Genomic DNA, 116,644 nt, shown 5'->3' with positions numbered 1-116,644 from the left:
GCACATGCACGCACATGTTCTCACATGCATGTGTTAGCGCATGTACACCTTTCTGTTTGGGCATGCACGAGCGCAGTTTGGGCACTCGGTATCTAAAAGGTTCGGCGTCTCTATACTAGTACTTTAAATTCACTGTGTTTTTTCCCCTAAAGTTTGAGCATTAGTGTATAGGCATCTGGGTCCTTTATGACTGATCCTGGGTATACTTTCCACCTCTCCTGCTTTATATCTGAGGTTTCCTTCCTTCCCATCACTCCCTACATCCTTGTTTGATTGTTTGTCTTGGGGTTTATGCTTGGGATTCGGTCCTAAAAATTGGTCACCCTCCACCTCCCTCCCCTTCAGTTTTAGTTTAAAGCTCTTGAGATAAGCTGAGCCACTCATTTTCTGAACACATTCTTCCTGGTTCTTCTGAGGTGCAGCCCATCCCTTGCCAGGAGCCCTTCATGTAGGTAATGCAGACCGTGATCGAGATTACATAGTTTGCATACCAGTTTACATAGATTAAATACCAGTTTACCTAGCTATTTTCCATGCTTTATGCTTCTTAAGTGTTTATGCTTCTTCAAGTTGCTTTTGCTTTTAATTGAGGATGCTGGAATTATCCTTATTTGGTTCACAAAAATGGATTGTGACTGAAAATTAATTACCGTATTTTTCGGAGTATAAAACGCACCGGAGTATAAGACGCAGCTTAGTTTTTGGGGAGGAAAATAGGGGGGAAAAATATCTGCCTACCAGATATTCATCTGGCTAGCGTCCTTAGTCTGGGTCAGCTTCAGCACATTAGTTTGCTGGTTTTTTATCTCCTGCTTGGGGATAAAAAACAGCTTCTAAGGCACAGCTGACAGGAAGCAGTAATGAGAAAAGGAGGCAAAGCTGGGAAGATGCTCGCTAGTGCCTCGTTAGCTTCAAAAAAGCTTCAAAAAAGCTACATTCTTAGTATAACATACCCAAATTTTCAGCCTCTTTTAGGGGGGAAAAAAGGTGCATCTTATATTCTGAAAAGTACAGTAATGGAAAAGTACAAATAGCATTAGGGATGCGGTGACTCAGTGGCTAAGACACTGAGTTTGTCAATCGAAAGGTCGGCAGTTCAGCGGTTTGAATCCCTAGCGCAGTCTAATGGGGTGAGCTCCCGTTACTTGTCCCAGCTTCTGCCAATCTAGCAGTTCGAAAGCACGTAAAAAATGCAAATAGAAAAATAGGGACCACCTTTGGTGGGAAGGTAACAGTGTTCCGTGCGCCTTTGGCGTTTAGTCATGCCGGCCACATGACCACAGAGACGTCTTCGGACAGCGCTGGCTCTTCAGCTTTGAAACAGAGATGAGCACCGCCCCCTAGAGTCAGGAACGACTAGCACATATGTGCGAGGGGAACCTTTACCTTTACCTTTTACAAATAGCATGAAGATACCAAAAGCAACTTCAGCCTAGGACAGGGGTGTCAAACTCGATTTCACTGAGGGCCGCATCAGGGTTGTGTTTGACCTTAGGGGGCTGGAGTGGGCATGGCCAGGGTGGGTGTGGCCAGCTCGACGTCACTCCTGCCGAGGGCGCCTGTGGCGGCCCGAGCACTCTGCCAGCAAAAACGGGCTCCTGAGCTCCAGTTTCAACTGCCACGGCCTCCTGCACCCCTTGGCCAGTGAAAACAGAGCTCTGTTTTCACTGACATAGGACTGCAGGAGGTTGTGGCAGCCGAAAATGGAGCTCAGGAGCCCGTTTTCGCTGGCAGAAGCACTGTGGGCCAGTCCTTCACTGTTTCCTGGGTGGCCCCATGGGCCAGATCTAAGAACCCTGCAGGCTGGATCCGGGCCCCAGGCCTTGAGTTTGATACCCCTGGTCTAGGACAATGATGAAGAGGTTGTAAATGCGGTTACTTACTTTTACAGTTACCAGTATTATTACTTTATCTGCTATGCTAAGTGGAACTGATGTCTTATATAAGCAAAGAAAAAATGTGCGAACAGGAAATACACTGATGATTATCTAAAACTGTAATTTCATTGGGCTGGAGATCCATTCCCCAACTCCCACACAATCCTCTGAAATATTATGTTCTGAAATTTTGACAACTAATGCCATAAAGCTACAGAGTTCTTATTATAAAGCAGGAAATACATACAATTATTCAAGTGGAAAATAATTTTGGCTAAATATTTTGAGTACAAAACCTAATAAAAAGACCTTTAAAATAAAAACAAACAAAAAAAAAAGATAAGGCACAGTTAAATATTAATAATATTCATTATTGTATACATTGAAAATGTAAACTGGGATTCTCTGGAAGATTCAAAATGAAAACTCCTTGCATTTTCTGAATGCTTATTTAGAAATCCATGACAAGAAAAAGTTTAAGAAATGCACCTAGTAGCTATGCCTCATAGGAAACAAATGCTAAAATTAAATGAGAGGCGATGCTGTTCCTTTTTCTTCACTCACACTCTCTCTTCCGTGTGGCAGGCGGAGAGGAAAATTGGTGAAACTCCCCTTGTATATAAATATAATGTCTGAAATTGGATCAAGAAAGGACACTAAACCCCTCAACTGAAAGAAACCAAATAATGCCATGTCTAACCCACATCTCTAAAGAATCATACAACTGCAATTATCATGTTGTTTCCCATTTATGCTTCTGAGTTGTTTTTATTGACTTATGTCGAGTCTCAATTGACACGGTACCCTCTCCATCAAGGAAATTGTGGAGCATGTTAAAACCACAACTGACGAAAAACAGTTTTAGGTGTCACCACAACTAATTTCTCAAGGTAGCAGGAAAATCCCTAAACATTCAACCCGTTTCATCAGGAGGATTATGTCCCCAACTGTTGTGGCCCGCCAGCAGCCTGCGCGGATCGTGGCTGATCCCGACGACGAGGCTGGTGTGGTGTCGCACCAGCAGCCTGTGCAGCCGGCACTCGCGTCGGACAGCGAGGAGGCTGAAGAAGATGTGGTGCCAGAGGCAGAGACTCAGTCAGGGCCTTCAGAACCTCCAGAGGCTCCTTCCAGTGGAGAGAGCGAAGTGGAGAAGCCTCTCCTCAATGCTCGAGCACGCAGGGCTGCCAAAAGGCAGGAGTGGCTACTCAGGAGGAGGAGTTCTCCTCGAGAGTAGGGCTTGAGGATAATTGGCCACTCCCTTAGCCTATTTAAGTCACACCCCGTTAGTAAGTTTCTTGCTAGAAACAACTTGTAATTATCATCAGAGCATTTTTGGAAAAGTCTTATCATATCTTGTTTTCTGGGCTGGTTGCCAACCTTTGCTGGATTTTGGTTTATTCTTGCTACTTAATAAACTTGATAAGGACCGCGGGTTGTGTCAATATCCTCGGGAATCCGGAGCTGGGGCAGAACATCAACAGTCATAGGATACCCTACCCAGAAGACTCTAAAACTGTGATGGCAAATCTATGGCACACGTGCCACAGGTGGCACACAAAGCCCTCTCTGTGGGTACACGAGCTGTTGCCCCAGCTTGTCTCTGCCGTGCATGAGCATGTGCCTCCAGCCGGCCAGCTGGTTTTCGGGTCATGCGCGGGGGGCGGGGCACATGCGGGAGATGTGCGTGCATGTGCGGGAGGGCGGGGCGGGGCACATGCATGGGGGGGGTCGCACACCCATGCATGGGGAGGTGCACGTGGGGGTCATACGTGCATGCTTGGGGGTCATGCATGGGGGGGCTGCTGGAGTCATGCACGCATGCGCTGGGCACATGCAGGGGATCACACGCATATGTGCTGGGGCAGGGTGTGCAGGGGGGGTTTGCTCGTGCATTACATTATGGGTATGCAGACACACACACACGATTTCGGGACTCAGTGCCGAAAAGGTTAGCCATCACTGCTCTTCCTTACATGTCTAGGTAAGGAAGGAAGGAAGGCTCTTCCAGCAACATTATGTCATATGTAGCTTTTAGAGTAGACTTCTTCAAAGCATGACTTTTTTTCCCCAAGGGGGTGCGATGGCTCAGTGGTTAAAGACATTGAGCTTGTCAGCTGGTTTGAGACTCGCGCATCATGCAACAGGGTGAGTTCCTGTTACTTGTCTCGGCTCCTGCCCACCTAGCAGTTCGAAAGCATACAAACGCAAGTACATAAATAGGTACCACATCAGTGGGACGGTAACAGCGTTCCATGCGCCTTGGCATAAGCCATGCCGGTCACATGACCATGGAAATGTCTTCAGACAATGTTGGCTCCCTCAGCTAAGAAATAGAGATGAGCAATGCCCACTAGAGTAGGACACAACTGGATAAGGGAAACCTTTAGAAAAAGTTGCCATTATAGCAACATCTAAGTTCGCATGTGATTTGGCATGTTAAAATAGCACCAAAGACAGAACTATACATGAAAATAAATATATGCAAACAGAATCTCAAGGATTATTTGGTTTCATTACTGGCCCCTTTTTTGCAACAATCCAAAGGTGTGATATACAAGGGGGAAGAACTGTGAAAACGATTAGAGATATATGAGGTTGGCATGTCAGCATTTCCGATTGCTTAAGTGTCAAACTATTTTTTTTAAATTAACAGTGACTTGTTCCACCAGCTATCAAGAAAACTGCTGTGAGGAAAATGCTCTATCTGCATTATGGTTTTGTTATTCGTGTATTTTTTTTAAAAAAAAACTGTTTAACCTAGTGGTATATTGGAAAGGAAAGACTCCTTCCATCTTTCTGTCCGCCTATCTGCAGGATAACTCTCCAAAAATTGAATGGGACAAGATTTGGACCAGAAAGAAAGCAGTGGGGTGAGGGGGAGAGTGGATGTGGCAAGGAGGGAGGGAAGGAGGAAGGCAGTCACTCTCTCTCAGTCAATCCACCTCACAGGGTTGATGTTGTAGGGAAAATAGGAGAAGGGAAGAATGTATGTTCACCACCTTGTATTACTTATAAAGTAATAAAGAAGGGATAAAAATCAAATAAATAAACAGACAGCAAGTTGAAATGCTGCCGTTTTGTCCAAAACACATGCAACCAGTGGTGGGATTCAGCCAGTTCGCACCTATCCGGGAGAACCGGTTGTTAACTTTCTAAGCAGTTCGGAGAACCGGTTGTTGGAAGAAATCTTGTTTTTTTTCCCACTTTACAGGGCTAATCCTGTAAGGAAGAAAGGAAGGAAACGTTCTGGTGTTGTTTCTAGCCTAATCTTTATTGTCCTGCTTACAGAAACTGCCTCTCTGGTTAACCCTTGTTACATTGTAACAGCTAAGGCGAAGCGCATCGACATGAGTGACGTTGAGTAGGCCACACCCACATGGTCACATGACCACCGAGCCACGCTTACCCAGCTGGTCATTAGGGCAGAGAACCGGTTGTTAAATTATTTGAATCCCACCACTGCATGCAACCCATCTTGTATATCCTAAATCACACATATACAAAACTATAGGTGCGGTCCATATGACTTGCGTTAGACAGAGGAACATACAAATGTTTTCCAGAAGGCATACTCTGCACAACTTCCCCCTCTTTTTTTTTTTTTTAATTAGATTTATATGCCGCCCTTCTCCGGAGACTCAGGGCGGTTTACAATGTGTTAAGCAATAGCCTTCATACTTTTGTACATTTACAAAAGTATGCTTATTGCCCCCACAACTGGGTCCTCAATTTACCTACCTTAGAAAGGATGGAAGGCTGAGTCAACCTTGAGCCTGGGGAGATTCGAACATCCAATAATTGCAGACAGCTGAATGTTATTAACAGGCTTTTAGTCTGTTGAGCTATCCAGGCTCCTCTTGTTTAAATCATAGTCTTTCTACATTTAGCTCACACCTTATTCAACTTTTTTGGAAACACAGGTTCCTTCAGTCTGAGTTCACCACCGCTTTACTTGCCGTGGTGGTAAATGAGATAGGAGACCTTACAATGCCTCATGGTGGAGATGGAATGGAATGCTTGTGTCTGTTCCTGGTCAGTTGCATTAGATTAGAGTCTATCTGGAACCCCCTAATGCAGCAGCGGTTCTCAACTTGTGGTCTCCAGACCCCTGGGGGGAGGGTCCATGGTGAAGAATAGGTTGAGAACCATCGCTCTAATGAAATCCACAACACAGATGTCATCTGGAATCTGAGGTAAATTTCATAATTAGTGGCTGTGAAGAAAACTTAGACCAACCTGCTTTTCCTGAGGTATGTTGGACTTCCATTTCCAGGCATGGAACAATCTGCCTGCAATATCTAAGAATTTTGAACAGGTAACCAAACTAGTAAAGGTAAAGATAAAGGTTCCTCTCCCACATATGTGCTAGTCGTTCCGAACTCTAGGGGACGGTGCTCATCTCTGTGTCAAAGCCAAAGAGCCAGCGCTGCCCAAAGATGTCTCCATGGTCATGTGGCCGGCATGACTCAACGCCAAAGGCGCATGGAACGCTGTTACCTTCCCATCAAAGGTGGTCCCTATTCTTCTACTTGCATTTTTTACGTGCTTTCAGACTGCTAGGTTGGCAGAAGCTGGGACAAGTAACGGGAGCTCACCCCGTTACGCGGCACTAGGTATTCGAACCGCTGAACTGCCGACCTTTTGATCGACAAGCTCAGCATCTTAGCAGCTAAGCCACCGCGTCCCTCAATCAAACTAGCACCCCGATATAAAATGACCTACTTTAATCATTTTCCTGGATTTATCTGCAAAACTATGTTGTGATGATCAAGGAATCTAAAGTGTGTTAAAGGGGCAAGGTCCACATGCAAGGGGCAACTTCTTTTCAACCACTTTATCTCCATCCAATTAAATGATCTACTCTCTGTCACAACAGCAATGAACTTGGATCCAGGAATAGCTCTGCATACAGGCAGAATTTAGTTTCTCTAAGAATTCCATAGTTTGGTATCTCTAAGACAGGGGTCTCCAACCTTGGCAACTTTTAAGACTTGTGGATATCAACTCCACTCTGGGAGTTGAAGTCCACAAGTCTTAAAGTTGCCAAGATTGGAGAAACCTGCTCTAAGAAGTTCATATGATATGAATACAGGGCAGATTCCCATTTTCCAAACAGAAGGCCAAGGGGGAATATTAAGTCCTTCACAATTAAATCCTGAAGTTTTATCAGTGTTGTACTGCACCCGACATTCTTAGTGTCTTTAATGTCAGCCTCTAAAGAGACACCCAGATATTAGACATTTGGGTTACATATCTTGGTGTCATAGCTTATTATATAAACTACAGCTGGTAGGGATCACCCCTAATGCACCTAAAAATAATATTTTAACTGTGTGTTATATAAACACACCAGTGTCTATAGTTGTATGTATTCTAGACACAGTTCCTTAGCTTTTAAAAATATAGAACAATGACTTACCTCATCAAGACTACGTTGGCTGTCTGTATAGATTGATTGATTTTCCACAATTGCTTTCTTTGTTATGGAAAAATAACTGTTTCCACAGTTATTTGTGTTATCATTTGTTATTGTTGTGTTATTAGAGTCATAGACTCATAGAAGTGAAAAGAGACCTTGGCTTTCTTCTAGTCCCGCAATGGTGAACCTATGGCACGCGTGCCACAGGTGGCACACGGAGCCATATCTGTGGGCATGCGCGCATTGCGTTAGCTCAGTTCCAGCACGCATATGCGTGCCGGCCAGCTGATTTTCAGGCCTTCTGGGCCCACTGGAAGACAGGAAACGGGCAGTTTCCAGCCTCCGGAGGGCCTCTGGGGGGGGGGAATGGCGTTTTCGCCCTCCCCATGCTCCAAGAAAGCCTCTGGTGTCAGGTTTCGATGTCGTCTCAAATAAAATAAATTGCATTTCCAAACAAATAGTCTTTGAAGAAATCTTTCATTTTATTAAGCACGACAACCTGTCCCCGACTGTGGCGTAGCCAACACTGACTTCCTGACCCCAAAACCTTCCCTTTCCGTTCCCCAATTCTCTGTGTCTCATTGGCCTTCTTCCCAAATCACTCTCCCCATTTCTACTACTTCAGCTCCCAGGAATGTCCCCCCTCCCATCTCATCTCCTAGGGCAGTGGTTCTCAACCTTCCTAATGCTGCGACCCTTTAATACAGTTCCTCATGTTGTGGTGACCCCCAACCATAAAATTATTCCTAAGACCATTGAAAATATGTGTTTTCCGATGGTCTTAGGCGACCCCTGTGAAAGGGTCGTTCGACCCCCAAAGGGGTCCCGACCCACAGGTTGAGAACCACTGTCCTAGGGGATATTATCTTCAGGGAAAATAAGTAGGTGAGAAGTCAAGCGTCCTCTTGCCAGCTGCCCCCTCTTCTCCTTCTTATGTCAGCACTAGAGTAAATGCAGGTTGAAGTGCTGACATCTGGAGCCTGGGGAGACCGAAAAATAGGCCCACCGTGCCATCACGTGCCAAAACCGGGGGGAGGACGTGGGTGGTGGTCGTGCATGCATGCAGGGGGAGGGGCGCATTGAATTATGGGTGTCGGCACACGTGCATGCGACCCCCCTGCGCTCTCCCCGCTTTTGGCACACGACGGCAAAAAGGTTAGCCATCACTGTTCAGGCCCAATGCCCTGCCCAAGGCAGGATCCTTTATACCATCCTGGACAAATGATTGTTCAATCTTTTCTTAGAAACCTCCAGTGAGGGAACACCCACAACTCCAAGAGGCAAGCTGTTCCACTGGTTAATTGTACTCACAAAATTAATTTCGCGATTCATTGTACTCAGGAAATTTCTCTTTAGTCCCAGGCTGGGTCTTTCTTTAACAAGCTTCCACCCATTGTTTCTTATCCTGTCCTTAGGAGAATAAATTGATGCCCTCTTCCCTGTGACAGGCCTTCAAATATTGTAGGACGGTTGTCGTATCGCTCCTAAGCTTTCTCTTCACTAGGCTAAACATACAGAACCTAGTTTCCTTAACCATTCATTACACAATTGAGCTGCCAGATTCCTTATCACCTCTGTTGCTCTTCTCTGCATCCTTCTCGAACCTCAATGTCTTATTTATATTGTGGTGGCCAGAATTAGAAGCAGTATTCCATGTTTAGCGCAGGGGTGGGCTTCAACATTTTTAGCAAGGGGTTCTCTGCCCGGTTGCTGGGTGGGTGTGGCCATGGTGGGCGTGGCCTAGTTGGCTTCCTGCACCATGGTGGGGGGAGGGTGTTTGCCCTCCCCGGGCTCCGGAGGCTTTTCTCAAGCCCCCGGGAGGGTGAAAACTGCCTCCCCAGGCCCTCTAGCAGGGGAAGGATACTGCCAAATCTCCATTCCCACCCCACTCCAGGGGAAGGATTTCAAAATCCCCATTCCCTCCCCACTCCTGGGGGAAGGATATTGCAGAATCCCCATTCCCACCCTGCTCTGGAGCCAGCCAGTGGTGGTATTTTCTGGTTCTCCACACTACTGAAAATTTCCGCTACCGGTTCTCCAGAACCTGTCAGAACCTGTTGGATTTGACCCCTGGTTAAACTGTTCATTTATTCAAAGAAAGAAAGGAATTTATCTAATTTTGTTTTTATTTGGAAACTGCTTCTGGATTTTGAGCTTGTGATAGAAAAATGAAACTTTGACTTCGGTTGTGCTGATTAAACAGGTTTGTTGTTATACAAATGGCTAGTATGTATGTATGTATGTATGTATGTATATATATATATATATATGTATGTATGTATGTATGTATGTATGTATGTATATGTGTATATATATATATATGTGTCTGTGTGTGTGTATGTGTTTGTGTGTATATATGTATATATATGTGTGTGTGTATGTGTGTGGTGTGTGTATATATGTGTGTTTGTGTATATATATATGTATGTATATATTATTGTATAAAAGTAAAAAGTTGAGGTTGTAATGTTATTATTTTCTGTGCTAAAAAGAGTCTGGTCAACACCTCTTTTTTTTCTTTTTCCCTTTCTACCCCACATCCTCTCTTTTTCTCTTTTTCCCTCCCCTAGTTCACATTGTTTTTATTTTATTTTTTTTGTATTTTATATTCTGATAAACTACAGGTAGTCTTCAATTCGCCACAATCCATTTAGTGACCGTTCAAAGTTACAATGGCACTGAAAAAAATAACTTATGACCGTTTTCACACTTATGACCGTTTCAGCATCCTCATGATCATGTGATCAACATTCAGAAGCTGGGCAACTGTCTCACATTTATGACGGTTGCAGTGTCCCAGAGTCATGTGGTCCCTTTTTGCAACCTTCTGACAAGCAAAGTCAATGGGGAAACCAGATTCACTTAGCAACCGTGTTACTACCGTGTTTCCCCGAAAATAAGACCCTGTCTTAAATTTTTTTGAACCCCGAAATAAGCACTTGGCCTTATTTTTGGGGAGGTCTTATTATTTTGGAGTGCATGGAGGAAACCAGAGGAAATGGCAGGAACCGGCTGTGCATGCCTTTAAATATTTTTGGGGAGGGCTTATTTTCAGGAAATGGCTTATTTTAGCGCATGCGCACAGAAGCCCGATTGGGCTTATTATCAGGGGATGTCTTATTTTAGGGGAAATAGGGTAACTTAACAACTGCAGTGATTCACTTAGTAACTGTGGCAAGTACGGTTCATAAGATAGTTCACTTAACAACGGTTAAGTGTTAGCAACAGAAATTTTGGGCTCAATTGTGGCTTTAAGCTGAGGACTACCTGTAATAAATGTTTCGAACACGAAAAATAAATCCACGCTGGCTTATTTTAAACTCTGGGAGCCAACCAGGGTTGTAAGATGGAATAGCCACATTAATTAGTTAAATAAAATAAATAATAAGTAACAATCCTCCAATCTATGTTGTGGAAACAAGGTCCGTATCTACCTGGAAAACTGAGCTAAATAAATCACAGATAAATTTAATTATGAGTAAGCATGACATATAAACATGGGCTCTGACGGCAAACAAGGTGAATATAAACACAGCGTCACTATTAAGAAGCTAACTGGTTCCTACAGAGTTGTTAAGTGACCTTTCTGTTGTCAATCTATACATCTGAGTGTAGGGTATCTATTATTATAGAAGATCTTTACTGGCTATTTCAGGACAAAGTTTGAGATGCATCAGCTTTCTTAATAGTCCTAAACTTGCAAATTTAGGCTACATGGTCTGGCTCACTCATAGTAATACTGAAATCATGTTTCTTGTAATCAGAGAAATGAATCATCCACATGGTTATAATAATTGCCTGGACATTCATTTAAAATGTATAGTTTCTCCTAGCACAGGGGTCAGCAACCTGCAGCTCTGGAGCTGCATGTGGCTCTTTCACCCCTCTGCTCCGGCTCCCTGTCACTCAAAATATGTGTCACAACTGCCAATGTGCGACACCTGCCGGCATGAGATTTATTGAGCTGCTCAACCCCCAGTAGGCCAACCATGGATAAATCCAAGAAAAGAAAAGTTTCAGAAGAAAACAAAACATTTAATTCAATTCATGCCCTCGTTACTTCCCGCCTGGACTACTGCAACGCTCTCTACATGGGGCTCCCCTTGAGGAGCACTCGGAGGCTCCAACTGGTGCAGAATGCGGCCGCGCGGGTACTTATGGGGGCAACATGGCGCTCCCACGTGACACCTCTCCTGCGCGAGCTGCATTGGCTTCCAGTGATCTTCCGGGTGCGCTTCAAGGTATTGGTTCTCATCTTCAAAGCGCTCCATGGCTTAGGGCCCGGTTATTTACGAGACCACCTTCTGCCTCCGATAACCTCCCACCGGCCAACACGCTCCCACAGAGAGGGCCTCCTCAGGGTGCCGTCTGTCAGGCAATGTCGGCTGGTGACCCCCCGGGGGCACCCGCCCTCTGGAATGAGCTACCCCCAGGGATACGACTGATCCCGGACCTCCGGACCTTCCGCCGGGCCCTGAAGACTTTTTTATTTCAGCAAGCCGGGCTGGGTTAAAAATCTTTTAATTGGGGAATTTTATGGGTAAGGGGTTTTAAATTGGGGAAGCCAAAGATAAATTTAATTTCGTTTTAATGTATTTTAATATTTGTATTGTGTGTTTTTAATTTTGGCTGTTCACCGCCCCGAGTCCTTCAGGAGAGGGGGCGGTATAAAAATTTAAATAAATAAATAAATAAATAAATAAATAAATAAATAAATAAATAAATAAATAAATAAATAAAAAATAAACAAACAAACAAACAAACAAACATACAAATGCTAGTTTTGTGGCCGTTCAAGAAATAGTCAGGCACAGGAAGGGTTTTGTGGCTCCCGTTGTTTTCTTTTCTGTGGTAAAACGGGTCCAAATGGCTCTTTGAGTGTTTAAGGTTGTAGACCCCTGTCCTAGTAGGGTGATTATGGAAGATGCTTAGCCAGTTCAACTTTTTATCATAAGGCCATTAAATTCAAGTTGAGCTTTAGAAAAAGGCTGAGCAATTCTATGGATAAAAGCAAGAAAGACCTTAATGAGACTTTAAAAAAAACCAATTTCATACACATCAACAATTTTTTTAAAAAAGGTTTCTGATATTTGTCTTCTCTAAAATCCAACTGGGAAAAAGTCTTTCAAAACAAGTTTTCAGTATTTATCTCCTCTTAATCAACCCCTTAAGTCATTCAAACGTCAATTATGAAAGTCATTGAAGGAAGGAAGATTTTTCTGCTGTTGCAGATAAAAAAAATACTGTCTTTATTTCAAGTAATTGAAATAAATACTGTCAGATTGCAAAAGCATAAATACTGTCTTTATTTCAAGTAATTGAAGGTGGCAGACATGCGACTGAATTCCCTAACCAAGTTATCTTAATGAAAGCCCTGTGAAATAAATACAGGTAGTCCCCGAGTTACGACCACAACTGATCCCAAACTTTCTGTTGCCAAGCGAGAAAGTTGGTAAGTGAATTTTGCCCCATTTTATGACCTTTCTTGCCACAGTCGTTAAGTGAATCACTGCAGTTGTTTAGTTAGTGACACGGTTGTTAAATGAACCTGGCTTGAGTTTGCCTGCCAGGTTGCAAAAGCTGATCACATGGGACATCGCAACCGTCATAAATATGAGTCAGTTCCCAAGCATCTGGATTTAGATCACATGACAATGGGGATGCTGCAATGGTTGTAAGTAAGCACTGTTCATTAAATGAACAGTGGTAAGTTGAAACTACCTGCAGTTATTGTTCCCCTGTGATAGGGAGTGGATATTTAAAATTAGTTTCCCCAGGTCTAGCCCAACATTTGAACGCAGTCACTCCCAGCTATGTTTCACTGCAACTCCCATTAGCCCAGTTCTTATACGACCAGAGAGAAAGCTTATAGTAGCCGCTGCATTGCCACTACTTCTAGATTGACTGTTGACACATTCCAGTTCAGGAAACGTACAGATCTTAGTTGTAAATTTAAGATGCCATAGCCGAAGAACTAGAATTTCACCCAAATCGAGCACCATATTCATCAAAAGGCTGCTGACGACTGTTTAAGAGCATGCCATACAGGCAGTCCTCGACTTCAGACCACAACCGAGCCCAACATTTCTGTCGTTAAAGTGAAACCTTTTGTTAAGTGAGTTTTGCTCCCTTTTACGACCTTTCTTGCCCCAGTTGTTAAGTGAACCACTGGAGTTGATAAGTGAAGTGAACATGGGTTCCCCATCGATTTTGCTCGTCAGGAGGTCGCAAAAGGGCATGACCCTATGACCCCAGGACACAACAACGGTCGTAAGTCTGAACCAGCTGCCAAGCATCTGAATTTTGAGATCCCGCGGCCATGGGCAATGCCGCGAGGAAGGTCGTTGCCTATGAAAAAAATGGCCCTTTCTTCTGTGGTAACTTTCAACAGCCACAAAGGGAACTTAAGTGTTCCCTGTTGTAAGTCGAGGACTATCTGTACAAAGTCTTGGGAAAACTCCAATTGCAGAGATTCGGTAGGGTCTACTCCAAGAGTTGATGCTCCCTTGAAGACTTTCTGGGCCGTGAAGTTTAAAGAATCCCCCCACCCACATAGAGGTGGGTTTCAGAAGGTTCTGACCAGTTCTGGAAAACCGGTAGTGGAAATTTTGAGTAGTTCGGAGAACCGGTAGTAAAAATTCTGACTGGCCCCACTCCCATCTATTCTCTGCCTCCCGAGTCCCAGCTGATCAGGAGGAAATGGGGATTTTGCAGTATCCGTCCCCTGGAGTGGGATGGGAATGGAGATTTTACAGTATCCTTCACCATGAAGTGGGGTGGGAATGGGGATTTTGCAGTATCCTTCCCCTGGAATGGGGTGGGAATGGAGATTTTACAGTATCCTTCCCCTGGAGTGGGGTGGGAATGGAGATTTTGCAGTATCCTTCCCCATGGAATGAGTGGGAATGGAGATTTTGCAGTATCCTTCCCCTGGAGTGGGGTGGGAATGGGGATTTTACAGTATCCTTCCCCTGGAGTGGGTTGGGAATGGAGATTTTACAGTATCCTTCCCCTGCCACATCCACCAAGCCACACCCACAGAACCGGTAGTAAAAAAAAATTCAAACCCACCACTACCTACCCACCCACCCCACCTCCGCAAGCCATTACTAGTAAGGTCCAACAGGTTTACTACCTCCTTTTAGCAGCATAAAAGTCCAAGGTCCGGGATTCTAACGCCGAGTAAAGTTGCCGTTCAGAATAGTTGCGAACAAGCGGGCCAAGCGCGTTTTGCCTCGGGACTTACAACCAGGTGTAAAGCACCTTCCACCTGCGCGAACCAAGCCAAGGACATTTACGGACCTGCCTTTTCTCGGCTCCGTCTTGAAACCCCCGAAGAAGCCTTTTGTTTTGTTTCGGTTTTTTCCCCCCCCGCCCTTACCTGACCTGCCGGCGGGGCCTGAGGGCGAAGGACGCAATGACGACCCCCTTCTCTTCGTCCTTCCTCCGTCCCCTTTACGACGGGGAGGCGGTTTCCGAGCTTCTTTCACCTCGCCCTCTCCGGAGCGGCGCCTCCGGCAAAAAGCCTCGTTTAATTTCGATTGGCGGCGTTGGTCTCGCCTCACAGCGGGCCGAAAAAAGAAGCGAAAGCTGCGAAACTTTTTTTGGCTGGACGGCTGGCCGGGTTCGCGCCTTCCAAGCGCCCGCTGGTCCTTCCCAGCGCGCCTCGCCGGGGCTGCTCGCAGGCGAAGAGGAGGAGAAAAGGAGGAGGAGATGGAGGGGGAGGAGGAGGAGGAGAGGAAAACAGGAGGAGGGGAAGAGGAGGAGAAGGAGAAGAGAAAAGTACGAGGAAGGAGGAGGGGAGGGGAGGAAGAGGAGGAGGAGAGAACAGGAGGAGGAAGAGGAGGAGAAGGAGAAGAGAAAAGTACGACGAAGGAGGAGGGGAGGGGAGGAAGAGGAGGAGAAGAGAAAAGTACGAGGAGGAGGGGAGGGGAGGAAGAGGAGGAGGAGAGAACAGGAGGAGGAAGAGGAGGAGAAGGAGAAGAGAAAAGTACGAGGAAGGAGGAGGGGAGGGGAGGAAGAGGAGGAGGAGAGAACAGGAGGAGGAAGAGGAGGAGAAGGAGAAGAGAAAAGTACGAGGAAGGAGGAGGGGAGGGGGAAGGGAGGAGGAGAGAACAGGAGGAGGAAGGAGGAGAAGGAGAAGAGAAAAGTACAAGGAAGGAGGAGGGGAGGGGGAGGAGGAGGAGAGGGAGGAGAGAAAAAGTGGAGGAGAGGAGAAGAGGAGGGGGAGGGGGAGAAGAGGAGATGGAGGGGGAGGGGGAAGAAGAGGAGAGGGAGAAGGAGGAGAGGAAAAAAGGAGGAGAGGAGAAGGAGGGGGAGGAGGAGAGAGGAGGAGAAGGAGAAGAGAAAAGTACGAGGAAGGAGGAGGGGAGGGGGAGGAGAGAAAAAGTGGAGGAGAGGAGAAGGGGAGGGGGAGAAGAGGAGGAGGAGGAGAGGAAAAAGAGAGGAGAAGAAGGAGAGGGAGGGGGAGGAGGAAGAGGAGGAAAAGAGGAGAAAAGTACGAGGAAGGAGGAGGGAAGGGGGAGGGGAGAACAAGAGGAGGAGAAGGAGAGGGAGGAGGAAGAGGAGAAGGAGAAGAGAAAAGGAGGAGGAGAAGGAGGAGAGGAAAGGGGGAGGAGAGGAAAAGAGGAGGAGGAAGAGGAGAGAAAAGGAGGAGGAGAAATGGAGGAGAGGAGAAGAGGAGGATGAAGAGGAGAAGGAGGGGAGGAGAGGAGAGAAGGACAAGGAAGAAGAGAATGAGAGGGAGGAGGAAGAAGAGAAGGAGAAGAGAAGGAGGAAAAGGAAGAGGAGACAGAGAAGAGAAGAAAAAGGAGGAGAGAAGGACGAGGAAGAAGAGGAGGAGGAGAGGGAGGGGGAGGAAACGAAGGAGGAGGAGGAGAAGAAGGAAAAGGAGAAGAAGAGCAGCAAGAGCCGCTCACCTTTGGAGAGAGGCGACTGCAATGCCAGGGGATGGAGGGCAGCAGGCCAAGGAAGCCTGCGAGGGAGAGAGAGAGAGCCCAGCTTGCCTTCCTGAGAAAGAGGCCCTCCTCAGAAGGGCTTTGCAGAAGGGCGAAAACAACCGGAGCTCAGCCTCTGGCTGGCTGCAATACCGGAACTTCGGTGTTGCTGCTTGTGGTTGCCTCGACCTAACCCGCTACACTTCTGCAGAAAACAGATTGCGCCAAAGAAGTCACCCCTGGGTTAGGGGAGCCAAAGCATTCAGAGGACCTTCCACACACACACACACACACACACACACACCCCCGGGAGCAATATGGTCGGAACTGCTGGGCCTCTTCCGGGATCGCTTCGGATTTGCCCGTCTAGTCCCTCGGAGATTTAAAAATTTAAAATTCTCCGAGGCCCAGAAAGGAGGATATTTTTATCCAATCAATCAATAATCAGAATAGAGTCCAACCCACTGGTGGGCTGGCAAATTTTGCTGGAAATTAAAAGTCAAATCAGAAAAGGATTGGTGGTTCCCAAAAAAAGAAGTATATTTAATTCCTACACACACACACACACACACACACACACACACACACTCACACACACACACAAACACAGAGAGATACACAATCCAGTGGTGGGTTTCAAATTTTTCTACTACCGGTTCTGTGGGTGTGGCTTGGTGGGCGTGGCATGGCTTGGTGGGCGTGGCAGGGGAAAGATACTGCAAAATCTCCATTCCCACCCCACTCCTGGGGAAAGATACTGTAAAATCTCCATTCCCACCCCACTCCAGGGGAAGGATACTGTAAAATCTCCATTCCCACCCCACTCCAGAGGAAGGATACTGTAAAATCTCCATTCCCACCCCACTCCAGGGGAAGGATACTGTAAAATCCCCATTCCCACCCCACTCCAGGGGAAGGATACTGCAAAATCCTCATTCCAGGGGAAGGGTACTGCAAAATCCCCATTCCCTCCCCACTCCTGGGGGAAGGATACTGCAAAATCCCCATTCCCACCCCACTCCTGGGGGAAGGATACTGCAAAATCCTCATTCCCACCCCATTCCAGGGGGAAATTACTGCAAAATCCCCATTTCCTCCCGATCAGCTGGGACTTGGAAGGCAGAGAATAGATGGGGGCAGGGCCAGTCAGAATTTTTACTACCGGTTCTCCGAACTACTCAAAATTTCCGCTACCAGTTCTCCAGAATTGGTGAGAACCTGCTGAAACCCACCTCTGATACATCATCAGTCTCAAGAGACTATGGTATCGTGCTCTGGAAAGTGGTCCTAAAACAGCATCTAGTGTGACTAAAACCTCTGATACACACATTTTATTAATCAAAGTATGTACTGCGTCTGGGTAGTTCACAACAATTAGAACACGAATGCAATATCCAGTGTACAGTAATGACGAATGAAAAGTATTATTTTACATTACATACCGGTATGTAGGAAAAGTCCTTTGTGTTTTGGGACACATAAATATATTTCATACCAGGCATCTGTAGCGACAAGGAAAGGGACTGTTCTGTTAACAGTTGACAATAGAAGGAACCGAGCCCAAGGAAATGCCTTCTCCAGCCAACCAACTTGTATTGTTTCTGCTCGGAAATCTTGCAAAAGGGAAAAAATGGCAGCATTCCTCGCTTAAAAAAATAATAAGAGCAAACACTGCCATCCTCACCCTTCCCCAAAGGCCAAGAGATTTTTATTTCTGTCTTTTCGGCATAGTCGAAGATGAGATGGTTACAACTGCAGGAAAACAGATAAGTCCTCAACCTACGACAGTTCATTTAGTGACAGTTACAACAGCATCCCCATGATCAAAATCCAGATGCTTGGCAACCGATTCATATTTATGAGAGTTGCGGTATGCCGGGGTTGTGCGATCGTTCTTTTGTGACTTTTTTGACAAGCAAAGTCGATGGGGAAACCAGGCTCATTCAACAATTGTGTCGCTTAAAATGACATTGCAGTGATTCACTTGACAACCGCAGCAGGAAAGCTCGTGAAATGGGGCAAAACACACTTAACAAATGTCTCGCTTAGCAACAAAAAATTGGGGCTCTGTTGTGGTTGTTAGTCAAAGACTACCTGTATAATGCTTTCTTACTGTGTTGTTTGTAAATTAAAACAACAGATCCTGTTCATAAATTCTAATGAATTCAACGTTAACTTCTTTTTCTCACTTATCATTCCACTAATTCAGAGTCAGGATGTTCTTTTAAGATCAGAGTTTTACTGCCCATCTCTCCGAATAAAGGATGTCCAGATGCATCTCGTGTGAAGTCACCTAGAAGTTTCAGCTGGACCAAAATGTCGCAGGAGAGTGCATTCTCCATTCCAGCACCTGCCACTCGTGCGAGTGGAGCTTCGTGCCCGAGTGTAAGCACCCTCGGCATGCAAAGCTCCATTCGTGGGAGTGGAGGGTGTGCATACAAGCCACTCATACCAATGGAGCTGTGCGCACGTGCGTATGCCTGCCACTCACACGCCCTCCCCCACCTCTCGTGCTGGGCCACCAAGCTGGAAAAGTTGGGGACAGTATTACATCACTGTTATATGTTGTTGCTTGCAGAATTCCAATACAGGATCCACATTTAGACTTGGGACTTGGAGAGCAGGAATACACTTTGATATCTGATCAGATATTGCACAGGCCAAAGTGGGAGGGGGGGGGTCTCTATTAAAACTTGCTCGGGATATTACTCTGGCTTTCCTGCACAAAAGCATGCGTAGTCCATTCCCCCTTTCCCCTCAGGCCACCCACAGTCCATGATGTCCACCAATCGCTTCTGTTCGTTTTGTTTTGGGAATCGGTTGATTATGCTGCGGCATCTGCTCCGTGTGTCCTTGAGGCCGTTTGTGTATGTGTCCAGGATGCAACGAGAAAGCATTTCAGGACCAGAAAGCTCTTAATTTGAACATGTGTGTCTTAAAAGCCACATTCCATGTTAAGGTTGTGGTTAAAATAAAAACCAATCAACGTTACCCAAATTCATTGGTAGTCTCACATTGCAATGAAGAAGGACAGACATTCAATTTCGCAGCTATTAAGATTGTTGGCCAAGCAGGTACAAAATCAGCTGGGGGAAATGATTGAAGCCTGGGAAACTCGGCCACTCCTCCAATCAATTGGAGTGCTGATTTACCACCAGTTTATCAGGTACTTAGGAGCCATTGGCTTGGCAGCACAAGGAAACAACAGCCAATCGCCATCCATCAACACACTGAGTAACCAATAGGTAGGCACCAGTGGTGGGTTTCAAATTTTTCTACTACCGGTTCTGTGGGTGTGGCTTGGTGGGCATGGCAGGGGAAGAATACTGTAAAATCTCCATTCCCACCCCACTCCAGGGGAAGGTTATTGCAAAATCCCCATTTCCTCCCGATCAGCTGGGACTTGGGAGGCAGAGAATAGATGGGGGCGGGGCTAGACCGAATTTTTACTACTGGTTCTCTGAACTACACAAAATTTCCACTACCGGTTCTACAGAACTGGTCAGAACCTGCTGAAACCCACCTCTGGAAGGCACCACATAAATATGAAACATAGAATAGCCCAAAGCACATATTCCGGTAGAGAGAAGTCCCCTAAGGATGAGCTCCAGCATGGGTTTACTCAGAAGAGTAAACTTCTGTTACTGATGATTGACCAGAATTGGATCTTTCAACATTATTCTGGGACACATATATCTGCCACCATTCAATCAACATTAATCTTTCATTTCCTTCTCTTGGTCTTTCATTACCACTGACAGATAAGGAGTTATGGAGAAATTGAAGGCACACTTCATATTATATGTCCTAAACTGGTTTGATAATTGCCCTAGGAGGCACCCCTTACATTCCTCTTCCGAAAAGCTTTACTGAAATATAAATTGGTTTCCAAGTGGTCTCTCTCACAATAGATGGCAGCACCAGTTTGCCTTTTTCTGATCTTCTAAAATCCTAGCAGGGTCAAAAAGTCTTCAAGGATTGAGAGACCAAGAACCAAGAAGTAGTGGAATAGGTAGATAAGGGAAAGAAAGAAAGAAAAGAAAGAAAGAAAGAAAGACAGAAAGACAGAAAGAAAGAAAGAAAGAAAGAAAGGAGGGAGGGAGGGAGGGAGGGAGGGAGGAATAGAATAGAATAGAATAGAATAGAATAGAATAGAATAGAATAGAATAGAATAGAATAGAATAGAATAGAATAGAATAGAATTTTTTATTGGCCAAGTGTGATTGGACACACAAGGAATTTGTCTTGGTGCATACGCTCTTGGTGTACATAAAAGAAAAAGTACATTCATCAAGAATCATAAGGTACAACACTTAATGATAGCCATAGGGTACAAATAAGCAATCAGAAAACAATATCAATATAAATCGCAACAAATATAAATACAAGCAACAAAATTATAGTAATACAGTCATAAGTGGAAGGAGATGGATGGTGGGAACAATGAGAAAATTAATAGTAATGCAGACTTAGTGAATAGTTTGAAAGTGTTGAGGGAAGTATTTGTTTAGCAGAGGGAAAAAACTGTCCTTGTGTCTAGTTGTTCTGGTGTGCAGTGCTCTATAGCATTGTTTTGAGGGTAGGAGTTGAAACAGTTTATGTCCAGGATGTGAGGGGTCTGTAAGTATTTTCACAGCCCTCTTTTTGACTCGTGCAGTAGACAGGCCCTCCATGGAAGGCACGTTGGTAGCCATTGTTTTTTCTGCAGTTCTAATTATCCTCTGAAGTCTGTGTCTGTCTTGTTGGGTTGCAGAACATGGGGTGTGGGAGAGAAGGAAGGATGTGTTTCCTATCTGGAAATAAAGCAGCCTAAAAGCAGCTGAAGAGAAGGACTCAGAAGGAGATACCTTCTCTGGTATATTCTGGCCACCAAGCACAACTAAAGAGTGAACGTCTACATGGAGTTCCTTGAGAAGGGCCTTCCTTTCAGACACGGATACTGGGGACCAGTAGAGACTTGGCTGAATGACAGGAATGTTGTGATGTCATCCAGCTGCTGATGTCAGCCTGATGTCATAGAACACGGGAGGGGGGTTGACTCCAACTGCCACCTGGTTGTTCGTTGAACAGCTGTTTGGCTGTAAGTGGAACAAGTTGCTAATTCAACTTTTCCCTTGCGGAGGCTCTGCTGATTAGGGGGAACTTTGACTTTTCTGCAGGAAAGTGCCAGGGTCCCAGAGCTGCTCTGAGCTAGAAGTGGACTGACTGGCTCATTGTAAAAACAAAAAAACAAAAAGGGGGAGAGGGGGAAGGATTGGAGGGTTGAGAAAGCCCCTCACCTCACCCCACTCCATCCCCATCCTCGATTGGTGATTCCTCCACCAAAGCTGGCTCTCATCTCTGGAGAACCACCATCACATACTGGTATTTCCAAACCAAGCCCCTTGCAAGAGATGACATGGGGCAATTGGATCCAGTCATAGGAAGGGATGGCTCCAAAAAGGTCTCATTTTGAAAAGCAGGCAGGCTGTCCAAATGTCTGCAGCCTTTTAAAACTCTCTCTAGGCGGAAAACTATTTTGTAAGTCCATCAGTTGCCTTTCCCAGAGTTCCTGGCTGGCTTAAGGACTGGGGAACGGTTCTTTTAGGCCCCCCTCTGCCTCTGGGTCCTCTGTTGTTTAGGATTGGCAGAGGGATCCCTACCAGCTTGTAATATTGTGGTCCGCCAGCAGCCTGCGGAGCTGGCAGCGGAGTCGGACAGCGATGAGGCTGAGGAAGAACAGGGGCCAGTCCTGGAGTCTGGAGAAGGCCCGGATGAGGGGTCTGCATCAGAGGCAGAGATGGGGCCAGGGCCATCGGGGAGTGAGGTGCGGACTCCGGAGCCTCCAGAGGTTGACAGCAGAGAGGCAGAGGAACAGGAGGAGCCTGTTCCTATGAGAAGAGCTGCCAGAAGACAGGAGAAGAGTATGAGAAGAGCTGCCAGAAGGCAGGAGCAGCTACAGCAAAGAGGACGACTCAGGAATAGGACCAAGAGATGATTGGCCCTTCCCATAAGGCTTAAAAGACCAGCAACGGCTCTTGGGCTCTTTCTCGGAAAACAACGTTGATAGATTTGTTCTTGTCTTGCTGCGCTTATCTCTGGTCGGCGTCTTCTGCTTCTGAACTTTTGCCAAGAGAAGCCTTTGGCAGTTTGCCTAATTATACCAAGGTTGGTGATTAGACTGAAGAATTATTGTTATGAAGAATTTGTTTTCATTTAGTTTGGACTATGCTGAGAATGAGTTAATTCTCAGCTGTTCTAATAAAGTCTGTTTGTTTTGGGACTGTTTGCGTCGACTACTACCTCCTTGGGCCTGGGTCACAACATGTAGGAGACCCTGGCCTTTTGCAAACTTTCACCTTCCTTTCTTCTCTTTTTCCTTGTTTCCCAGTCACTTCCCTTCAGAGGTTAGGTTTTCCTCTCCTCTGCTTGCCGTTTGCGATTTCAGCGGAGACCGTTTGCTTTGACAAGGTGAGCTATTTGATTCGATTAGATGGTTGCCTTACTAAGAGTTTATAAAAGAGACTGGTAGGTAGGTGGGTGTTTGGGTGGGTGGATATAGATAGAATGAAATGGTGTGAAGAATTGTTTTCTATTAATAAAAAATCAATTTGTTCTTTTCAGATGTAGCACTCAATCAGGCATTTGATCAGATGCCTTTGTTCCTAAATGCATAACTTTCTCCGTAGGGTTTCGCTTACAGCCCTGGAATTTGTGGAAAGGACCACGCAGTAGAAGTCCTTCTTGAGAAATGCCTACGCTGGATCGATCAGCTCCAGACTGAATGCCACTCACTGGAGGGCAGACAGGTAAGACCAGCTTAATGTACTGTAAGTCTTGAGGAAAATAGATGCTTTTCAGGACTTCCTGCGTGGGAATATACAGTGCATTCCACAGCTTTGGAACTCATCTGAACAGCCCCTCAATTCCTAATTCCAGAAGCATGATACCTTGCAAGAAGAAGTTGGGGGGGGGAGTATTGAGTGTTTGCTTTACAATCTTAGCTGCCAGTTTCCAAGGTCCAGCTGAGAAGCTTGATAGTCCTTGGCTATTATTTTCTGGCTCTTCTTGCTCCAGAGAGGGTTATTGCATCATTTTTGCAAGAATTCTGGAAAACAATTCAAATCCTTAAACGTGTGATGACTTTTCAGAGTGGAGAAAGGGAGGGAGGGAGGGAGAGAGGGAGAGAGTTGGATGGGTAGATAGCTGGATGGATAGATAAATAAATAGAGAGCTGGGTGGATGGATGGATGGACGGATAGATGGATGGATGGATAAATGGATGGATGGATGAATAATGGGGGATGGATGGATGGATGGATGGATGGATGGATGATAAACAGACAGAACTTAGCAATAGCACTGAGACTTATATACCACTTTACAGTGCTTTACAGACTTCTCTTAGAGGTTTACGGAGTCAGCCACTTCCCCCCAACAATCTGGGTCCTCATTTTACCCACCTCGGAGGGATGGGTCAACCTTGAGCCTGGTGAGATTCGAACTGCCAAATTGCAAGGCAGACGGCAGTCAGCAGAAGTAGCCTGCACTACCGCACTCTAACCACTGCGCCACTGTGTGAAAACTAGTCCTAAATCCTGTTTTTTAGTGTCCTTGTAACTTTGAACAGTCATTAAATGAATAGTTGAGGACTAGCACTTTGAATTGGCGGTGACGGGAAGCAGCTTATGAGCCGAAGAAAATGAATACCGTATATATCTGGAAATTCCAAAATCAAATTCTGATTTTTTTTTTCTTATTTTTTTTGTTTTTACAGAACGTGTCTGAGGGAAGATTTGTAAGATTATGCCACCATCTGCTGGAAGAATTTGGAAAAACTTGGCAGAAAGTGGATAACGAAAAGAAAAGGAAACCCAGGCCCTGCATGTAGTAAAGTAGTCCTCGACTTACAACAGTTCATTTAGTGACCATTCAAAGTTACGACGGCACTGAAAAAAGTTTGGGCTCAGTTGTGGTCGTAAGTCGAAGACTACCTTAGCTTGTTGGAAGTCAACCACAGGGATGCTGCAGTGGTCATCAGTGTGAAAAAGGGATGTAAATCCCTTTTTTTTCAGTGCTATTGTAGCTTCAAACGGACACTAAACGAATGGTTATAAGTTGAAAACCACCTGTACTGATATTTCTAGGCATTTTTGGTCCGCATTTCTCCACTTTTGGGCATCTACCAAAATTAGAGGCCATTCTTTTCTAAAGAAAAGAAGAATTAGGGGTACTTTGATAGCAGTCTTCCAGTATTTGAGGGGCTGCCACAAAGAAGAGAGGGTCAAATTATTTTCCAAAGCACCAGAAGGCAGGAGAAGAAACAATGGACGGAAACTAACTAAGGAGAGAAGCAACCTGGAATTAAGGAGCAACTTCCTAACAGTGAGGACACTTAACCAGTGGAACAGCTTGCCACCAGAAATCATGAGCACTCCATCACTGGAGGCTTTGAAGAAGAGACTAAACCAGTGTTGACAAACCTTTTCAGCACCGAGTGCCTAAATGGCAAAACCCAGAAAATCTTCCGGCTATCTGGTCTGCCAGGTGCAGATGCCTTCTATAAATGGGGCAAAATATTATCACCGAACTGTGACTGTGGGTCCCAAAACAATCTATCTGACATATACAGGAAGTCCTCTACTTACGACAACTGAATCCAAAATTTCTGTTCCTAAGTGAGACAGCCGTTCGGTGAGTTCCGCTCTACTTTATGATCTTTCTTGCTATGGTTATTAAGCGAATCAGTGCAGTTGTTAAGTTAGTAACACAATTGTTAAATGAACTTGGCTTCCACATTGCCTTTGCTTGTCAGAAGGTCAAAAGTGGGGGGTCACAAGTTGCCAAGCACCTGAATTTTATCATGTGACCATGGGGATGCTTAATACCTTAATATATTTCTGTTTGAAATGGTGTGGAGTGGTGCAGTGGCCTAGAAGTGGAGCTCTTGCCTCACAAATCAGGAGGCTGTGAGTTCGATCCTAGGTAGAGGCAGATGTTTCTCTCTCAGGCCACAATGAGAATGTATCTGCCGAACAAAACTCCGCATTGGCGACAGGAAGGGCATCCGGCCAATAAACACTCAGCTCCATTCAGTTGGCCAGACTCCATCCCACAAGGGATTATCGGGTCGTTGAAAGATGACTATGATGATTTCTGTTTGAAATAGTTGAACTGGGCCTTCCCTGAGCAGAGGGTGAGTTTGGATAGCCTCAAGAGGTCTTCCAAACCGAGGATTCTATAACCCTGTTGGCATTTGTTTTTTAATGTCAACTGGAATGGATCCAGGAAAAGATGAGGAACATCCAAAAAGGCTGATCTGGAACTCATGACCGCCTCAGCCACTGGCAAGAAATCCTGAGGTTCATAGTTCAAATTTTGGATAGCTGCTAATTCCCCAGTTCTGTGTTTTTTCTGAGTTGCTGTCTTCTGGTATCTTGGACTACCACCTCCATTATCCCCAGTCAAGTCCAGATGTGATGCCTGAAGGCAACATTTTTATTTATTTACTTATATCCCGCCTTTATTCTTTTTACAAATAATTCAAAGCGGAGAATATATCTAACACGTACCTTCTCCCTCCTCTTTTCCTCACAACAACAACCCTGTGAGGTGAAGTGGGCTGAGAGAGAGAGAGGCCCAAAGTCACCCGTGAGGCTTTCATGGCTTAAGGTAGGACTTGAACTTCTCCTGGTGCCTTAACCATGGTCAAACTGGCTCTCCAAATGTAGCTTTCATGAAAACGATATGGTTATTTTGTTTTGCCCTTACCTTCTTCTGGAAGGTTTACCTAACTTTATGACAGCCCTAAGATCACCTGGTGGTCTCCCATTCAGCCCTACCTCTCTTAAAACCAGCCGACGTCTTGTCACCACGACAACAAGGCTTCACCCATTCTTGTCTTTGTTTTCTACAAAATTTCCTCTATCCCTTTTGCTGCGAACCCTGCATTTTCTTACTTCTTCCATTTCCATACCACATTCTTCCAGGAAAGAATTGAGCACCAGTCCCGCAGTCCAGCACCTTTCCTGAGATTGGAGGGCTGTCCTCATGAGGTCTTTCAGATGTTCTTGGGACAGATGCTCACCAAAGGCCTATGGGAAAGAAGCAAAGGAGGCCATGCAGAGATGCCTGAGGGCTTTGACTCCCTTCTCCCTCCAAGCCAAGGGGGCCCTTAAGAAGTTTTGAGGCATATTTGGTGAAAGCACAGCATGTAGAGAGGCAAGAGCTGTTCCGTGTCAGGGGTGTCAAACACAAGGCCCACGACATGGTCAGAACTGGCCCACAGAGCCGTCCTGGAAAATGTTAAGGGGCCGTCCTGCATCGCTTTGTCCCGGTCTCCCCAGTGCGAAAGGGAGACATGCCATCAGTTTGTTTTCCACGAACAAAATTGGCAAAGATGTTTAAGATATGTCTGCTAAGTGTTGAAAATGTAATCAGACATCAGGTTCGTACTCTCACATGTGGTGGACATGCCCAAAGGCAAAAAATTTCCCTTCCCCCCCCTTTCCCCCCCCCCTTCTTTTCTGCGGTCTTTTTCCATCCCCTAATTTTCCATTTCTATTTTTCTTTGTATTTTATATATTAAATTATCTATATGTCTATCATGTATTTCTATTTCTCTCTCTCTCTCTTTTATCTACCTATCTACCTACCTATCTATCTGTCTGTCTGTCTGTTTATCTATCTATCTATCTATCTATCTATCTATCTATCTATCTATGCATCCAACCATCCATCATCTATTCTTCTATCTATCTATCTGTCTTTGGTTGAACTCGGAGAGGGGGGGCTCCCAATTAAAACATCACCTGGACAGACTGAGTTGTGGTTCTAGCATGAAAGGTGGCTGAGTAATTTTGGCCAATCACCAGGAAGGTTCTAGAACACCAAGAGTTCTAGTTCTGCCTTAGACATGAAAGCCAACTGGGTGACTTTGGACCAATCACCAGGAGATGGTGAGTTCTAGTTCCGCCTTAGGCATGAGAGCCGACTGGGTGACTGTGGGCCAATCACCAGGAAGGTGAGTTCTAGTTCCGCCTTAGGCATGTGAGCCGACTGGGTGACTTTCGGCCAGTTCTTCTCTCTCCATCCCGCGGTGAGTTGGCCATGGCTAGTTGTCCTTTTCTGACATTGTGTCTAAGACAACTGCGCTGCGGCCCTCAAAGTGTCAAAGGTCATCACGTTTACCTTATCTTGAGACAAAAACTGGAAAGAGCTTTGTTGGGTTGCAGGTTTTTTGTATGTTTCCAAGGGGAGGGGTGGTCTCCCTTCTGCGTCAGGATGCATATTAGAATCTCTTTGGCTTTTCTAGCTGGGACAGACACGAAGCACGTAAGAAGGACCATCCAGACTGTATCAGCTGGAGCTGAGGTAGCTTTTGAGACGAGCGGTTGGAAAATCTCTGCCACCAATTGTGAGAACGGTCGTCCAGATGAAGAGAGTTTCTTCCTCTGTCTGGAATGGCAAGAAACAACCTGTCTCCAGATGTTGGTAGTCCTGGATTTATCCCCATTGATTTACTGATGGTTTCAAGTTATAATGGGTAGTTTACAGCTAAAAAAGGGTTTCGTGTTTCACACTCGGGACCATTGTAGCATCCCCGTGGTCATGGGATCAAAATCCAGATGCTTGGCAACTGGCGTGTATTCGTGCCGGGTTGCAGCGATCCAAGTCACGTGATCCCCGTTTGCAACTTTCTGACATGTAAAGTTACCACAGAAGCCAAATTCACTTACGGTAACAACCATCTTACTAACTTAACATCTGCAGGGATTCGCTGAGCAGCTGTGGCAGGAAAGTGGGGACAAAAGTCGTTTACAAAATGTCCTGCTCAGGAAGCTAAAATTTGGGCTCCGTTGAGGTTGTAAGTTAAGGACCAACTGGAGCTCAGCAAATGGAAAAGACTATTTGCAGCTCAGGGTTGAACTAGGGGGGGTCCTTGGTGCTCCCTGAGCTTGGAGATTCTTGCAGATCTTTCATGACCCAACTAGGGAACTTATTCAGTACTAGAAGGATGTGATGTTCCTCTCTGTTTATACACCGTAGCTTCTCCTGAATAAGCAGGGAGCAAAGCAAACCTCACACTCACCAGCACTGATGAAGCTACCTAGTTGGGTCATGAAATGTCTGCAGGTAAACAACCGAGCTCAGGGAAAACCAAGGGCTCCATAGTTCAGCAAATTCTCGATAACCACATTTGTCTACTTTTGGGATAAATCATCTCCACCGAGGCAGCCCTGGCTTCTGCAACCTCTCCACGGGGGACCTCCCGGGCCCACCGTGACCCAAACCAACCTGTTTACGAAGATGGTCCAGGATCTGTAATATTTATCTCTCGTCCAGCAAGTCCAAGTCTTCTTTTACAGATCTGCTTCTTAGTGGCTTCTTCCTTTCCCACAACTTTTGGAAGCCTTCGTTGGAGAGACTGAGGTGGATGGGCAATTGGACGGGAAGAGCCATCTCAAAGCGAAGAGAAAAAAAGTGTGCGTAGAGGATGACCAGGTGGAGCGGGAGGGAGGGGTCAAACATGTCACGCATAATTCAATGCATCCCTCCCCCCACGCATGCGACCACGACCCCCCCGTCCTCTTCCCCGCTTATGGCTCGCGAAGGCATGGTTGGCCTGTTTTTCGTTCTTCCCAGGCTCCAGAGGCTTTCTTGGAGCATGGGGAGGAAGAAAATGGCTTCCTCCCCCCAGAGGCCCTCCGGAGGCTGGAAACGGCCCATTTCCCATCTTCTGGTGAGCCCAGAAGGCCCAGAAATCAGCTGGCTGGAGCTAGTGCAACACTCGCGTGCCACCTGTGGTACACCTGCCATAGGTTCACCATCACAGCTATATATGATTGATTGATTGATTGATAGTGTGGGATGGGCTGGTGGGATAGGACAAGGCTGGTTCCATAGGTAGCCCATTCTCTAGCGTATATACCTGGATAGACAGGCAGGACGGCGTCTGAAGAACATCTTCTCCCTTGTGCTAGGTTGGTGCTCTGGGCCTTTCCCCTCTCGTTCAGCCTTGGCAAGGGAGTGGGCTTTTTCATTCCATCCTTCATCTCCACCTGAGGAGCCCCCGGGGGAGTCCTGGCAGTTGTTCTGTGTGCCAAATCGGGCAGCACCACCGCTGGGGACTTAACCTTCTTCCTGACCTCCCTTGGAGCTGGGGAAGAGTTCATAAGGAGAGGCAAGACCTGCCTGGTTCGTTGAGTGGCCGAGGGATGGGAACTGGAAGGGCAGGAAGGAGGGAAAGGGGCTTCCTGGTTGTCCCACCATGACCATGGCACGTCATTACTGATTTCTGGATTGGACTCATTGCTGTCCATCCTCTTTAGGAACCGCAACCTTCTCAGGTGGCTCATCCTGCCCTGAAGATCTGGAAGCAGATCCTATCAATAAAGGAGAATGTTTGTAACTCCAGGTTGAAAGGAGGGGTCCTTGGTGCTCCCGTCCGTCCATCTGTCTGTCTGTCCATCCATCTGTCTGCCTGTCGGTCTGTCAGTCTCTCTACCTATCCCTCTATTTATCCCCCCCTCTCTATATATATATATATCATATCTATCTATCTATCTATCTATCTATCTATCTATCTATCTATCCATCCATCCATCTATCAATCTATCTATTTATCTATCTATCTATCCGTTCATCTATCCTATCTATCCTATGTGTCTGTTTATCATATCATATAAATCTATCTACATCCATCCATCCATCCATCCATCCATCCATCCATCATCTACAGAACTAGGGAAAAACCAATTGCCACCAGCCTGCCTTCCATTGAGGATCTGTACAATGCATGAGCTAGAAAGTGGGCTGAGAAAATAACTACAAACCCCTCACATCCTGGACATAAACTCTTCCAATTTCTCTCCTCCGGAGGCTGCCAAAGGGCCTTGGGTGCCAAAGCATTTAGACACAAAGATAGCTTCCCACCCTCCCTTACTCTCACTCTGCTGAACTCCTAATTCCAACAGCACTGTCTTAGGCCTAAAGATACCTACCCATGTAGTATTGCTACTATCCTTCTCATCTTTCCTACTATCTTCTCCTATTTTGTGATTTATCACTTGTTGTTTGTATCTTATGATTAATGATTTTTGTTTGTATGTACACTGCAAGCTTATGCACCAGACCTTGTGGGCCCAATCACATTTGGCCAATAGAGAATTCAATTCAACTCTATTCTATTCTATTCTATTCTATTCTATTCTATTCTATTCTATTCTATTCTATTCTATTCTATTCTATTCTATTCTATTATTCTATTATTCTATTCTATTCTATTCCACTCCACCCATCCCATTCTGCAGAATCAAAAGGCAGTCTTACCTGATATTCTAATATTCGAAATTTTGCAAGCGTACACTCTCGTTTCCTCCTCCTCCTCGGCTCCTCCTCCTCCACTCCGATCTTCTTCACTACTACGACTCCTCCACGCCTCCTCCTCTGCTCCTCCTCCTCCACAATGATCTTCTCCACTCCTCCTCCTCCTCCACGCCTCGTCCTCTGCTCCTCCTCCTCCACTCCGATCTTCTCCACTACTACTACTCCTCCATGCCTCCTCCTCTGCTCCTCCTCCTCCACAACGATCTTCTCCACTACTCCATAAATAATAAGTAAAACAACAATACGAGATTCTGTTACATTCAGGATCCCAGGGTTTTTTAGAGATAAACCTTATTAACAAAGTCCTTGGATATTTTGAATGCCCTTGCTGAACATAATTATCTGCTGTTACCACGAGTCACAGCTGTTTTCTTAATCAGGTGAAGTTTGCACTGAGTAGAATTCTCCAATTATTTCAGAATAACAGAGTTGGAAGGGACCTTGGAGGTCTTCTAGTCCAACCTCTAGTTCCAGCAGGAGACCCTATATCATTTCAGACAAATGGTTGTCCAATCTCGTCTTAAAAACTTCCAGCATTGGAGCATTCACAACTTCTGGAGGCAATCTGTTCCACTGGTTAATTGTTCTAACAGTCAGGAAATTTCTTCTTAGTTCTAGATTGCTTCTCTGCTTGCTAAGTTTCTATCCATTTAAGAAGAGACTAGACCAGGGGTGTCAAACTCAAGGCCCATGGGCTGAATGCAGCCCGCGATGTATTTGGATCTGCCCCGCAGGCCATTCTGGTCTACCCAATGTGAAGAGGAAAGACTAGGCCAGCATGGCTTCAGCCCAGTCTAATCAATGCAAAGAGGAAAGATTAGACCAGCGTGTTCTGTCCCCCCACCTCATATAGGCAGACATACGAGCAAAAGATGTCTACCAGTAATTTATTTTTACAAACCAACCTGAATCCTTTGGCAGATAAAAGTTCTGGCAGCTACTTTCTGAATGCCTGTCAAGTTTCTTATCACCTGTAGAAACACGAGTCAGCATATCTGTAGTCCGTTGCTGAGGCAACCAAGAGTTCACAAGGCACAAAAGAGTAGTCAGAAGTCATTCACAAAGTCCAAGCCTTAATTCCGAAAGATATCCCATCCGAAGCTCACGGTATGCAAGTTTTTGTCAATCACAGAGCCTGCAGAGTAGCCCCACCCACTTTTATCCCCTGTGGGGCATGGCTCAGTGACTCAGCAATCTCTGGCCCTTCCACACCTCTTCCTTTGCTGCGCACGCCTCTCCCTCCGACGCTGCCTGGGATCAATCCAAGATTGATCTTCATCACTCCCTATTAGTGGGTGCTCCGAGATGCCTTCCTCCTGGCCTTCAGCTGGAACCTGAGGTGTTGCCAGAAAGGAGGATCCTGGAGAGGGCGGTCTTGTCAGTTCCTCCCCATCACATTCAGAGTCAACTTCCTCTGTGAGGACAGGCTCGGGAGCCGGAGACACAACACAGCGTGGCTTCGGCCCAGTCTACCCATTGTGAAGAGGACACATGCCAGCAGTTTGGGGAGCGGCATCATATTGGCTACGCCAACCCGGTTGGCCACACCCACCCAGTTGGCCACACCCACCTAGTTGGTCACACCCACCCGGTCGGCTACACCCACCCAGTCAGTCACACCCACCCAGCCCTCCGAAGTCAAACACAGCCCTGATGCGGCCCTCAATGAAATGAGTTTGACACCCCTGGACCTCCAAGGTCCTTTTCAGTTCAGTTCAGTTCAGTTCAGTTCTGTTCTGTTCTGTTCTGTTCTGTTCTGTTCTTTACTTTTTATTTATTTATTTATTTATTTATTTATTTATTTATTTATTGGTTCGATTTATATGCTGCCATTCTCCGGAGACTCAGGGCGGCTTACAATGCGTTAAGCAATAGCCTTCATACATTTGTATATGCCTGCTTAGTAGGGCTTTTGGCCCCCCTAAGCGGTGTTCTATTTTTATACAAAATCAGCTTATTGCCCCCACAATCCAGGTTACCCACCTCAGAAGGATGGAAGGCTGAGTCAACCTTGAGCCTGGTGAGATTTGAACTTGCAGTAATTGCAGGCAGCTGGCAGCTAAGTGCTACTCAACAGCACTTTAGTCCGCTGAAGTCCAAGGCTTCTTGTCCTGCCTTCAGATACTTTCGAGAATTGATTGACCCCCTCTTCTTTGTGGCAGCCCCTCAGATATTGGACACTGCTATCATGTGTCCCCTGGTCGTTCTCTTCACTAGACTAGCCATACCCAATTCCAGAAACCATTCTTCCTATGTTTTATCCTCCAGCCCCCTAATCCTCTTTGTTGCTCTTCTCTGCACTCTTTCTAGAGTCTCCATATCTTTTATACATCGTGGCGACCAAAACGGGGTCCAGAATTCCAAGTGTGGCCTTCACAAAGTTTTGTAAAGTGATATTAACACTTCACAAGATCTTGATCCTATCTCTCTGTTGATGCAGCCTAGGTCTATGTTGGCTTTTTTCCCCCCGCTGCATCACACTGCTGGCTCATACGAGATTGTCCAGTAATGACTGATATAAGGACATTTTGAATGAAAAAGAGGAACTTAAAACTAAGCAAGAACTGAATAGTCAAGGGATTGATTTGGCAGGTGGCCACATGTGCAAATACAATCAAGATATGCGAAAGATGCTAAAATGTTTGGTTTTTATAAAGAACTATCAGAACTGGATCAGATGTTAACTGGGACAGATGAAAAACTAATTTTAAAAAAATTATAACTACCTATTGAGCATTAAAATGGAAGAAGAGCAGGTAAGGGAAACAATGATAGTATGGGCCAAGAAATGTAGTTATACTGTAGAGTTAGCTACTGTAAATGGCAGAAATTATGGGCTAGGAATTATAAATTAACAATGTCAACTGCATAAAAAGAAAATTTATATAAAATGTTTTATAGGTAGCATTTTCCACCAGCAAAATTGGCAAAGATGTTTAAGGATATGTCTGCTAAGTGTTGAAAATGTAATCAGACATCGGGTTCGTACTCTCACATGTGGTGGACATGCCCAAAGGCAAAAAAAAATTGGACAAAAATACAGACACGGTTAGAAAAAATAATAAAGCAACACATAGATCTAAAGCCAGAAATATTTTTGTTGAATATTCTACCAGAAAAATATAATAAAGGGAATACATATTTAATTTTACATGTGTTAACAGCAGCTACCGTGTTTCCCTGAAAATAAGACCCTGTCTTATATTTTTTTAACCCCTAAATAAACGCTTGGCCTTATTTTTGGAGAGGTCTTATTATTTTGGAGTGCATGGAGCAAGATTGGGTTCCTCTTGCCGTCTTACCTAATTTCCAGCTCTGCATTTAAATATTTTTGGGAAGGGCTTATTTTCGGGGAGAGGCTTATTTTAGCACATACGCTCAAAAGCCCGATTGGGCTTATTATCAGGGGATGTCTTATTTTCAGAGAAACGGGGTAGAATTGTGTTTGCACAACAATGGAAAAATGAAGAGATCCCTACAGATGAAAATGTTATAAAAATCTTAGAATGTGCTGAAATGGATAGACTAACACTCAATATTAAGGAGAAAGAAGAAACTGAATACTTTTTAACATGAGATTTGTTTCAATGGCTAACTAGCAGAAACAGAAATTAGAAACTTAAAAGGAAATAATTAACTATTAAAATGGATTAGTAAATATTATTATTATGTGATTGTAATTAATGTTATATTACATTATCATTAATTTTTATCATGAATGCTGTGAAGATTATTTTTAATAGTATTTCTCAAAAACAACTGTACTCAGACAACACACTGTTCATATAGACATTGAATTTTTATGTTTAATATTAAAAAAATACGAAATTTCTGTAAAAAGGAGAAGTCATCTTCACTTCACTGCCTGGTACATCTTGGAATCTGCTTTCATACTTTGCCCAAACAGATGCTGTCATTCTTTGTCGTTTTCAAAGAGCGCAATGGTTCCACCCTTTAAGCCTGGCTGTTAACTCAGTCGATCCTGCATTATACAATAATATTTATTTTCATGTGTGATATTTTATTTCAGGCCTTGGGAGTTTATCTGGTCCAAAGATGTTGCTTAGAAGCAAAGAAAACTGGAGTTGAGTCCACCCTCAGCCAGGCATGTTACAGTATTTGTGGGACTTTGGGCTGGACCTCCTGTTTTTAGGCAAGACCTCCCTCCCATCAGGCCCCCGTAGGTCGGTAAGATGATGATGAGAACACTGGGAATAACAACAACAACAACAATAATAATAATAACAATAACTATAATAATAATAATAATAATAATAATAATAATAATAGCCTTTATTGGCATTGGCTTAAGATGGGAACCATCAAGAAAGAAACGGAAGGTTTAATCCTCGCTGCTGAAAAACAAGCACTACAAACTAATGCCACGAAAGCGAAGATACAAAAATGCACCGACAATCCAAACTGCCGACTTTGCAACGACAAAGTCAAAACTGTTTCACATTTAATATCTGAATGTAGCAAAATCGCACAAACTGATTTCAAAGCTAGACACAACTGAATTGCTAAATTAATCCACTGGTCATTATGTAAAAAAAATACGACTTACCTGTATCCAAAAAGTCATGGGAAAATAAAGTGGAAAAAGTTATAGAAAATGAGAAGGTGAAGATCTTGTGGGACTTTCGAATACAGACGGATCGTGACTTGGAACACAACATTCCAGATGTTGTGACTCCGACCCCTGAGCCCATCTTATTGGAGGGAGAAGACTCCAAAAGTGAAGGAGAGGAGTTGGCAAGGCCTCCCTCTCCAGGGCCCTCCTCTCTGGCACTGCCTCAGGTGTCTTCCAAAGGAGAAGAGATAGGCCAGGAACCAGGATCTCCGAGCAGCCGCAGACAGCGACGGAGATAAGTCTTGGCTGGATCCCCGCCAGCGTCGGAAAGACAAGCGCACGCAGCAGAGAAGGAGGCATGCCAGAGATTAAGCCGAGTCACTGGACCATACCCCACAGGGGATAAAAGGGGGTGTGGTGGCCATTCAGGCTTTGTGACGGACAAAACTGAATAGCTAGCAAGTCATACTGTGTTTCTGGAACTTCGTTATATGCCTTCCTTGGATTTATTATGGACAATTCTTTGGCTTTGTGAACTTATTTTGGTTTATCTGACGGAGGAGGAAAACCTCCTTTTGTGAGTAAAGTTTTTGGCAAGCAGCTACTGGGTTGCTGCCAATTCTGTTATCAAAGGAAATTATTGTCTGCAGGTTTATTTTAACTCTTGGTCGACTGCTGGTGTGCATGTGTGAGACGGGGACAGAACACCAGATATCACAGTTGTCGAAAACCAAAACGTACAATTTATTGACATCGTGGTACCAGGAGATGCCAGAGTTGAAGAAAAAGAACTGGGAAAAATCACGAAATATTGTGACCTGGCCATCAAAACTACGCAATTAAGGATGAAACATGTAACAGTGATACTCATTGTCATCAGGGTACTTGGTTGATACCTAGGACGCTGGCAGCAACCCGTATCAACCATTAGCACCAGTCAATGGTATTTGTGATGCATTTTTGAATGTTTAGTTGACTGAGTTTCATGTTTAATGAATAAAGTTGATAATAAAGTTAATAATAAAGTTTAATAATAATAATAATAATAATAATAATAATAATAATAATAATAATAACATCAGGTTGAGAAAGTTTTAGAGAATGAGAAACTCAAGATCTTGTGGGACTTTAGGATTCAGACTGACAGGTACTTGGTCCACAACACACCTGACATAACAATAGTTGAAAAGAAAAAAGTATGGTTCATTGACATTGCAATACCTGGTGATGCACGAATTGAAGATAAGCAGCAAGAAAAAATCACAAAGTACCGGGACTTACAAATTGAAGTTGAGCGACTGTGGAAAAAGAAATCGTGTGTTGTCCCAATTGTAATTGGAGCCCTCGGAGCAATACCCAAAGGACTACCCCGCTATTTAGAAATTCTAAATTTGCCGGACTTGAACATTTTGACTCTATAAAAAACCACCTTACTCGGAACAGCTTACATCCTCTGACGATACCTTAATAGTTCCTAGGTCCTTGGTTAGGACTCGAGCTGCTGAGCTATTAACCAGCCTCAAAGGCTGTGAATCTCACTAAAGATTAACTAATAATAATAATAATAATAATAATAATAATAATAATAATAATAATATCAGTCTTTATTGTCATCAGGTAGGCAAGATGATGAGAACACTGGGATTAAAAGTTTCTGGTTCAAGAGGCCACTCTATGTACCAACTCTTCTCTTTTGGGGTGAAGAGGTCTGGGTCTCAGCCACTTTTTAGCCTAATCTAAACAGCTGGAAGGAGTGCTGCGGACATCGCCCTGAGGGAGGGAGGGAGGGGGGGAGGGAGGGAGGGAGGGAGTTAAGGAAAGAGGGAGGAAGCAAAGGAGGGAGGGAGGGAGGGAGAGAGGGGGAGGGAAGGAGGAAGGAAGGAAGGATGGATATGGGAATGAGAAGGAAGGAAGGAAGGAAGGAAAAATGAATGAATGATGAATGAATGAATGAATGAATGAATGAATGAATGAATGAATGAATGAATGAATGAGAAAAGCATGACATTGCTATAGGTCTATACTATAGGCCACCTAACCAAACAGCGGAAATGGATGAACTTTTTGCTAGTCAGCTAACTAAGGTATAGTAGGAAGCAGATCACAATAGTAATGGGGGATTTTAACTACCCTGACATCAACTGGGAGACAAACTCTGCACCTAGTGGAAGATCCAACAGGTTCCTAACAAACCTAGCAGATAACTTTCTTTCCCAAAAAGTAGAGAAGGGAACAAGGGGATCAGCCATATTGGACTTAATTCTCACTAACAGAGATGAAATGATAGAAGGTGTTGAAGCTACAGGCACCTTGGAGGCAAGTGATCATGCAGTACTGGAATTCAACATATTGCAAACACAAGTAGTAGAACAAAGTCAAACTAGAGTCTTGGACTTTAAGAGAGCCAATGTCAATAAACTTAGAGAGAGCTTGGGAAGGATTCCATGGATGAGAATCCTCAAGGAGAAAAGAACTCAAGAAGCTTGGGAAATTTTGAAAAGTGAGATTATAAAAGCCCAGTCTAGCACAATACAATGAAGAAGAAAAATAACAGCTCTCAAAAGAAACCAGCATGGCTGCATAAAGAACTCTCTGACAAATTGAAAGACTAAAAGGACAAGTGTAAAAAGTGGAACGAGGGGCAAATAACTAAGGTAGAATATCAGCAAATAGACAGAGCCTGTAAAGAAGATGTGAGGAAAGCTAAGGCTCAGAATAAACAAAGGCTTGCGACAAAAGTAAAAAATAACAAAAAAAGCTTGTTAAAAACAAGAAAAAAGCCAAGGAAACACTTGGTCCATTGCTGGGAGAAAGTGGCAAGAAAGTGACAAGCAACAGGGAGAAAATTACTTAACTTGTTTTTTGCATCTGTCTTTACACAAAGAGAAAAAACAGTCCAACCTATCAAAAACGGCACAAAATACAGATTAGGAACAAAAGTTAAAATAGGGAAGAAAATGGTAAGTGAACACCTGTCTATCCCAGATGAGTTTAAATCACCAGGACCGGATGGATTACAACCCAAGGTTCTGAAGGAACTGGCAGACGAGATCTCAGAACTACTGAACTATATCTTTCAAAGATCCTGGAGCACCGGGGAACTGGCAGAGGACTGGAAAAGAGCTGATGTAGTTCCCATCGTCAAAAAAGGAAAAAAAAAATAGATCCAAGAAACCACAGACCTATCAGCCTGACTTCAATACCAGGGAAGATTCTGGAAAAGATAACCAAGCAACAAATGAGCGAACATTTGCTAGAAGCAAACAAAGTAATAACCAAAAGCCAACATAGATTTGGCAAAAACAGATCATGCCAGACTAATCTTATTGGATTCTTTGACAAAGTGACAAAAGTAGTGGACCAGAGGAATACCGTCGATATAATTTACTTGGACTCCAGTAAGGCATTTGATAAAGTAGACCATAACCTACCACTAGATAAAGTAGAATAATGTGGGTTAGACAGCATCACCACCAGATGGATTCGTAACTGGCTGACCAACCGCACTCAACGTGTAGTCCTCAATGGAACTGCATCTACATGGAGGGAAGTATGCAGTGGAGTATCCCAAGGCTCTGTTTTAGGCCCAGTGCTCTTTAACATCTTCATCAAGGACTTGGACGAGGGGATAGGTGGGGAACTCATCAAATTTGCAGATGACACCAAGCTGGCAGGAATAGCCAACACTCCAAAAGATAGGCTCAAGATACAGAAGGATCCGGACAGACTTGGACATTGGGCGCTATCGAACAAAATGAAATTCAATGGTGAAAGAAGTAAGGTTCTAGATTCACGCAAGAAAACCAAAATGCACAGGGACAGTATATGTGGTCACTTGCTCAATAGTACTAACTGTGAGAGGAATCTTGGAGTCCTAGTGGACAACCATTTAAATAGGAGCCAGCAGTGTGCAGCAGTTGCCAAAAAAGCCAACACAGTTCTAGGCTGCATAAACAGAGGGATAGAATCAAGATCACGGGAAATGTTAATAGCACTTTATAAGGCCACACTTGGAATACTGCATTCAATTTTGGTCGCCACAATGTAAAAAAGATGTGGAGACTCTAGGAAGAGTGCAGAGAAGAGCAAGACAGACGATTAGAGGAGTGGAGGCTAAAACATGTGAAGAAGGATTGCAGGAACTGGGTATGTCTAGTTTAATGAAAAGAAGGACTAGGGGAGACATGATAGCAGTGTTTTGATATCTCAGGGGCTGCCACAAAGAAGAGGGAGTCAAGCTATTCTCCAAAGCACCTGAGGGCAGGACAAGAAGCAATGGGTGGAAACTAATCAAGGAGAGAAGCAACTTAGAACTAAGGAGAAATTTCCTGACAGTTAGAAGAATCAGTCCGTGGAACAACTTGCCTCCAGAAGTTGTGAATGCTCCAACACTGAAAGTTTTTAAGGAGATGTTGGATAACCATTTCTCTGAAGTGGTGTAGGGTTTCCTGCCTAAGCAGGGGGTTGGACTAGAAGACCTCCAAGGTCTCTTCGAACTCTGTTATTCTATTCTATTCTGAAGGATGGATGGATAAGGGAATGAGAGAAGGAAGGAAGGAAGGAAGGAAGGAAGGAAGGAAGGAAGGAAGGAAGGAAGGAAGGAAGGAAGGATGGATATGGGAATGAGAAGAAAGGAAGGAAGGAAGTTAGGACGGAAGGAAGGATGAAAATGGGAATGAGAGAAGGAAGGAAGGAAGGAAGGAAGGAAGGAAGGAAGGAAGGAAGGAAGGAAGGAAGGAAGGATTGATATGGGAATGAGAGAAGGAAGGAAGTTAGGAAGGAAGTTTGGATGAATGGATATGGGAATGAGAGAAGGAAGGAAGGAAAGAAGGAAGGAAGGAAAGAAAGATGGATGGATGGATGATATGCGAATGAGAGAAGTAAGCAAGTTAGGAAGGAAGGAAGGAAGGAAGGAAGGATGGATATGGGAATGAGAGAAGGAAGGAAGGAAAGAAGGAAGTTAAGAAGGAAGGAAGGAAGGAAGGAAGGAAGGAAGGAAGGAAGGAAGGAAGGAAGGAAGGTGGGAGGGAAGGGAGGTTGGGGAGGGAAGGAGGGAGGAAGGAAGGAAGGAAGGGTTAGGGTTAGGGTTAGGGTTAGGGTTAGGGTTAGGGTTAGGGCTAGGGCTAAGGCAGGGGTGAAATCCAAACTTTTTCCCTACCGGTTCTGTGGGCGTGGCTTGGTGGGCATGGCAGGGGAAGGATACTGTAAAATCTCCATTCCCACCCCACTCCAGGGGAAGGATACTGCAAAATCTCCATTCCCTCCTCTCCTGGGGGAAGGAAATTGCAATATCTCCATTCCCACCCCACTCTGGGGCCAGCCAGAGTTGATATTTGCCAGTTTTCCGAACTATTCAAAATTTCTGCTACAGGTTCTCCAGAACCTGTTAGAACCTGCTGGATTTCACCCCTGGGCTAGGGTTAGGGTTAGGGTTAGGGTTAGGGTTAGGGTTAGGGTTAGGGTTAGGGTTAGGGTTAGGGTTAGGGTTAGGGTTAGGGTTAGGGTTAGGGTTAGGGTTAGGGTTAGGGTTAGGGAGGGCGATGTCCGCACGGCCGAAAGACTTTTTCCATACAGTCAGCTGCACTCCGAGCCACAGAGGCTTCGCAATCACCTTGGAGATCCCGGAGACCTGAAACAAACCCAGAAAACAAGCTATTATTTCCGGGAACGCCCTTGAGAACCAACCTTTATCAGCTCCAGAGCTTCTGGAGAAAAAGTCCTCGCTTCCAGCGAACAAACTTTTCAACTCAGCAAGGTAAACTTCTTCAGTTTGTTTCGAAGTGACCGCATCTGCTTTCATATACTGAGTGCAGCCGCCTAGACACATAAAAGGAAAATTGGATGGAGTTAGCAGAGACGGCGAAACTGACTGCTTGGATTAATGGGATTAAACACACCACTTCTTTCTACTTGGAACAGTCGCTTTGGGACTTTACACGATGCTTACAGGAATTGGGTCTTTTTAGTCTCGTGAAAGGAAGGACTAGCGGTGATATGAGAGCAGTCTTCCAATATTTCAATCAATCAATCAAATCAACCAATCAAATAATCGGAATAGAGCCGGAAGGGACCCTGGAAGTCTTCTGGTCCAACCTCTTACTCAAGCATATAGCATTTCAGACAATTAGCTGTCCAGTCTTTTCTTCAAAGCTTCCAGTGATGGAGCACCCATAACTTCTGGAGGCAAGCTGTTCCACTAATTGTTCTTAACTCCAAGTGATTTCTCTCCTTGATTAGTTTCCATCCGTTGCTTCTTCTCTTGCCTTTTGGTGCTTTGGAAAATAAGTTGACTCCCTCTTCTTTGTGGCAGATCCTCAGATTCTGGCACACTGCGATCATCCCCACTGGCCCTTCTTTTCTCTAGACTGGCCAAACCTAAATCCTGCAACCGTCCTTCATATGTTTTGGCCTCCAGGCCTTTAATCATCCTGGTTGCCCTTCTTGGCACTTTTCTCAACATCTTTTTTGTAATGTGGGGAACCAAAACTGGATGCAGCGTTCCGGGTGTGGCCTTACTAAGGCTTTATGAAGAGGTAGTAATATGTCACCTGATTTTGATTCTATGCCTCTGTTTATGCACCCAAAGATTGCATTAGCTTTTTCATTTGAAGTTCCATCGCTAAGCAAGACACTGATGAATTTCTCCCCTTTTTATGACCTTTCTTGCCACGAATCACATGGTTCTTGAGTGAATCCAGCTTCCCCGTGGACCGGTCAGAAGTTCAGAAAAGGGTGTGTGTCACATGATCCCAGGACTCTGTGGCAGTCGTAAATCTGAACCAGTTCCTAAGCATCAGATTTCTGAATTTGGAGGGTTACCTGAGACTACCTAGGAATCATAGCCAGTTGCGTCCCTTTCTAGATCGGGACTCTCTACGCACAGTCACTCAGGCACTAGTCACTTCCCGCCTGGACTACTGCAACGCTCTCCCCCTGGGGTGCACCCGGAGGCTCCAGCTGGTCCAGAACGCGGCCGCGCGGGGGATTATGGGGGCGACGAGGCGCTCCCATGTGACACCTCTCCTGCGCGACCTGCACTGGCTCCCGGTGGTCTTCCGGGTGCGCTTCAAGGTGTTGGTGACCACCTTTAAAGCGCTCCATGGCTTAGGGCCGGGGTACTTACGAGACCGCCTTCTGCCACCAATAGCCTCCCACCGGCCAGTACGCTCGCACAGAGAGGGCCTCCTCAGGGTGCCGTCCGCCAGACAATGTCGGCTGGCGACCCCCAGGGGGAGAGCCTTCTCTGTGACGGCGCCCACCCTCTGGAACAACCTTCCCCCAGAGTTACGTACAATAACTGACCTCCGGATTTTTCGTCGGGCCCTGAAAACCTATTTATTTCAACTAGCTGGGCTGGCTTGAGTTTAATTTTAAATTGATTTTAAATTGGCCAACATATTTAATTATTTTAATACTGTTTTTAAATTTTGTATGCTCTGTTTTTACTTTGGCTGTGCACCGCCCTGAGTCCTTTTTGGAGAAGGGCGGTATAGAAATTTAATTAATAATTAATAAATAATAAATAGCTAATGCATGCAGAAGATGGTTGATCTCCACCATCCTGGCCCTTCTTTTGTTTGGGGGCAAAAGGGGGAGACGGGAAGTGGAGTCTTGAGAAGAGACTTCAACCTGAACCCAAAAAGCAAGTGGAGGAAGAGAGAAAAGATGGTGAAGAAAATCATGGAGATGTTTAGGACTTCAAAATAGGTAGTCCTCTCCAGAAACGTAGAATGAGAAGCGGAAGCAAGACCAAAGATGAAGGGACACCCCAAGGTGCCGTTTGGCTCCACGGATGGATCCAGAGCTTTTGAGGAGATCTTGAAGCATGTTGACCTCATCCTCCATTCCAGGTGGATCTCCTGTTGCTTTGCTCCATCAGGATTGCTCACCTGAGTTTGGATAGATTGGGTTGGACTGCCTGATTTCTCATCGGTCATTCTTACAGCTGGCAGAGAAAATACCCTCTGGAGGCTTTTGCTCAATAGCTTGGTCCTCAACTCTGAGTTCAACGGGAGCTTCGAGCGGCTGAGGAGAGACAAGGAAAGAGGAGGAGTGAGGTGAAAAGATCATAGAGTCATAGAGCTAAAAGGATCCCTGGAGATCTACTCCGATCACTTCTGAACGTTGTGCTTGAGATGGAGAAGAAAATGAAACTTTGATTTTAGGTTTTACCGATTAGATCGATTTGTCGTTGTAGAAATGGCTAGTTTATATTCTTATGGAAAAGTAAAAAGTGGAGGTTGGAGGTTAATCCTTTATTCCACTGCAAGAGAAAGGCAATGCCTTTTTTCACCCCTTTTCTCCTTCCCCTCCTCACTTGTCTTTCCCCTTCCCCTCCCCACTGGGTCCTACTCTTTGCTTTTGCCTTTTTGCATTTTCTTTGATAATCTAATAAAATGTTACTTCAAGGGAGAGACAGAGAGAAGAGGAGGGCGGGGCAGGTACCTACATCATGCAGGTGACTGTGATGATCGCTTGATGTAGGATGAAGACGGACAAGGATCTCACGGGCTCATCTTCAACGACTTCCTGAAAGGAGAAGGAAACACATCTGAGAAAGCAAATACTGTTTCCACAGCAAGGAAAACGAAGCGGGAATGCTTAGATGGATCGTTTTATTCAAAGTGGAGAATAAAGCATGTTTTTCACTTGAATGTATCACTTCTGGATTTTCTGCTTCTTCGATGAAGAAGAAAAAATGAATTTTTGACTTTGGTTTTGGTGATTAGATAATCTTGTCATTATAGAAATGGCTATCGTTATACACTAATGTGTAAAAGCAAAAAGTTGAGGCTGGACTGTTTTTAATCTTCTACTGTGCTAAAAAGAGTCGGAGGTCAATGCCTCCCCCCCCCTTTTTTTTCCCCCCTTCTTTTCTGCTGACTTTTTCCATCCCCTAATTTTCCATTTCTATTTTTCTTTGTATTTTATATATTAAATTATCTATATGTCTATCATGTATTTCTATTTCTCTCTCTCTCTCTCTTTTATCTATCTTATCTATCTATCTATCTATCTATCTATCTATCTATCTATCTATCTATCTATCTATCTATCTATCTATCCTATCTATCTATCCATCAAAATAAATAAGTAAACACTAATAATAAAAAAAATGGGGAAGCCAGGTTCACTGAATAACCATGCAAATAATTTAACGACGGTTCTTCAGCTAACAACGGTGGTAAGACAAGTCATATAATGGGGCAAGCTTCACTTAACAGATGTCCCACTTAGCAACTAAAAGATTTTGAGCTCCATTATGGTCGAGGACCAGCTGTATTCAATTCGATTCAAATTCACTTTCAAAGATTAAAACTCCCTGGAGCATCTGCCTCCCTTCCCTCTCTCCACTTACAAGGATGTGGATGACCAGTTCCAGTTTATCAGATAAATTGACGTCTTGCCTCCTGCTGTGGCCAACACCTTTGGTGATCGTGGTCACTGACCTCATGAACGTTTTCTTCATGGCTTCATCCTGGAAAATCCAGGTGGGAATAGGGTGGGGTGAGAAGAGGCCATAAGGAAGAGGATGTATTTATTTATTTAAGCCTTTATGTAGCCAACTGTCTTTGGTTGAACTCGGAGAGGGGGGGCTCCCAATTAAAACATCACCTGGACAGTCTGAGTTGTGGTTCTAGCATGAAAGGTGGCTGAGTAATTTTGGCCAATCACCAGGAAGGTTCTAGAACACCAAGAGTTCTAGTTCTGCCTTAGGCATGAAAGCCAGCTGGGTGACTTTGGACCAATCACCAGGAGATGGTGAGTTCTAGTTCCGCCCTAGCCATGAGAGCCGACTGGGTGACTTTCGGCCAGTTCTTCTCTCTCCATCCCGCGGTGAGTTGGCCATGGCTAGTTGTCCTTTTCTGACATTATGTCTAAGACAACTGCGCTGCGGTCAACTTCTTTTCCAAAGAACCAGAAGGCAGGAGGAGAAACCACAGATGGAAGCTCCTCAAGGAGAGAAGCAACCTGGAATTCAGGGGAAACTTCCTAACAGTGAGAACAATCAACCTGTGGAACTGCTTGCCACCAGAAGTGGTGAGGGCTCCAACAGTGGAGGTTTCTAAAAAGAGACTGGACGTTCACTTGTCTGGTATGGTATAGGATCTCTCTCTTGAGCAGGGGGTTGGACTAGAAGACCTCCAAAGTCCCTTCCGGCTCTATACTGATTGATTGATTGATTGATTGATTGATTGATTGATTGATTGATAGTGTGGGATGGGCTGGTGGGATAGGACAAGGCTGGTTCCATAGGTAGACCATTCTCTAGCGTATATACCTGGATGGACAGGCAGGACGGCGTCTGGAGAACATCTTCTCCCTTCGGCTAGGTTGGTCCTCTGGGCCCTTCCTTTCTCGTTCAGCCTTGGCAAGGGAGTGGGCTTTTTCATGCCATCCTTCATCTCCACCTGAGGAGCCCCCGGGGGAGTCCTGGCAGTTGTTCTGTGTGCCAAATCAGGCAGCACCACCGCTGGGGACTGAACCTTCTTCCTGACCTCTATTGGAGCTGGGGAAGACTTGACAAGCAGAGGCAAGACCTGCCTGGTTCGCTGAGTGACTGAGGGATGGGAACTGGACGGGCAGGAACCAGGGAAAGGGGCTTCCTGGTTGTCCCACCATGGCAGGTCATGACTGATCTCTGGATTGGACTCATTGCTGTCCATCTTCTTTAGGAACCGCAACCTTCTCAGGTTGTGGCTCATCCTGCCCTGAAGATCTGGAAGCAGATCCTATCAATAAAGGAGAATGTTTGTAACTTCAAGTTGAAAGGAGGGGTCCTTGGTGCTCCCGTCCATCTATCTGTCTGTCCATCCATCTGTCTGCCTGTCGGTCTGTCAGTCTCTCTACCTATCCCTCTATTTATCCCCCCCCTCTCTCTATATATATATATCATCTGTATCTATCTATCTATCTATCTATCTATCTATCTATCTATCTATCTATCATCTATCTATCTATCTATCTATCTATCTATCTATCTATCTATCTATCTATCATCTATCTATGCATCCAATCAGCCATCATCTATTCTTCTATCTATCTAAAGCATTTAGACACAAAGACAGCTTTACTCTCACTCTGCTGAACTCCTAATTCCAACAGCACTGTCTTTGGCCTAAAGATATCTACCCATGTAGTATCGCTACGATCCTTCTCATTTTTCCTACTATCTTCTCCTATTTTGTGATTTATCACTTGTTGTTTGTATCTTATGATTAATGATTGTTGTTTGTATGTACACTGCAAGCTTATGCACCAGACCTTGTGTGCCCAATCACATTTGGCCAATAGAGAATTCAATTCAACTCTATTCAACTCTATTCAACTCTATTCAACTCTATTCAACTCTATTCAACTCTATTCAACTCTATTCTATTCTATTCTATTCTATTCTATTCTATTCTATTCTATTCTATTCTATTCTATTCTATTCCACTCCACCCATCCCATTCTGCAGAATCAAGGCAGTCTTACCTGATATTCTAATATTCCAAACTTTGCAAGCGTACACTCTCGTTTCCTCCTCCTCCTCAGCTCCTCCTCCTCCACTCCGATCTTCTTCACTACTCCTACTCCTCCACGCCTCCTCCTCTGCTCCTCCTCCTCCAGAACGATCTTCTCCACTGCTCCTCCTCCTCCACGCCTCCTCTGCTCCTCCTCCTCCACAATGATCTTCTCCACTCCTCCTCCTCCACTTCGATCTTATACACTCCTCCTCCTCCTCCTCCACTCCTCCTCCTCCACTCCGATCTTCTGCACTCCTCCTCCTCCTCAGCTCCTCCTCCTCCACTCCGATCTTATACACTCCTCCTCCTCCACGCCTCTTCCTCCGCTCCTCCTCCTCCGCACCGATCTTATACACTCCTCCTCCTCCTCCTCTGCTCCTCCTCCTCCACTCCGCTCTCTTCACTCAACTCAACGCAACTCAACACTCCTCCAACCTCCTCTCCTGAACTCGCCACAGCTCCTCCCTCCTTCCTTTTGCCTTTATATAGCTTCCCCAGGGGCCATGACATCACAGCATTATGTTCTCATGGGGGACAGCTCATGTCATGACCCAAGGGGCCTCTTACTCCCCAAGATAATGGGGATGGGATATGGAGGGTCCCCTTGACAACCCCCTTGGTAAAATTCCTGATGGGGAGCAAAGCCAGGGAGGCCCTATGGAAGGATCCAATGGGATGGTGTCTCTCAACCCGCTAGATCTCCAAAGAACCTAGCCAAGATTAAGGGGGATCAGCTTTATTCTTTGATTGGTCAAGTCTGCCACTCAGGCTTGTTTTGTTTTTAATTTCTTTTATTTACATTACATTACATTACATGGAGCTCTTGGCTTACCACAGTTTGTTTAGTGATGGTTCAAAGCTACAACAGCACTGAAAACAACTTATGACCGCTTTTCACACTTACGACCGTTGCGGCATCGCCACGCTCAAATTCAGTCATTTGGCAACTAACTCACATTTATGACCGTCGCAGTGTCCCAGGAGTTCACATGCTCCCATTTTGCGACCTTCTGACAAGCAAATTCAACGGGGGAAGCCCGATTCACTTAACCCTGTTACTAATTGAGGAACTGCAGTGGCTCCCTTAATGACTGTGGCCACAAAGGTCATAAAATGGGGCAAAACTCACTCAACAAATGTCTGTCTGAAACAGATTAGAGATCAAAGTCAGATGCATATTAAAAGGTTGTATAATGCATTATTGGAAATAGACTCAGAAACGGAATTGGTTAAGGACTGTATGATAAAATGGGCACAAAACTTTCAGGAACCAGTGACGATGGAAACATGGGAAAAGATTTGGGTCAGAAATGTTAAATTTACGCAAGCACAAAATTTGAGAGAGAATTTTTATAAAATGTTTTACAGATGGCACTTAGATCCTAAAAAATTATCATGTATGTACTCGAATTTGCAAGCTAAATGTTGGAGATGTGAATGTAATGATGCAACCTATTATCATATATGGTGGACCTGTAAGAAAATCAAGGCATTTTGGATAAAAATCTGGTGGGTGATGCAGAACATTTTGAAAATGTCCCTATCCTAATATTTTCTTTTATTTGTATCCTTTTCATATATTTATAATTATGTTTACACTTGTATGTCATAAAATACATGCTTGACGAAAAATTAAATAATAATAACTAATCCATGAATGCAGAGGATAAATAACCGTTTCTTCCCCTCCGCACTTTTTTATTAATGTTCACATCTGAGCTGATTTGGGAGCTGGAGCAAATGCACTGCAATAGATGCAGAAGATGTTACACTGGTGATTTTTTTTGCTATGCATAGATAGAAAGATAGATAGATAGATAGATAGATAGATAGATAGATAGATAGATAGATAGATAGAGATAGAGACAGATATAGATGTAGAGATAGAGATAGATAGATAGATAGATAGATAGATAGATACATACAGATAGATACAGATATATAGATAAGAGATAGATAGACATAGATGGATAGATAGATGGATAGATGATAGATAGACAGACAGAGATAGATAGAGAGAAATTGAGATCGAGATCGAGATAGATAGATTAGATGTAGATAGATAAATATATATACATATATCTATTTTCTTACTTTTTGTAGGTTTTATGTGTGTTTTTCTTTTAGCCAGGTTTTTCCTACGTAACTGCAGAAAAATCTTGGTTACGTAGGAAAAACCTGGCTAAAAGAAAAACACATATACATACATACATACATACATACATACATATAAATATAAATATAAATATAAATATAAATATAAATATAAATATAAATATATATGCATATTCTTTCTAGCCAGTTCCACCTACGTAAGCTAAGTTGTTCCATAGCCCTAGTTCTGTGAAATCTCATTCACAAGTTTCTGGGCTTTTTGTATCCTGCTGAAAAGCAACAACTCTGTGCTGCAATTTGGGAGTAGCACAGAGTTGTTGCTTTTCAGCAGGATACAAAAAGCCCAGAAACTTGTGAATGAAATTTCACAGAACTAGGGCTGTGGAACAACTTAGCTTACGTAGGTGGAACCTGGCTAGAAAGAATATGCACATAAAAGCCTACGAAAAAGAAAAAGACATATATATATATCTATATCTATCTATTTATCTATCTATATCTCTTTGGGGTGGGTGGGTGTATATATATACACCCACCCACCCCAAAGAGATATAGATAGATAAATAGATAGATATAGAGATAGATATAGAGACAGAGATAGATAGATACAGATAGATACAGAAATAGAGATAGAGATAATAGATAGATATAGATAGATACAGATATATATAGAGATAGCGATAGATGGATAGACATGATAGACAGATAGATATAGAGAAAGAGAGAGAGAGAGACAGACAGAGACAGAGAGAAATTGAGATATAGATTATATATATATATATATATATATATATATATATATATATATATATATATATATATATATATATATATATATATATATATACATATACATATACATATACATATACATATACATATACATATACACACACACCCCCAAAAAAATACTCAAAACATAAAAGGACAGCTATCACAAAACCATAGACACGCGCTCGCCCCGCAGGAAGAGCGGCGCCCACCGCGCGCTCCTTCCGGCGCTTTTGAACGCCAAAGCCCCGCCCTTGGCCAGGTTTCCCCCCCCTCGCCTCTTTCATGGCGGCGCTTCCGGTTCCTTCGGCGCAAGGGGAGGGAGGGAGGCTGGGAATCGTAGTTTGAGCCGGCGACCCGGCTGGAGCAGGAGCCGAAGGGTTTTACGCCGCCTTCTCTGAGCTCGGAGCGACGGAGACGCCGGGGCTCCCCACTATAAGCGGAGGGAAGGATGGAAGAAGCCGCCGCCGCTGCTTGGCGCCAGGGAGGGCGCGGGAGAGGCAGGGGACGGGGTGCAGCCGGCGGGGTCTCTATGGGGAACGGACCCGGCGGGCGGGGAAAGGCGAGAGGAGCGGGGGGGTTGGTGGCCAGCGCAGGGGGAGCCCATGGTGAGTATCCCGCCCTGCAGTGCTGCAAAGGAGAATTGGGGGGGGCTTCATATTTGGGCAGGGGAAGCTTTATACGAAAGATGATATATTGTGGGGGGGGGAGCATGGCTTCCTGCTCACCTGGAGCCCCCCCAGGTTTATGGGGGTGATATATTGGGGGGTGGGTGGGATTGTGGGAGGGGGGGTTTCTATGACAATTCACCCATGGCCCACTCTCTGCAGGACAGCTTGCCATGGGGCACCTACCTGGCTGTGTGCAGCGCAAGAGTTTTCGCTAATAAGGTCGGATTTGACAGTCACAAGAATTGGGGAAGGGACCCTTGGAGGTCATCTAGTCCAACCCCCCCTTGCTGACGCATGCTTAGGGAGTCGAGCCTCGGGAGTGGGGGGGGGGAGATTGACAGACGAGCTCAGCTTGTCTGAGCCACCCTATATCGAAGGAATGGTTGGAAGAAGGAGAAGCGTTAAGGAAAGGAGGCCGAAGGAAAGGGCGAAATGAAATGTGAATGGTAATTAATAAATAAATAAATAAATAAATAAATAAATAAATAATAATAATAATATTGGGGGTGGGGGGTAATCGTAATTATTTTATTTATTTATTCATTTATGTATTTATTATTTATTATTCAAACTTCTATACCGCCCTTCTCCTTTTGGACTCAGGGCGGTGAACAGCCAAAATAAAAACATTTATACATAATATTACAATTAAAAATAGATTTAAAATAATTAAATAAATTTGGCCCGTAATTAAAACTTGTCAATTTAAAATCCGTATCAAAATTTTAAAACCAACCCTAAAATCAAGACAGACCGGCTAACTGATTTTTTAAATAATTTTAATAATGAAATGGATTTGTTGACTTCTTCCGCAGCGACTTGTCCCTTGGGCGAGTTGGCTGGGGTGAATTGGCCGTGGCGAGTTGCCTGTGGAATAGGAATAGGAAGAATTAGAATTAGAATTAATTAGAATTAGAATTAGAATTAGAATTAGAATTAGAATTAGAATTAGAATTAGAATTAGAATTAGAATTAGAATTAGAATTAGAATCTGAACTCAACTCAAGTGAACTGAATTGAACTGAACTGAACTGAACTGAATTGAATTGAATTCTTTATTGGCCAAGTGTGATTGGGGACACAACGAATTTGTCTTTGGTGCAGACGCTCTCATTGTACATAAAAAGAGAAGATACATTTGTCAAGAATCATAAGGTACAACGCTTAATGATAGTCATAGAGTACAAATAAGCAATCGAATCGTACTAGGAAACAATCAATATAAATCGTAAGGATACCAGCAACAAGGTTACAGTCATACAGTCATAAGTGAGAGGAGATGGGTGATAGGAACGATGAGAAGAATTATGGGAGTATTTTTATGTGCCTGAAATCTCAGACCTGCACTTTCCCCTTGGCTCCTTCTCCTATAAAGAAAAGGGCTCAAATTCTGGAATATTTGTGGATATTAATATAACTGAATTTGGATTCTCAAAGGACACAGAAACATTCATAAAGGAAGAGAAAAATTACTTTGAAAGAGGTTACAAAGTAATAGCTGGGTACATGTACATCTTGTGCAAAACAACAGAGTTCTAATTTGTATTACTTAAATGTAGCTTAGTTCCCTTTGTCAGCAGGAAGTTTATAGTTTGATTCTTACAATGGGTGAGCCATGATTCCTGTTCTATTTTCTCCAAAATATGTCAAGAAAAGAAAGCCAGGAGGCTGAAGAAAGAATTTCCCCATTTCTTTATGCTCCAAATTAGTTTCTTGATGAACGTATCCTTTCTTTTATGTACATTGAGAGCATATGCACCAAGACAAATTCCTTGTGTGTCCAAACACACTTGGCCAATAAAAAATTCTATTCTATTCTATTCTATTCTATTCTATTCTATTCTATTCTATTCTATTCTATTCTATTCTATTCTATTCCATTCCATTCCATTCCATTCCATTCCATTCCATTCCATTCCATTCACCTTTCTTGGAAAAGAGAGTTTGATGCATTTTTGTGTTAATGCTTATGTAAAATCTTGGATTCAAGCTATCATTGACTGACTTCCTTCAGACCTGCTTTCATCTGAAAGATGATATTGAAAAGATGATTTATTTTAAAATTTTGAGTATTATTAGTGAAGTACAGTAAGAAGTAGGAAATCTAACCATAAGGAGAGAGTAACCTTAATTTTCCTGGTACATGCTCGAAGATAATTGAGATTATAGTAGCTGGAGAAAAGCTCACATCAAAAACTCTTTTTAAAGTTTCTGATATTTATATAGATTTATTACAGGTCAATATTTACTTTAGTGTATTGACCTTAATGTTGAAAAAAATAGGGTCTGGATTTATATTCCATGCTGAGCCATTAAGTGGATTGTTTGGTTTGGCCGGAGTATGTATATATACATTATTACTATGATTCATTCAGCATTGTAGTTGAACAAACCATTGCTTGTGTATTATATGACGCTAATTACTGTTTTAGGTTCTCCTAATGTGTAGTTTTATTATTTTAACAGAACTTGCATCACAGAAAAAGTTCGATGAAATTAAGAAGGCTAATCAAGCTGCAGTTAAGAGGCTTGTTGAAAATCAGTTTAGCTCCTCATCCGATGATGAAGATGATGAAGAAGAGATTGAAGGAAAGCATGGACAAATATTGGCCAAAACATTTACAAAATATACTAATCAGACTGGTAATTTTTTTCTATATTGGCTTCCCAGCCATTTCATTTCAAAGAAAAACATAGCATTACGTTAAAAATATTGCTTAGAGCAGAGGTCTTCAAACTTGGCAGCTTTAAGACTTGTGGACTTCAACTCCCAGAAAGGAGAATTCTGGGAGTTGAAGTCCACAAGTCTTAAAGCTGCCAAGTTTGAGGACCACTGATTTAAAGATTAATTTCCATCTTTGTGATAGAATATTACTTTGCTACATTTGGAAAGCTGCTGCTCATGTTCACATAGCCTGATAAGCTAAACCTATTGTGTCAACCTTTGCTTGTGTCTTTCGGAAAAAGTATGTAAAATTTCAGGATAATCTGCTCCCTCAAGGTGCTAAATTGTAGTTACTGTTCCTGTCAGTGAAATTGAAATGTACCTTTCAGGATACAGATTTGGGGGAGTGAATGATGATTACTCAAAAGAGATTTCTGTAGACTTCAGGAAAATAAGTATTTGAGGCACAAAGGGCTACAAAAATCATTGCCAAAATATTGGCCTTCATCCAGTGGTGGGTTCCTCCCGGTTTGGCCCGGTTCCGCCGAGCCGGAAGCGGTGACGATATGACGTCACCGAACCGGTTCTGCCCTCCCGGTCCCCCGCACCACCCCTGCATTATTCTTACCTTTTATTTGGCCCCACCCCCAATCTATTGCTGCCTCCTGAGTCCCAGCTATCAGCTAGAGCAGTGTTTCTCAACCTTGGTAGCTTGAAGATGGGTGGACTTCAACTCCCAGAATCCCCCAGCCAGCAGCGCTGGCTGGGCGATTCTGGGAGTTGAAGTCCACCCATCTTCAAGCTTCCAAGGTTGAGAAACACTGGGCTAGAGAGAAAACTGTTTAAATTCTTGCCGTGGTGCTTCAAAGGGCCGCCCTACAGCTGATCAGTGTTAAAAGAAAACAAATGAGTAGACCGGTGCCTGCAAAAATAAATGGGTAGACCGGTGCCTGCAAAAATAAATGGGTAGACCAGTGCCTGCAAAAATAAATGGGTAGACCAGTGCCTCCAAAAACAAATGAGTAGACCGGTACAGCTCTGCAAGCAGTTAAAAGCCTGGTAGACCAGTACCTCTGCTAAATCCTAAAGAATTGTCACATGATCATCAAGCCACGCCCACAAAATAAGCCACGCCCACAGAACCAGTAGTAAAAAGATTTAGAACCCACCCCTGCCTTCATCATTTCACAGGCAAAATGTGTGCAGTGCTATCCTAGGAGTGATTGTCAGACAAAAAGATTCCACTCGAAGCAAGTGCACTGTATTTGTACCCAGAGAGATTGCAAACAACCTCAGCGTAAAGGCAAAGGATCTGCAAGCCACTTTTGCAGGGTTAGAGATTAATGTTCAAAATTCTTACATTATGAAATTATTGAATACAAGGTGTATTCATGAAAGGGTATGAGGGAGGAAGTGTTGTGACCTAGGCCCAAGTAGTTATTACCAGACACAATCAGTCCTAAATAAACATATTTTATTAGAACAGCTGAGAATTACTTCATTCTCAGCTTAGTCATAATTAATTCCAAAACAAGTCCTTCAGAAAAAGTCCTTTGGGCTTATCACAAACCTTTGTCTTCTTTGGCACTCTGCCAAAGGCTTTTCTTGGCAAAGCCCCAAGAAGTTCAGAAACAAACAAGAGATGTGGACAAAGAGCCCAAGAGCTGTTGCTGCTCTTTTAACCCTTCTGGGAGGGGCTAATCATCTGGCCTTACTCCTGAGTCATCCTTTTTGCTTTAGCTGCTCTTGCCTTCTGGCAGCTCTGCGCTTGCGTGCACTAGGAACAGGCTCCTCCTGTTCCTCTGCCTCTCTGCTGTCCGCCTCTGAAGGCTCTGGAGTCCGTGCATCACTCCCAGATGGTCCTGGCCCCATCTCTGCCTCCAACACAGAGCCCTCGTCCGGGCCTTTCCCTGACTCCAGGACTGGCCCATTGTCCTCCCCAGCCTCCTTACTATCTGACTCCGCTGCCAGCTCCGCAGGCTGCTGGTGGACTACAACAGGCAGTAGAGGTGGGTTTCACAAAATTTTACCACCAGTTTGCCACGCACCAAAAATGTGAGTGTGCACACACCTTCCGCACATGCGTTCGGCCTTCCACGCATGTGCTTTGCTCACGCGCACGGCTTGCACGCATGTGTACTTCTTAGAAAATGTGGCTAAGTAGGATGGCATAGCGTCAGGGTGGGTGGGCGGGCCCACACCTGCAGGTTGCCACTACTGGTTCGTTCAAACCGGCTTAATACCACCACTGGGAGGCAGCCATTTTCCTCAGAAAAATTGCCATCCCTCTCTGATTTGCCAGTTATCTCCTAGATCAGTGATGGCTAACCTTTTTCTCTTCGAGTGCCGAAAGTATGCGTGCGTGTGTGAGACAGCGCGCATGCATGCCAGCACCCATAATGCAATGTGCGCCTCCGCACATGAGTGCATGCCCTCCCCCCCCCCCCCGTTTTGGGCCTAGTAAGCCTCCCTGCAGCCTCCTGGGCTGAAAACTGACCATGGGGCTGTGCGCCGCACACCCCATTTTGGGCCTAGTAGGCCTCCCTGCAGCCTCCTTGGCCCAAAAATGTGCTGTGGGGGAGGGCGCCACAGCACCCGTGCTCCCTCATGCATGCACGCGCAAACCTCCGCACATGCACGCACATCTCCCACATGCGCGGTGGAGCTGAGCTGGGTGACGGCTCGCATACCCGCAGAGAGAGGCTCTGCGTGCCAACTGATAGGTTTGCCATCACGGACCTAGATAATTCAGATAGTTATTAGAATACAACACCATATTTTTACAAAAGATTCTCCTTTCCACAAAGCATGGTGATTGAAATAATCTGGGGCTGCTTGCTAGCCTCCGAATATGGATGGCTCTTTTTCATTGAGGGAACAAGATATCTAGATTGTACCAGCAAGTTCTGTGAGGGAATGTCCAGCTCCTTGTCCACGAAGTGAATCTTAAGCGAATATACTTCGTGAGAATGATCACACAATGATACAAACAAGTAAACTCTATGATCGAATGGCTGGAGCAAGAGGAATTTCACATTTTGGAATGCCTGAGAAAAGGGGCTGTGTTGTGGCTCCGTTACCTGAGCCTGTGTCATCGGCAGGAGAGGACTCCGAGAGTGAAGGAGAGGAGTTGGCAAGGCCTCCCTCTCCAGGACCCTCCTCTCTGGCAATGCCTTCGGTGTCCGCGGAAGGGCAAGAGATAGGGCCGGGGCCAAGCACGTCCACGCAGCCACAGGTGGACAGTGATGAGGGTAATGAGTCTTGGCTGGATTCACGCCAGCGTCGCAGAGATAAGCACGCGCAACAGAAGAAAAGGCGTGCCCGAGATTAGGCTGAGTCACTGGACCACACCCCATAGGATATAAAAGGGAGCGTGGTAGCCAGTCAAACCTTGTGACGAACAAAGCTGAAAGCTTCCACGCCATTCTGCATTGCCGGACTTTTTGCTATAGACTTTGCTGGATTATCTCTGGACTTGATTGACTCCGTAATTATTGAGCTGTTTCTTTTGATGTACCAGGAGTGGGGAGAAGTTATCTCTCCTCTTTGTAAACTCTTGGCAGGCAGCCACTAGGTTGTTGCCAAGTTCCGTTATCATAAGGAAAAGGATTTTGCCGGCTGGTTTGGTCTTTAACTCTTGAACGTTTGTTGGTGTGTGTGCGTGTGGTTGGGGACAGAACAGGCTGATCTTTCCCCCAACTGAAAGGTGGCATGACCTGAAGCAAGGCCACGCAAAACAGCTTGGAAACATTCATGAATTTAAACAGTTCCACCAAGAGGACATTGTGTAGAATTGATTAGAACGAAGGTGAAAGAAGATATTTCACACTTAGTGTGATAGCGGCTTCGAAAGAACATAAGTGGTTTTGTGGTTCTACAGTTTTTAGCCCATGGAAGCCGAGGCTGGAAATGACCTATGGACCATATTGATCACCCATCTGCCTTTATCCACTAGCATAATAAAAAAAATTATTATGATCTTTTTCTATTCAAAGATGGGGATGCAAGTGAATTGGAGCGTACAAAGCAGTATATGAATGACGCCTTTCAATCTGGGGCACTGACGTGTCTGATTTGCATCGCTTCAATTAAGAGAAACCAAGCGGTAAGTATCTTAACATTGCTGTATTATCTTCTTCCCCAATCCGTATTCACTAATCTCTTGAAATACCCTTGGCTTCCAAAATGGAACAGAGTATCAGGATGCTGATACACCAATTGGTGTAGTCCAAGTCTCCTTTTCTGTGGTGGGTGATTGAATGAATGAGTGAATAGATTTCCTTATTAAATTCATACAAACAGTTCAAATTATTAAATTGATAAACACTTAACATCGTTAAGACTTAAATAAAAATTAAAACCAGTGGCATAGGGTAGGATCTTCTCTCTTACGCCATCAACCATTTTCAGCAAAGACCTCCCTCAGCTGGGCTCCAAGCTATTTGACAAAACCCGGTTTTAAAGCCTTTCCAGTGGCCAGAAGAGTGGGAGCAGACCAGACCACCTTTGCCATGGTGGCGCAGTGGTTAGAGTGCAGTACTGCAGCTACTTCAGCTGACTGCTAGTTCAGCAGATCAGCGGATCAAATCTCACCGGCTCAAGGTTGACTCAGCCTTCCATCCTTCCGAGGTGGGTAAAATGAGGACCCAGATTGTTAGTGGGCAATATGCTATTTAGTATACTCTCTTTGGTGTAAGCCGCCCAGAGTCCTCGGAGAGTTGGCGGCATAGAAATATGACTAATAAATAAATAAATAAAGATGTCCAGTGGTAGAATGTTCTACAAGCTAGGAGCCACAGCAGAAAAGGCCTTCTCCTTGACCCTATCCGCCAAAATTCCTTGACTGATGGGGTTTGTAACAAGCTCCTTTTGCTGGAATGAATTGGGTGGGCCAATCCCATTGGGGCAAGACGACGACGATAATGATAATAATAATAATAATAATAATAATAATAATAATAATAATAATAATAATAATAGTACAATAACAACAACTTTATTGTCATTGTACGTGTATACACAGTATACCCATACAACGAAATTCAGTTAACACCCAAAAATCAGGTCCAACACACATAACAATCCCCAAACACACTCCCACCCACCACAAATTCCCCACCCCTAAACCACCCAAACATCCACACAGCAGACCAAGTAATGCTGTCCAACAGCTCACTGACGGTCGCCCTTTAGTTCATTGTTGAGTGCAATGATAGCTCTGGGATAAAAACGATTCAGAAAATGTGTGGTCCGAGTTTTAATTGTTCTGTATCTTCTGCCAGAAGGCAACAGTCCAAAAAGATTGTAAGCAGGATGGGAAGAGTCTCTGAGAATGTTATGCAACTTCCTCAAACAGCGAGATTTGAAGATGTCGTCCAGGGCTAGTAGCTGGAGTCTGATGATATTCTGGGCAGTTTTAATGATTCTCTGTAGAGCTTTTTTGTCCGCTACAGAGCTGCTCCCATACCATGCAAGAATGCCGTATGTCAGGACACTCTCAATGGTGCTGCGATAGTAGGACAGAAGTAGATGCTGAGATAGATTTATCTTCCTGAGCATTCTCAGGAAGTACAGCCTCTTCTGTGCCTTCTTCACAAGATGGCACCTCAGATACCCCGGACACATGCCATAAACAGCTTTAAAAGTAATAACCAACGTCTTGAATTGGATTCGGAAGCAAATTGGCAACCAATGCAGCTTGTGGAAAAAGGAATGCTGTATGCGCCACCCTAGAAATATCCAGAACTGCATGAGTAGCTTCATTTTGTATCAGTTGCAGCTTCTGAATTCAAGGATATAGCCCCATGTGGAGCACACTGCGTAAACCAGCCAAGAGATCTTCGAAGCATGAGTGACTGCGCTATAACAACTGTAACAGACTCTTGTCATTTTATGTCCCCCTCATAGAATTTGTCCACTTTTGCTATAATCACTTGGGAGAACTTTTAGTTCTGCTGATTTACCACCAGCTTATTAGGTACTTCGGAGCCGAGGATTTGTCAGCATAAGGAAACAACAGCCAACGACTTAATAGCTAGCTAACAACACCCCAATCAAAAGCCACACACAACCAGGTGCCACATAGATACAATGCGTAGAGTAGTTCAGAGCACATATTGTGGTAGAGAGATGTCCGCTGAGGATTGCCTCCAGTACGAGTCTAAAAGTTCGGAAGACTAAACCTCTGGTCCTCGTGACTAACCCAGATTGGATCTTGCAGAATTTTTAGTACTTCAAAATACCGATATGTTTGAATTAACCTATTCTAATAGTAAAGTTATCCTTTTTTTAAAAAACCTCTGATGCACAAATCTCTTTTAGCCTTCAGTGCAATTGTCAGGCTTTGGCTGCAGCCTTTTTCAAAGCTTAGTCTAGACCAGGGGGTCTGCAACCTTAAACACTCCAGAGAGCCATTTGGACCCGTTTCCCACAGAAAAGAAAACACCGGGAGCCACAAAACCTGGGTGGGCGTGGCCAACTCCATGTCACTCACTTCCACCAGTCACATGACACACTCCTGGCCACGCCTACCCAGCCGGTCATTAGAGCAGAGAACTAGTTGTTAAAAAACACCGGGAACCACAAAACCCTTTTGACCTCTCTCCCTCCCTCCCTCCCTCCCCCCTCTCTCCCCCCCCCTCTCTCTGTATCTCTCTGTCTCTGCCCTGGCCACTTCTCCATCACTTGCCGTCGCCCTTACCTTCTCAGGCCAGGCAAGGAATGACTGGGAGGGGAGGGGCGGGGCCAGCCAGTGGTGGGATCACCCGACAGGGAGCCACAGCAGAGGGCCCAAAGAGCCGCATGTGGCTCCAGAGCCGCAGGTTGCTGACACCTGGTCTAGCCTGACATTGGCTGATTTTGAAAAAGCTGGCTGCAAATTAGATGGATTCAGATGAAAGATCACCAGTTGGAACACTAGACTAGTTGAAAAGGCCAATGGCAAATTATTTTTGTGTTGCCAAGAAACAACTTGTAATGTATCCATAAAGTCACTGTGAGTTGAATCAACTCAAGACTTTTTGGTCTTATTTTTTTTGTCCAGGACAGTCATAGAGTTATAATTCCTGTGGGAGGCTAGCCATATCCTTTACCCATAGGATCATCAAAATCTTTTTTTTAAAAAAAAAAAAACATTTTAAGGAAATGTTTTTTTTTTCCCTTTAAGGAAAACTTTTATAAATATTATAACACGTCATTTGTATCTGAAATGTGATATTTTTAAGTACTCGTGCAATACAGGTAGTCCTCGACATACGACTTTAATAGAGCCTGCTCCTTATAGTCCTTATAGGTTCGCCTGATACACCAGTTGCGCCCCTTTCTGGATCGGGACTACCTATGCACGGTCACTCAAGCACTCGTCACTTCTCGTCTGGACTATTGTAACGCTCTCTACATGGGGCTCCCCTTGGGGTACACCCGGAGGCTCCAACTGGTGCAGAATGCGGCCGCGCGGGGGATTATGGGAGCGACGGGGCGCTCCCATGTGACTCCTCTCCTGCGCAAGCTGCATTGGCTTCCGGTGGACTTCTGGGTGCGCTTCAAGGTGTTGGTGATCACCTTTAAAGCGCTCCATGGCTTAGGGCCGGGGTACTTACGGGACCGCCTTCTGCCACCAATAGCCTCCCACCGGCCAGTTCGCTCCCACAGAGAAGGCCTCCTTAGGGTGCCGTCGGCCAGACAATGTCGGCTGGCGACCCCCAGGGCGAGAGCTTTCTCTGTGGTGGCACCTACTCTCTGGAACAATCTACCCTCAGAGATACGAGTGATCTCCGACCTCCGGACTTTTCGTCAGGCCCTAAAAACCTATTTTTTTCAGTTAGCCGGGCTGTTCTGATTTTATGGTTGGTTTTAAAATTTGATATGGATTTTAATTTAAATGTTTTAAATTATGGGCCAAATTTATTTAATTATTTTAAATCTATTTTTAACTTTTGTGTATAAATGTTTTTTATCTTGGCTGTTCACTGCCCTGAGTCCGAAAGGAGAAGGGCGGTATAGAAATCTGAAAAATAAATAAATAAGTAAATAAATAAATAATTAAATAAATAAATAAATAAATAAATAGTCATAATATGGGATGGTTGTAAAATAGTCACCCATGTGACTGACTCGATTTTACAATTATTTTTGTAGCGGTCATTAAGCAAATGCAGTTGTTAAGTGAACCCGTTCTTTGCCATGGGCCGTTTTTGCCGAAAACTGGAAATAATCATCAGTTTTTGGCAAAAGGGTTGTAAACTGTGTTCACATGACTGTAGAATGCTACAAGCAGCCATATATGTCGGCTGGTTGCCAAATGACCAAAATGTGGCCATGTGACTGTGGAGGGCAGCGGTTGTCAGAACTTGAGAACTGAGTCGTAAGCATCTTTTGTGGGGTCCATTGCCAAGCTACCAGTTGTAAGTTGAAGTCTACCTGTAGGGGTGTATTTGGCTTTGTGTTTTAAAATACCTCATTAAACACAAGTGGAGATAGAAAAGTTTGGGGAAAAAATAAAGTAAGAAAGTTAACTGTTATTAATTCATGGATAAGACATCTCTAGCCACAAAATGCTATGTGGTCAGAAGAGGAAGATGAGCAAAGTTAATATAGCGGTTGCCCCAGCCAGTTAGACAACCAGGTATCTCACATCAGACAGAAGCATAATCTTTTCTTAGTTATTTTATTTTTAAATAAATGTTACGGTTTAGATCAGGGGTCAGCAGCCCGCGGCTCTGGAGCCACATGTGGCTCTTTCATCCCTCTGCTGCGGCTCCCTGTCACTCAAAATATGAGTCACAACCGCCAATGTACGATACCCGCCGGTACGCGATTTATTGAGCTTTTCGACTCCTGGTAGGCCAACCTTGGATAAATCCAAGAAAAGAAAAGTTTCAGAAGAAAACAGAACGTTTAATTCAACTGCATATGCTAGTTTTGTGTCCTCTCAGGAAATAGTTAGGCACGGGAAGGGTTTTGTGGCTCCCGGTGTTTTCTTTTCTTTGGAAAACAGATCCAAATGGCTCTTTGAGTGTTTAAGGTTGCTGACCCCTGATTTAGATCAACACATTGCCAAGAAGGGCTTCTAAACATATCCTTGTTTTTCTTCGAGGTCTGGAGTTGTTCTGGATGTTTCTGCATATTTCACATGCCATGCCTACAAAAGTGGGCGAAGGATAGCCTTTTCTTAGTATCTTCTCCTCTGACAGACGATGATTTTGGAAAAAAGGATTATCCCTGGCCATGGTAAGCTTTTAAGATTTTTGTTCTGAAAGCTGGTTTATGCAGGGGGGGGCGAGGAGAGAAAATGGAACAGAAGGAACGGATGTAGCCAAGAGCCTATACCGTAAACGTTGCAATTTCAGTGTAAAGCTCCATAGCTGATAAATTTTACTTTTATACTTTTATTTTGAAGTTTGTTTAGCTAATCTAGCACATGTTGAATATTCTACAAGTTAAGAATATGGCCACTGTGATATATTCACCAGGACCAGTTTATCCAAAATTGTGCACAAACTTTGCTTTCCGTTCAGAATTGTTGGATCTTGAAAATATTAATACCCGTATTTTTCGGACTATAAGATGCACTGGAGTATAAGAAGCACCAAGATTTCATAGAGGTAAACAAGAAAAAAAAAAGGTTTTTGCCCTCCCCAGGCCCCAGGAGCACTCTGCAGGCCTCCCAAACCCTCTGCACATCCCATTTTTGTGAAAAACGGGCCTGTTTTTGGCGAAAACGGGATGCGTGGGTCGGGGCTTCGGGAGGCCAAAAATGGCTGTATTCAGTGTATAAAACACAGCAACATTTCCACCCTCTTTTAGGGGGGAAAAAGGTGCGTCTTATACTCCAAAAAGTACGGTATTGGGCACACAAGTAATCTGTGAGTTTCTCAGTTAGTTAGTGCTGAATTGAATTTAGTTTACTGTTCACAATATATTTGTTCTATTTTTTGGGAAAGGCTTTGGTAAATCTTGCTTCAATCCTGCTGAATATAACAAATGTAAACAATGCATCTTCTCACATCATATGGACCAGGGGTGGGTTCTAATTTTTTTTACTACCGGTTCTGTGGGCTTATTTTGTGGGCATGGCTTGGTGGGGGGTAATGTGACTGGGTGGGCGTGGCCAACTTTTTTTTTTTTACTTTTAAAACCATTTTTTCTACCACCTTAAGAGGTTGCAGAAAAAAAATGCATTTAAAAGCCTCTGACGATCAGACAACTCAGCTAGGATTGCCAGAGGCTTTTAAAGACATTTTTTTCCTACAGCATCTTCGGCTGAAGAGGTTGTAGAAAAACTGCTTTTAAAAGCCTCTGACGATCCCAGCTGAGTCGCACGATCGTCAGAGGCTTTTTTTTTATTATTTTTAAAAGCATTTTTTCGGCTGAAGAGGTTGTAGAAAAAATGCTTTTAAAAGTTTTTTTTTAAAAAAAGCGTCTGATGAGGTGGGCAGGTGAGCGGCGACCGGGCCGGGGACCGGTTCGGGGGCATGGCCAGCCAATGTTATTACCGGTTCTCCGAACTACTAGAAATTTTTACTACCGGTTCTTGTGAACCGGTGCAAACCGGGAGCAACCCACCACTGATATGGGCCCATTTGAGCAGATTAAGCAGGAAGCAAATATTATTGAATGTGACACAATTTTTGTTTCCCTTTTCAGTCCAAAATGCAGGTTTGAATACAGGCGATCTGAGATTCCCACTCGATACTACTGCTATTGTGGGAAGACTGAAGATCCACCTGTGGATCCCTGGCTGGTTCCACATTCCTGTGGCCAGGTCTGTGAGAGAGATTTCAAACCTTCTTGTGGACACAGGTGTCTATTGCTTTGTCATCCAGGTACGTAATATTAAGGCAGTTGTTTGCAAGCGATTACAGATACAAAATTATATGCACGTAACACCATCAGTTAAATGAGTTAAATTTAATCAGTTAAATTACCTACGAGACCGTCTTTTGCCACCAATAGCCTCCCACCGGCCAGTTCGTTCTCACAGGGAGGGACTACTCAGGGTACCGTCAGTCAAATTATGCTGACTGGCGACTCCCAGGGGGAGGGCCTTCTCTGTGAGGGCTCCAACCCTTTGGAATGAACTGCCCCTGGACATATGGAATATCCCTCATCTCCGTGCTTTCCGCCGTGCCCTCAAGACCCTGATGTTCTAACAGGCGGGGCTAAACATATGAACATGTGAATGATTTTTTAAAATGTTATCTAATTCTGGGTTTTATTTAATTGGCCAAACTAAGTAATAATTTTAATTAGCAATTTTATGATGTTTGTGTGTCTATATTTTTCTTGGCTGTACACCACCTTGAGTCCTACGGGAGAAAGGCGGTATAGAAATATAATTAATAAATAATAAAATAAATAAATAAATAATAATAAATGAGAGTTTCGAGATTATAGTCATTCAAGGAACCATTTATCTCAAAGTGATATTGAGACCAGGGTATAATACATGAGATTAAAATATTAAAATTCCTCTCTAACAATTGTGCAAGTTAGAATAGGGTAAGATATTTATAATGATTTTTTTTTCCAGATGCGAGGATTTCTTTAGCCTATTCTGTCAATTTATAAAGCAGCATCTACAGTAGTGGCCAAAATTGTGGAAAACTTTTGGGAAAAGTGTATTTTCTAAAACTAGCTTTTTTTTTTGGAGTAATGCCATAAAATTATATGTCGATGGAAAGATAATTTAATCAAGAATGTAATGCAATAACTTTTATGAAGGATTTGCTATTAGAATAGCAGTCACACTATAAAGAAGAAAAGTGAAACATGTAGAAAAAACAAATGATCCCCATGTCAGTTAATACTTATTTGGGTAGCCTTTAGCATGAATTACGGCCTTACAACGTCTTCCCATGGAGTGAACCAAGTCTTTTAGTTCTGCAGCTGTTCTAATGTGAAACCAAGATTGAATGATTGCTTCTATTAACTGGGTTTTATTGCTGGGTCGCTTCTGACTAACAAGTTTCTTTAATCGGCTCCATAGATTTTCCATTGGGTTAAGGTCTGGGCTATTCCCAGGCCATTCCAGCAGTGGAATAGGATTATCTTGAAACTCCAAAAAGAAGTGGTGTTATTAGCCATCAAACCTCAAAAATTCTTTTCCCAAAAGTATACTTTTGGGAAAAGTACTTTTCTACAATTTTGGCCACCACTGTAGGCAGCTCAAATAAGCCTGGGAACAGGGAGCACCTCTCATTCCCAACTATCTGTTAAATTGCAAACAACGTCAGTCATAGCTATTCACATCATGTATAAGTGACATCCAGAGGAAGGAATTTTATTTCACAACGTCATTTGCGGTATGACATCACCCACAAACAGCTTTGTGAAGTAAAATTCCTTCTTCTGGACATCAATTATAAATACAATAGACTCATCTATTATTTCCAGCGTTTGTGTGCATTAAAATTCTGTCCCATTACGTCTGAGGTGGATTAAATTGAGATCTCAGCTGCATGAGTACGTTAACTTTTTGTCTTTTGCTCCCTAGGTCCATGTCCACCTTGCCCAAAGATGGTGATAATAACTTGCTACTGCAAAAAGGCTAGGCCAGTGCCACGGAGATGCAGCATGAAAGAATGGTCGTGTCAACTGCCCTGTGGACGAAAATTGCCCTGTGGGCAGCACAACTGTGGGAATCCTTGTCATCCAGGTGCAAATTTTACTGTTCAAAACTTCATTTGGCGTTCTGACCCAGCTCCCCAAACACGACAAACCCTCTGTAATTGAAGCAATGATTCCTTTATTAGGAACGCCAGCAGCCCTGGCAAAAAGTTTCTCTCTCACAGCAAGCTAACAAGTCTATCCAGCAGGGAGATGAATAGTTGTCTGCCACATCTATTCATTTCCGCCCCCTGCCTTTTATCCCCAGAGCTAGGATGGGAGCTTTGCTAGCAGCGGTGGCTCTTCCGTCCCAAGGATTGGCCCATGGATTTCCACTCCTCTCCTCTCCTCTGCTTTCTGCGCATCCCTGTGTCAGGCACTGGACCCAGCTGTTCCTCCTCTTCCTCATCAGCCACCTCCAAACCTGGGGGCTGTTGACTCTCCATCTGAGAGCTGATAGACGGCCCAGGCTCCGCCTCTCTCTCTCCCTCTCCCTCCCTCCCTCTCTCTCTCTCTCTCTCTCTCTCTCTCTCTCTCTCTCCCTCCCTCCCTCCCTCCCTCCCTCCCTCCCTCTCCCTCTTCCTCCCTCCCTCCCTCTCTTTCTCTGCCAGCTCCGTTCCCTCTTCCACCTGGAGCTCCTACGCGTCCTCCTCAACTGATTTGGCTGTTGGAGGGGCCGGCAGCCGATAAGCCACAATATTTGAATAATTTCTCCTCCATTACATTATGGTTCTTTTGTTGCTATGGGTTCTGAGTAGATTTGATGGCTCACAAATCAGAGGAATAAAACTTCTCTATCAACTATTAATGAGGTTTTCCCTTTCCCCTAGCCGCCTCAACAGGCATACATTTAAAATATTCTCTTTCCATGCTGGTTTCTGATCATTAGTTTCATCTCACTTTTAGGAGATTGCCAGTCATGTCCAAGAGTCAGTAAACAAAGTTGTGTCTGTGGTAAACAAATAGCAGAAAGGCAGTGTGCAAGTCCTTTATGGCAATGTGACGAGGTAAGTTTCCTTAAAAACAGCAGATTTGTTTACAATATTATTAACAACTAACAATTAACAACTCCAATACTTCATTGTCCGGAAGAAAAATGTGGATTAACATTAAGAGCAGGGGTTTTAAGATTGAAACAGGAAATATATTGTTTCCGTTCAGATGTTCAGGATCTCAGTATGACAATTGCAGTGTGGCTTGCTGACACATATGGGCAGTGAATTTGAAATTATCTCAAATTCGGAATAGAGTTGGAAGGGACCTTGAAGTCTTCTAGTCCAAACCTTGCTCTAGCAAGAGATTCTATATCAGTGATGGCTAACCTTTTCTGGACTGAGTGCCCAAAGCGCACCCGAACCCCCAAAATGCAATGCACACGCACCCCCCCACACACGTGCCCCAGGCATCCGCCCTGCCCCCCCACATGCACGTACGCCCCCTACACGCGCCTCGCCCCCCGCACATGCGCGGCAGAGACCCAAAGACCAGCTGATTGGCGGGAGGCATACGCATGCGTGGTAGAGCTGAACTGGGGCAACGGCTCGCGTGCCCAGAGAGAGGGGGCTGCGTGGTGCCTGTGGCACATGTGCCATAGGTTCGCCATCACAGTCTTATGCTATTTCAGACAAGTAGCTGTTCGGTCTCTTCTTAAAAATCTCCAGTGATAAAGCACCCACAACTTTTGAAGGCAAGCCATTCCACTGATTAATTGTTTTCTCTGTTAGGAAGTTTCTCCTTAATTTCAGGTTGCTTCACTTCTTGATTAGTTTCCATCCCTTGTTTCTTGTCTTGCCTTCTGGTGCTTTGGAAAATAAGTTGATTCCCTCTTCTTTGTGGCAGCCCCTCAAATACTGAAATACTGTTATCATGTCGGCCCTAGTCCTTTTCTCTAGAGCAGCCATACCCAAATCCTGCAACCATTCTTCTCCAGGCCTTGAATCTCCCATCTGCAGACCATTCCTTCTTCAGCTATTATAATGATGAAAATGTTCCTAGTTGCAGTATCAACTGTAGACATTTTTTGTACTAAAAAGTCAAATTTAGTAAAATGGGGCAAAAGTCACTTTATTTATTTATTTATTATCAGATTTATATACCGCCCTTCTCCCGGAGGACTCAGGGCGGTGCACAGCCAAAGTAAAAACATAAATACAAACATTAAAATACAGTTAAAAAGATATATATGCGTTTGGCCCCATAACTTAACTTAGCAAGAGAAATTTTGGGCTCAATTGTGGTCGTAAGTTGACGACTACCTGTATTCAGAGATGTTATCCAACAACATAGTTTATGAACTAGAGTTTTGCCGTCTTTTTCTTTTTATTCCATGATATAGGATAGGTCCCCTCAGTCCCATTAATTCCCTTCACTCCAATTAATTCCCCACTGGAAAATTGTTTATACTGATTGGGGCTTATAGGACTGTAGCCTAGAACATTAGCAGATCACGTCATGCTATGGTGTTTTAAATCATTTATTTCTATGATTTAATTTTTTATGTACCATATTTTTTGGAGTATAAGACACACCTTTTTCCCCCCTAAAAGAGGGTGAAAATCTGGGTGAGTCTTATATTCCAAATGTAGCCCCGCCCAGCTTCTCAAACGTAGGTTTCTGAGGCTGAAAAAGCATCAAAAACGAAGCTTCAGAAAAAAAGCCCCCAAACAGAGCTTCAGGAAAAAAAAGCCCCCAAACAGAGCTTCAGGAAAAAAAAGCCCCCAAACAGAGCTTCAGGAAAAAAAAGCCCCCAAACAGAGCTTCAGAAAAAAAGCCTCTGAAAGAAGCTTCAGAAAAAAAGCCTCCAAACAGAGTTTCAGAAAAAAAAAGCCTTTTTTTCTGAAGCTCTGTTTTGGAGGCTTTCAGAAGCAGGAAAAAAAGTTTTTTCTGAAACAGAGTTTCAGAAGTTTCAGAGGCAGAAAAAAAAGCAAAAAAAAAAAGAGCAAGCAAGGCACACAGTTCACAACCAAGGAACCTGTTGCTGAAATTCACCTCTGGGAACAGCTGATTGGGGGTATTCCGGGAGGCAGATCCACCTGCCAATCAGCTTTTTTCTTATTTTTCTCCCCAAAAACTAAGGTGTGTCTTATACTCCGAAAAGTACGGTACTAACTTATTTGGAGAACTTGTTTTTTTCTTCTTGTATTTTGTTGAATTATATTTGAGAAGTTTCTGTGTCCCTTACTTGCCATTTCTATGTGTATTTTCTCACAAGATTTGTGGGCGAACCTTGTCTTGCGGCTATCATGTCTGTGAAGAAATTTGTCATGATGGCTCCTGTGGAGAATGTCCCAGATCTGGGAAAAGGTCTTGTCCTTGTGGAAAATCAAGTAAGTCTTTTTATTCACCATGGAAGTTATTTGATTAATACAATTTTCCTAAAACAGTTGTGATTCAAATTGCATTTAAGAACGAGCAGAAGACAGAAAAATGAAAATAGTTAAAAAGAACTGGGTTGTTGAAAAGTGGCTGTAAGTGATGTCCAATACCTCTGCCTGGAACTACTTACTGTATACATCTGATCATAGGTGTAAAAATAATCAGGATTTTCAAAACCACACAATGTCTAGAAGCAACATATTTATTTTAGGTAAATGCAAAAACACGTGAAACTATAACCTTGCATTTTCCTCAGTATATTAAATGGCAGCAATTTGGAGTGATGCCGTGGCCTAGAGGTGGACCTCTCGCCTCACAATCAGGAGGGCTGTGAGTTCGATCCTAGGTAGAGGCAGGTATTTCTCTCTCTGGGCACACTGAGAATATATCTGCTGAACAAAACTGTGCATTGGCGACAGGAAGGGCATCTGGCTATTAAAACATTCCATTCAGTTGTCCAGACTCCACCCCGCAAGGGATTATGGGATCATTAAAAGATGATGATGATTAAATGGAGACAATTTGTATGGTTTCAATTTTGCTTTTATTTTAGAATTTTCTTTGCCGTGTACTGAAGACGTGCCTACTTGTGGAGATAGTTGTGACAAAGTTCTTGAGTGTGAGATTCATAGATGTTCACAACGCTGCCATCGAGGTGCTTGCGAAATCTGTAGACAGGTTAGCATTTTCTTTCCCTTTAGGTTCTTTTGAATAGATTTGCATTGCTTCATTTTCAAAGATCTTCTTTCAGGGTGTATTCCTGAGGCACTAAATTCTTTTTCCTTTACACAGCCGCTTCTCACTGAGTCCAAAAACTTCCTATCTCCATTATTGCTAGGTGTGATCCAGCAGGTTTCCACATCTTGTAGTTTCTACGTTCTTTTGTTCAAAACCAAGATAATTCCCAAGTAATTACCGTGTTTCCCCAAAAATAAGACAGGGTCTTATTTTCTTTTGGACCCCCCCCCCCAAATAAGGACTTGGCCTTATTATCAGGGAGTCTTATTATTTTGGGGGTGCAGGAGGTGGCAAGCGTGGGACTGGATGTCTCGTCACTGCTGTCGCCTCCCCTCCCTGTTCTTCGTGCCGGCCGCGCAGCCCAACACATCCTACCCCACCCCAATGGCAGAAGCTGCTTCCCTTCCCCGCCGTCTCTTTATCAAGAGAGGTGGCAGGTGGAGCGGGGGAGAAGCGAGATGCGTGGAGCGAGACGCGGCTCCCCTTGCTGTCTCTTGTCCCTCCCTCACTGGGCATGACAGAGTTCCTGCCCCTCGCTTAGCTACCCATTCCCTTTAGGGATACAATTTGGGGTGGTAGGTAGGGCATCCCTTCTTCTTTTTTGTATTTTAAAATCCTGAACTCTCTTTTCCCTTTTTCTTATCTTTTTTGTTTGAGGTAACTGAGGGGTTATTCCAAAGTGTTATATTGAGGTAAATAAATAATAAATAAAATAACAGCTCCCAGCAACCGGTAAGATCCCACAGAGTTGGTCTCCTCCGGGTCCCATCAGCTAAACAATGCCGGCTGGTGGGCCCGCAGGGGAGGGCCTTCTCTGTGGCTGCCCCAGCTCTCTGGAACCAGTTACCTCCTGAGATCCGGACCATCCCCACCCTATTGGCCTTCCGGAAAGTGGTGAAGACCTGGCTTTTCCAGCAGGCCTGGGGCCGTTGATCTCGCTGTTGCAAACTTGTGAGATCCGGCCATGAATGGTGTGCATGGGCTTTTAATGTTTTTAAAATGTTTTTATAATGTTTTTAATAATTTTTCTATGTTCATTGTTCACATTATTTTTGCTGTAAGCCGCCCAGAGTCCCTTGGGAGTTGGGCGGCATAGAAATGCGATAAATTAAATTAAATTAAATTAAATTAAATTAAATTAAATTAAATTAAATTAAATTAAATTAACAATATAGATTTAATTATATAGATTTTTTTTTTCAGTTGTGAGATTATTTTAACCTGCTCATTTTTTTCCCTAAAGGGTTTTTTACACATCATCCAATTTGTTATCAGTTAGGTAACTAGATTTTAATATGCATAATGTATGCCAGCTTCAGTTTTCTTTCCATTGTACCTTGATAGGAAGTTGAAAAGCAGTGTCGTTGTGGAAAGCATATGAAGCAAATGCCCTGCCATAAACCATACCTCTGTGAGACCAAATGTACAAAAATACGGGATTGTCAGAAACACCAGTGCAAGAGAAAGGTAAATGTTGCAGATGAGTTTATTGTATTTTAGTACTGCATTTTAGAAATTTAATGTTTAAATTTGTTTTGGATCTATGAAACCATGTGATTGCATGCACAAATATGCTGAAAAAATACAAGGGAGAAAGAAGGAGGAGGAAGAATATGTTAGGAAAAGATAAGATAAGGCAAGATAAGTTAAATTTATTATCACTTTTTTTCTGTGAACCATTGGCACACATTAAAAACTGAAACTCTGATGCCTGCTCTCAAAAGAATATATATAGATGCTTGCTTAGAACTAAGTTCTGCTATACCAGTGGTGGGTTTCAAAATTTTTTACTACCGGTTCTGTGGCCGTGGCTTGGTGGGCGTGGCAGGGGAAGGATTCTGTAAAATCTCCATTCCCACCCCACTCCAGGGGAAGGATACTGCAAAATCTCCATTTCCTCCCGATCAGCTGGGACTTGGGAGGCAGAGAATAGATGGGGGTGGGGCCAGTCAGAATTTTTACTACCGGTTCTCCGAACTACTCAAAATTTCCGCTACCAGTTCTTCAGAACTGGTCAGAACCTGCTGAAACCCACCTCTGTGCTATACATACCATGTTTCCCCCGAAATAAGACCCTGTCTTATATTTTTTTGAACCCTGAAATAAGCGCTTGGCCTTATTGCCATGTGCTCAAAAGCCCGATTGGGCTTATTATCAGGGGACTTGCAATTTCATATAGCAATTTCTATATTTGAGAACTTATATATTTGATACAGTGTTGTCCTGGAAATTGTCCATCATGTGACCAAGTCTGTGGTCGAACGTTAGGATGTCGTAATCACAAGTGTCCTTCAGTCTGCCACAGAGGTAAGAATGAGCTGGAAATCCTGCTTCTAACCTTTTAAACTAAATGGCATCTGACTCCTTGCTTGCAGTTGCAAAACATTGACTGTATATAATCACAGATAAGTCAACCTATGCAATTTCAGCCAAAACACCATGAAAATGCATCATTCACAGATTGGCCCTTGTATTTTTAACTGCAGCCACAGGTAGGAAATTGCAAACAGTTATGTCATCATTTATCAAACCATACTATTTAAAGAAGAATAGAATAGAATAGAATAGAATAGAATAGAATAGAATAGAATAGAATAGAATAGAATAGAATAGAATAGAATAGAATAGAATAGAATCTATATTATCACTTTAAATGTACACTAATCAGCATACATAAAAATGAAATTTCGCTGCATTCAGCTCTCAAAAGATAACCTTTATGCATATGCCCACATACACAAACATATATCACACAGAGAAACATCACAGTCTAGTTCAGATGTATACATATACAGTATGTAGCGAGAAAAACTAATCTTGCGAGTTTACCAGATGGATGGCATAGGGAACAAAGCTGTTACAGAATCTGGTAGTCCTGCTAGAAATACTTTGAAACCCCCTCCCAGAGGGGAGCAACAGAAACAGACCGTGAAGTGAGTGTGTGGGGTCTCTAACAATGCTTTGAGCTCTAAGCGCATAGCACTTATAAGCAGTATCCTGAATAACAGGGAGCGAGCTTCCTATACTCTTCTCGGCTGTCCTCACCACTCTCTGTATGGACCTTCTATCTGAGGCACTGTGATCACCAAATCAAACAGTGATGCAGTTTGTTAAAATGCTCTCAATCTTGCCTCAGTAAAAAGTGGCCAGGACAGAAGGAGAAAGGTGTGTTCTTCACATCCGACGCAGGAAATGCAAACGCTGGTTTGCACGCTTCACTAAAGATAACATATGAAGAGACCCAGTCAGCTGTGGCTTTAAAAAAAATCTGAGCTGTGATCTGCAGCTAACCCAAAGAATGTTGGGGTGTATTTTGGAATCTAAAAATCTGTCTTTTCTGTGATGAGGTGCGCTAGGTAAAACCTCTCACTCCAGTTTAGTTGCCTTATTAATTTTCTCGCTTGATAGGGCTGTGTCAAAAGATGGTACAGGAATGAAATATCTTAAAGAATGAACAGTAAAAAAAAAAATCCCCACTAGCTCTAATAACATTATTTAAATTATTCTTATTTCTAATGCACTGAATTAAATAGTTGGATGGGGGGAAAAATCACAGAAGACAAGTAACCATTTGTTTAGCTTTTATCACATTGATGAAAATTGCACAAGAATAACCCTATAATTTAGTTGCTACTTTTGGGCTAGAGGAAAACAGGGCTCACACGCTGAGATGATGAATAAGCTTTTCACATTATTATTGGTTTCCATTATATCGCATGCACACAGAACCCAGATTTTATTCTATGAAAGTGCTTCAGATTTGTTTGGAGAAACAAATGAAGTAGAAATATTTTATTTATTTATTTGTTATTTATTAATTCAATTTGTATGCCGCCCCTCTCCGAAGACTCAGGGCGGATCACAATGCATTTAAAATCATTATAAAAAACATTTAAGAATTAAAAACATTAAAACTCATTCACACCATTCATTGTCGGATCTCGCCGGATCGCAAGAGTGAGATCAGCGTCCCCAGGCCTGCTGGAAAAGCCAGGTCTTCATCGCTTTTCGGAAGGCCAATAGGGTGGGGATGGTCCGGACCACCGGGTAATTGGTTCCAGAGAGTCGGGGCAGCCACAGAGAAGGCCCTCCCCCACGGGCCCGCCAGCCGACATTGTTTAGCTGACAGGACCTGGAGGAGACCAACTCTGTGGGATCTTACCGGTCGTTGGGAGTTATGCGGTAAAAAGGTGGTCTCGAAGATACCCTGGCCCTGAGCCATGTAGGGCTTTAAAGGTAATAACCAACACCTTGAATTGTGACCATAGACCAATACGGAGCCAGTGCAGCTCGTGGAGAATTGGTGTAATGTGGGTGAACCTAGGTGCACCCACGACAGCTCGCGCGGCTGCGTTCTGGACCAACTGTAGTCTCCAAACACTTTTCAAGGGTAGCCCCATGTAGAGCGCATTGCAATAATCTAACTGTGAGGTGACAAGGGCATGAGTGACCGTGAGGAGAGCCTTCTGATCCAAGTAGGGTCGCAATTGGTGCACCAGGTGAACCTGTGCAAAGGTCCCCCTATTCGCAAATCATAAATAGATGCTCTGTGGCCCCTTTTGATCTTATGGGTTCTTTTTCTGAACTTTAAGAAATTACAGAGAAATAGCTTATCAGTAGAATTGTACTAATAGATGATTTAAGGTAAAGGTTTCCCTGTCAGTCATGTCCAACTCTAGGGCACGGTAGTCATCTCTGTTTCTTGGCTGAGGAAGCCAGCATTGTCCAAAGACAATTTATGTGGTCATGTGGTCAGCATGGCTATGTGCCAAAGATGCACGGAATGCTGTTAACCTTCCCACCAAAGCGATACCTATTTATCTACTTGCATTTGCATGATTTTGAACTGATAGGTGAGCAGGGGCAGGAGCTGGAGCAAAGAACGGGAACTTACCCCATTTCTTGGAGCTCAGATCTCGAACCCAGGCTGCCTGCTCTCCAGCTGAAGAGTTCAGCGTATTTAACCACTGAGCCATCACGCCCTGCTTAATAGATAGATTCATGGATAATTATTGATTGAGATGCATTGTAAATATGTAATAGATAACCTCTGAGCCATCGCACCCCCTTTAATCATTTAATAGATGATTGTTCATGAATAATTATTGATTGAGATGCATTGTAAATATGTAATAGACACATGTGATTCAAAACTCTGAATGAAGGCCTCCTATAGTCTTGAATAGGTGTCTGATATAATTAGTCTTAGTTGTTTTGATCAGGAGAGATGAGGCATGATAGCTGCCAGTGGCTTTTTAATTGTCTTATTTCAAAACTGGTTATTTATAATGCATGTATTAAATTTTAGGCAGCTGCTATCCGTGCCCTGAAACGGTGGATGTGAAGTGCAATTGTGGTAAAACTGTTGTCAAAGTACCCTGTGGGAGAGAACGTACCACCAAGCCCCCCAGATGCAAAGAATTCTGCAGGTTAGTATTCATTGGTTTTATTTTTTATTTTTTTTAAAATTAAACTTGTAGAGAGTATAACATGTTTTATGAACTGACAAAATTCCAAATTTTAATTAACTGTACTCAGCGGTGGGTTGCCCCCGGTTCGGACCGGTTCGCAAGAACCGATAGTAAAACCGGCGGGAGGTCCCGCCCACCGCCCCGGATGTCATCATCGGCGATCCCGTTGCGAATCGGTAGTAAAAGTAAGTAGAACGCACCCCTAACTGTACCGCAGCTTATAGCCACAAAGCTTTGCATTGCTGTCGTTTTGAGGGAGGGGATTGCTTTGAGCCAGTGTTGACTCTTGGAGACCTCCTCAAATGGTCCGTGCAAGTTTCTTGGCAAGATTTCCAGCCTGCTCTCACCTGCTTCCTAGGGTTGAGAGGAAGATAGTTTGGTGTAGTGATCGAGACACCAGACTAGAAACAAGGAGTCCATGAGTTCTAGGAGTCCCTGAGCCTTGAGTTTGACACCTCTGCCTTCATTGCCACCAATAGCCTCCCACCGGCCAGTCCGCTCCCACAGAGAGAGTCTCCTCAGAGTGCCATCGGCCAAGTTATGTCGGCTGGCGACACCCAGGGGGAGGGCCTTCTCTGTGGGAGCCCCAGCCCTGTGGAATGAACTGCCCCCGGAAATGCGTAAGATCTCCGACCTCCGTGTATTTCGCTGCGCACTGAAGACCCTGTTGTTCCGCCAGGCAGGGCCATCAATATAATAATTTTAAATTGGGGTATTTTAAATTTCTGGGGTTTTAATTGAGCCAAATCTATTTAATCATTTTAAATTTTAATCATTGTTTTGTCTTGTTTTTAAATAGGCTGTACACCGCCCTGAGTCCTTCGGGAGAAGGGCGGTATAGAAATAAAATATTATTATTATTATTATTATTATTATTATTATTATTATTATTATTATTATTATTATTATTATTATTATTATTATATATTGGTTAATCTTTAGTGAGATTCACAGCCTTTGAGGCTGGTTAATAGCTCAGCAGCTCGAGTCCTAACCAAGGACCTAGGAACTGTTAAGGTATCGTCGGAGGATGTAAGCTGTTCCGAGTAAAGTGGTTTTTTGTAGAGTCAAAATGTTCAAGTCCGGCAAATTTAGAATTTCTAAATAAATTTCTAAATAATTTCTAAAATTATTATTATTATTATTATTATTATTATTATTATTATTATTATTATTATTATTATTATTATTATTATTATTATTATTACGTCCCCACAGTCATGTGATCAAAATCCAGATGCTTACAGCCAGCACGGTTGCAGCATCCCGAGGTGTGTGTGTGTGTTTCAGTTGTGACTGCTTCTGACAAGCAGTCAGTGGGGGAAGCTAAATTTGCTTAATGACTGGATGATTCACTTAACAACTGCAGTGATTTCACTCAACAGCCTCTTTGCTTAGCAATAGAAATTCTGGTCCCAATCGCGATTGTAAATTGAGGATTTCTTAAATCAGGGGTCACCAACCTTTTGGACCTCAGGGACCATTAAATTTTAAATCCCGCGGACCACTAATAATGATCTGCCTAATGACCGGCTGAGTGGGCGTGGCTAGGTGGTCATGTGACTGGGTGGGCGTGGCCAACTCGATGTCACTCGCGTCAAGGGGCGCCTCACTGACCTGCCCAGGCTCTTTAGGGCCCCAACAGGAAGCAGTTGTTGGGGCCAAGTAGCCATCAAGAGAAAGAGTTGGCAAAACAGCTGGGTCAGTTCAAATTGGATCTGGCTGAGAAGGAGGCTCAGCAGTAGCACCTCACTGAGGACTACGAGCATAGGCTTTCCAAGCAGAGGGAAGACCGGTGGGAGTGCAAGGCCAGGTACCGGCGCCTGCAGGCTCAGCGGGCTGTTATGGTCAGCCAGTTCCAGGCCATGAGGCAGTCCAACTGGAACGAGGCCCTCCGGCTCTTCGCCACCAGCGGCACTTCCCTCCAGCCTTCGTCCAAAGCCCCACACCAGGAGGCTGAAACAGACCCCCAAGTCGGAATTTCTGCCCCCCTCCGACCCACATAAAAAGACCCCAAAGGGGGAGACTCTCTGCAGCAACACAAACGTTCATTGCATGTATCCAGCCCAGGGGCCGTAGTTTGAGGACCCCTGATTTAGTGCAATATAAAAAAATGCAAATAATTTTTCTGCGGACCCACCAAAATTTTCTCACGGACCATCATTGGTCCACCGACCACTAGTTGGTGACCGCTGACTTAAATCATCACTAGCTCTGATTGAATTATTTATTTATTCATTGGTTCGATTTATATGGCGCCCTTCTCCGGAGACTCAGGGCGGCTTACAATGCGTTAAGCAATAGCCTTCATACTTTTGTATATACCTGCTTAGTAGGGCTTTCCCCCCCCCCCCAGTGGTGTTCTTTTTTATACAAAGTCAGTTTATTGCCCCCACAATCCGGGTCCTCATTTTACCTACCTCGAAAGGATGGAAGGCTGAGTCAACCTTGAGCCTGGTGAGATTTGAACTTGCACTAATTGCAGGCAGCTGGTGCTACTTAACAGCACTTTAGTCTGGTGCGCCACCAAGGCTCTTATACATTATACATTATAACAGTATATTGTGATTCTTTTATTAAATAGCCCGAAGGCCTTTTCAGAAAAAACAAAGAAAAAGATAAAACAAACACTTACAGAAATAACAGTCTAAAAATATATGATATATGACATTTAAAATTTAACAATATCGAAGTTCAATAACTAGATTTCCAAAACTATATATCCCAAATAAGATAGCTCCTCTCTAACTCAGCTCATCTTTCTTACAATCAATGAAATTATTTTTGATATAACTGGCTCGTACTGCTGTCATCCTTTTAAGATAGCGAGTGATAGCCCTTACCAGGGGAGGAGAGTCTGCCTTCAATAGAAATGATAATTTATGCCTTACATTCCAGTGGGGAAATTTATTTATAATTGGGGACAGATATTGTTTTCTTACTTCCTCATACATATAACAGTATATAAATATGTATGTATGTATGTATGTATGAACAAATTCACCAAATACCGTACACCAGCGAGACATAGCATGTGATCTGAGAACACTTGACAAGGTTTCAATAAGATATGTTCTTTCAATTAGCCGGTCTCAAACTGTTTAAGGCTCTATAGATTCTAACATGAATATTTATCATCCCAAATGTCTCATAGTGATCAATCAACCGTTGGGTTAATTTCTAATTTTTCTTGCTCTAGGCAGCCACCCACTTGCCATCATCCTTGTCGAGAGAAGCACAGTTGCCATTTCGGCCCTTGCCCTCCTTGCCACCAGATCTGCAAGAAAGTTTTTGAAAAGTGCGGCCACTTATGCCTGGCTTTTTGCCACGACGAAGCACTTGTGAAGCAAACTAGCTCGGTGAGACGGAAGCTCGTAGCATACTAAAAGTGTCTTCTAATCCTCTTAGGAAAGAGAGTTTAAATGCAGTTGGGGGGAAAATGCTTGCAGATAGATGTTGTGGATTTAGGAATTAAGAAGGTTTGTTGCTGCCTTAACCTACGTTTTTCTTAATTTCTGCTAAGTAACCAAAATACATTTTTACTTGGCAGGCGACGTATTGGTGCTGGCTAGATTGTAGGATCTAATGAATCGTGAGACTTTGATGGATGTTGTAATTACCCAAGCATCAGATAAATGACATTTTGAAATAGTTTTTTTTTTTTAATAAAAGTTTTTTTTAAAACAAACAAACATATAATACATCAATCCTTCTGTGTGTCTTCTCTGTGTTTCTTCCGTGACTTCTTCTTTTTATTACTCCTCCTATCTTCATTTCTCCTTGATAGTCTCCATTTCTCTGTTGCAATATTTCCCCCCAAATTACAACACTTTTAATATAATGTTCTCCTTATTTAATTATCATAATCTTTATATCTTTTTTTTAACCAATCATAAAATTTCCCCCAGATCTTACAATAGTCCGTATCCTCTCTCTCTTTAATCATCAAAGTTAATCTGTTCATTTCTACACAATTTAAGATTTTTTTTTAATTACTTCCCCTTCCAAAGGGATTTTCTCTGCTTTCCATCTTTCCGCAAATACTATCCTCGCTGCCGTTATTATATGTATAATCAAGTATATATTTTCTTTACTAATTTTCTCTGGTAGTATACCCAATAGGAACAACTCAGGTTTTAAATCAATATGTTGTTGGATCATTTCTTCTAACCATGTCTTAATTCTGCTCCAATAATCTCTAGCTTCTGGGCATGTCCATCACATATGATAATAAGTTCCATTTTTAAAATAGTTTGAAATAGAGAACTGGGGGGTGGGGGGAGAGAAATGAAAACCTACCTTAAGTTATTGAAGGAGTCTGGATGTCTCCAGATGGAATTGGCGCCACGACTTGTAGAATAACGCATTTGTGATTAATCATCACAGCCTGCCAGTGGTGGGTTGCTACCGGAGCCGGTAGTGGAAATCTTGATAGGAGAGCAAACCGGTTCGCTCCGAACGTCAGTTGGGCCCTCCTCCCCCCCCCGCACCCGCGCTATACCTACCTTTATTTCTTTTGTTTTTAGCTCAGCTGTAAGACGCAGCAGAGTGGATTGCCATGCCTCAGCTGTTTTTTTACTCAATGTGCATGCGCGAAGTGCAAGATCGGCGCACGTGAGAGCGAAGCGAGCACGTGGGTGGCGATCACACCAAAGTGTGTGCGTGATGCGAACCAGTGGTAAAACTGGTTAGAACCCACCACTGCAGCCTGCTTTGAATTTACCGTATTTTTTGGAGTATAAAACGCACCTACGTTTTTTGGTGAGGAAAAGAAGAAAAAGAAATCTCCCTCTGCCTCTGCCTCTGCCTCTGCTTCTGCCTCTGCCTCTGAGCAATTTTGCCTGGTTGCAGCAAACAGCAAACAGCCTGCTTTACTTTCATTTTCGTTTTCAGCATAGTTTGATTCTTGATTAGCACAAGGAAAAAAAAAATCTGCTCCAGCAATTTACCTCTTTGCAGCAAGCAGCAGAGCCCCACGTAAAACAGCTGAGAGCAAATCAGCTGAGAGTCGGGAGGCCGATCCCATCAACTTGTGCTAATGAGGCTGTGCTGAAGCTGAAAGGAGCTGTTTTTTCTTGCTGTTTGCTTGCAAGGAGGTAAACTGCTGGGAGGCAGAGGCCAAAGGGTGGGAGCCAGTGGGTGGGCGGGGCTACATTTGGTGTACAAGACATACCTAAATTTTCGCCCCTTTTAGGGGGGAAAAAGGTGCGTTTTATAATCTGAAAAATATGGTAACTGTTACGTATTAATTTCAATTAAATCAGTAAATCCAAGGCTTTGTTGGGCTTATCTGTTGATTTCTTTTTCTTATAGCATCAGCCCGTAGGCCCCTGGGAACGGTCCACCACACCTGCTTATATTCAGACAGCGTTGCCTTGTCCTCCATGCAACGTCCCTATACCAACGTGAGTTACTTTAACTCTTTTGCTTTGCTATGTTCAGTGCATACCTTAGAAATGCATAATAGAGGCAGTCCTCGACTTGCAACAGCTCACTTAGTGAACATGCAAAGTTACAACAGCACCGGAAGCTGTTGCGCAGTCCCCTTTTGTGATCTTAAGGAAAATAAGAAAAAAGCTGATTGGCAAATGGATCGGCCTCCCGGAATACCCCCCAATCACCCCAAAATTCCCAGAGGTGAATTTTAGCAACAGGTTCATTGTTTGTAAGCTCTGTGCCTTGCTTTTTTTTTTTCTTTTTTCCTTTTTTTTCTGCCTCTGAAACTTCTGAAACTCCGTTTCTGAAAAAAACTTTTTTTCCTGCCTCCGAAACAGCTTCAGAAAAAAAAGCCTCTAAAGCTCTGTTTGGAGGCTTTTTTTCTGAAGCTCTGTTTGGAGGCTTTTTTTCTGAAGCTCTGTTTGGAGGCTTCTTTTCTGAAGCTCTGTTTGGAGGCTTTTTTTCTGAAGCTCTGTTTGGAGGCTTCTTTTCTGAAGCTTCGTTTCTGATGCTTTATTCAGCCTCTGAAACCTCCGTTTGAGAGGCTGGGCGGGGCTACATTTGGAGTATAAGACTCACCCAGATTTTCACCCTCTTTTTTGGGGGGAAAAAGGTGCGTCTTATACTCCAAAAAATACGGTAATCTCTGTCCTTTAGACTTCCTTGGTTAAACTGCAGCCTGAAGGAAAGGAAGACAAACAAGCATCATAGAGCCACTTTGGTCTGGCTAGGAGACCATGAGTTCTAGTCTATCCTTAGGCATGACAGGTGAGGCTTGGTGGCTCAGCAGTTAAGATGCTGGGATTGTCTTAGGACCCGGATACTTGCGGGACCGCCTACTACCACCAATAGCCTCCCACTGGCCGGTACGCTCCCATAGAGAGGGGCTCCTCCGGGTGCCGTCAGCCAAACAATGCCGACTGGCGGCCCCCAGGGGGAGAGCCTTCTCTGTGGGGGCACCTACTATCTGGAACGAGCTCCCCCCAGAGATACGGAGGATCCTGGATCTGCGCACCTTCCGCCGCGCCTTAAAGACCTTACTATTTCACCAGGCCGGCCTGGCCTAATTTTCCCCCCTCTTTTATAAAAGATTTTTAAAATTTTAAATATCTTTTAGTATTTATATATTCAATTTTAAATTGGTTTTAAAAGTTTGGGGTTTTAAATTTGTCGGGGCCAAAATTATTTAATTTGATTTTATTCTATTTTTTAAATTTTGTATTGTATGTGTTTTTATTGTTTGGCTGTGCACCGCCCTGAGTCCTTCGGGAGTAGGGCGGTATAGAAATCTAATAAAATGAAAATGAAATGAAATGAAATTGTCATCTGGAAAACCGGCAGTCCAGGTTCGAGTCCCGAGTTCCATGCAATGCGGTGAGCGCCCATCTTCACTCTAGCTCCTGCCAGTCTAGCAGTTCAAAAGCATGCATATGCAAGTAGATAAATAGGTACCACTTTAGTGGGAAGGCAGTAGTGCTCGATGACATCATGTTGGCCACATGGGACTCCTTTACCTTTTTTTAAAACTTAGGCATGAAAGCTGACTGGAATGACTTTGAGCCAGTTATTCACTCTCAGCCCAACTCACCTCACAGGGTTGTTGTGAGAAAAATAGGACAAAGAATTTTAGATACGTTCACTACCTTGAGTTCAGGGGTGAAATGCTCCCGGTTCAGACCGGATCGCCTGATCCGGTAGCGATGGCGGCAAGTGGTTCAGAGAACCGGTAGCAAAAATCCCTCCCCGCCCCCCATGCCCAGCTGAGCCACACAATCATCAGAGGCTTTTTTTTTTTACTTTTAAAAGCATTTTTTCTACAACCTCTTCGGCCAAAGAGGTTGTAAAAAAAATGCTTTTAAAAGGCTCTGACGATCCCAGCTGAGTTGCCTGATTGTCAGAGGCTTTTTTTTTTCTTTTAAAAGCAAAAAAAAAAAAAAAAAAGCTTTTAAAAGAAAACAAAAGCCTCTGACGATCAGGCAACTCAGCTGGGATCGTCAGAGCCTTTTAAAAGCATTTTTCTGCAACCTCTTTGGCCGAAAAAAAAAAAAAAAAGCCTCTGACGATCACCGCTGAGCCGCGCGATCGTCAGAGGCTTTTTTTTTTACTTTTAAAAGCAATGCTTTTAAAAGTTAAAAAAAAAAAGATTGCGCACCACAGCTGATCACCCCCCTCTGGTGCGCTGTTCTACTTACCGCATACCTCCTTTTGGCGTGCACTGCGCACGCGGACCTCGCATTTGGTGCATGGTGCACATGCGCAGCCAGCAAACTGGTAGTAAACCGGTTCAGATTTCAACGCTGCTTGAGATGTTTGTAAAAAGTAATAAAGGCAGGACAAAAATAAATAAAATATTCTTCTTATCCAATAGCGGCAATTTGCAGCCTCCTGCCATTTCTTTCCTTGAAGGATACTACAACTCTTTTAACTCCCAGAACATATTTCTTTTCTCTCATCTCCCTGATTCTTCCTATAAGAACAAGTCCCATTAATGAAGCAGGCTAAACAAAGCAGGTTACCCATGCTGAGACTTCAAACTCGTCTCTTTGCCCATCTACAAAGACAAACAAGTTGGCCTATCCAGTGGTGAAATCCAAATTTTTTTACTACCGGTTCTGTGGGCATGGCTTGGTGGGCGTGGCAGGGGAAGGATACTGCAAAATCTCTATTCCCACCCCACTCTAGGGAGAAGGATGCTGCAAAAGCTCCATCCCCACCCCACTCTCAGGCCAGCCAGAGGTGATATTTGCCGGTTCTCTGAACTACTCAAAATTTCCACTACCGGTTCTCCAGAACCTGCTGGATTTCACCCCTGGGCCCATCCGAGGGATCCACTCCAAAGAGTTCCCAAAGAAGCAATTCAGATGAACGAAATGGAATCACATTTAAATAAACTGAGGTGTTTATGTTTTTTTTTCTTTGCAGGCAATGTCTTGGAAAACATGAGGTGAGTCATTCTAGCTGTCATTATTTGAAATGAAACTGAGCCGTGCATAACTTGGTTTTAATTAGAGTCTCAGAATTAAGCTTTAGCATTTAATTGATTTGACGTGAAGTTTATTTGCAGCTGAAGTGTTTTGCTTTCTGTTGGAAACCCACAGATAAGTTTTTCCATCCCAAAAGTTGACATTTCCATCGGCAGAAGAATGCAAAATCGTTCTAAAGCATTTGTAAGCGTGAGGTCCTCGTTTGACTAAACAAACCTTTGACATATTTCAAATAATGGGACACGTTGGTGAAATAACCTTTTGTTAATGCTTAATTAGCAAGAATTAAGTTAGCTTTTTTAATGGGGCTGTATTATTTTTTAACGTTATCTTTCTTGGAAACAATCAAATGGCTTGTCAGCGGACACTGCTGGCATGATATATTTTGTGGCTGTTTCAAGAGCATCTGCAAATGACATTTTGAAAATGGATTTCAAATGTTGCATAGGGAAGTATGGTGACCAAAGTAGCATTTGAGAACTCTCCAGTTGCCTGATAGAAATAATATGCCTTAAGCTCAATATGATATAAGAGATCCAGAAGTCGTTCTGGATGGAAGATGGAGAGAGTTCCTTAAGCATCAGGTAATATGAATGGAAACCAACATGCACGCTGTGTTGAATTACTGTTTTCTAAAACAGAAAAAAACTCAACTGAGTATATCAATTTTGCGCCCAGAAAACAAGCGCGGTTCTTAGAATAAATTTTAAATAACAAGGATGTTTCATCATTAAAATGGCTTGAGATTCATAAAAGGTGAATTGATCTCTTACAATTTCATCTGAGCAACTACAGGTAATTTTGACAGATAAAAAGTTTGGAAGGATGTTAAATTTTACTATAAATATCTAACAATGCAAGGGAGTGGGGTTTGAGAGAACGCAGAAGGCCTAGAATTTATAAATATGATCTATGTCCCAATTGACATAGTAAACAGAATAAATACATTGCTGCCAAATATATTACATCCTTCTAAGTTGTTCCTCTCTCCTCTGAGACATTAGTTTCCTTTCCCTGTTAGAGGTTTAAAAAATTGTTTCTTGAACCCAGTTGAGTTTCCGCAGGCATTTTCCTTCCTTCCTTCCTTCCTTCCTTCCTTCCTTCCTTCCTTCCTTCCTCCCTCCCTCCCTCCCTCCCTCCCTCCCTCCCTCCCTCCCTCCTTCCTTATCCAATTTTGGCCACAATTAATCTATTCTACAGGTGTTCCTCTTTTAGCTACGACAGTTAGAACTGGCAGGCGGTCACTAAAGTGGAACTGTGACCCTGTTCATGATCTTACTTCAGCTTTTCTTTGCTTTACTGACTTGCAAAGGTCATAACTGTGAGGAATAGGACATTTTTCATCTGTGCCGTAACTCTGAACAGTTGGTGAACGAAACATCATCAAACGACCATGACCGGGGCGCTCAAAAGTTTCCTATTAGAAAGAGTGTCTGATTTGATTATGAACAATTCGAGAATATAAGAATGACGACCATTTAGGTGTCAATGAGAAGTGTGGTAGATAATGTGTAAGTTTTCATACCATGATGGATTTTAGATGATGATGTCCTGTGGAAATTCACTGTGGTTACTATTTAATGTAATTTAGAAAATAGTCTTCCAGTTCTTTATGAAATGAGCCTCAGAATGCAGTATGGTCTTGGGCCAGGGTCTGCAACCTTAAATACTCAAAGAGCCATTTGGACCCGTTTCCCACAGAAAAGAAAACACCGGGAGCCACAAAACCTGGGTGGGCGTGGCCAACTCGATGTCACTCACTTCCACCAGTCACATGAACCACCTCCCCCCCGCCACGCCTACCCAGCTGGTCATTAGGGCAGAGAACCAGTTGTTAAAAAACACCGGGAACCACAAAATCATTTTGACATATCCCTCTCTCCCCCCCCCTTCTCTCCCCCCCTCTCTGTCTCTCTCTCTCCCCCTCTCTCTGTATCTCTCTGTCTCTGCCCTGGCTGTTTCTCCATCCCCTGCCATCGCCCTTACCTTCTCAGGCCAGGTGAGGAGTGACTGGGAGGGGAGGGGAGGGGTGGGGCCAGCCAGTGGTGGGATCACCTGACAGGGAGCCACAGCAGAGGGCCCAAAGAGCCGCATGAAGCTCCGGAGCTGCAGGTTGCTGACTCCTGGTCTTGGGCATTGCAACTTTTCTCTTTTCTACTTTTTAAAATGCTTTTCATCTTACTGGCTTAGGCTTGAAGTATTATCTTCTTGTTCTTTACTCATTCCCCTCAGTGTTGTTCTGGAGTTGGGCAGCTTAGAATTTGGATAAATGAAATATGTCATCTATGAAGCGTTCCATATTTTTGAAATGAATACTTAGACCTGCCGGTGTAATGGATTGGCAGCTTTTGAAGAACCTTATTTTAAAAGTAGCATTTGTACTCTGGAAGACCGATATGCAATTCTGGGTCATTTACAGAGAAGACTTTTGAATTGCAAGATTCCCCCCCCCCCATTCCCCGCAATAAATAGCTATGGTAGCAAATGTTTGTTTTTCAAACGTACATGAGTTTTGTCTTCTATTGACTTCCTGATTGTATTGCTTTATACCCTTATCTGTCCCTCCTCCTAACATTGAAACCTATTCTTGATAGCAGTAATGCGCTTCATTGTCTTCCCAGTCTTCTGATTTCTGAACTTCTTTTCTTTAGTTTTGTTCTAGAGCATTGTTGTGGAGGTTAATAAAATCAATAAACCGTGAGCCTTTGTCTCTACGAATTTCTACTTTAACAAATGAGCCTTTAAATCATTTAAGAGTAAATGTTTTTATTTACATAATAAAAACATAACAATATCTATACAATTAATAAACAGCACTTAGTTACTATGATTAATTATCCTGTCAGCTATATATCTATATCTATTCTCTCTAAACTATATTATCTATGACTATTCTTCCTCAGAAGAAATATTATTATAAACCACCAAAACTGCTCTTCTAACAGACTTCCAAACTGCTCACAGTTGTCTAACGGTTGTCTCTCCTAGAAGAGTTAAGACCTAAGACCAAATTTTAGTTATTTTTATTTTATATCAAATTTATATACCGCCCTTCTCCCTAAGGACTCAGGGCGGTGTACAGCCAAAGTAAAAACATAAACTACAAACATTAAAATACGATTAAAAAGATATATATATTTGGCCCCATAATTAAAAGCAATGACAAAACAATTAAAAACATTTTTAAAAAGTGTTAGGCCAGTCCGGTTTGCTGAAAAAACAAAGTTTTAAGGGCACGGCGGAAGGCACCGAGGTCTTGGATTCTCCTTATCTCTGGGGGCAGCTGGTTCCAGAGGGTAGGTGCCCCCACAGAGAAGGCCCTCCCCCTGGGGGTCACCAGCCTACATTGTTTGGCTGATGGCACCCCGAGGAGGCCCTCTCTGTGGGAGCACACAGGTCAAGGGGAGGCCGTTGGTAGCAGCAGGCGGTCTCGAAGATATCTAGGTCCTATGCCATGGAGCGCTTTAAAGGTGATAACCAACACCTTGAAGCGCACCCGGAAGACCACTGGGAGCCAGTGCAGCTCACGCAGGAGAGGTGTTGTATGGGAGCGCCATGCAGCTCCCATAACTACCCGCGCGGCCGCATTCTGGACCAGTTGGAGCCTCCGGATGCCCTTCAAGGGGAGCCCCATGTAGAGAGCGTTGCAGTAGTCCAGGCGAGAAGTGACGAGGGCGTGAATGACTGTGCACAAGGAATCCCGATCAAGAAAGGGCCGCAACTGGCAGATCAGGCGAACCTGACAAAATGTCCCCCTGGCTACAGCCGTCAGATGTTCCTCCAAGGACAGCTGCGTATCCAGGAGGACCCCCAGATTGCGTGCCCTCTCCGAGGGGCCTAAAACTCGCCCCCAATAGTCAGAGATGGAGTCAACTGACTACATCGGGATGCCGGGAACCACAGCCACTCAGTCTTGGAAGGGTTGAGCTTGAGCCTGTTCTCCCCATCCAGATCTGCACAGCCTCCAGGCACCGGGACATCACTTCAAGGGCATTGTTGCCCTCGAGTGAAGATCGAAGTGCAAAGAGTTTCTGACAAGAATCTCCTTTTATACTGCTAACTATGACAGTTAGGGTAGGACCTGGGAGATTCAAACATATTAGCTCCCCTCTGATTGGCTTATGTATCTGTCCATTCCAAAAGCCATTAATAGGCACAGCTGTAGAGAAATAAATTTTCTCTAACAAGCATGGAACATAGAATAACAGGATAGGAAGGGATCTTGGAGATCTTCTAGTCTAATCCTCTGCTTGAGCAGGAAACCCTATACCAGTGATGGCTAACCTTTTTGCCGTCACGTGCCAAAAGGGGGGGGGGAGTGCAGGGGGGTTCTGCATGCACATGCCCACACCCATAAGTCAATGCCCCCACCCTCCCCACACACACATGTGTGCGTGCCCCCCACACTCCCCCCACTTTTGGCACACAATGGCACGGTGGGCCAGGTAGGCCCATTTTTTGCCCTCCCCAGGCTCCAGAGGCTTTCTTGAAGCCCGGGGAGGGCAAAAATAGCCTTCCCTAGCCCCCAGGAGGCCAGAAATGGCCCATTTTCTGACTTCCGGTGGGCCCGGAAGGCCCGAAAATCAGCTGGCTGGCACGCGCATGCACGCTGGAGCTGAGCTAGGGCAATGCTTGCGTGCCCACAGATATGGCTCCGCGTGCCACCTGTGGCACACGTGCCATAGGTTCACCTATACCATTTTGGACAAATAGTTGTCCAGTCTAATCTTGAAAATCTCCAGTGATAGAGCACCCACTATTTCTGGAGGCAAGCTATATTATACTGATTAACTGTTCTCATCGTTAGGAAATTGCTTCTTATTTCTAGGTTGAATTTCTCTTTAATAATCTTCCACCTGTTACTTCTTGTTCTGCATTCAGGTCCTTTAGAGAATAGATTGGCACTCCCTCCCTTTTCTGTAACAGACTCTCAAGTACTGGAACACTGCTATCATGTCACCCTATTCCTTCTTTTAATTTAATTTAATTTAATTTAATTTAATTTAATTTAATTTAATACCAGAGACAGGATTCACATGTTAGGTTGTAATGGTTAATTTATCTGCCAATTTTTCTTGGATGATCTCTTTCTCTTTTACTAATACTCCATAAAATGTGGTGGTGTTTTTATAATTCCTGAAAGTTTTTTTATTTTTAGCGGAAATAATTATTTTTAAGAATCCGTTAAGGAGAAGATTGTAGAACTTCAAAACATTCCTTGCATGCTATTCTTCCAGGCATGGAAAGGGATGTTGTTGGATGTTCATAGCAGAAAGTCTTACATAATTTAATTGTTTGACCCAGTAATTCTTTGGCTTTCTTTATGTGACTGATACCAGGGGTGAGTTCTATTTACCTTTACTACCGGTTCGCAACGGGAGTGTGCGAGCTTCTGCGCATGCTCAGATTGGCAGGTGGGCAGAGTCTCGCCCCGCTTTTACTAAAGAACCGGACAGAACCAGGAGCAACCCACCACTGACTAATACCACTTTTCTATCTAAAAGCACATTGTGACCAGAAGAGCGGCTTTAATATTAAATAGTAGAATGAATTTATTTATTTCGTGCTATAAATAAAAATAGCACGTGTGTCTGTGTTGCCAGACACACAGCACAACTTAACAATACATGATTATAACAATCTAGCGCAGGGCTGTTAAATTTGCGGCCCGCAGGCCAGATGCGTTATGTGCTGGCCACGCCCATGCCTGGTTTAGCAAAGGGTAAAAAGTTGTGATACATCACGTAACACCCCTGATCTAGTGGATTGTGGAGAATCTTCCCCCGCTACTTTCTAGCTTGTTCCTTTTTTTAAAAAAAAATTTTTTTTATTTATTTCTTTACAAACAAAGTATTTACTCACATACAGATCGCGACGGGAGCTTTACACAATATATTAACTTCAGTCAAAATATACAAATAAGATATAAAATCTACACTAACCTTGTCTTCTTTTTATTCTATTATTCAACCAAGTATATCATTGGTCCCAGCATTGAAAATATGTGGAATCCTTTTGATCTCTCAAAATTTTTGTTAACCTGTCAGCTTCCGCATATTCCATAATTTTTCCCAAAATCAAATCTTCAGCCGGTAAGTCTTTCCCCTTCCAATATTGAGCAAAACATTCTTGTTGCAGTTGTGATATATACAATCAAACCGTGCCTATCTTATCTGGCCTTATATTTAATAGATAGTATTCTGGTTTCAATTGTAATTTATATCCAGTGATTTCTAATATCCATCCCTGTATAAATCTCCAAAGCTCAATTTTTTTTAAATTTGATTTATATGCCGCCCTTCTCTGGAGACTCAGGGCGGCTTACAATGCGTTAAGCAATAGCCTTCATACTTTTGTATATTTTATACAAAGTCAGTTTATTGCCCCCACAATCTGGGTCCTCATTTTACCTACCTTAGAAAGGATGGAAGGCTTGAGTAAACCTTGAGCCTGGTGAGATTTGAACTTGCAGTAATTGCAGGCAGCTGATATTAATAACAATGTTTTAGTCTGCTGCACTACCAGGGCTCCTTTTCTCTCCTTAACAACCTTTAATAACAACAACAACAATAATAATAACAACTTTATTGTCATTGTACGTGTATACACAGTATTGTTCTGTCCCCGTCTCACACACGCACACAAACAGTCAGCCAGGAGTTAAATAAAACTTGCAGACAATAAATTCCTTCGATAACAGGATTGGCAGCAACCCGGTAGCTGCTTGCCAAGAACTTTACTCACAGAGGGAGGTGTTCCTCCTCTGTCAGATAAGCCAAAACAAATACACAAAGCCACAGAATTGTCAAGTCCAGTCCGTATTAAATCCAAGGCAGGCAGATAACGTAGTTTCAGAGATACAATGCGACTCGCTAGTTGTTTAGTTTTGTCCATCACAGAGCCTGAATGGCCACCACACCCCCTTTTATCCCCTGTGGGGTGTGGTCCAGTGACTCATCTTAATCTCTGGCATGCCTCCTTTTCTGCTGCGTGCACTTGTCTCTCCGACGCTGGCATGGATCCAGCCAAGACTTATCTCCATCACTGTCCGACTGCGACTGTTCGGAGATACCTGCTCCTGGCCAATCTCTTCTCCTTCGGGAGACACCTGAGTCATTGCCAGAGAGGAGGGTCCTGGAGAGGGAGGCCTGGCCAACTCCTCTCCTTCACCTTTGGAGTCTTCTCCCTCCGATAAGACGGGCTCGGGGATCGGAATCACAGCAAGTATACCTATACAACGAAATTCACTAAACACCCAAAGACCAAGTCCAACACACATAACAATCCCCAAACACAAATTCCCCACAAATTCCCCACCCCTAAACCACCCAAACATCCACACATTTAAGTGTGTATTTCTGAGGATCTGGTACATGGGTAACACCACTCCCCAAGCTAAGCAAAAAGACCCAGTTCCCGATTCAATATATTAAAAATTCACCAGCATTTACATGACACAACTTTAAGGAAACATTTAAACTTAACGTGCTCCAGTTTTTGAATTTTGATCGTAAAATAATGATCAGTGTCCTTCAGTAAAAAGGGATTATTTTGATGAACTGAATTCCACAAGGCTGTAATCAGCCAGTCATCTAAGTATAATTTCTTATTGCAAAACAACAGGGGATTTTTTAAAAAAATGACAGGGAGGTCTGAAGAGAAATTGTACAAAACGTTTTGCTTTCGGTGATTACACAAGATGTCTCATTTTGATGTATGTATATTTTAGAAAACATATGCAGACTGGCAGGAATGTAAACTGTTAAGGCTAATTTAATCATAATAATATCAGTAAAAACGGATGTTGGTTAGTAAGAAATACCTTAACAATGGCATGTATTCAGATCACTCAGGTTTGGGAACAAAATACTATTAATAATGGGCTAGAACATCTGGCATAGATTGTTAATTTAGAACAAGTGTGGATTATGTTTCAGGAGTGTATAGGCTGCTCTTTGCAGATGATGTGATGTCTGGAAGGATCAGTGCAAAAAATGTTTGGTTCATTTTTTTTTTCCAGATGGATAGGAGTGGAGGTGGACATTAAAAGTTGGGAGTGGGATGTGTTGCAGAAGAAAACTATTATACCAGATATTCACTATAAAGGTAGTCCTTACCTTAGGACCAAAATTGAGCCCTAAATTTATGTTGCTACACGACCCTGGTGTTGTGACCTAGGCTTACTGAGTCATTACAAGACACAATTAGTCCCAAACAAACCTATTTTATTGTAACAGCTGAGAATTACGTTCATTCCCAGCTGAGTCCCAATTAGTAGCAAAACAAGTCCTTCAGAAAAAGTCCTTCAGGATAATCACCAATCTTTATCTTCTTTGACACCCTGCTAATGGCCTTCATGGCAAAGCCCCACAGAGTTCAGAATCAAACAAGAGATGCCAACTGGAAACAGAGTTGGCAATGTTGCTTTCCTGCAAAAGGCCCCAAGTGCCTTTGTTTCTCTTTTAAGCCTTATGGGAGGGGCCAATCATCTCCTGGCCTTACTCCTGAGTCGTCCCTTTTGCCAGCTCTGCACATGCCTGCACTAGGAACAGGTTCCTCCTGTTCCTCTGCCTCTCTGCTGTCCGACTCTGGGGGCTCTGGAGTCCGTGCATCACTCCCAGATGGCCCTAACCCCCTCTCTGCCTCCGATGCAGAGCCCTCATCCAGGCCTTCCCCAGCCTCCAGGACTGGCCCATGTTCCTCCCCAGCCTCCTCACTGTCTGACTCCGCTGCCAGCTCTGCAGGCTGCTGGCGGACCACAACACCTGGAACACAGCAACTGTCATAAATGTGCATCAGTTGTCAAGCATCCGACTGTAAATCAAGTAACCAAGGGGATGCTGCAACAGTAACTTTGAACGGTCACTAAATGAACTGTTGTACACCGAGGACTACCTGTAGTGAAAATTATGCACAAGTGCAGCAGACTTGAGCATGTTCTAGAGAAATGACCATTTAAAATGTCAGAATATGAAACAGGGTCAGTAGTTTTGAACTAAATCTTTCAACGTGTATTTCAGCGCATTTTAGAAATTATGAAACGATTAGACATTTCCACCGTTTTTTAGTCAATCTGCTCGTAAAATTTTACTGCATTATATTTTCATGGCCAATGGAGACCACTGTTTTATTGTTGTTGTAGCTGGTCCATTTATAAGGCAATAATGCCAATCAACATTTAATTAGAGTTGAAAGACCAACCAAGTAAAATTGTCTTTCCAAATGCTGTGAACTTTACGAAACTCTGGAAGTAATAGTAATATTACTTTTTTGTATTTATAGAAAAATAAAAATACCAAGTTTCCAGGTAAAATTCAGACAGACAATAGTTGGATGGATGGATGGATGGATGGATGATGGATGGATGGATGATTGATGGATGGATGGATGATGGATGGATGGATAATGGATGGATGATGGATGGATGATGGATGGATGATGGATGGATGAATGATTGACGGATGGATGGATCGATGATGGATGGATGGATGATGGATGATAGATGGATGATGGATGATGGATGGATAGATGATAGTTGGATGGATGGATGATGGATGGATGGATGGATGATTGATGGATGGATGGATGATGGATGGATGATAGATGGATGATGGATGGATGAATGATTGACGGATGGATGGATCGATGATGGATGGATGGATGATGGATGATGGATGGATAGATGATAGATGGATTATGGATGGATGGATGATGGATGGATGGATGATCGATGGATGATCGATGGATGATCGATGGATGATGGATGGATGGATGATTGACGGGTGGGTGGATGGATCGATGATGGACGGATGGATGATGGATGATAGATGGATGATGGATGATGGATGGATAGATGATAGATGGATGATGGATGGATGGATGATGGATGGATGGATGGATGGATGGATGGATGGATGAATGGATGGATGATGGATGGATGGATGGATGGATGGATGGATGATGGATGGATGGATAATGGATGGATGATGGATGGATGATGGATGGATGATGGATGGATGAATGATTGACGGATGGATGGATGGATGATGGATGGATGGATGATAGATGGATGATGGATGATGGATGGATAGATGATAGTTGGATGGATGGATGATGGATGGATGGATGGATGATTGATGGATGGATGGATGATGGATGGATGATAGATGGATGATGGATGGATGAATGATTGACGGATGGATGGATCGATGATGGATGGATGGATGATGGATGATGGATGGATAGATGATAGATGGATTATGGATGGATGGATGATGGATGGATGGATGATCGATGGATGATCGATGGATGATGGATGGATGGATGATTGACGGGTGGGTGGATGGATCGATGATGGACGGATGGATGATGGATGATAGATGGATGATGGATGATGGATGGATAGATGATAGATGGATGATGGATGGATGGATGGATGGATGAATGGATGGATGATGGATGGATGGATGGATGGATGATGGATGGATGATGGATGGATGGATGATAGATGGATGGATGGATAGATAGATAGATAGAGATAGATAGATGGATATATAAATACATAACACATAGCTGATTTAGGCATGCTTATATGTTAATAGACGAGACTGTCTCTTCCTGCTTAATATTCTGAATAGGCTCCTGGCATTTATATTTCTTTTTTCCATGTATACTTTGTCCTTTCCTTTCCTTCTCTTACTTATTCTTTCTCAGATCAGCATTTGATCTCTAGCATAATTATAATTCCTATTGGCTGCTGTCTTCATAAGCCAGGGGTGAAATGCTCCCGGTTCGGACCGGATCGCCTGATCCAGTAGCGATGGTGGCGGGTGGTTCAGAGAACCGGTAGCAAAAATCCCAGCGCCTCCCCCCACCCCCATGCCCAGCTGAGCCACATGATCATCAGAGGCTGGTTTTTTTATTTTTAAAAGCATTTTTTCTACAACCTCTTCGACCGAAAAAATGCTTTTAAAAGTTAAAAAAAAAAAAAAAAAGCCTCTGATGATCTCGGCTCAGCTGGGATCGTCAGAGGCTTTTAAAAGCATTTTTTCTACAACCTCTTAAGGTTGTAGAAAAAATGCTTTTAAAAGTAAAAAAAAAAAAGTTGGCCATGCCCACTCAGTCACATTACCCCCCCCCCACCAAGCCACGCCCACAGAACCAGTAGTAACAAATTTTAGATTTCACCCCTGTCATAAGCCGCCTCTGTATTTAATAACTTTGGTGTCTTATTCAGGTTTTTTCCTACTCTGTCTTCAGATTATTTTTAGAAGAATTCTGAAATATAATCACTCTTTACAAGATCTTTGCAAGGAATTGTGAAGTGTTGATGATCAACCACACTCAGCATATATTCCTTAATGGAACAATTAACTACAGGGAGGGAAGTATGCGGAGGGACACTCAAGGTTCTGTCTTGGGCCCAGTACTCTTCAGCATCTTCATAAATGAACTTGAATAATAGTTTACACTGCATATCCATGATTTTAGATTTTTATAATAAAGAATTTGAATCTATATTATGCAGTTTATTGTAATGATGCTTGTATCACTAACATTCCAAAACCAAATGAATATCACAATCCTATTACATTCATAAATGTACCCTGTTTCCCCCAAAATAAGACATCCCCTGATAATAAGCCCTATCAGGCTTTTGAGTGCATGGCAATAAGGCCAAGAGCTTATTTCAGGGTTTCTTATTTCTTATTTTCGGGGAAACACGGTAGTTGTCCAATAAGTACTGCCGATCGTGCGGACCAACTTCAGAAGGAAATAGGAAAATAAATACATGTTGAGCATCAAGCAGCCCTCGACACCTCGATGGCCTGGGAAACGGTCTATCGTGATGCACAACGGAAGGACGTTACGGGGGATGATGGGCACGGGAGATGGTGATGGGGGTAGACTAGCTACGGAGAGGCCATTAACTCACGGTCCAGGTGATGGAACTAGAAGGGGTCTCGGGTAAGCAAGGGGTGGGTGAAAGCAGGGGAACCGGCACTGTAGCATAACAAAGTCGCAGCCGGATTGACGCGGAGTGATGACGACACAGGCGCGGCGGCATGACTAACCTCGGCAGTGGATTCGAAATGGCCACCTGACAGCTGGGACTGCACAAGGAGACGCCCACCAGCAAGGGGGCGAGGCGGGGCTATAAAGAAGTGCCGAGTGGCAGACGTTTAATCCATTCTGTGATCCGGCATTGACTACAAGCTGCTGAGTAGTGAGAAATAAATCGGGTTTGCTTCACTGCACAGTGTGTGGACTTCGTTTCACCCGGGAACCGCACAGGTGGCCTAGCAAGCCGAGTATATGCATATCTTGCTGAAAAAGGATTTACTGGTCTAAGAAAAAGAGCTGATAATCAGATTAATAATGTAGCTTCAAACAGCAGCAGAATGAAACCACTTATATCATTAGCCACAGTGAAAGACTTGGATAACATTTATTGCCAACATCTACCTTCTATTCTTTCAAAATCCTAAGGATTTTTTTTTTTACAATAATTCATCATTTTGCATTCTTTTCCAAAGGCTCAGGTGAAAGACTTTTTTCATGAGCAACAGAATTTTTGGAAAACGAGTGATGGACTGTTCAAAATTCAATCTGTCTCTGTACCCGCAATGAAATGGTTCTAAATAGTTTGTCTGGTTCAGGCATCTGCAACCTTAAATACTCAAAGAGCCATTTGGATCCATTTCCCACAGAAAAGAAAACACCGGGAGCCACAAAACCTGGGTGGGCGTGGCCAACTTGATGTCACTCACTTCCACCAGTCACATGACCCCCTACCCACGCCTACTCAGCCGGTCATTAGGGCAGAGAACCAGTTGTTAAAAAACACTGGGAACCACAAAATCCTTTTGACATATCTCTCCCCTCCCTCCTCCGTCTCTCCCCACCTCTCTCTCTGTATCTCTCTCTCTCTGCCCTGGCATCTTCTCCCATCCCCCACCGTCGCCCTTACCTTCTCAGGCCAGACGAGGAGTGACTGGGAGGGGAGGGTGAGGGGCGGGACCAGCCAGTGGTGAGCCACAGCAGAGGGCCCAAATAGCCACATGCGGCTCCAGAGCTGCAGGTTGCTGACACCTGGTCTAGTTTATTGAAACCTATAGTAACATCCTTATCAAAATTTGAACCAGTTATCTTTCGATATTGTTGCATGAAATGTGTGATACCACTATAATCAGTTGCTTTCCACTATACTAGAGTTTATCGGAGTCGGGGGCAGCATTTATTAAGTAATAATAATACTTCGAACAATTTATATATGATTATATACCTTTAACATCATCCAAGAACAACTGCTCTTCCCACGTCTTCAGAAGGACTCAGTAGGTGGATAAAAATGCTAAATCCAGTCTAAACATTTGGCTGACTGTGATCAATAATTACGTTTCTGCTGTTGCAATCTGCTTAGAATCCATGATGGAAGCAACATGTCCTAAATAAAGAGGATTAAATTTTATGCGTTAACTTGTCTTGTGTGAAAGCTTGTAGAATTAACGCTGAAGCTTGTTTACAGTGTCCCTCAAGTAATTATCTCAATCTTTCAGATAAGCCCGTTGCCATGTCATACGGCACGACCATATTCCTGTAAAAGAGTCTGTGGAAGGTGGCTGGATTGTCAGAATCATACTTGCCCGAAAGAATGCCACACAGTTTCTGAAAAAGATGCCAACAATGGTAGGCAAAAGGTAAGTAAGCTTTTCGGTGGCAAACACAGTTGGTTTCTTGATAAAGACCGGAGCCTTTTTAACAGGTGCATTACATTAGCTGCCAAAAAAGCCAACACACTTCTGGGCTGCATCAACAGAGGGATAGAATCAAGATCACGTGAAGTGTTAATACCACTTTATCATACCTTGGTAAGGCCACACTTGGAATACTGCATCCAGTTTTGGTTGCCACGATGTAAAAAAGGATGTTGAGACTCTAGAAAGGGTGCAGAGAAGAGCAACAAAGATGATTAGGGGACTGGAGGCAAAAACATATGAAGAACGGTTGCAGGAACTGGGTATGTCTATTTAATGAAAAGAAGGACTAGGGGAGACATGATAGCTGTGTTCCAATATCTCAGGGGTTGCCACAAAGAAGAGGGAGTGAAGCTATTCTCCAAAGCACCTGAGGGTAGAACAAGAAGCAATGGGTGGAAACCAATCAAGGAGAGAAGCAACTTAGAACTAAGGAGAAATTTCCTGACAGTGAGAACAATTAATAAGTGGAACAACTTGCCTGCAGAAGTTGTGAATGCTCCAACACTGGAAATTTTTAAGAAGATTTTGAATACACCATTTGTCTGAAGTGGTGTAGGGTTTCCTGCCTAAGCAGGGGGTTGGACTAGAAGACCTCCAAGGTCCCTTCCAACTCTGTTATTCTATTCTATTCTATTCTATTCTATTCTATTCTATTCTATTCTATTCTATTCTATTCTATTCTATTCATGTCGTGCAGGAGGCTCTCCCCTACCCATCCTTCTTTAGGAGTGACTTTCAGGGAGGAAGTTACAGGAAGAACAAAAGTCCACATGACTTCTGCATCTGTGTTGTTGTTGTTGTTTTCAAGGTTTCAAGCCAATATATTAACTTTCTGTCACTTGAGCGAGCCAAGCGTCTTTACATAAGTTTAAATGAACGGATGGTCCCCCTCAAAAAAAGCCCATAAATGATAAATCACATTTTTGCTCCTTTTACTAGGCGGGCCCAGAATGTTCTCAGTGTGAAGAAGGATGTTCCAAGCCACGACCAGCTGGGTGCTCTCATGCGTGCCCTCTGCCATGCCATCCTGGAGAATGTCCGGCATGCGCTCAAATGATCCGAATAAAATGTCACTGCAAACTGACAAGCCTGTACATTGAATGCATGTATGTAATTAAACGGTCTTTGTTTGCTTCTTTCAGCTTTTGGTAATTAAGCTACTTTTACTTTGTTTTTACACTGCTATGTTGAGATGAGGTACACACCCATCCACCAGTTTCCTCCTCTTTATGAATAAACAGTCAGAATCTTCCGGTGGGAGGCAACTGCACTCATGGGATGTTTAAATAGTTGTGGTTAGTCCCAGTTCTCTTGTTCTTTATGTCTTAATTGTTTTCATCTCATATTATATTTTGTAGGCTGCCCATTAGAATGGGCAGCTGTAGATGATGAAGAAGAAGACTTGCAAACAAACTGTGCATAGGTCTGGGGAGTCTTGGTGCTCTCTGAGCTTGTTTGTTTTCTTGCAGACGTTTTATTACCCTAAATAGGTAACATCATCAGGGTTAGTGATACATATATACATAGGTCCAGTGGTGAAATCCCATTGTCCCAGCTTCTGCCAACCTAGCAGTTCGAAAGCACGTAAAAAATGCAAGTAGAAAGATAGAGACCACCTTTGGTGGGAAGGTAACAGCGTTCCGTGCCCCTTTGGCATTTAGTCATGCCGGCCACATGACCACGGAGACATCTGCGGACAGCACTGACTCTGAAACAGAGAAGAGCAATGCACCCTAGAGTCGGGAATGACTAGCACATATGTGCGAGGGGAACCTTTATCTTTAACTTATTATTTTTGAGCATGCTGGGTTAGTGGTCAGTTTATCCTAATTATCGGGCTAGTTTGAATCAAAGCATTTTTACCAAATTTAACCTGTGATACAGTGGGCATTTCAGGTGTTGCCTTATAAAACCTCTTCATTTTATTCTCGTGAGATTAATACTTAATCTGATATTAAATCACTTGAGCCAGCTTTATTTGATTGTTCAAACTCCATCTCCCTTTTTTTTATCCTCACCTGTTTTACGTCTGCTTTCTCAGTTCAACATCGATACGTTGATAGAAAATAAGACAATGAATAACTTGACTCGCTATTTATTTTGTCTCTTTTTTTTAATGAATTACCATTGATTTCTATTTTTTTCAGAAAAATCACTAATGCTAATGCAGAAGAAAAAGAAGAGCTGTGTTCATGCAAAAACCAGTGCCCCAAGGAGGTAAACCCTAAAAGAAAAAACATTTGAATCTATTTTTTGGCATCAATTTTTTTTAAGTACTATATGTTTTATTGATATATTTTTCTTCAATAAACATAAAAAACTCAATATCTATATGAACAGCATGTTGTCTGAGTACATTTCGTTTTGAATAACAAAAAGACAATAAATGTAGTAGTCACAATATGCATATCATTAATAATGGTCACATAATATTATTGACATATTTGTCAATAATTTGAAACTACCATGTTTCCCTGAAAATAAGACCCTGTCTTATATTTTTTTGAACCCCGAAATAAGCGCTTGGCCTTATTTTCGGGGAGGTCTTATTATTTTGGGGCGCGTGGAACAAGATGGGGCTCCTTTTGCCGTCTTACCTGATTTCCAGCTCTGTCTCCCTAACCCTAACCAGAGAAAATGGCGGGGACCAGTTGCGCATGCGGTTAAATATTTTCAGGGAGGGGTTATTTTCAGGGGGGGGCTTACTTTAGTGCATGCGCTCAAAAGCCCGATTGGGCTTATTATTCAGGGAGGTCTTATTTTCAGGGAGACAGGGTATTGATGGCAGTACGGTAATGTAGCATTGGAAATTGATAAGTAGCGCCATGGCAGATTTCAGAAGTGATCTGAAGTCCTTAAACCATGTATGCTCACTGACAAGTGCATCCAGTGACTTTAATTCTAAAAGCTAATGGGGAAGAAGAGTCTGTGGGTTGATTTGAACGGTAAATTCTGAAGTAACATTTAACATCTGGTGACTACATGGGTGAATCTACATTGTTGTCTTGGTATTAGCCTGGAAAGAGTTTTGCATTAAAATGAATTGTTTAGAAAATTTCTTAGCATCCTTGGCTCAAAGTACAAGGAATTTAAGTATAATAACCAACAACTGCAAGTAAGCAAAACCAAGCATTTATGCTTCGTGCCAGACACATATATTTCTCTCTGACATTACAGCTACCTTGTGGCCATCGATGTAAAGAGATATGCCATATAGGGGAGTGTTGTCAGAATTGCAATCAGAAAGTTAAGATCCGTTGTCCTTGTAAGAGACTCAAAAAGGTAAGCTATATTAATGAGGTAAACTATATCATAAACAAAGTTATTGTGTTTTTTATGAATTCATTTGTGAAATGTGATTTACCACTGAGGGACTTTCTGGAGCAATTTCAGGAGGTCACACAGGAAACCCGTGTTCCATGAGGAGAAATCAACTCATGATTTACTACAGGTGGTTCTCAACTTACAACCACAATTGATGGTCAAAATTTATGTTGTTGAGTGAAAAATTTGATAAGTGAGTTTTGCCCCATTTTACGACTTATCTTGCCACATTTGTTAAGTGAATCACTGTAGTTGTTAAAGTAGTATCATGGGTCGTTGAGTGAATCTGGTTTCCCTGTTGACGTTGCTTGTCAGAAGGTCGCAAAAATGTGATCACATGACCCCAGGACATGCAACTGTCGTAAATATGAATCAGTTGCCAAGCATCTGAATTTTGATCACACGACCATGGGGATGCTACAATGTGAAAAATGGTCATAAGTCACTTTTTTCAGTGCCGTTGAACTTTAAAGCATCACTAAATGAACTGTTGTAAATCAAACACTACTTGTATATTGCTTTCCCATTTTTTAAAAAATAGTTCATAATAATAGGAATACTTTATTGTATTTTTAGTTTTGTTTGTTAAATTTAACTAATTTGTAATAAAGCTAATAAAAGCAGAAACATAGCAAACAAATATACATTGTATAAATTAAATGGTATAAATTACTATATTTTTAGGTCTGTAATAATAATACAATAGTATTATTAATTAACATTTTGCAATTTAATAACAATTTTATTAAATTTATATGTCACCCAACTCTGGATATATACACATTTAAGTGCAAATTACAAGATGGGTCTTAGTGTGTGTGTTTTTTTTAATTTATATATGCTTTTCATTTTTTATTTTTTTTTTCATTCTTGAAATCATCCTTAATTAGAAAGAATTTTCCAAACTCTTTTGTTCCAGCTCTTCTTTGTATTTTTTGGGCTGCTTTGTACAAGATTTAGATAGAATATTATAGATGCAGTTGAAACAGTGGCAATAGAAATTCTTTAAGCCCTAATGTGGAACTGAATTTAGTAATTTTTCCGTTTAATCACTTGTATATGGCTGGATGTGATTTTTTAGATTGGTGATGACACGTTAACCAGATAGAGAAAGAAAGGCAGAAGGTTAAATTCCATTTCATGCCAGGCATCAATTGACTATCTGTCTAATTAACCATTAAAAATTGTATGTTTTTCTTCCTTGAGTGCTACTAATTATGCTAATAGGATATTCTGAAATTAGCCAGGCAGCACACTTCTGAGAGTCAAGCAGAGAGACATATGTCATAAACCAGTGTCCCATATTAATATTCATAATATAAATATTATGCATATGTTTTGAATATTGAATTAAATTAGGAATTTAATTCAGTCTGAATTTAATTCGATTCACACTCTGCTAGAGAGAAGTTCCCTCAAGGACGAGTTCCAAAGCTAGGAAGACAAAACTTCTGGTCCCAGTGACTGACCCAGACTGGATCCTGTAAATTAGGAATTCATTGAGGGAAATTGTTTAAGCTCTTAATGTGTGTTGAATATCCGTCTAAAACAATCCAATTAAATACCAGTGATGCTTAACTTAATTTCATATATTACTAAGCGACATGAATGAAAAAGGATGTTTAGTTCCTAGTAAAATGTAGGATTATGTTATATGGTGGGATTTTTTTTTTTTTTGGTGTAATGTATATATTGACTATTGACAGGGAGTAAACAACATAACAATACAATTAGTACAGTATAAAATGCATAATAGCAACAATACAAATAAAATTAAAACCCGATAGTATGGGATCGATGGATGCTATAATTAAATTAAATTAAATATAACAACAGTGACGGCCATTTTGGCATCTGCGTTCATGTGATATGAGTAATGGTAGGAAGTACATTTCCAAATTTTTATTTATTTAATTTATTTTGAGACTAAAATATAGCAAGATATAAACTGGCAGATATATTTTTCAACAGTCAGTATGGCAAACAATCTTTAATAGATCATTTCTGAAAGAGAACTGCAATGTTGATCTTTCCCCCTGAATTAACTTTGAAAAATATTAACGTTGCACACAAAACAAACGGAGCTATGATTGCAACCATCATCTTGGCTTTTTTTTTTTTTTACAAATCCTCAAATACCGCTATGTGTGTTTTTTTGTTGTGCCCTACACACCATTCTGGACTAATGTTGGTTGCCATTCTCTTTTTGTAAGAAGAATGCTGGTTAGGCCCTTTAATGCCTGAGAGACATCTTTAATATTTCCCCCAAGCGATTCCCTGTATGTTTATTATTAGTGATTTCTTACTTTCGTAGGTTCTACTTACAAGACATTTGTTACATGTAGTATATCTAATGAGCTAGCGAACCTTTTCGGCACCGAGTGCCAAAAAGGAAGCACGTGTGCGCGCTCACTCGTCTGGACTGCAACCCGGAAGAGGAGCTTACCAGGATGCAATCACATGCCCGAAAATGAACTTCCGGGTTCTGGTGCACACATGCGTGCTGGCCAGCTACTCTTCCAGGTTTCTAGCACGCATGCTCGCGTGACGATCAGCTAGCCGGCGCACATGCTCATTCAGAAAATGGAAGACCAGCTCTTCCAATTTCCAGCACTGCTGCACGCAAGAAGGACAGCTAATTGTCACACGAGCATGCACGCCAGAAACCCGGAAGAGAAACGGGTGATGCCGCATGTGCCAGATGAAATGGCTCCTTGTGCCACTTTGCCGTAGGTTTGCCATCACGGATCTAGCAGATGGGTGGGTAGATCTTCAAATCTCTTTATTCTGTCCTTTCCTCCTTCCCAAACCATTCAGAAGGATGTGGGATGTAAAAAGAAGGGAAATTGAGATATCCATCCAGCTAGCAGATGAATGCAATATAATCCATCCGTCCCTCCCTTCCTTCCTTCTTCCTTCTATACGACTACCCATTTTAATCAAATAACTTGGAGCAACTTAGAACCCTTCTTTAAGGGAGATGGGCAGTTTGGAAACATGAAATACAAACAAATAGTTATAAGTGTACTTTCGTTCATTGGAAGAATAAAATAGTCTGTTTTGAACATTCTTTGTTTGTAGTAAATGTTATAATATGTACGAAATTTTGGGGGAGGGGGAAAGTAAGGATTATTTTTTTTAAAAAAAAAATCAAATTGTTCTCCTAGGAACTTCTGTGCAGTGAAGTGCGCGAAGGTCAGTGTTTCCTAGAATGTGACGCGGTATGCAAAGAAATGAAACGGAAAGCTTCTGAGGTAATTTGCCCTCTGCAGTTACAATATACTGTTGCTATTTTGAGTGATGAAAATGTGCACAGGATTACTAACCACGATTGTTGGGTAGGCCAATTAAACAGCAACTGCATGTTAATTTTAGTTCATTCGTATGTACTGTGAATAAAGTAGAGAGTCACCAAATGGGATTGAATCTGGCTGAAACTAAGGTGAGCCAAGGACAATGCAGAATTAGATGAAATATTGTAGGGGGTCTGCCTTGGTATATAATGTAACGTAATCCATATTCCATTGTCTTGCTCTTTCATGCTATGTGCCATCACACATTTTAGGTTGCAGTAATTTTAACACTTTCTTTATTCCTCTATTTTTTTCTATAATTTATGTTGGGGTGTTTCTTGAGCCTTTTTATAGAAGATGTTCATTTCCATTTAGTGGGAAATGCACTGCTCACTCTGACTTGCTATTCTGCACTGTCTGGTCTGTTATATTGATACGTAATAATTTACTGAGTGCATCTGTTGTCATTTCAAAACTCTTTGTCAGTTAGTTTATGCATGTGTTTGGCTGTGGTTTTTATCATTGTATAAATATACAATGATATACCGTGTTTCCCCGAAAATAAGACCCTGTCTTTTTTTTTTTTAATTTAATTTATATGCCGCCCTTCTCCGGAGACTCAGGGTGGCTTACAATGCGTTAAGCAATAGCCTTCATACTTTTGTATATTTATACAAAGTCAGCTTATTGCCCCCACAAACTGGGTCCTCAATTTACCTACCTTAGAAAGGATGGAAGGCTGAGTCAACCTTGAGCCTGGTGAGATTTGAACTTACAGTAATTGCAGACAGCTGGTGTTAATCACAATGCTATCAGTCTGCTGAGCCACCAGGCCCTTATATTTTTTTGGACTCCAAAATAAGCGCTTGGCCTTATTTTTGGGGAGGTCTTATTATTTTGGGATGCATGGAGGAAACCAGAGGAAATGGCAGGGATTGGCTGTGCATGCGTTTAAATATTTTCAGGGACGGCTTATTTTCAGTGCATGCGCACAAAAGCCCAATTGGGCTTATTATCAGGGGATGTCTTATTTTAGGAGAAACAGGGTATATATATATATATCATATACAATTGAGTGGGTTTCAAAATTTTTTACTACCGGTTCTGTGGGTGTAGCTTGGTGGGCGTGGCATGGTTTGGTGGGCGTGGCAGAGGAAGGATACTGTAAAATCTCCATTCCCGCCCCAATCCAGGGGAAGGTTACTACAAAATCTCCATTTCCTCCCGATCAGCTGGGACTTGGGAGGCAGAGAATAGATGGGGGTGGAGCCAGTCAGTATTTTTCCTACCAGTTCTCCGAACTACTCAAAATTTCCGTTACCGGTTCTCCAGAACTGGTCAGAACCCGCTGAAACCCACCTCTGGTATGTACCCATCCATTTTGTGAATGTAATTTCAGCTATAAGAGGGTTATACGGGGAGGAAGGAATATTAGGTGCATTCACCAACTTGAGTTATTTAAAAAATAATAAAAGCAGCGAATAAATAAATGAAATAAACCCTTTTCATTTAACAGCCAACATGTGACAAGCATATATCAGGCCTCTGTACCATTTCATTTTGAACGATTTGAGCTACTTTTAATGGGAAATAAAAGTTACGCTGAAAAAAACTCTAGTGTAAGAATAATGATATTAATAATATATGCCTCTGCATGTGGCGATCATAATTCTTGAGTGATTGAAAAATAACACATACCTGTTTTAAGATAATGAAAAATTCCATATAGTAACTACAATGTTTCTGGAAGGACCTTAAATCAGCTTGCTCTGCTCTGTGGAAATTTTACTGGGCAGCATATCAATAATAGGGTGAACTATAGCTAAGTTATAGCTTTCTTAATGGTTGTATTTAATGAATAGGGATTGCCAATGCAAATAAAAAGCATTTGCATTATGGTATTCCAACAAAGAAATAAAAAAAAAAAGGGCTGTGCGTTACAAAAATCTTGCTTTCTAAAGTCGAATGGACTAATTTGGAACAGATTTTAATTTATTCAATGAGGGCACGATGTTGCATTCCGAGTTTGTCACTTCTGAGCCCTGGCATGTTGCATGCCAGATGGCAGCGCAGCAAGGTGTGCCAAAAAAAGAGAAAGGAAATATGTCGTTATTGATGTAAAACACCCAATCTGGGAACAGAACAAATGGGAATCCTAAATACGGAAACAAATATATTTGCCCTCAAATCTGCTGTCCCTGTGATCAGAACTCTGCATATTGAGAGGGGTGGAGCGATCTGGAGGGCAGTTCCTTAGTTCTGCTATTTGTCCACATCAGGAATCTTAAGTCCATCATTCCTAGCAGTTGCACACAGAATCTGTCAACTATTTGGCTGCTTTATAAACTTGACTGACTCATTTTAGGAAAAGACCAGTGAATTAATTTCTTGCATCCCATCTGCTCCTGACAACGACCATTATTGCCTTGAGGGAAGAGACCTGACTCCTCCTTCCTCTTCCTCTTCCTCCTCACATGCATGACACACAATCTATTTGCACAGCAGTTGGTTTGAAATCTATAATGGATATTCCACATAGTAGAAATCATGTTTGAGGGAAGCATGATCACCCATCTCCTCCCACTTATGACTGTATGACTGTAACCTTGTTGCTGGTATCCTTACAATTTATATTGACTGTTTCCCAATATGATTTGATTGCTTATTTATTCCCTATGACTATCATTAAGTGTTGTACCTTATGATTCTTGACGAATGTATCTTTTCTTTTATGTACACTGAGAGCGTATGCACCAAAGACAAATTCCTTGTGTGTCCAATCACACTTGGCCAATAAAGAATCCTATCCTATCCTATCCTATCCTATCCTATCCTATCCTATCCTATCCTATCCTATCCTATCCTATCCTATCCTATCCTATCTTATCCTATCCTATCCTATTCTATCCTATATATTGGAGAAATTGGCATTTTAACAAAATCAGAACTTGAAGCAGAGATGAGCCGTTTTTTGGTGACTAAGAGCCACACTTCAGGTTTTAGGGACTCCAAGGGTCACATTGTGAAGGGGATGACTGGGACAGTCTGGGATCTTTGCACATATGTGGGTGAGGCTGGAATGTCTATGAACATTGTCAATCATCCAGGCCATGATTGTCCCAAAGGTGCTTTTTTCAAAAGACAACTGTACATCCTTGGTTTGTACAGGAGGCCCTCAGAACTTGTGGCTATCCAACTGGGTCTTCATCAGATCCACAAAATGATCCAGCGGGAGCTCTTCCATAACAGACAGAGAAGAGAAACAAACAGCATCGTTGTCATTCCATACATTGCAGGAATATCTGAAAAGCTCAGGAGGGAATAGAATAGAATAGAATAGAATAGAATAGAATAGAATAGAATAGAATAGAATAGAATAGAATAGAATAGAATAGAATAGAATTTTTTATTGGCCAAGTGTGATTGGACACACAAGGAATTTGTCTTGGTGCATATGCTCTCAGTGTACATAAAAGATACGTTCATCAAGAATCATAGGGTACAACACTTAATGATAGTCATAGGGTACAAATACAATCAATGCAACATAACTGCACACTTTAAAAGCTGGTGGCTCAGTGGCTAAGACTTGTCGATCAAAAGGTCAGCAGTTCAGCGGTTCGAATCCCTAGTGCTGCGTAACAGGATGAGCTCCCGTTACTTGTCCCAGCTTCTGCCAACCTAGCAGTTCGAAAGCACGTAAAAAATGCAAAGTAGAAAAATAGGGACCACTTTTGGTGGGGAGGTAACAGCGTTCCGTGTGTCTTTGGCCACATCATACCGGCCACATGACCACGGAGACGTCTTCAGACAGCGCTGGCTCTTCGGCTTTGAAACAGAGATGAGCACCGCCCAGAGTCGGGAACAACCAGCACATATGTGCGAGGGGAACCTTTTATCTTTATACATTAAGACAGAAGCTTATCCACCTCAAGGACAAAACACCCAGACACAAATAGAGTGAAGTGGGATATGCAGTGCGGTCTAGCAAGGCACGCGCAGTCCTGTACATTGGGGAAACAAAACAACCACTTCACACAGGAGAACAAAATAGGATTCAGCAGTCCATCTGCTTCTGAAAAACCAAGGGTCTTTTGAAGACAGTAAAGTTCATTTATTGTACGGAGAGGACCACTGTTTGAAAGAGGAGTTAAAGAGGCCATCTAGGCTAGAATTGTACAAATTCTCCCTAAAAAAGGGGGAAGAATACGCCACCACCTAACTTCTGTTTACAATGCAGTCCTATGAAGATTCCACACCTGTTTATACTCTGATTCAGGTAACTCTGTGGATACAGACAGAGCCTCCCCTCAGCCCTCAGTGGTCTCAAACTCTCAGAGAGCTAACTACCAGACGACTGCAAAGAATATAAACCCTTCCATTCCCCACCAGTCAGTTAAAACGGGAGAAGCTTCTTGGATGAGAAGCGAAACATTTTCAAAGAAAAACCAAGGAAGTCCAGTTGCCTTTTGAAAAGCGCCATTGGAAGGCGAGGCTAAAATATTTCTACGTTGCCTGAATGCAATGTAGGAATTTCTCTCCTCCTCCTCCCCCGCCCCCCCCCTTATGAAACCAAGTTTTGCCTTGGGCATTTGGGCAGGTGGGGTTTTTCCCACGCTACCTGGGAGGAGGTCAGACCTCTTGTGTTTGAAGCCGCTTCTGCTTCAGCAGGTAAACTGGACCAACCCAGCAAGGTTGGGCCATTTCCCAAGCTCCAGATATAGTCCTCAGAAGCTGAGTAGCTGATCTTCCGCTATTTGTGTAAAGCAGGAGTCAGCAACCTGCGGCTCTGGAGCCGCATGTGGCTCTTTCACCCCTCTGCTGCGGCTCCCTGTCCCTCAAAATATGCGTCACAACCGCCAATGTGCGACACCTGCCGGCATGCAATTTATTGAGCATTTCAACCAGTAGGCCAACCATGGATAAATCCAAGAAAAGAAAAGCTTCAGAAGAAAACAGAACGTTTAATTCAACTACATATGCTAGTTTTGTGGCCGCTCAAGAAATAGTCAGGCACGGGAAGGGTTTTGTGGCTCCCGGTGTTTTCTTTTCTGTGGGAAATGGGTCCAAATGGCTCTTTGAGTGTTTAAGGTTGCAGACCTCTGGTGTAAAGAGTATATGCTTACCGTGTTTTCCCGAAAATAAGACCCTGTCTTATATTTTTTTGAACCCTGAAATAAATAAATTATTTTGGGGGAAACAGAGTAGATCACATACAAAAAGACTTAAGCGAAGATGTCCCCGGATACCAGCACTCTTCAGCCCACCACTTTGAAGATGCCTGCGATGTCATGGAGCATCTAGAGCAGGCTTAGAACTTTTGTCACATTGGCATAATGCTGCTTTCCTAATTTGCCACCCCACCCAAGTATTTACATTATTTGAACTAATTTGTGCACTCTTGTCATTATATAAATGATATAAAGTGATCGCAAATAATGCAGTTTGCATGATAATATTGCTGTGGGTGATATATTCTCCAGTTGAATCAGAGGCGGGTTTCAGCAGGGTCTGACCTGTTGGGTTCTGGAGTTCTGGAGAACCGGTAGCGGGAATTTTGAGTAGTTTGGAGAACCGGTAATAAAAATTCTGACTGGCCCTGCCCCCATCTATTCTCTGCCTCCCAAGTCCCAGCTGATCGGGAGGAAATGGGGATTTTACAGTAACCTTCCCCGGGCGTGGAGTGGGAATGGAGATTTTATAGTATCTTTCCCCTGCCACGCCCACCAAGCCATGCCATGCCACGCCCACCAAGCCATGCCCACAGAACCGGTAGTAAAAAATTTTGAAACTCACCACTGAGTTGAATGGGCAATCAGGAATAGCATGCACTCTTCTCCCCCGCCCCGCCCCCCCCCCCCCCCGTTTTACAGTTAAATCAACATTTTACGGTCCTTAATGAAGTTGAGTAGCACGGCTCAGAAAGTTATCTGCCTATAGCAATAGCACTTAGACTTTTATACCGCTTCACGGTGCTTTACAGCCCTCTCTAAGCGGTTTGAAGAGTCAGCCTCTTGCCCCCAACAATCTGGGTCCTCATTTTACTCACCTCGGAAGGATGGAAGGCTGAGTCAAACATGAGCCGATCAGGATTGATCACTGCAGAAGTACTGGCAGTCGTCAGTCAGCAGAAGTAGCCTGCAACGCTGCATTCTAACCACTGCACCACTATGGCCTTAAACCGTATACCCGTGATGGCGAACCTATGGTACACTTGCCAGAGGTGACACACAGCGCCCTCTCCGTGAGCATGTGAGCTGTCGCCCCAGTTAAGCTCTGTTGCACATGCATGTGCGCCTCCCGCCAGCCAGCTGGTGTTTGGGATTCTGCCACGTATGTGCAGGGGATAGGGGGACGTGCGGGGGCATGCATGCACGGGTGGCCGCATGTGCAGAGGGCGCATGAGGGGGGCCGTGCATGCATGCATGGGCGGGGCATGTCCGGCACCGTGTGTGCATGTGCAGGGGTGGAGCGCATGCGCGGGGGCTGTGCACACATTGCACTTTGGGCACTCAATCTGGAAAAGGTGAGTCATACCTATATCTATACCTTAGAGAGCTGCTGAAAATACTGTCGTTTCCTAATGTCACGTCATATGAAAGTATGTTGTAGTAGTTAGATAATCTATTTGGAGCTATTTTCATAAAAAGCAACACAGTAGATTTTTATATTTTATTCCCACAGATTAAGGAAGCAGAGGCTAGAGCTGCCATCGAAGAGGAAAAACGAAGACAGCAGGTATGCACCCCAACTCTATTTCCATCACATAGGACAGGGGTCTGCAACCTTAAATACTCACGTACCTTAAATACGTGCGCAGATCCGGGATCCTCCGTATCTCTGGGGGGAGCTCGTTCCAGATGGTAGGTGCCCCCACAGAGAAGGCTCTCCCCCTGGGGGCCGCCAGTCGACACTGTTTGGCCGACGGCACCCTGAGAAGCCCCTCTCTATGGGAGCGTACTGGTCGGTGAGAGGCTATTGGTAGCAGAAGGCGGTCTCGTAAATACCCCGGTCCGATGCCATGGAGCACTCTAAAGGTGGTAACCAAAACCTTGACGCGCACCCGGAAGACCACCGGGAGCCAGTGCACGCCGCTCCCATAACCACCCGCGCGGCTGCATTCTGGACCAGCTGGAGCCTCCGGGTGCTCCTCAAGGGGAGCCCCATGTAGAGAGCATTGCAGTAGATTGTTCCATGTTATAAATAAGTTTCTCTATTTTATTGGGATCTCTATTTTGTTGCCCTTCTGATAACGTAGACTCTGACGCCAACGGTCAGAGGCGACCTTATCAGAAGGGATCCTGCGAAGAGATAATGCTAAACAAAGCACACTCAGGCTCCCTAATTTACTTAGCTGTTCTTGCTGGCAGGAAGAGGCAAATGGAACGATTGCATATTAGTTATTAAATGCCCACTGCACAATCACGATAAGCTGTAATTTAGAAGAATGTTGGCTTCTGTGGGCAATCTGACCAATGTGTTCAAATATGGTTTGATAATCACCTCTCAAAACTCCCGCATAACAATTGCTTTGGCAGTTTTCATTCTTCTAAATGTTCCTTCCCCTTTTTCATGACGAAGAGGATCTTCGTTTGTTGATAAGAGTGTGATTTATAATTGTGCCAAATGCCACTTGTATTGCATATGTGATCACGGAAAAAGAGCAGTACCCATATGTTGGGTTGGCTAAATATTATTGCATAATTGTATTTTTTAAATTGTAGTGCTTGCTTCGTCTGATAATATCCTTTCCTCTAGCATGTTCATTCTTCGCTGATTAAAATCTTCATGAACAACCTTTGATAATACAATTATCAGAAATTCTTTTTCCCTTATGATAGAATTTATTTAATGCAATCTATAGCAACCATAACACTTTGATATATAGTAAATTCATCGTTTCTCTTATTTCCTTCCCCTGCAAGTTGCTCATTGCAGCAATATTAAACATTCAATGTACATCTCATGAAAATATACCAGATGGTTCTTTAAGTATGGGCTACTGCTAAAGTCATAATGTCCTTCTTAATAAGGAGCTACTGCCTTAAGGGCCGTGGTGGTGCAGTGGTTACAATGCAGTATTGCAGGCTAATTCTGCCAATTGCCAGCAGTTCAGTTATCACTGGCTCAAGGTTGACTCAGCCTTTCCCCCCTTCCAACGTCCATAAACTGAGGACCCAGGTTGTTGGGGGCAATATGCTAACTCTGTAAACCACTTAGAGAGGACTATAAAACATTGTGAAGCGGTAGATAAGTCTAGACCAGTGATGGCTAACCTTTTTGCTGTCGCGTGCCAAAAGCGGGGGGTTGCACGTGGGCATGCCCACACCCACAATTCAATGCGCCCCGCCCCCCACGCATGTGTGCACGACCCCCCCGTGCTTTCCCCGCTTTTGGCACGTGATGGCACGGTGGGCCAGGTAGGCCCGTTTTTTCGCCCTCCCCAGGCTCCAGAGGCTTTCTTGGAGCCTGGGGAGGGTGAAAAAGGCCTTCCCCAGCCCCCCAGAGGCCCTCCAGAAGCTGGAAACAGCCCATTTCCCAACTTCCAGTGGGACTGGAAGGTCTGAAAATCAGCTGGCTGGCGTGCGCATGCGCGCTGGAGCTGAGCTAGGGCAACAGTCGCGTGCCCACAGATATGGCTCCGCGTGCACAGGTGGCACGCGTGCCATAGGTTCGCCATCACGTGTCTAGACTCTTAAGTGCTATTTAGAGTAGAAGCTTCTCCCCGAAGAAACGTTGAATGAGTTTGTTGCATGTACCTTCTCACATTAATGTCCATGAGCACACAAATGCATTTTTTAAAAATGAAGGCTGCAATTGCTAGAAGTTCCAGAAATCTGTTGCTTATTCAAAGACCTTGAAGAATATAAATACTCTTAGACTTTTTGTTTCACTCCAAGTGAGCTTCCACCAGTTACAGTATACGAGTAGGGTCAAAGTGTGCATGTATTACCATATGCTTGTAGTAGAAGAACTTTTTTCAGTCTGATGTTCTCAAAGTAGGTTGGACTATCCCATTTCTTTCCTTAATAATCATCACCAAGTCAGATGTTGGCATTATTCCATTTACACAGAACCATTATATCATACAGTATATTATTTTGAGAAATAAGCGGGGAAAAATTGGTAAGTTCTATTGTTAAATTTTTTTTTTATCATTTAATGTCATCTTTTTTCTCCCTCTCTCTCTTCTACAGGCAGAACTGGAGGCTTTTGAAAACAGGTTGAAAGGACGTCGGAAGAATAAGCGGAAAAAGGATGAGATCGAAGTTGAACAACCTTTATGGCAAAAGTATAAGAATATGATTCTGCTGCCAGTCGGTGGAATTATTGTCTTAATGGTTGCCTGGTTCCTAGCATACAATAATTGAAGTCTTAATTACTTCCGCATGCTTCTATGTAAAGAATTGGTAAAATGTGTTCTGTGTTCTATATTGAGTGGTCATTGGTGTTTTTCAGTAATTTCACTGTTGATTGATAGAACAAAACCTATTTCGGTTTTTACCTCAAAATCACTTCAAAATATTTTGTGATGATCGTACCATACTCAGTCCTAGGCAAATATGCCAAGTTCTTTATAAAAGGTTTGCATAAGATTAATCAGGTATTGCTTCTCTGACATTATTTTATTTCAGGTTAGCTGAGGGTAGCTAGTGCTTAGTTATTTTGAAGGATGTTCATAAGCATGATCTCTTGGTGATTTAAATATTACATGTTACACTCGGTTTAGTAGACTTGCACAGCCCTGCAAGTAGGTTTAGCTAGCTAGTATTTTACATTTAGTTAAATTAATAAAAGGTCCTCAAAGAAAAACCTGAAGCTGTATAGAAATTCTAATTATACTTTGTCAAAAGTTGTTTATTTTAAAAAAATCTACTTTAAGCATTCTGAGATCTTAAGATCCATTTTTGTTAATTATATAATCAAATAGCAGCTCTTTCTGTATTAGACAATTTCTACTGTGATTTCCACAATAGTCTATGTAAACGGCTTCTTCTTTAGATTTAGCTCTCTTCAGCTGAAAGACTTCCAAACCATAGTATTTAAGGCTAATATCTCTGCCCCACTGGAAAAACTGTTTTCATAATGAAAATGTACTTTAAATAAATTATTATATCTGTCTGTTTTGTGTATAAGTGGCACTCGTTTTATCAATATCTGCACGTCTACTCATAGAAAAGACTTACCTGATTCAGATATGTTAATATGTTAACGTATTAGCATATCTTAAAATTGTGCCTTCTAAGTGAACAATTAAAAGTTGTTTAAATGTTCAACCAACCTGATACATATTTACAATATATTAACATTAACACATTACTAGCCCATCTTCAAACCTTGTAGTATTTGGTTGTTCATCAAAATTCTATTAAACGTTTTACACAGAACATTAAAACTACACAATATAATAAAAAGTAAAAGAATTGAAGAAGAAAAAATGCAGAAAGAACTATAAAAATGTATAAAAGAAATAGAAGCTTCCAATATCCCTTTTCATTATTGCAGGAGAACGGCGGTATAGAAATAAATTATTATTATTATTATTATTATTATTATTATTATTATTATTATTATTAATTATTATTAATTATTATTATTATTATTATTCTGTGCTACCCATCTCATCTGGAGGTGATATTTTCAAATATTAATGAAATGGATTAGAGGAGATTACCATTATAAAAGTATTACACATTATAAAAATATCTAGGCCCAGAAAGGGGGTATATAGGTATTTATACGCATATAACTTTCCCATTATATATTAGAAACATGGTTTGCAAATACTGTAATTTATTTGAGGAAGTGAAGACATGGTTGCATGAAGACAAAATTCATGGTACAAAACCCAGAAAACTTACTGTTTTCATACTGTATATAGTTCCATCTTTTTAAACACTGGGCTTGCAATATTTTATTCCAGGGAGAAAAAAAATATTTTCCCTTTAGTGCATTTTTGGCCATAATGGATTCTGTTTATCCTATATATCACAATGACTTTCACTCATTGGAAGCTAATATAGCATTTCTTCTGATAGGCATTTAAATCAGCCAGGTTTTCTATCAATTGAAAACAAGATACCCAATACATAATAGAGCCTTGGTAGCACAGTGGATTAAAGCACTGTTGTTAATATCTGCTGCTTGCAATTACTGCAAGTTCAAATCTCACCAGGCTCAAGGTTGACTCAGCCTTCCATCCTTTCAAAGGTAGGTGAAATGAGGACCCAGATTGTGGGGGCAATAAACTGACTTTGTATAAATATACAAAAGTATGAAGGCTATTGCTTAACGCATTGTAAGCCGCCCTGAGTCTCCAGAGAAGGGCGGCATATAAATTAAAGCCAAAAAAAAAAAAAAAAAAAGTTTTTATACATGTGGAGGCAGTGGTGAAATCCAATTTTTTTTTACTACCAGTTCTGTGGGCGTGGTTTGGTGGGCGTGGCAGGGGAAGGATACTGCAAAATCCCACTCCACTCCTGGGGAAGGATACTGCAAAATCCCCATTCCCACCCCACTCTAGGGGAAGAATATTGCAAAATCTTCATTCCCACCCCACTCCTGGGAGAAGCATACTGCAAAATCCCCATTGCCACCCCACTCCAGGGGAAGGATACTACAAAATCCCCATTGCCACCCCACTCCAGGGGAAGGATACTGCAAAATCCCCATTCCCACCCCACTCTAGGGGAAGAATATTGCAAAATCAGAGAAAGTTTCATTTTAGATGAAAACAACAGGGAAGGGTGCAACCATAATTTTGTACTACTGTAGAAGTTTTTATGAATCTCATTTTCTGTTTAATCAGCTTTAAGCACCACAGCCACCTTTCCGTAAAAACAAAAACAATGCCCAATATGAAAATAAGTATCTTAATGATATTTATTTTCCTAAGCTGACTATAGCTCACACTCTAGAGAGCATGGTCATGCTTTTTTTGCAACAAACTTATCAGCATATGGCATATTTTTCAGAGTATAAGACATACCTTTTTCCCCCCTAAAAGGGGGTGAAAATTTAGGTGTCTTATACACTGAATTAGCCCCGCCCACCCACTAGCCCCCACCCTTTGGCCTCTGCCTCCCAGCAATTTACCTCTTTTTTTTTTTTTTTTAATTTGATTTATATGCCGTCCTTCTCTGAAGTCTCAGGGCAGCTTACAATGCGCTAAGCAATAGCCTTCATCCTTTTGTATATTATATAAAGTCAGCTTATTGCCCCCACAACTGGGTCCTCAATTTACCTACCTTAGAAAGGATGGAAGGCTGAGTCAACCTTGAGCCTTGGCGAGATTCGAACCCTGCAGTAATTGCAGGCAGCTGGTCTTAATAACCAGCTTAATAACAGGGTGCCTTAAACCAGCAAGCAGCAAGAAAAAACAGCCCATTTCAGCTTCAGCACATCCTGATTAGCACAGGTTGATTGGATCGGTCTCCAGACTCTCAGCTGTTTTTCTCTCAGCTGTTTTGTGGGGGCTTCTGCTTGCTGCAAGGAGGAAAATTGCTGGGAGCAGATTTTCTTTTTTCTTGTGCTAATCAAGCTATGCTAAAAATGAAAATGAAAGTAAAGCAGGCTGTTTGCTGTTTGCTGGAATGAGGCAAAATTGCTGGGAGGCAGAAGCAGATTTCTTTTTCTTGTTTTCCTCACCAAATAAGATAGGTGCATCTTATAGTCCGGAGCGTCTTATACACAGAAAAATACGGTACTCTCTTAGGAGAATATAAAGTTACTTGGAGGGGTAAATTCATTTAC

General features: G+C 43.0%; 1 protein-coding gene across 1 annotated transcript; it reads left to right on the top strand.

Moving 5' to 3' along the window:
* The first annotated feature begins 49,906 nt into the window (after nucleotides 1-49,906).
* NFXL1 (nuclear transcription factor, X-box binding like 1) lies at nucleotides 49,907-113,955 on the top strand. Its single transcript, XM_070948209.1, has 22 exons — nucleotides 49,907-50,176; nucleotides 52,706-52,882; nucleotides 56,900-57,009; nucleotides 61,999-62,132; nucleotides 63,549-63,727; nucleotides 65,398-65,559; nucleotides 66,417-66,517; nucleotides 68,722-68,836; nucleotides 69,439-69,563; nucleotides 70,968-71,090; nucleotides 71,840-71,930; nucleotides 74,932-75,052; nucleotides 78,294-78,453; nucleotides 80,408-80,499; nucleotides 83,453-83,474; nucleotides 97,074-97,214; nucleotides 98,214-98,380; nucleotides 99,422-99,491; nucleotides 100,452-100,556; nucleotides 103,766-103,852; nucleotides 110,576-110,629; nucleotides 113,089-113,955. The coding sequence occupies exons 1-22, from the start codon at nucleotides 50,020-50,022 to the stop codon at nucleotides 113,260-113,262; spliced, it is 2,667 nt and encodes an 888-aa protein (XP_070804310.1). The 5' UTR covers nucleotides 49,907-50,019; the 3' UTR covers nucleotides 113,263-113,955.
* The last annotated feature ends 2,689 nt before the right edge of the window (nucleotides 113,956-116,644 follow it).

The sequence above is a fragment of the Pituophis catenifer genome, unplaced genomic scaffold, assembly GCF_029215685.1.
Source record: "Pituophis catenifer annectens isolate HBS135680 unplaced genomic scaffold, rPitCat1.0.hap2 SCAF_8, whole genome shotgun sequence".
In the NCBI taxonomy this organism is placed as follows: Eukaryota; Metazoa; Chordata; class Lepidosauria; order Squamata; family Colubridae; genus Pituophis; species Pituophis catenifer.
Note: the sequence above shows the minus strand (reverse complement) of the source record. Positions and strands in the feature narration are given on the sequence as shown.

What these genes read in the sequence shown, in the direction of transcription:
- NFXL1 (XM_070948209.1), top strand. Translation starts at nt 50,020, where the DNA reads ATGGAAGAAGCCGCCGCCGCTGCTTGGCGCCAGGGAGGGCGCGGGAGA. An exon ending in CAGCGCAGGGGGAGCCCATG is followed by an intron (nt 50,177 to 52,705) that starts GTGAGTATCCCG and finishes TTATTTTAACAG; the next exon opens with AACTTGCATCACAGAAAAAG. An exon ending in CTTTATGGCAATGTGACGAG is followed by an intron (nt 66,518 to 68,721) that starts GTAAGTTTCCTT and finishes TTTTCTCACAAG; the next exon opens with ATTTGTGGGCGAACCTTGTC.